Raw genomic sequence first — 107,790 nt, forward strand, 5'->3', positions numbered from 1 at the left:
TTAAAAATACATGAAAACCACCCGAAGTCTGGGTTGCAGTAGTAATAGGCTATACACTGAGAGCCTGGAAAAGCATGGATGGCCACAGCATTTCAACCTGGATTATAACAAAAATAACCACCACCTGCTTCCAGATTCACAAAGGAGATAGATCAGAATCCCTATTATCATCTATAAATGTGAAATGAAACCAGAGGGAGAAATCCACCCCCATTCTTCTTCATTTGCCCGGGTTGCAAGAACAACCTTCTTATAGTGAGCTGCCAGGCCCAATTGAAGGCGTTAGTACAAGCATGCAAAGCCCATAACAGCTTGAGACCTAAGTTCTTAAAGAAGAGCCTACCCCCAATTATCTTACACCCTACAATCAGAAGGGGAGGTTCCATTGTGGGTGCTGCCCAGTTGGCGCTGACCTGTGACATTTTTCTTTTAAAGTAATGGTCCCCCATTTATGGAATGCCCATGCTGGTGAGGTACACCTGTCCATCATTAACAAAATTAAAGAGAAATTTTAAAACATCCCTGTTCACCCAGGGAATTGGTGGGTGCAGTATACTGTTCCTCCCCACCTTGAAACTTATAACTGTGAGGATATGCAACTGTTTTAAGATGTGTGTTTTAAGTATCATCCTGCTGTTTTGTAGTTTTGACATCCTGGGCTCCTTCATGGGAAAGAACAGGATAGAAATTTAAAAATAAGTTTTGGTGTGTAAAGCCATCTTATGCATGTACATTTCAGATGTATGATCATGATGGGTATGGAGACACTGGCAGTAGTTATGTTTTAAGTGTAGGCTTCCCTCTAGTGGCCAAGAAGCAGCACTGAGCTTGTTTCCTTTAAATCCTGGGAAATCAGGTAGTCTGCTTTGCCCTAATCAACTTCTTGATCACTATGTGGCAAAAGGAAATGATGATTGCTGGAAACCAAATGCCTTACGGAATGAAAACCAAAGCCACAAATAGGTATTGAATCTTCTCTGCAGACGTTCAGGAAAGATGAAGCACCACTTCACAAAATTATAATCCCCTTTCTTCCTCTAAATCCACATTAAGGCTGCAGAGAAACATACTATACTATAGATACATAGGAGTGGACTACTTATGGCCCTCCCAATGTTGCTGGACTACAACTCCCATCATCCACTACAGGCAATGCTGGCTGGCAGATGGGAGCTGCATACAACATCTGGAGGCCTACAGGTTCTCCATCCCTGCTGTAAAGTATAGCACATTAATCTACCCAGGTAGTTTTTAGGTACTTATTACCTATAAATCTCAAAATGACTTGAGTCGTGTACCTGAATAAGTACCTTCCCATATATTCTTCCCATTCTCAGACTGGGAGACATTTGCTCCGTCAGAGCTGAAATTAGTGGGGACCAGGGCTTTCTCCCTAGCTGCCTCATCTATTTGGAAATCCCCAACCAGAGAACCTCGTGTATTTCTCTTCTCCTTTGCCATTTAATTAAAATTTTGCTGTTTGGAGAAAGCTTTTTCAAAGGTTCACTCTGGCTCAAGTTTGTTTGCTACTCAAGTATGTATTTCTTGTGCATTTGGGTTATTGGATTTTATTTTAGTAGTCATTGACTGGAATGTAAGACAGTTGTTTTGAAAAGTGTGTTTCTATACTCTCTTATTTTAATAATATGTTGTCATTTCATCAAACACAAGCATCTAAAGTATTTTTTTTTAATGTTATGTTAATAGCATTGTCCAAGGCATAGAGGGAAGTGATCTGTGGAGTTAGGATCACAAAAATCACTCCTTTTTGGTTTGAAATACATGTCCAATAATAGCATGTAAATGGCTGTGTCCAGGCAATTGCTAGGATAATCCCAATTTATTTTGTGAAGCCAGCTTTTCACTTCAATCCCACCCAAGTTCTGGCAAGTGCCTCAGCAAAATTATTTTGGGAGTGGGCTTCAAACATGCAAGCACCACTGTCGCTTACATTCATTTTGGAACTTTGTAATTTGAAGCCATAGTTTGCACTACAACAGAGTTGGTGCCAAAATGTCAGTAATAAAATTGTCTTAAGAAATGGGATGGAAACTCTTCAGAGAAGCCTTGAATGGAAAACAATATAAGAGCAATTTTCATTATATATGACAAGCACACCAAATTTTAAATATTTTATTTATTGTACAAACTATTTACAGAATAATCTATTAGAGGATTACATAATCTTGCTTAATTCCTTTTGGAGCTGGCTATCTGGAAACAGGCCTTGGCCAAACTAAAGTAATAGGTCTTGGTTTCTAAAACATGCAAGATAAGTTCTCAGATGCAGGCCAAGTCCTCTGGTATCCACAGCAGCTCCAGGTGAAAGAGATCTACTTGAGATTGTACCATGAGCATAACCGCTATCCTAGAAACCAATGCACTTAACATTAGATGGAACAAATTAGGGCCAATGAAAAGGAACAAACCTCCTCAGAAGACACGCATACACACAGTATAGATGGCTAGAGCACAGCCCGTACCATGTCTTCGCACGGGAATCAGGGCAACACACAAGGTTAGGAAAGAACAAGTAAGATTTAGGAAAATCAGAGCCTGTGCATTGAAATTATATAGCGTTGGGAAGAATGGACCTGCTGATGATGGGGGCAAGAGTAGGAGAAAACACACAAGTGCATTATTAAGCGAAGAACTAGCAGCATCCACCACTGCTCTGACTGTGCTTGTGTAAAAAGAAAATCCTTCGCATCCGCAAAGAGGCAAGAAGTGCCAAATACATTTTATTAGGTGAGTGGTTTCAAGCAGAGGATGTCTGCTGAATATCCAGCCACTCAGTCCTCAGTATAAAAACAGCTGAGCTCTAAAGAAGAAAGGAGGGGATTCCTGAGGAAGATGTAGCAGAACCAACCTCGAGCCATGGCTGGAAAAGCCTCCAGTAGACCAGGGAACAAGACAAAGGACTGGAACAGCACCAAGCAGCACCCTACAACCATCAACTGGCTGAGCTGCACAGCATAACCTCCTTTTGGTCCCTGGGGAGAGGAGTGGGTAGAGTCAAAAGGCATTCAGGAGCCCTAACTGCACTGATTACAGAAGCCGCCCTTAGTGCAATAAGATGGCATGTACATGCTTTTAAAAAGAGCAACTGCTGAAAGGAGGGGAAATATGCCTGCCATGAAGGAAAATACAGTGGTGGTCTCTAAAAATGCCCCAAAAGGAAGGGATTCCTGAGTTGTCCCAATACTCAGAGTTCTAACATTTTTGGCAAAATAATGGCTTGAACTTTTACTTAAGCAAGTTTGCAAATTGTCTTTCCCCCTCTGATCTGCAAATGATTCTGTTTATGTTGGGCGGGGGGGGGGGGTACAGCTATCTAAAAATAATAACAAAATGTGTCATCTGAAAAATGCTATAGCCCCAATCTATGGCAGAATGATTGAACTAAAAATGCTGGCACAACTATAAATTGTATTTTTCCTAAGTTTGTTCTTATGAGACATCCAATTAAGTGTCTAGTCTGGGGGGGGGGCACTCCCTCAATCCAAGCAGTCATATTGTAGGCTCTTCCCATTTAGTAACAGCCACCAACATCTCTCTCCTGACCAGGAGAAATGCACTTCCGGTGCCAACAAAATATTCAGTTCACAATCCAATCAGATTTTGGCTTTGCTGACAAAAAAATGGCTAGGCTGCCAGCTGAGATCCCTGAATTCCCACTCCTTCATTGCCAAGGAAATGGGAGCAGTGGAAAGGACGTGTTCAGAATTAAGAGGTCAGTTGTACATGAAAGCTCATCTTGGCTCCCTCATGTAGTCTGAAGTGTGGGTAGTGCAATGTGTTGCCTTGCAGACCCACTTCATTACTGCCTGGATAAGCACCCGCAGTTTAACCACACCCCACTTCGAATGTCATGGAATGCTCAGAACACAAAAAAGCAGGTTATCGGGGGTGGGGGGAAGGACACAGGTAGCAATACCTTATTTAACAATTCTCTGCCCGAAGCATGCTAGAGAATACTCTGGCTGTCATGTGGGAGAGGTAGACGCCTGTCTGTGTAGAATAGGAGAGAGAATGAGCTACTGGGCCCAATCCAATACTGATCACCTCACTCTACCTGCATACAAATGTATGTTTGATGCATACAATCATAGCTGCCTCTTGGCCTACCACCACCTCATTCTAAGTACCCCAGAAGGTCAGTGCTAGCATATGCATCAGACCTCAGGTAGATACATTCATCTATCCTAGGAGGAAGGGAAATTAGTTGGATGGTAGGGAAAACAAGCTCCTGCCAAAGTTCATGACCATGGTCAGAAATAGGGATGGGAGGAGAAACAAGTTTCTTCCAGTTCCGTGGCAAAGGCAACAGAAGCTGCTGCCACTGCAGAAATAATATCCTGTTGCCAGCTCTTGGCAGAGGTAGAACGAGGTCACTGTCAATATCAGCACTAGTAATCCAGTGACATAAACGCTGCCTTCCCTCTTTTGCAAGAATAAGTGCTGACAGCATCCAGGGGAAAGTGGCTAAGAAAATGAAAAAGCAAGGTGGGGGTGATTTTATGCCTTCCAGTAACATCCAAGTGGAAAGGGGATTAACTTGTGTGAAAACTTGGGCAAAGGCATGGAAAAGTATTAAGGCTTCCCATAATCTGGGGATTTAGAGCTCCATAGTGGTCCATTCATCCCCAAAGCAACTGGAATATTGTAAGTTACAAATCTCTTCCTGTAACAAATTGGAACTCTTTGCTTATGAGCTTTCTTCCTTCAGAAAACCAGACAAGTAACGTCCTGTGAAATGCAAGTACCATGTCACCTCGAGAGAAGAACTCCACTCCACTTCATGTACCATACTGGGAAGGGGAAGGGGCAATATGTGCTCCCAATACTGTACTTCAGACATGGGGAGGCCTCCATGTGACATTGCAGATTGACATTTCTGTTTGCGTGGTGCCTCTGCTCCGTTCTCCGTCGCCCTTAGGTTGGGCATGAGACTGGAGTAGTGAAGTGGGGCCGGGCAATGCCCTGAAGAATTAAGGAAGCGAGATGGACTCCTCCTGTGGGAGTCAGAGCATGCCAAAACCCTCACAGCCCTCGCTGATGGCCAGCTGCAGCATCTTGTGCACCTCTTCATAGGAATCGTAAGTGGGGAGGCACAGCTGGTTAAAACTGAAAGAAAGAACAAAACTAGTACACAGCATGAGACATGTACACATAACGCTTTCAGCATTTCATAGGCAAGGGTAACCCACCTGAGCAGTTATATGGCATTAAAAAATATCTGAAAAAACACACGGGCAAGATCAGTGGAAGGCTGCTCATGATCAGCTTGTTGCAGATGACAGAAAGACTCAGTGACAGGTACTCACCAAGTATGGGCTGTTGGCAGTGTACTGTGCGTCGGAGCTGCAATGATCTGGAAAGATGGGCAAAGTGCAGCAAATCCTCCAGGAGGCAGCTGAGAAGAACCAGTGGTGAACTGCAACAGCCTGGCCAGTTCCTCTTGTGTGAAACTGGAGACCACTGTCCAAAACCACCGCATAACCTGGAAGACACAGCAAGAGGTATGGGAAGCAAGAACAGTGTGGGGGGGGGAACCTACTAAATTTCTTGCAAACCACCCAGTTATGAGACAGGCCAGAAAATGAATTAATGTATGCTACCATAATCACGCAGGTGGCACTGGGACGCGGGTGGTGCTGTGGGTTAAAGCCTCAGCGCCTAGGGCTTGCCGATCGAAAGGTCGGCGGTTCGAATCCCCGCGGTGGGGTGCGCTCCTGTTGTTCGGTCCCACCACCTGCCAACCTAGCAGTTCGAAAGCACCCCTGGGTGCAAGTAGATAAATAGGGACCGCTTACTAGCGGGAAGGTAAACGGCGTTCCGTGTGCGGCTCTGGCTCGCCAGAGCAGCGATGTCACGCTGGCCACGTGACCCAGAAGTATCTTCGGACAGCGCTGGCCCCTGGCCTCTTGAGTGAGATGGGCGCACAACCCCAGAGTCTGTCAAGACTGGCCCGTACGGGCAGGGGTACATTTACCTTTACCTTTTTTTACCATAATCACACCTCCCAAAGCGATATTTCACTTTAAGCTCCACTGCTACTTTTGATGTTTCTTTGGAACCTTGTAATAAAATTACAGGAGTGCACAAATGTTTGCTGTTGCTAAGTAACTTAAAGATCTGGCCCAAAGGAAGCATTGCCCTTAACTGAGAAAGCGTAAAAGATGCACGTAGAAAGAGCTTTCATGAGGTCTAAAAGCCAGCCAAAGGAAAACGAAGTAGTGTTTCCTCCTGAAGACATACATAATCACTGTCTCAGTCATGACCTACACAAAGTACAACCAATCCAGTCTGGTAGAGCAGGCAATTAATCTTTCTTACCTTCTCTCGGAAATGCCAAGAACCTCCCACTACTACAGCATGTGCTTTGAAATCACAGACACTGATGTCTCCAGTACCACACATCAGCAACTGGAAGAAAATAAAGTTTCAGTCAGAGTACAGTTGTCTTTTTTCCTTTAAACTAGGTACCATTCAATTAACACAGTCAGCTTTGTATTTTTGATGCTCAGGATTAAAAGCTAGAGCTATCACTCCTTCTAGGTTTTAAAACTTTCTGCTCTAATGCAGCATTGGGGACTTGGTAACTCAAGCATGTGTCCGAATACCCTTGTTAACTATTACAGTACTGTATGGAAACTTCTGGGGAAAAAGAAGTCTAATGACATTGTATCTCGGATGTAGCATATACTGTAGGGAATAGTAGGTAAGGTACAGGGTGAGAAGTAATCAATCTGAACTAGAGCACCAGAGTGTTGTTTAAGCTGCAGGGTTGGATAGGAGACTTTTTAGTGTTGGGGCCATAGAATCAGGCACTTGTTTCTTTATTATTACAAGGCAGAGGAAGGGAAGAGCAGAGATTCAACTGGATTGGAAAGGCACTTGAAACAGCCTAGCAAACCAGTAGAAACTAAGAGTTTTGAGTGAACATATATTTTGTGCCGGCTAAAAGTTTATCTAGTTTATATGGAAAGCCTCATAAAAATTGGTATGGTTAAAATTATTTATGTTACTATATCCGTACAGGGAATGCTTGTGAATGGGGGTTCCCCACTCTTCCTTACCCCCCAGTTATCTCACATTCATCTGAGGAAGGTGCAACAGGATCAAAGACAGCAAATATCTTAGTTTACCTCAAGTTCATTTTCATCAAAAATAGCAAGGAGGTTTTCAGGGACCAGTTCATTGAGACCTAGAAGATGAGAGCAGAATAGATAAAAATCATGCCAGCCAGGCAAGGGCATGAACAAAGAACAATTCTGAACAACATTAATATAAAAAGTGCAGAGCATACACATTACCTTTCAAGAAGTGTTCCACTTCCTCTCTAACCTGATTCGCCAGTCTGTACTGTGCAAGAAGATTCAGGTAGAAAATTTTATTCTCATTTGTAACTGGCATTTGAGCACCACCTGTTACCAGCTCAACCTCCTGAAAACAAGGCATGAGAGAATTTATGAGTGGAGTCCCATCTACTCTATAAATCCACACAATGATGAACCCTTCACATCTTTCCCCTCCTATGGAGACATTGCTCCTTTCCCCATTGCGGATAAAAGGATTTCAAATTGCACCATCCTAACCAATGGCTCTTACCTTCTCAAGTTGTCCTGATCTGCTGTATTTTTCCTCAGCAAAGACTAGCTCCATCTCACTGACATCATTATTCAGGATGAAGCAAACTTTAGATTTATAGAACTCTGGGTCATCTGTCTCAAAATACTAAGAGGAAAAAGGAGATAGAGAAGGGGAAGGAAAGAAAACAAATTTAGTTTGTGCTGTGGAATCGTGCTTGGTCTCTGCTTTATACTCGAAAGCAGAACAAAACCAACAGGCAATTTTTAGGGCTTTAAAGTGTTGACCTTTAAAGCCCTAAACGGCCTCGGCCCAGTATACCTGAAGGAGCGTCTCCACCCCCATCGTTCTGCCCGGACACTGAGGTCCAGCTCCGAGGGCCTTCTGGCGGTTCCCTCATTGCGAGAAGCAAAGCTACAGGGAACCAGGCAGAGGGCCTTCTCGGTAGTGGCGCCTGCCCTGTGGAATGCCCTCCCATCAGATGTCAAAGTGATAAATAACTACCTGACATTTAGAAGACATCTTAAGGCAGCCCTGTTCAGGAAAGTTTTTAATCTGTGATATTTTACTGTATTTTTTGTTTCTATGGAAGCCGCCCAGAGTGGCTGGGGAAACCCAGCCAGATGGGCGGGGTACAAATAATAAATTATTATTATTATTATTATTATTATTATTATTATTACCTTATAATGCATCCGTAATCCTATGATTTGAGCCAAAAAAGACCGGGTGAAACGAGCTCTCACCAGCTGCTTGTAAGCCCCTCCCAAAGATGACTCATAGAGGCACTTTCCAACCAAGCGCCCTGCGAATTCATACACTTTCAGCCGCAGAAAAGGTGACCGGTTGGGGTTGGGATGTACCTACAAACAAGGCAGCTCACAGTTACAACAGCTTAGAATTAGCTCTAACTTAGAATTAGATTTAACGCCTGAAAAAGCCCCATGTACTCTTCTCCTTGTACCCTGTGGTCAAAGATCTTCACATCCTTTAAAGATTGTTTTTCTCAGTGTATTCTCAACAGCACTGAAACAGGCATGCTGGTACATGAGCATGCCATATATAGTTTGCAAAGAAACAGTGTTACTTTCTATATTTTAGAAAATATGACTTAGGAAATCAAATTACAGATTGCACTTCTCATACCTGCCATAGAATTTATCTGTACTACTCATGACAATTCATCTTCCTGCTTAAGTTTGCCTTTTAATACCCCATGAAAGAGGCAAACCAATTTTCTTTCTGCTTACAGGAGAAAACTAGAAAAAGTCTGAAAAAGAATGTGAATTCTCTACAGAAAACATGAACAGCTGCAATGTTTCCTGTTTCCACCAATGAATGATGGGAAAATACCAACCAGAGCTTGGTTGTTGTCACTGAAGCGGGTAAAAAGTTGATTGGTAGTGTCAAATAAAGCTTTACAGATCAATTCAAACCACTCTCTGCGAGGACCTCCCCAGTCCAAGGCTACAAGACAGAAGAAATCAGAGACCAGTTAGATCTTGAGGTAATCCTATGCCTTCTAAAACACACCTGTCAAGAAAAAACTCTTCACTTTAGAGGGAGTACCATACTACTGTATACTATTTATATGCACATGGTTCTCTACCCAAAGTGGGATCAATGTAACACCCATATACTTTTTCCTCCCATTAGTTCTTTCGAGCACACCAGGCACCTTATATTCAGACAAGATAATAAAAGGATGTAATGTAAATTAACTGGACTGGGATTCACAAAACTTGACCAGGCGAAAGACCCATCTAGCTCAGTTTCCTGTTCTTACAGTGGCCATGGGCAGCCTGCAAGCAGAACTTAAGTGCAATAGCGTTTTCACTTAGCTTTACTATATAGCCAGTATGAAGGTGATTGGAGAATAAATCTATAGATGCTTGTGAGATATTATGGAAACTTCAGAAAAAATTGGTTGCTAGTAGTAGAAACCCAAACACTCTTTTTCTGGCAACAATAATGCAATTACAGGTTAACTCACCTTCTTCATCCTGGAAAATCACTTCAAAGTTTTTGCTCCAGTCAGAAACAGAAAAATTCCTTGTTGCCCTCAGTGACTAGGAACATAAGGAAAACGCAGTATAAACTGATGTTTGCAACCAAGAGGGCTAACATGAGATCTCATTTTCAGGAACACGCAATTCTCCAATACTTATTTCTACTGCCTCTCTCATCTGTAGATACTGCTCTTCAGTGGAGAATTGTAGTAGTATTTAACACTCATCCCCCTTCAGAGCTTCTCTTCTACAGTTGGCTGAAAATACAACTTACCATTGCTACTGTAAGGTCACCTCTTTGGTACTCACGACGCAACTCCCAGATTCTTCTCAGTAGCATTTTTGCATGTCAGTTTATCGCCTTATTTTGCATTCTGTTTTTATTTCTAATGTGTGTGTATGCATATCTACCACATACAAAAATGAGCATACACATTCATGCTGTATAAATATTTTGTCTGTTTAAAGACAAAATTACTAATGGATCTATATTCTTCTTAATTGTAGTTTATATAGCCTTTATTTGCTTTATGTCATCTGCAAGTCTGAGAATTAGTCTTTACTCCTTCTTCCAAATCTTAGGCTGCAATCCTACACACTTTCCTGATGAGCAGTGGGACTTTCAAGTAAACATACTTAGGATTGAGATAGTTACAGGTAGATAGCCATGTTGGTCTGCTATAGTCGAAACAAAATAAAAAAATTCCTTCCCATAGCACCTCAGAGACCAACTAAGTTTGTTCTTGGTATGAGCTTTCGTGTGCATGCACACTTCTTCAGATACACTGAAACAGAAGTCACCAGACCCTTATCTATAGCAAGAGGTTGGGGAGGGGTATTACTCAGAAGGGTGGTGGGAATGGGTGCTTGGCTGATAGGTGTGGTAAACCTATTAGTTGGTCTCTAAGGTGCTACTAGAAGGAATTTTTTTTATTTTGTTACGATTGAGATATTAGTAAAGAAAAGTTAGTCCAAGGTTTCTACCGCTTGGCCACTGGGATTATGCTTCGGCCCCTATGTATATGCATACAGAATGAATGAATGAATGAATGAAAACTTATTTGTACCCCGCCCATCTGACTGGGTTGCCCCAGCCACTCTGAATGGCTTACAGGACGTAAAAAAACATAATAAAACCTTAAACCTCAAAAAGCTTCCCTATACAGGGCTGCCTTCAGATGTTTCCTAAATGTTATATAACATCTAATGGAAGGGCATTTCACAGGTTGGGCGTCACTACTGAGAAGGCCCTCTGCCTGGTTCCCTGTAGCTTCTGTCCTCACAGTGTGGGAACCTCCAGAAGGCCCTTGGTGCTGGATTTTAGTGTTTGGGTTGAACAATGGGGGTGGAGATGCTCCTTCTGGTATACAAGGCTGAGGCCTAGTGTGGGGATTGTAGGATGAGAAGCAGAACACTGCTATCATCTCATTGTAAAGGTGGAGCTTAAAGTGAGAGAAGGATGACCTTATGGGAGCTGTAGGAAACCACTAGTTTCAGGCGCCAATCCATATTCCTTTCCATTTACAAACTTTTAGTTTGTTACATTTTTATACTGGAGAGGGAGAGAGAAAAGCTTCTTTCCGTGACCAGAGAGCTGCGAGCGGAAGAACAGAGCAGTTTGTTCATCCTACAACAGACTGCAGCATTTCCATGCTAACTAATCCTGATTGCCTTTCATATGCAGTATTTTGTGCAAGGACAGTGCAAGCAGTTGTTTGCAGAAAAGAGGAGAATGAGGAGGAGAGTGAGAGAAAAACTGATTGGAGGGAATGACACAAAGAAAAGGTTTTGCCTACTTTGGGTGTTGACCCCACCTGCTGTGATCTAAGAGATTATTGGATCTATAAAGCACAATTTAAGAGTTATAAGTAATACTCCCCACTGAGGTAATGTGGCTCTTGACATGAAAAGGATCCACACTACTGAGCTATAGGGACTGAAAGTTCTGGGGGTTTTTTATTATAAATCTTTGAAGAGCTCTTGTCCTCATTTCCTAAGTGCTCACAAATAAAAGTGTTTCATGACTTGCCCTCATGACACATACTATCACTTTAATGCACTGCTCCCTCAAGACTAAGCTTGCTTTGAACAAAATATTTAAAATGACTAGAAATGTCAAGCCATAGAATCTCTGTTCCATTTATAGCTACAGCAAAACCAGAAAACCAAAAAAATAACCCTATGGCAACTCTTGGCTCTGATATAGTAGACAGTCAAATGATTTAAAGCCATTTGCTGCTTACCAGTGACAGCACATCCTCTAGTTCACACTCACGATAATCTTCATCTTCCACTTAAAATGTTTTAGTTTCCCCCACCCTTGGAAATTTAATTCCCTTGATTTTATCTGTCTGCCACACTAAAACTAATTATGTTGTAAGAGCTTGCATAACAAGGAGACTAGGATTCACGTCCTCCTACCCCGTCCTCAAACTTATTATTTATGTGTTCCTTGGATTTATGTACCACCTTTCTGCCAAGGCACCCAAGCTGATTTACAATTTTAAAACTAATACAGTATATAAAATGCAGGAGGGCAAGTATCATTCAGCAAACTGGGAGTTGATGGTATGCATGCCTGGGTTCCCTCATAATACGGATCTTTAGCAGCTCCAGCAGAGGTGGGGGAGCAGCTGCCCAAGCATCTCTCTCAGGCTGTTGATGGTTCTGTCAGGAGCTGATGGTTTCTGTGCTTCCTGCCCTGGGCTGCCTCGCTTCTCATTGAGGCTTTGACACATTAAAAATGACTAATAGTTGGTTTAATGCAGACTTCTCTGGTCATAGGCAATTACATATTTTAGAGGAAGGTGTAAAATCAGAATATGTGTGAATGCACTATCACCCTGAATTCATATCACTCTAGTCCATTCTGTAGCTCAAGGTGAAAGAACATGGAACAGGAAGGAAATGATCTACAGAACTTCTCTAAAACTACGTACACTCCAAGCTTTCTGTATCACACTCACCGATTCCAGAAGGTTGTGGCGGCTGACTTTGAGAGTCACTTTTGAATGGGGCCTCTTCATGTGCACCTGGCGCAGCTCCCTCTGGAAGAAGTTTACTTTGTCCTGAAAGGTCTCTGAGCCTCCTGAAAGCAACAAGCCCATTGTCCTATCTGTTTCCTTCAAAACACCTTACAAGGTCATATCCGTTTCAGAAATGTCATAAAATATGACAGCTCATCATCCCAAAAGGAGTAAAAAAATTCAGTACAAAGGATTTGAGGAAACAAAGGGATACATATCATAGTTTTAAAAAATTGTACGGACTATTTTGTGGAGACAGAACATAAACATTGCATTTCATTAACATTTCCTTGTCTCTAGTATTTCCTCATATTTGTATTTGTGTGCACACACTGGCTCTATCACATACACATGGGCTCAGGGTTTAAACTTCCCTATTCTGAGACCAAGCTGGAGCGGTTAAATAAATATATTTGTTTAGAAGCACTAAAGAAGTTAGGAGGGGGAGGGAGAGAATGCATAACCTCAACCCATACGTAAATAATTATGTGAACTCCTCTAAAGAGATATCAGGAAGGAAGGAACAGACTGAAATTTATCAAGAACAGGGGAAGCATGTGTGATTGCTCTATAACAATTACAATATCCTAAATCAAACTGAACTACTCAACATTTATAAACAAACACTGAGCTAAGCAGCACACCACAACATAAAAAGGATGCAATCCATTCTGAAAATACTTACAGTCTACACCATAGAATGGCAGCTGTCCTCTGTAGTATGTGTTATGCAAGCTGTGATGCATTAGATACCATGCAACAGAATTTTATGCCCCAGACTCTTTTTACCTATATTTTTATGCAGCGAGCGAATGAAAGTTGCCGCCAAGATGTTCCTCTCCTTGCAGCTCAGCTCTACAGGAGGCTGGATCCCATCATCCACCACTAACGTCAGCAGTTTGTGCACAGGGTCAGGCCCGTGGTAAGAAAACTAGCAGCAAAGAAATGCAGGAAAGGGCGGGGAATCATTTACCAGAAAGCACAGCACATTGATCAGATGTGGCAAGGTTACCCCCTGGGCACATTTCCTTGCCCCTCTATCTGCTCAGAACCAGTTAATAGCAAAGCTGCTGGCAAGCCTACAGCTGAGATGAAGGTTTTATAAATTGCAATTCCTGTAGAATGAGCCTCAGTACATGCTTCATTAGGGGAGGAGGAAAATTACAAGAAAAAAAAGAACCTGAAAGCTATATTGCAGGATGCAATATAGAAAACCACAGCAGGCTCCCAAGCAAATCTAAAAACCTAACAGTGAAAGTTTTCAATCTTATGTGATTAGGCTGACAAACGGAATATACCTTTCACAAAACAAATCCAATTATTCACTGGGGAATTTTACCAACATACCTTGGTGCCAGGACACACTCTGAAGGTAAAGAGGCGCCAAGGAATGATCTTCAAGTAGAACTCCTTTACTGAGAATTGCTTTGAAGTAAAAGAACAAAAACAATGGAGAGTCATATATTTTAAAAAATGAACCAATCTGAAAGAACTTGAACAATGGTCAACCCCATTTTTGCTGACAGCCCAGCAGCCACCATAAAATGTAGCCACAGGTCAGTTCTCTGGTTAGCAGAGCAATAATCCAAGAAGTCCTGAACAATTTTGTCTACAATATATGCTTGGAAACATGCACCAGCTGTTTCATAGCACAATACACAGTCTCTCACAACAGTAATAATGGCCAACGACCATAGGGAAATTGTTCCTGGAAGCCGATTGATAACACAGCCACACATAATAGCAATAAATCCTGTGCAACTAGGGAATAGACGAGCTAGTCTTACCTTGGGTGAAACATAGCAATACACTTTTTTTGGCTTCTTCACTTTCTCAGGGGTCTGGCTGTCAGAAGGAGAGTCTTCATCCTCATCTTCAGTAGCAGTGGAAGGTCGACGCTGAGAGGAGCCCCAATGCAGGGGTGGAAGTTGCCACTGGGTATTGGCATAGCTACTAGCATTGTAAAGGTAGGCCTCAAAATAGATACTGACCCCTGAGGTAGAAACATTTCGCTCCACGATACTCTTTTCACTCTCTGCAAGATACAAACCTCACTTGTTACGAGGCTAAAATGTCAGACTGATACTGCTGGACAACAGGCAAGATACAAATGCAATAAATGAAATACATATTAACTTTTAATGGCTGGCAACAGCATCGTGGGAGTTAACATGGCAGTAAAAATAATGTATTTTTCTAAACTTACCATTTAAAACAATTATATCGAACTCTCCATTGCTAATAGGCTGGCTTTGGTAGGAGATGCAGGCACGGAAACATCCCCTACGGAGTAGGGTGAGTCTCAGGAAAACTTGATAAGTCTGTCGATTAGACACCACAGACTTTTCAAACAAAACATCAGAAGGTTCTTCTTCTTGGGGACCAAGCTAGACAAAAGGAATATAAGTTAGACTATATCAGTGTATTCCAGTCTTAGAGAAGATAAGATCAGAGATGGACTCACCTCATGGATTGAGAGGCTGTAGTTGTGCTCATCTATCAGTGATACCGAGTTACTGGTAGGATTATTATACTCATCTCTGGGAACTATCTGCAGAGTGTGAGGCTGCCCACATGTCAGCACCAAAGTGGAGAAATGGCAAACAATTTTGGTTTTCGAAGGAACCACCATTCCTGAAATAAGGAACAACACCCAGCTTAGACTCGCATGTAATATTACAAGAGGCGTATTACAAGACATGCTCTCCTTTCTATGCCTTGGTTTGTTATTGGCCCCAAAAGGCCTTACCTGGCTGAAAGACTTTGTAGTAAGGGCTATATGCCACATTCAAGCCTCCAAGTTTTATGCTGATTTCATAGCGCCCAGCCTTCCGCACAGTAAATGCCACCTTCACCACATTGGAACTGGGTTCCTGAAGTACTTCCTGGGTCACAGGAATATCCATTGCTAGCTCCACGTGGCAGATGTGAACTCGCAGGCCCACAGGACGAAGAGCAGGGAAGGGCTGGCCATTCTTATAGAATAACTGCATGGAGATTTAAAAAATAAATGCAAAACAGCATCTTAATATGCTATATCACAATTAGTGCCCAATATTAGGTGATGAATGGTTCTGTAATTATTGAAGAACATAAGAAGAGCCCTTCTGGAATAGACCAGAGGCTTAACTAAACTGGCATCCTGTTGTGGCTAACCAGATACCTGTGGAACATGAGCACAATAGCCTTGTCTTGTTGTTCCCAGGAACTGGTATTCAGATTTGCTGCCTTTGATCCTAGAGGTATCATACCAGCCAACATGACTAGTAATCACTGATAGCTTATTCCCTCTCCGCTTACAACATCCCTGATATAAATGCTGGCACCATTTGCAAAAAAAATCATCATGCCCAATCATTCTTCAAGATATGTGCCCACCAAATTTTAAATATGCATAAAAAACAAATTCAACAAAAACAAACCCAGAAGAAAAGAGCGATACTAGGTTTGACCAGTCTAAACTTACAAGTCAGAAGCTCACTCAAACTCACTGCAAAAGCAAAATTGTAGTCTGTGCTGTTGATAACCACCAGCATTAAGCTGTTCAGCCTAAGTAACAAAACTGGCACAAAACCTCCAAGGAACAGTCCCATAATCTCTATAGACGTTTGTCTTGAAATAAAACCTAGATCCACTCCTTAGGTTTTCATGGAAATAGAAAATATTCACTTACATGTACTCGGAAGGCCATGCTGTGGCCCACCTCATATGGGTCCTTCCAGTCCCAGAAGACTTTGCAAGAGCGGGGGTCCAAGTAGTTGCCTCGCACGTAGTCATAAATTGTCCGCTCTCCTCTGCGCTCCCGGTCCTCATGCTGGAGGAAGCTGACTACACGTGCGGCAAGTTCAAAGAGGAACTTAATGGTGAAAAAGAAAGCTACCACAGATACTGTGATCCCACCTATAGAAAGGGGGGGGGGAATACACTGTAGTTATTAATCCAAGAAGGCATTGAAAATCAATCACCATGGAGGCTCTAGCTGAGAGTTTACAACATTTAACCCTGGAGATCTCAGAAGGGCTAGCTCTACCATTGACAGTTGATTCTGAGGCAACAATTTGTAAATTACACATAGTTTATTATATTTTACCCCCATGGCATGGAAGTATCATTTTAATGTTCTACCTCAGGCACTAAAATGTCTGCCTCAAAGACTGCTGTCACCACAACAAAAGCTAAGGAAAGAAACTGAGGAAGATTCGGGACTAATGATAACGCTAAGAGAAAATGGCATGTAAGTTAACAAACACAGTATTAGCAAAACAGACAATGAAGTCCACATGAATGAATTAAAAGAAGTTACAGGCTGCTTCTGGATTTTGTAAAAATACTTTATTTGCTTACCAATAACGTAAAACATCAGGTCCCTTCAATGAGAGACACAGCCGAGGATCACAGCTGCATCTGGAATACAGAAAGCAGATTTAGTTCAATATCCCTTTCACTGCAAATCTCGCAATAAAGTGTTTGGTCCCTAAGAAAATGCACCAAACTTCCCCCAAACTTCCTTTTTTCTCAAATCTGCCCTCCATTTAAAGAAAAACAAATAAAACTAATATATGGCTGTTGTGCAGCACAGAATTACAAAGCGAGGTAATTACAAAGCAAGGTAATACAAACAAATTAGAAGCACCACTATATATCAGGTTATTTTGAGTATCAGAAATTGAAGATCACCGAAATTATCCAGTGAAGGTTGAAAAACAAACATAGGTAAGTCCATTTCTTACACATGGCCAGTTTTATTTACAGAACTTACCGGTACTTATATCCTACTTTTAAATTTGAACAAGTTTCCAAAGCAGCTCACAATATTAACTAACTTTAGAATAATTTAAATAATAAAAATGAAATACCAGAGCAGCAGAAAGGAATAAATGTATAAAAGCAGAATCAGCAACAACAGAAAACCCAGCAAATAGCACCATAAGTACAACTGTCTTAGCAGAGAATCATGTTTTATTAAGGAGCTTTCGGCAAATAAAGAGGTCTTAACCTGTGGCAAGTCTCTCTGAGACAAGTATCCATAAATGGGTCATCACCACGCACCACCACCAGAAAGTTTGTCTCCTCAGTTGTCACCCACCTCAGCCCTGCAGAAAGGGTACCGGTAGGTTGGCATATCAGCTCCTAGGCCATATTGTGCTACATACTAGTGTTATTGTAAATGCAGAATTCTTTCATTAGCAATTTGTTCCCAATAGTCCAGTCTTAAAAAGACAGCAGTCATCTAATAGAGCAACATATTTTATAGTATTGTCAGCTAACAGAAGTAGCAAATAAACTATGCTGAAAGTCTATACTGAGCTTTATTCCTTTCTGATGGGTAGTTCTATCAAGCTGCAGTTCACAGCTCACACAGCTAGGTTCACCACCATTTTCCACTGATTGGCTGGGGAGAGAGGGCATACCTTTACACCAGCTCCCATGCCCTGAAAGACAATAGGGGAGTGTCCATTCATCAGGAACTTTGTTCAGCATACAGAAACCAGGGGGGGGAAAGCAGAAGGGAATGTCATCATTGAGACAAATAATCCTGGAACTTGCAATACAGGTTCACAGCTCGGGAGTCAAACACGACAATTAGGCAACTATCCCAAGTAGTGGCACTCTGCATTGTCACACTATGCAGCCCTCAAAAACTTGCTAGGAGATCACCTGAAGTGAAACATAAATTCATAATCAATACATGCATTCTTTTTTTTAAAAAATCTGGACAAGAAAACAGTTCAATAGCACCACTTCCGTTTTAAACTGACTGAGCCAAAATCCAAGCATGACATCAGCAAATAGACCACATCATATAACTTCAACAGCACTAGAGCTTTATATTTATACCAGATTTTATGTTCTGAAACTTAGAGCAACTTTGCCCAAGATGATGTGGATGTAGAAACGTCTTTTATATATATAAAATGTACGTGTACCATAATGTTTCACAAGAATGCAGCTGAACATATAATGGATTGGAGAGGGGACAAAGGAAGAGGACAGATGTGTCGTATGCACAGCATTCACAAAATCAGATTGTGGTAGTCCTGTGTGGCAACACTGGAAAGCAAAGCAGCAGCAACAAAGTGCAGGGAAGGGGAGGACCTGGGGGCACTCAGCAGCAATTATATCCATTAGCAATGGCAACAGTGTGCCTTGTTACTCAGAATGAAACAAAAGGAGGGCCTCAAAAATGATTGTTTTCAGAAATGCCATGCTCGGTTTCGTCCAAAACACTGACCGTCGTCCAATTATTCTTTAGTGAGAACTATAAAGGGGAATTTTAAAAAACACACCTATAAACGGGAAAGGGGAAAATACACCACTACCAATGCCTGCAAAACGTTTAAACTATCAAGCAACTACTACTCTAATCTTACATGGTTAAGTATTGGAGATTTCCCCCAACTCCAAGAGGTCTGTAGCTTTAGTAGTCTTTTGTTTGTTACACATTTCCAAATTATTGAGATAGGAAATTGTATCCAACACCTTCACTGGTTTTTAACAAATGTCTCAAGTTTCCTCCTTTTAACATATCGGAGGAAAACCCACTTGCCCAAGCATTCCTTCTTTTCCTAGCTGAACAGGGGAGGCCAGATGAGCAAGATGTGGGGACACCTTCATTGCTTCCATTCAATTATCAACTTATTGCCCTGCTCTGACTCCTGAACTGTTACTCCTTACGTTTCATGTTTGCTGCAGAAACTGTATCATTATTTGCCTGAGTAAAGATCCTCCTTACTTACAAGAAACCCCCTCTACTTGTATGTTTTACAGTGGGGGCCAGGAAATTTAGTTAGCATCTACATTCTAATCCAGGCTGTGAAAAAAGTTTCATTTCAGTATTGAGGAGTACCAGATGAAGCAGTTGCCTCTCCTCCAATATCTTTCATCAAGTCTAGGGACTGCCTGCTAAAGATCAAAGTCTTGCTTGGGTAACCCTTGTCTAAGAGTTTCTTCACATGATATGGATTATATTATTGTCAATTGTCAATTGTCAATTGGAATCAATTGTCAATGATTCCAAACCTTCCAGAAATTGAGAACTTAAGAATAGCCTAAACATGTATTTCCATGGCAGGGTTATCACCCATGGCAAAGAAACTGGTATCTTCTTCAAGTCCATCTTCAAAAGCAAGCTCTCTATTGAGCTGCTTGGAAATTCAATCAAAATTCTCCATTACTGAACCTTATTAAAGGTTATATGTGCATTTTTCTTTCCAAAGAAATCCCATAACACTAAAATATGGGCTTAGAATTCTCTCCATTGAAGTGATAAATGTAACTACTGCAAGAGACAAAACTGTCATTCTGAGATGCCCTTCCATTAGCATCCTCCATGCAAGATCAAATGACAGATATTTTCTGGATAAATTTTGACCTGAAACTTGGCAATATCATTTCTAATCTTTGGAGGTTAGTGACAACTCAGCACTTTGTCACTGTTCTTAGGTGCACTATTTCAGAATTCTCCTTGCCTGAAAGGCAGTCTCAGTAAATTTAACTGTGATTCATTTGTTTTATATGAAATGACAGGCAAGATGCCAGCTAGACAGACAAAAGAGAGCAAAAAGAGCTGACACGTTCTCCTATGCAGCGCATCAACTCGGAGCAGCCATCAAACACACTTAGGGCACAGAGGTGCAAGGTGCTTTACTTATTTAGCCCGTTCCCAGGATACAATGACATTAATTATTAGTCTGGTGAGCTAATCTGGATCATCAGACTGCTTAGAACAAGTAGGTAATGACCAGAGGAATGAATAAATCATTCAGAAGGCATTTGTTTTAGATATCCTTTCTTCAAAACAGTGGGCAATTTTACAGATCCTCTATAACCTGATCTTGCCTTGATCCCAAGATAACATGAATGATAAAACCCATTTGTAAATCCAAATACTTTGAAAGCCCTACTCCATAATACACTCTAGGAAAATCATTTGCAAGCAAAGACTGTTGTTTAGAATTGTTAAAGAAGTACTAGGCCATTCAAAGTACAGGGAGGTATAGTATTGCAGTGGTAATGATTGCAGAAGTCACTTTTTAGTTAGTGTTTTTATCGGATAGCTCAACCTAAAGAATACCCATGTCTTTCTGTGCAGTGCTAAAGGTAGCGGGGTGCCATCTTCTCCTCTGGATAAAGGTAAAGGTAAAGGGACCCCTGACCGTTAGGTCCAGTCATGACTGACTCTGGGGTTGCAGCACTCATCTTGCTTTATTGGCCGAGGGAGCCGGCGTACAGCTTCCGGGTCATGTGGCCAACATGACTAAGCCGCTTCTGGTGAACCAGAGCAGCACACGGAAACGCCGTTTACCTTCCTGCCAGAACGGTACCTATTTGTCTACTTGCACTTTGACGTGCTTTCAAACTGCTAGGTTGGCAGGAGCAGTGACCGAGCAAGCTCCCGTCGCAGGGATTCAAACCGCTGACCTTCTGATCGGCAAGTCCTAGGCTCTGTGGTTTAACCCACAGCACCACTCGCGTCCCTTCTCCTCTGGATACTGCACTGTTAATCAACACACTTGCTTTCAGAGCTAATGGAAAACATCAAAAATTCAGAAAACAATGTCCAAATTATATTCTGCCTCAGCTTGCACAAATAAATATGGATTCTGAAATACTATTAGAGCTGAAGCCCCTCATTCTAATATGACTATTTAAACTTATAAAATCATAGAATTGTAGAGTTGGAAGAGGCCATGAGGATCATCTATCTATTCCAACCCACCCCACCCCCATAATGCAGGAAGCTTTCACCCAATGTAGGGCTCAAACCCATGACCCTGGTATTAAGAGTCTCATGCTCTACCAACTGAGCTATCCACTTGGGAAGTTTTTTCCTGTAAACCGCTATCATGATTTCTATATTTAGAATCCTGCAGTGGTACCCACTCCCCTTCCACATCAAACTATAGCAACTTTTTATTCCCCATGTGCAGTGTTACAGAATAATCTGAGGGGAAATGTTCTGTCACATTGAAATAATTTGCACACAGACCACAAGCAAGCAGCAATGTTTGAACTTAGCAGGCTCAGCTAGCACAAACCTGCATTCCCATCACATGTAAATTTATAATCCAGAATGCAATTAACAATGCAATCCTATGCATATCTATTCAAAAGCAAGCCACAATGGGATTTACTCTCAGGTAAGTGCTGCCTACATCAGTACAAAAAAAAAAAAAAAAACAGGTCTCTGTCATGTTGCCAGGTTACACTGCCCCACCAAATTCCACCTTTTATAAACCTTACTAGCAATAAAACCTACCCACGTGACGCTGACACAAAAGTCTTACAGCACATATACTATAAAGAACGAAAGTTCACTACCCCTCTTCTCTCCCTCACCACCTCTTTTGCCCCAACTTTATACTGCCTATAACATTAGTGTCTCACATCAAATATGAATGATCTGTAGAAAGAACTCTATGAACTGAAAGCAGAGAAACTGCATGTACTTTTGTAACCCAAGAAGATCTTTAATAAGAACAATTTTTAAAAATAAACATGACTAGCATTTTTTCTTCTTGCATGCTATAAAAAACTGTTACAGATGCTAAATGTAAATAAGGATTATTTTTAAAATGAACATGAATTATTCCAAACCAATCTTCCATTGACAAGTCATACTGTTTCCACTATCCATGAGTTCATCTTCCTCCCTAAATCCCATTTCAAATCAAATAAGGTAGAGAAAGGAGAGCTTTATTTTGTTTCTTGTAGCACAAAATTCACTTGTAGGCCAGAATAAATAAAAGTGTTACACAAATCATTAAAGCTAAATACTTCAAAAATAGATAAAGGTGAAACAGCCCATATACCCATAATTACCAAGACACATCACCTACCAGACACAGTACTCCCTTCAATCTTAACGCTCCTGATAACGCTTAACGTCTTAAAGAGCTGTCCTTTTAAAAATTGCATTCTCAGCTTACACATATGTTTATAGCTAGCAATTATGTAAGCAACTGAGGGAAGTTTTGCTTATATCAATGTTCCCTACACAGAAGTCACTTCCAAGTAGAGGTGCAGAAACTCCCTATGCATTTTGTCACATGTAATGCATTTACACACTCCTGTTTCACGGGATGTGTGCTATCTGCCGTGCATGTACATGGTGAAACAGGCATATGTGCATTAGTGACGAAGTGAACAATTATGTATAAGCTTGTATTATAAAAGCAGCCATTCAGATAAGAGTAGCAATTTACCAGTCTGCCTTTATCACACATCAGGAAAACTGTTTTTCTCTAAATGTATTACCTACCTCTGGCAGGCAGATGGGGATCTGACTAGCCCATTACCTCGCCACCTCTATGGGCCCACTTTGAAAGGAGGGCAAGGCAACCCACCTAACATCATTATTATATGAGTTGATAACTTCAAAAGGGCTTGCGCTTAATATGGATCAGCTAATCAGTAATTACAGTGCATCACACCTGCAAACAATTTTTTTCCTCCGTTGACCAGCAAGTCCCAAATTGTTCTACTACAACAGAAGATACTGAAATAATCAGATTAGAAATTAATCAGCAATTAATTGGAAAGAATCCAATGAACCACGTAACTCCAGACTTTCTGTATGCATGTTTCCACAAAATGCTTATTCAAAGATCAGCTGGAAGATCACTGTATCATTTTTTTAACAACAGCTGTGAAATCAGCTACACTGTATTTACAATGGTTTGAAATTCATCAATAGGATGTGCTTAAATTCCCTACTGGGAATTTAAAACATTTGCTATTACATTTCACACTTATAAAAGGCGTGAAAGTACAGATCTCCTATACAAACTCAGAATTCTACAGACTATTACTGGATTAATATACAGGGCAATACTGACAGAACTGGAACCAAAATAAAAAACAAACAAACAAAAATCCAAAAGAAAAGGGAGCAAGAAGATAAACACTTTCACGATTCGGATCTTTCAGGGAAGAGAAGCATATTCAGGACTGAACACCATCCTCCAGATCAATGAAGAACAAACATTTCAGTGTGGAAGAACAGAAACAAAGCAAAACTAGCTACAACAGGACAGCTAGGAAACCTTTGAAGCCAGGATGGTTCCTAGAATTGGAAACTCCCATGTGAGAGCAGTGTCAGAAGCATGGCTCCTTCCTAACTTGCCCTTCAGGATAAATTCAAAGTGGGAAAGGAATAGGAAAGAGAGACTCGGCATACAAAAATTTGAGGCAGTAACTATGTGCCAGGCAGACGCTGACTATGTCAAGTGGCCACAAGATCACCCTTTCTCCCCTCTGCCAGACAAGCACCTGAGGTAAACCTGAGTCCCGTCAGGGGGGGAAAGGCGGGGAACAGAATATTCTGGAAGGCAGGGGGAGAGTAAAAACGAGATGGTGCCGAATTATTTCAGGGCTTTCGGCAACCCGAGTATTTGGCCCGGCGCAATCTGAAGAACGGAGTTTGAGGGCCAAACTTACTTCTTAGCCCCAAATGGAAACTAGGACGAAACCCAGCACCGGGCCCGATGCCCTCGCGGGGCTCGGACCACCACGCTCGCTTTACATCTTATCCCTCCCCCCCACACCCCGCTTTTACTTCAAGGAACCGGGACGCTCCCCCTCCTTGCAGGGCAGCGGAAGATTTCCCAAGGGCGCCGCCCCCTTCCCGCCGGCGGCGGCTGCTTCCTTCTTCGCCTCGAAACCCCAACCCCACCGCCGAATAATGCCTCCCTTCTCTTGCCTCCTCTCTGAAGGGGAAGCGGCGCTCATGGGAGGCAACCGAGGCGAGTCAGGGACTAGCCGCGCTGGTCATGGGACTAACGGTCAGTGTCGGTTCCGTGCCTGCTCTGCCACAGCGCACTCCAGCTACAACACACTCTCTCTCACTCGCTCGCCCTGCCCCCCTGGCCGCCAGTGGCCGGAAGTGACGATCAAAGCGTTGGGCGAACGAACATGGCGCGCGCCGGAAGTGGGCGAGAAGAACGCTGTGGCTGGAACTACCAAAATGGTGAGTGCTGGGTTAGGGTGCGGGGTTGTGGGGTGGCATGGCAGGGAACTGGCTGCTCTCACCCGCGGTCCTCTCACAGTTCTTCCATGTCCTTGTTTAATTCTCCATTGTTATTATTATTGGAAGCTTTTAATGTTTAATAGGTTATTGTATTTTCGTGTTTTGTTGGAAGTCGCCCAGAGTGGCTGGGGGGACCCAGCTAGATGGGCAGGGTATAAATAATAAATTATTATTATTATTATTATTATTATTATTATTATTATCCATTGTCGACAGCTGAGCAAAAGCTTCGTTAGGCATAACTCAAACGCCTCGAGTTCGCCAGAGCGGCTCACCATGCTAGATGCTGGACAGAGACGGGGGCAAGGGGGAAACTAAGAAAGTGTTTTAAAATCCCACCAGGCGTGCTTTTAAATTCGATCCCGCTTACGAGCCCATGAAATGACTAGCTTTATCTCTGTTGTTGGGGAGGTACTTCTCAGGACTCGTGCTGTGAGGGAGTAGAAAGTGTTGGAGGGAGGGACGGGTGCTGGAGGTTGTGGGGGAGAAATAATGGCGAGTCTGCTATCCCAAAATAGTTTCACACTAACATTAAAAAAACAACCTACGCTCCTTTCTGCCCCTTACATTTATTTATTTTTTAATATGCTTCTGTCTTTGCCCCATTCTAGTCAATATACCAAATATTTCCTTTGCTACTCCTTGATGTTCTTCACATTTCTGGGTAGTTCAGCTGTTGGGGTATGTGAATCCTAGCGTAATATGGAACACTGTTGGGGAGGATAGGTTTGCAGGCAGTAAACAATATGTAGGTGAATTATGTCCATCCAGTGGTTATGATTGGCTGGATCCTGCAATTGTATCTCTAAAAGCTGGGGAAGCCAACTTTGGAGTGTTTTGATGAGAACCTAATTTGAGTAAAGACGTTCTTATTATGCATGTTAGATAATAAGGAACAGGATGTATGGAGTGCCTTTCCGTTACCAATAAGTTACCATAGCTACCACCCACACAGATCAGGAACTGGGTCTTGTTGGAAAAAGATTTGAGTCTTGGCATCTCCTTTCTTAGATATTAAACACTGACTGTGACTGTAGTGTGCGTGGAAGAGGATGACAGGTTTTATAGTATTTTAAAAAAATAATGGTCTATTATAAATTTTTCCCTTTTAAGGGGAAACAAAAGAAAGCAAAGAAATATGCTGCCATGAAACGCATGATCAGCCTCCGTGACCAGCGCATGTAAGTCTCTAGATAATATTTATTAGTGGCAACTACTGAAGTGTAAATTCTAAGAGTTTTGCAGATTTAACAAGACTGAAACACTTAACAAAGTGATCCTATACTTAAGTAAGTCCCATTGAGTCAAATTCATAATGGTAGGATTGTGTGGTGCTCCAAAATTATCTCCAAACTTTTTTTTATCTTGTGATTCTATATTGATATAATTCTTCCCAACAATAGTGTCCCTTGGTTATCTACAGTGGTTTACTGAGTAGATGGTGTGTACAAATGATTAAAAAAAAAATTTTTTACCACCCCTAGCAAAGAGGCAGACAGAGCAAAACCTAAAGAGAAAAAGAAGGATGATTCCAGTGCAATAAAAGAGAGAGAGGTGTAAGTATCTAATGATTTCCCATCAATTCTGTTGGCTACCTTAGTACAAAGTTAGAAATAAATCCCATTGATTATAGTAGATCAGGCATAGGCAAACTCGGCCCTCCAGATGTTTTGGGACTACAGCTCCCATCATCCCTAGCTAACAGGACCAGTGGTCAGGGATGATGGGAATTGTAGTCTCCAAGCATCTGGAGGGCCGAGTTTGCCTATGCCTGTAGTAGATGTTAACTTTCAGGTGAGCATGCTCAGGATTGTGTCTTAACATGAAGACTGTTATGTGGGTGCTTTTAATTTGGCTTGGCAAACACATGTTATTACCTGGGTCATTAGCAAACTAGAGCTGATCAAGCAGGTAGTGGGAGGCGCATTGCAAGTCAGTGATAAAGTGGCCAAACTTTCTTTATTTTAAGTGTTTTGCTTCTTACAAGTAGCACATATACAAATAATTGGAATAAATGATATTTGGTGTTCTGTCAAAATATTTTGAGCAGAAGGGCTTAGCTGTCTTGAAAAGAAAAGACATCTACTGGGAGAAGGTTCCACAGCTTGAGGAAACGCTTTTTAAAAGCCCTTCTCTTGCTGTAAAATGTATGCCCCTGCCGTAAAGATGATTCTGAGAATAACACCATGTGGTTGGACCTCAAGAGATGGGGATTGAAATGTAAAAGCACCCCCCCCACACACACACACACGAATGCTTGAGCACACTTTCAGCAGTAAATGTGACTTATTGAGTGTTTTGTCCTCTGAGCATTTTGACACATTTTTCAATACATTTTCAAGAGTTTGTAAGCTGAGAAAAAGTACTTCTGAAGTTATATGCCATTTGTGGACAGAATGTTTTGTTTCCCCCTTTGTAACTTGATTTGTCCCATGCTTGTCATTTCAGCCCTAAATATCCTTCCTGTTTGTTCTTCCAATATAATACACAACTGGGGCCTCCCTACTACATCCTGGTTGATACCAACTTCATTAATTTTTCCATTAAAGCCAAACTGGATCTGGTGCAGTCAATGATGGATTGCCTCTATGCTAAGTGTAAGTATGTAGATCTATTACATCTTATTCCAGGGTAACATCATTGGTGATAGGTTGAGACTATAAAAAGCTCCATCAGTGGTGGCACATTGTTAAAACTAAAGTAGCAGTAATGTATGAGGTTCTGGCTTTCATTATTCTTATTGTTGTTGCCATCATCATCATCATCATCTAGTGCTTGCCACTAAATGCTTTTCAGTTAGACTTAACAAGTGTATCCATCATGACTACCAGCTGTTTAAATAATCACTACTTTATTGCTAACTTTATTGTTGCATTAATGAAATAAAAAAAGTTCGCTGATTATCAGATTTTACCATAACTGTCAAAGAGGTCTTTATTAATGTTTTACTCAAAATATCAGTTAGATGCACAGAATAATATAAATAGAAATGAAAAGCAGATCAATTAAGAGTGTGCTTTCTATTCTGATAATTGTCAATGATTTGACTGACTTTCAGAGGGCTGTATGAATATTCATAGTTTTGAAACCTAATATTTTCTTATTTAGGCACCTGCAGGAGTTTGTTGCAATTCAGTTTGGTGATACTAAATATTTATTGTATTCCTGTAGGTATTCCATGTATCACAGATTGTGTCATGGCTGAAATTGAGAAACTGGGGCAAAAGTATCGTGTTGCCCTAAGGTAGGGACCTATAACTGGACTCTGTTATTGAGTTTATCTAGTCTAACTTACGAATGTGGAGAACAGGGACTCTTCCTTGGGGTACAAGAGCTAGATCCCAAATCATTAAACTTGGACAGCTTGTCACTGCATCACTTCTTTTGTTCACTAGGCTGGATGGACCTTTTGAAGAAAGCAAGGCAGTTGATCTTCCCAGTCTCTTCTGGGCAGAATTCAATTCTGCCCTCCTCCTAAGTTTGTAGCTTGAGTAGGTTATCAAGTTCATAGAATAACTTACTGGCTTGTAGATTCACCAATTAGATCAAGGTTTCAAGAAAGCAGTTAATTGTGCTACACAAAGGAAACAGAAAGAATTCAAGAAGGTTTTTGTGTTCCATCAGCAGGCAGAGAACTGAATGGAGTTTGACTTGTACTTCAGTTTACTCTCCCACCTCTCACATGCCCCCAAATCTGCTTCAGGGGGTCTTATAATCCTCCAGACTCTGATATTAAGGGTGTGAGTGGGGGAAGGGGAAGAGGAGGTTCAGTCGTGTGCACGAAATTTGTTGCATGAGCACTGGATAGAACCCCAAGTGTATGCCTGAGAGAAGGGTTTGAAGCTTCCCATTATTCAATTTGCTGGAGGCCAGGCAGTTAGCATACCCAGGCAATACATCTGACAGGCAGGATGACAGTCAGAAATAAACATTAAGCTGAGAATAGCAACCTACAGATTTGGGGTATACCTAGTGAGGAAAAGACAGAAATTGTTTATCTTCTAGGAATCTTTTAATTCTTCTAATTATGTCAGTTGGCCCAATGCTATCTTAATTCTCTGTTTGATTATATTACAGGATAGCAAAAGACCCACGATTTGAACGTTTGCCCTGCACTCACAAAGGGACCTATGCTGATGACTGTTTGGTGCAGAGGGTCACTCAGGTACCTCTACCTCTAGAAATGTCTGTTCTGTAGGTATACAGATGTATGTAGAACTGCTTAATTTGCTGAAATTAATGACCTGAATGAAGCTGACATTCAATTGAAGCTGACTTGTAGCTGATATTGCCTACAGTGGTACCTCAGGTTAAGAGTTTAGTTCATTCTGGAGGTCTGTTCTTAACCTGAAACTGTTCTTAACCTGAAGCACCACTTTAGCTAATGGAGCCTCCTGCTGCCACTGCACAATTTCTGTTCTCATCCTGAAGCAAAGTTCTTAACCCAAGGTACTATTTCTGGGTTAGCGGAGTCTGTAACCTGAAGCGTATGTAACCCGAGGTACCACTGTATTTTGGAAGGAGATACCACTGCTACAAACAGTTGATAGTAACAGAGGAGATCCTGTCTCTTCAGCTCTTCAGGACATGTTCTTGGAGATACTGTATTTTAAGGGAGGGAGATTTGATGTTTGTCTAAAAACTTGTTCCCTCTGGAAATTTGTATCCTCTGGCACTCCGTGGCCAAAGGAAAGACAGCATTTGATTCGTTTCTCAGTTACGAGATTATCCTCTTTTCTTGCAGCACAAGTGTTACATAGTGGCTACTGTAGACAGAGACCTCAAGCGGAGAATACGGAAGATCCCGGGAGTCCCAATAATGTATATATCAAACCACAGGTAGGTGAGCTCCCACTTGAGAGTAATATTCTGACAAATTAAATTGCAGTTTACTTTGTTAGTGTATTTTGAAACGTTGCCTGTCGTTTTATAGATAGTCTACCTATATAAAGGAAGGGCTTAATAGTAATAAGAAAACCACAACATGAGTGCGAGAATGCTATTGTGTTCATATCCTGCTGCTCAAACTAAAAGAAAGTCTAAGTACAGGCAGTTTCTCTTTCATATGCTACTGCGCACAGACACAGCGCAGTGTGGCTGGAAGTGGCTGGAAGTACGTGGCTCCTGAGAAGACCCTTCGCAGAACCTGAGTAGGATGTCCATGGAGGGTCTTCTCATGAGCCGGAGGTGCAGTGGGGCTTTGTTGAGGCTGCTCGGCTCCCCCGCTTAACAGCTGACATGGGGGAAAGTTGCTGCTGCTGCTGCTGCTACCCTGCACATCAGCTGTTCTGAGGGGAGGCTGAGCAGCCTCAAAAAGGAGACCCTTACAGGACATTCTCTTCAAGCTCTGGAGTCTCCTCACTAGCCACAAGGACAGTTCAGGGTGCTCCCCACTTACATGCATTTCACTTATGTGTGCAAGGGCTGGAACGTAACCCCTGTGTAAGTGGGGAGTTGCCTGTATATGTAACTGCATTTATTTATACCCATACATGTTTGATGTTACCACTCCCTTCTGCCCGTAACTCTGTTATCCACTGTAGTTCATTGGTAGAGCACATGTTTTGTTTTGCTTTGCTTTGCCTTTGCAGCAAAGGGTCCCATGTTCAATTCCTGGTGTCTTAATGTAGGGCTAGGAAAAACTCTTGCCCAAAACTCTGGAGAGCTGCTGCCAGTCATCATTGATGATAACGAGCTAAATGGACCCAATGGTCTAATTTAGTTTGAGACAGCCTCCTATGTTCCTGTTAAATCAAGATTTGCAAGCTCCTTGGAACAAAGCCTGTCTTCTTGCTTTTTATTAGTCTTTAAAGAACTACTCATTAGTGATGCTATATAAGCAATAACAAGGGCTACGTCAAATAAAAGTTAACACATCGTTATTTATATAGTTCTTTATAGACTAATAAAAAACAAGAAGACTGGTCCCTGGCTCCAAAAGCTTGTCGTTCTCGTGTCCTTGTTTATTGTTTGCTCTCTTCCCATCAAAGTAGAAAGTGACATACAAGATATTTCCAGGTGGTGACCAGACCCATGCCTGCTTAGCTTCAGAAAGATGGTTGCCTTGTGGGCCTTCAGATCACTATAGCAAAGGGTTTTATGGATTCGAGCTCACTTAATCAAATGCAATCAAATAATGCCAGCAAATACAGTGGCGCCCTTATTGTGTTTTCACTGCATTCCATGGTGGGTTTATGATAGACTACTTACCATAATGCTTCATTCATTCTAGATATAACATTGAGCGGATGCCTGATGACTATGGAGCCCCCCGATTTTAACCACCTGTTGAAAAGCATCCAAGATATGTCTGCTGGGTCCAACTGCCAATTTTTACAACATTGGGCCTGTTACAAGGTTCCTGTTTCTAATTTATTTCCTGCAGTGTTTGAAGCTGAACTGATTTTTTCAAACTTGTCTCTTTGAGAAAAATCATGTGAACTGTACCCTTGCTGTGTGTTCCAGAATAAATATTCATTATTGTTTAGAAATTGGCTTTTGAGAATTTCTCTTTTTTTTATCTGAGTCCTTTCTCAAGTTGCAAATATTTCAGTTGGGGTTTCTCATGACAAAAAGTTGGGAAGGTTACTTTTGGTGGGGTTATGCAGAAATATGGTAATTTGCCAAACACTCCTGAGTAAGTTTAGCAGTCAGTCATAAGACTATCCTCTTGTGGATCAGGAATTAGTTGAGTCACAGGAAGCAAAAAGTCAGAATAAATGGACAGTTCTCTGAATAGAGAGAGGTAAAAAGTGGATTTCCCCTGAGATCGGTATTGGGACCAGTGTTTTTTAACTTGTTCATTTAGAACTGAACAGTGAGGAGGCCAAATTTGCTGATGATCCTAAATTGTTCAAGGTCATTAAAACAAGAAGAGATTGAAAAGAGCTCCAAAATGATCTCTCCAAACCGAGCAAATGGGCGTTAGAAGGGCAAGCACCTTTCAATGTAAATAAGGGTAAAGTGATGCATATTGGGGGTGACAGACCAGATAGCTTGATGAAGTTGTTGACCTAGTGTGGTGGCCGTGAAAAAGGTACCATATTTTTTGCTCTATAAGACTCACTTTTCACCTCCTAAAAATTAAGGGGAAATGTGTGTGCGTCTTATGGAGCGAATGCAGGCTGCGCAGCTATCCCAGAAGCCAGAACAGCAAGAGGGATTGCTGCTTTCACTGCGCAGCGATCCCTCTTGCTGTTCTGGCTTCTGAGATTCAGAATAATTTTTTTCTTGTTTTCCTCCTCCAAAAACTAGGTGCGTCTTGTGGTCTGGTGCGTCTTATAGAGCGAAAAATACGGTAAATTCCATTCTAGGAATCATTAGGAAAGGAATTGAAGATAAAACTGTGATTATAGAAATCTTTGGTGTAACCACATTTGGAATATTGTGTAAAGTTCTGGTCACCTCATCTCATAAAGGATATTGCAGTTGAAAAAAGGGCAACCAAGACGATCAATGGTCTGGAAACCAAGCCTTATGAGGATCAGTTGAAAGGAGATGGGTGAGGAGACTGAGAGGGAGCTATGATAGCCATCTTCAAATATCTAAAGGGTCACATGGAAGAATGAACAAGTTTGTTTTCTCCTGGTCTGGAGGGTAGGACTCGAACCAATGGCTTCAAGTTACAAGAAAGGAAATTCCAACTAAACATCAGGAAGAATTTTCTGACAGTGAGAGCTGTTTGACAGTGGAACGATCTCCCTCGTGAGCTTGTGGTCTCTCCTTCCCTGGAGGTTTTTAAGCAGAGGTAGGATGGCCATCTGTCATGGATGCTTTAGCTGCGATTCCTGCACTGCAGGGGGTTGAACTGGAGAACCCTTGGGGGGTCCCTTCCAACTCTACAATTCTATGATTCTAGGGAAATGCCAACCTCAGCACTCCCTCAGCATCTGAAATGTGCCCACTAATCCCAAAAGCTTGGTGGCCCGATGTAGTGATTTGGAAGGATGGTAAGGTTTTTGGTTTTTTTGGTTGCCAAACTAATGCAGTATCCATCTTGCTCTGGTCCTACTTGTGGGCTTCTCAGAAGCATCTACAGTGGTACCTCGGGTTAAGTACTTAATTCGTTCCGGAGGTCTGTACTTAACCTGAAACTGTTCTTAACCTGAAGCTAATGGGGCCTCCTGCTGCTGCCACGCCGCCAGAGCAAGATTTCTGTTCTCATCCCGAAGCAAAGTTCTTAACCTGAAGCACTATTTCTGGGTTAGTGGAGTCTGTAACCTGAAGCGTATGTAACCTGAAGCGTATGTAACCCGAGGTACCACTGTAGTTGCCCACTTCCAGAACAGAATGCTGAACAAGTTCCACAAGGTTGGCATCACTTATATTTCCAAATAATAAAACCATACCAACAAAAAACCGGTATGGAAGGGGAGGGGCATATTTGATGGACGTTAGCATAAAAGCTAAAGTTCTGCGACAAGGCTGCAGGCTACATACAAGGCGTTCTCGCGGGGAGCGCCCAGTTTGTTGCTCCGTGGAGTCAGTTGCCTGGGACCGAACCGGAAACACTCTAGCTTGAGGAAGTCGCTCTCTATGACTCCGGTTATCCACGCAGGCGCAGTGGACCGCACGCGCCCCCGTCGCCACCCGCCGCTTTCGCGGCCTGTGTTTAGGCGCCGTCGCCGCCGCCGCCGCCTCCTGAGAACCGCTTCCCGGCTCCATGTTCCCGGCGTGGGGTTTGTACGGGGCGGCCCCTGGGGCTTACCCTCCCCCGCCCACCATGATGCCTCCGCCGCCAATGGCCGGGCCTCCTCCGGCGGTGCTGCCTAGCGCCATGCCGCCGCCGGCTCTGGGCAGCTACGCGCCTTCGTCGGCGGCTCCTGGCGCCGCTACGGCCGCCGCCGGCACGTCCGGCTTCCTGAGCCTGCAGGAGCAGCACCTGGTCCAGCTGCAGCAGCTCCAGCAAATGCACCAGAAGCAGCTGCAGTCGGTGTTGTTAGGCGGGCCTCCCCCGCCACCCGGCGGGCCTCCCCCGAGCCTGCCGCCGCCGCTGCCGCCCAGCGCCGCTCCTGCTCCCCCCGCCGCTCCCTGGCAGCCGCCGCTGCCCCAAGGGCCGCCCTCGGCGCGCAGCTATCCGAAGCCGTTCAAGCACCGCGAGCCCTCGCCGCCGCCTCTCCCGCGGGAAGCGCTGCTCCACAATGCCCAGAGGCCTCCTCTGCCTCTCGGAGAGGATGTCAAGGAGCCGCCTCGGGATGAGTGGAAGCCCCATGGCCCCTCGGGCAGCATGGATATGGACATGGACCTGTCCTCTCCGCCACAGTCACCTGCCCAGCCGTACATGCCCCCAGGACCCTCCCTTGAGGCGGACCCTTACATGTCTCAGTCTCTGCCGCCACAGAAATCCTCGTCGCAGCCCTACCAGCCCCATTCGAAGTTGCCGAAGGCAGCTCCACGCACCTTTTCGGAACACCCTCCTCCAGCCGTTTCTCAGCCTTACCAGTCCCAGGCTTACCCACCCACGCCCCAGACCTCAGCTTGCCAACCGGGCCAGCCCGTTACTCCATCCGACTCGCGCTTCGCCCCATCCCAGATTCCTCAGCCTGCTCTTGAACCTCAGGAGTTAAGGCAGGGCAGTGGTCCAGACATAGATATTAGGTGTGAGCGACAGCAAGCCGCCCTGCACGCAGACCCCTCCACAATGACCGCCCAGGTAAGATTGATGTGTCCTTCGTATTTTGAATAGACCCAGGGGTGAGATGTGCATAGGTGGGAGTTGGAGTAAGATAAAATTGATGAGATGGAATAGCAGATTCTCATTTAAATAGGAAGCATCTTGGTTAGAATTAGGCCATAGGGTCTAAAGCAAAGATGACTGACCTCCTACCCAGGAACCTAGTCTTGACTAGACTCATTAGAGAGACCTCACCAGTTTTGATGGTGGTTAAAAAGTGCACACAATCCTGGATGAAAAGAGAGGAGGGATTTTAAACTGCCCAATCCAATGCCCTGATGAGGATGCAAATTATCTCCTCCCTGGTTATCAGAATGGCCATCTGATGAGTGGGGAGGAGCTGCTGGCATTCCTACTATTATTTATTTGCTGAGTTATTTCTTTTCTACTGTCACATTGGGGCTGCTTGATAAATTATGCTTTTCCCAAACAAAAAAAGGACTTCTTTGTTTAGGAAATGTGAAAACTCACAGGTTAGCACCATGTGGGCGCTAAGTCTGCCTGGACAAGCATGCATAAGTTCATATCTTTTCTTTAAAGGAAGTGCTTTCATTTTAGAAAACAGTAACAAATAAATTGGCTTTAACGCACCTTAATTTTTTTGTTTCAAAACAGGAGTGGATTTTTGGGGGGCTTAATAGAAGCTAAGAAGTCTCAGGCCTAGAACATTGGGTTTTTCTTTTTAAGAAACAGTGCCTCAGAGTTAAGCGGAATGCTTTTCAACTTTGAAAATCACAGGCAGTCCCATGTGTTGGGGACTACGAGTGAGCTTCTGAGAAGGCTTGTGCTGTTGTTCCTTTCCTTTTTTGATTTGAAATAAGATTCATTTCCTCCTTTAGGAGCAGAGCAGGTATGATGTAAACATGTTGCTCATTCACAGCAAGCCATAGTTTGTTTCTATCTATGATTTTCGTGGCATTTGAAAGGAGCTGGTATGGAATTACCTTGGATTGTGATGTAAGCATTTCACTCCCTGGGGCCCCATGTCCATTTCAGTCACTCACAACTGATGAGGGAATAACAGCAGTGATTTTATTTTTATTTTTAGTTACCTTCAGAAAAGGTAACTCAACCTGATAAATAGTCATAGGATTGCTGTCAGTGGTATGCCATGCAATTGCAGTGCATACTTTACTATAAGAGAGAATGCTGGGGGGGGGGATAACACATGTGCTATTTGCTTGTGTGTTTTCTACTATTCTCTGAACTCTGTTGTATTCTTGTTCCATGCATATATAGCTACTATTAATAATTATTGTGGTGCTTTGTTCATAACTGTACATAAGGGAATTAGCACTTACGCACACGTATCCAGGCAGACTTGCCGCCCCATGATGTTCTAACATTAATTTTACAATTCCTGTGAAAAATACATGAGAGTATATGAGAAGTGGAAAAGAGCAGATCTGTAACTTCTTCATGTAACGGTTTAAAATGTCTAAGATGGAAAGAATGACAAATGTATACTTCATTGACGCTAGTATCCTGTGTGAGGTTGGAGCAGGGATTCAGAATGGTGCATGCTCAGATTCTTCTTTCTCCTTCTATGCAATTTGTTTAAGCTCAGTTATGTGTAAGGCAGGGATGCGGGTGGCGCTGTGGGTTAAAGCCTCAGCACCTAGGACTTGCCGATCGAAAGGTCGGCGATTCGAATCCCCGCGGCGGGGTGCGCTCCCATCGTTCGGTCCCAGCGCCTGCCAACCTAGCAGTTCGAAAGCACCCTCAGGTGCAAGTAGATAAATAGGGACCGCTTACCAGTGGGAAGGTAAACGGCGTTCCGTGTGCTGCGCTGGCTCGCCAGATGCAGCTTGTCACGCTGGCCACGTGACCCGGAAGTGTCTGCAGACAGCGCTGGCTCCTGGCCTTTAGAGTGAGATGAGTGCACAACCCTAGAGTCTGGCAAGACTGGCCCGTACGGGCAGGGGTACCTTTACCTTTATGTGTAAGGCAGTGAGAAAAAGGGATATATCCTAACTTTTGTGTTATATTGTACAGTACATTTTCATTTGTATTTGTTTAAGATTTTGTGAGCCAGTTCTCAAGCCAGTTTTCAGATCTTTAATTGTAAGATTTCTATACCAAGTGATAGGGGTAGATTACCGACCTGTTAGTTGGGTCATCAAAATAATTTATTATTATTCATTATTTATACCCCACCCATCTGGCTGGGTTTCCCCAGCCACTCATATCGTTTTATCATATTGATACAATCATTTCTTAAGCTATTAGGAGGTCAAATCTTACTAATAATTAGTCAGCGGATCAGCTGTATTTTTACTGCTTCTGGTAGAAGGAGGGGTAGCAGTCTAAACCTGCACTTTCTGCCCTTCCATTGTCTCCTGGGGTGAATTTAGTTATTATACCTGCATGTTGGGTGATGTAAATTATGTCAAGTTCTGTGGGTGGGAGTGGGACCAATGGATAGGTAGTGTTAGGATGCAGTGCAATTTTGTTATCTCTCTCCTTGCTTTCAACATACCCATTCACCACCACCCTTTGTCTTTTACACTGACATAGCTTCTTCTGGTTTAATTTGGGAAGATATACCACTTCCTAACTTCTGTATCTGGGGTTAAGGATTGGATTGTATGCCCCATTGATCTCAGTGAGACTTTCTCATAAAAAACACACAGGGGATTGGGGCTGTTCTGGTTGCTCAAGCAGAAAACAGAATTTTGAGGAAAAGGGAAATTAGATATATGCAGTATTGGCTGTACTGGCACATCTTCAATTTTTCTGCAATCGGTAGTTGCCCAGATGTTTACAGTGTAAACTTTATATAGTGTAAGTAATCCTGATAGGGAGACCATATATCTATGTGACCCAATCATATTCTATGTGTTCTGTAGTCTACTATGAAAAATGAATAAAGGGGTTTTTCCATGTTAATCAGTTTCACAGATAAATAAATGTTGTTAGAAATGAGTGCATGTGGACATGTGCACACATCACAATCATCACAGTTTTAAAAAATTATCCAGAAAACAGAAATGGCCAATCTATAATGACTGATGACTTCAGAGGTATCAACAGAGGATTCTCTCTATATAATTTTGCCTTCAAAACTTAAGAAAGCAAAATTTCTGCAGGCTTTTTTTCGAAGACCTGAATCCTCCCCACAAGAGAATGAGAATAGCTCCAAAGAAAGGGGAAAATGTTTTATTGACCTCTTTGAAACACTTATCGTAAATACAATTTTTAAATGTTTGTAGAATTTATTTAAACATCACCTTCCTTTAAGCAAAGAATCAGGAAATGGTGAAAAATTAGTATTACAGCAAAGTATGTAGAGATGGGTCTTTGTAGCTACAGAGTACAGTAATTGGAGTGAAGCTACAAAGCAACTACAGATTAAGACAAAGCCAACCATGGTTGTATGCATTTCTCCATATTTTAGCATACATCTAAGCAGCATTTCATAGAATCATAGAGTTGGAAGAGACCACAAGGGCCATTGAGTCCAACCCCCTGCCAAGCAGGAAACACCATCAGAGCACTCCTGACATATGGTTGTCAAGCCTCTGCTTAAAGACCTCCAAAGAAGGAGACTCCACCACACTCCTTGGCAGCAAATTCCACTGTCGAACAGCTCTTACTGTCAGGAAGTTCTTCCTAATGTTTAGGTGGAATCTTCTTTCTTGTAGCTTGGATCCATTGCTCCGTGTCCGCTTCTCTGGAGCAGCAGAAAACAATCTTTCTCCCTCCTCTATGTGACATCCTTTTATATATTTGAACATGGCTATCATATCACCCCTTAACCTCCTCTTCTCCAGGCTAAACATGCCCAGCTCCCTTAGCCGTTCCTCATAAGGCATCGTTTCCAGGCCTTTGACCATTTTGGTTGCCCTCCTCTGGACACGTTCCAGTTTGTCAGTGTCCTTCTTGAACTGTGGTGCCCAGAACTGGACACAGTACTCCAGGTGAGGTCTGACCAGAGCAGAATACAGTGGCACTATTACTTCCCTTGATCTAGATGCTATACTATATATTTCGACATCCAACATGTTCTAAAATGCCGGTATTCTCCCTATGTTTATGCATATTTTGAAAGAAAACAAATACAGTTGGTGCCTTTAGCACCAACAGATGCTGAAGGAAAATTGGGCTACAACAGACCCAGGGCAGACAAAAGGGTTAATCTGAAGCAGAATAAAAGTGTAACCTGCACAATGGTGTTTTTTTACTGTAGAATCTTGGGTAAAACATGTTCTTTGTTTAAGCAAGCATATAAGCACATTGTAACAAGTCTGATATCATTGGTTTGTACAGGTCATTGTAATGCTTAAAAATTTGGTGCTGGGTTCTTGCTGAGCTTCTTGCATGTATGGGACAACAGGGGTGTATGTATTAATGTCCCCACTTGTGCAAAGCGTGCTTAGGAGGGTCACCATGGGCCAGACCAGCCCGCTTCTGAGAATGTTAGAAATTAGCCAAGCGCATTTTGCGAATGTTACAGGTCCATTTGCAACCACATGGAGATTGCTGGATACTAGATTGGTGACTGGGGAAATCAAAACGTCACTTGAAGGATCTGGAATGTTTTCTTTAAATCTTGAATTTGTTTTATTCTGAATTGTTTTATCTGATATTCCACTTTGAGATTTATTCTGAAACAATGTACATAAAACAGTATAAATCACAGTACTAAAGTAATTTTAAAACTATAAACCCCATTTTTCTGTTATTTATATATGAATTTATTTGAAACTTTCTTGCCCTGCCCTTCTGACAATACTTTACCTTAGGCCAGATTGAAAAAGAGAATCCGCCATAATGAAAGGAAGTAAAATAAAGGAAACATGGACACTTGATGTTTAAGCAAAAATGATAAAAATGTTATGATTATTGACAGATTAAAGGCCACCAATTACAAAACCATTCCATAATTAAAATCCTATTAAAGGCCTATATTTTCATTGTGCCTTTTGATCCTTACTCCAAAGGAATATTTGTAGCAACCTGGGGTCGTATCCAGTTCTGTGCCAGAAAATTTCCTCTTGTGGAATGGGACCTCCCCTTCCTTCTGTGTACCCCCAAAATTTGTTTCAGAGGGTTCTCCAATTCTCTCAAACAGACTTTGAGGGCACACAGGGGCTTGCTGCTGTGGCAGAAGAAGGAGGATAACTTACATTGTGCATTCAGAAGTCTGCTGAACAAATGAGACTGCAGTGTTGGATGCTACTCTTGTTTTTTTCAAAAGTAGGTCCAAGTGTCCTTTGAAAATGAGGCACATTTGCCATTTTTCAATGGTTAATGTAGCTTTCTTTCTAGGATATGACCTTGTCTCTTAAGCCTAGATACTACTGTACTTCTCATCTTTTTTTGTTATAGGAACAGCAGCAATTTTGGTATCAACAGCATCTGCTTACTCTGCAGCAAAAGGCAAAAGCACATGCACTGGGACAGCAGCTGCCATCAGGTCTGGGAGTGGTAAATGATGCTCCTGAGCAGAGGCAAGAAGAAAGGGAAATACCCATTTCTGATGTGCTTTCTGACCCCCCTTTGCTTTCTGAGCCCAAATTACCGCAGCCCAAAGGTGATGACCTTCCTTTGTCATCTGTTGAGCCCAAGGTATGCTGTGCACAGAGGTGTCATTATGTGTTGTGTTCATTCTTTGGTCATTTCAGAATGTCTGGAAGGACTGGTTGAAAAAAAATAGGGCCCTGGTGCAGTAGGCTTAGAACACAGGGATGATTTATGAGAACTTTTGCTGATCAGTTGTGGTTTACATGACCCTGATACAAGCCTTAAAGACAACAATCATTGGGTTTATGTGCTTTTCTTTAAAAAGTATTGAAGTTTTTTTAAAATACATTTCATAGCAAGTGTATAAATCTTCCTTGCATCTTCAGCATAGGTTGAGGAGATAAATGTAAATGAATCAGAAATGAAGTTCAAGTCCCTATAAAGATCTCTGTGGGATCCATTGTCCCTCTGTTCTGTAAATGGTGACCCTGTAGTAGAGCACATGTTTTGCTAGTAAATGGCTGGCCGTTTTGATGTCCAGTTCAGAATGTTTAGCGTTATGTCATGTGGAGTTTAATCATCATGTGGAAATGCTGTGTGCATTGGGGGGGTGTCTATATGTGGAGTGGAAAGTCTCAAAGAAGGTACTGCTATTCAAAGCTTCCTTTGGGTATCTTCATGACTTGAAGGTACCAAACGATAACACGGTATAATTATTTGTGCTTCTGTCTTGACTTTGCGTTCAGTAAGACGTTGCATTACATATTTCCAACACTGTAAAACAATAACATCTCCATATTAGGATCAAGCTTTAAGACCGTAAGGGTTGCCATGCTGGAGCAAACCATAATTCACAGAGATAAGTCTAGTACTATTTATCCACTGTAGATCAGACAATGCTGGTGATAGGCACCTTGTATTTCCTCCCCACCCTGCCTGGCAGCATCTCATACTGAGAGAGAGAAAGAGAGAGACTAACTGACTCTGTATCATGGATACTGTTTACTTGTCAAGATACCTCACTTTCATAAGTTTGTTCTCCAGTAATTAGTCTACTCCTTTAATAAAGTCATCTCAGCCAGTGATTGTCTCTATTTCCTGAGTAGTTGCAGCCAGATTGGGTGCCACTAGTGTGCATATAAGGTTAGAGTTTTTTGAAATCATACGCATCCCATTTCGCTTACATGGAATCTTATGTACTTGTATTTTAAACCTTATTTTCCATTTTGGATAAATTCTTTTTAAAGCTTTTCACAACAGCCTGGGATTTTACCATCCTAACTAATTAGGTGTCATCTACAGACGTAACTGCCACACTGTTCAATCGTATTGCAGATGAATTATTAATAATATAACCCAGCAAGCCCCTATAAAGATCTCTGTGGGATCCATTGTCCCTCTGTTGTGTAAATGGTGACTCCGTAGTAGAGCACATGTTTTGCTAGCAAGTGGTTGCATGTTCAATCTTTAGATAGGACTGAGAAACACTCCTGTCTAGAGGGGTTACTGTCATTCAGTGTAGACAGTACTGAGGTAGATAGACCAGTGTTCTGACTTGGTATAAAGCAACTTCCTATGTCCTTTCCTGCCCATTTTATCACTACGTCCTCGTCTTCCTTATTTTTTATCCTAATCTGTAAGAGTCTCTCCACTTATACATTGACCAAATGACTTAGCCAAAAACCTTTTGGTCATATGTAATATGTATCTTCAAAAGAAATGTAGAAAGTTAATATTTCCCTTTGTTGAAGCAATACTTATCCTCTTTTAGTAAGACTTCTTCTTTTTATGTTTTATATGGAACTGAAATTGGGCTGGCAGGTCTGTAACTACCTGGGTGCCCTCTTTATATCAAAGCGCATTTTAGATAAGAAGGTTGACTTTAATACTATTACATATTTAATTAACTGACCAACAATTTTGACCGATAGAAATAATAATTTTTGCAGTTTTGCTATAGTCCTTCAGTATTCTTTTTACACCTTTATCTTAAAAGTTTCTGCTACCCCCACTAGTTGGTTTTCTCTGTACAGTGTGTTCTGATCATATCATAATCTCAGTTGGTGAGTGCTGAGAGGACTGTAGTCAAAATGGGACAGCTGAAAACTAAGATGGAGGTATTTTCAAGCTCAAAGGTATCCAAAGATTACAGAGGTAGAAAAAAACTTTAGGAAAAAGAGCATAGATGGGTGGGAACTTTCCCAAAAACAGCCCAGTGAAGACTGAGCATGTTCAGTGATTGCAGAATGTTGAGGGGCATCTTTTAGGTTTAAACAAATATCTGAAAAGGGGAAGAATGGAGTGTCCCTGAAGGAGGAGGGAACAGTGTAGAGACTGAGCACTCCACATTGTAACATTCTGTTGTGAGTCTTAGTTTTGTTTAATATTTATTTTAATAACTTCAGTGTGTCTCTCAGGTTGTTGATTTTTGCTTTTTTTATTGTTGATTTGCATTCAGTTTGCCAGAGTTTGTTTTCTCTTCAGTTTAATAGGAATCCTCTTTGTTTTGCAGATCTTTTTGTTGTAAATTAAGTATGACTGTGTTGAGTTTGTTGGCAGTTTTCTGATCTTTTGAATGTTGAGTTTGACAGAGATTTGATCAGTGTTTCAAGCAGTTCTACGATCTTCTGCCAGTCCCAGGCAATTAGGATCCAAACTCTTTCTCTCTAGAAATTTTGACTCTGCCATGACCTGTTACCCAGCCAGTTTAGGGGTGGTTGAAGTAACCCACTATTATTTCATCTTCTGTTTCAATTGCCTACCTAAGTACCTTTTGCATTTAAAGATCACCACCAAAGTTTGGGATAGGGGAGTGATATTAGCACAGTTTGCATGTAATGTTAAAAATAAAATCTGTTGCATGCTGCTCAGAAGTCCTCACTATGCTGATCCCCCACTTTTGACCGGTGTGCCAAGGGGGAAACAAAGCAGAGACTGGCATGTGAACCAGCACTCATAATTTGTCTGGAGATAAACAAACCATGAGAGTAGGTTTATACATAATGCAAAGCCAGCTTCTGGTTTGTTTCCTCCCTGGTGCAATAAAGCTGTGAGCTGGGGAGCCGTGGTGTGGACTTTTAAACAGCATACACATTGTGCTAAACCATAGTTCATTTTAAACTATGGTTTAATATTAAGTGTGTTCCTTATATTTTACTTACTCTTTTGGTGTGCTGTTCTCTACCCATAAGTTTGTTTTTCTATTTCTCAATTTTGGATTCTGTATCCCACTGACACACAAAGCACCAACACCTCCTTTACATTCTATTCTGACCATTCTATGGATTTCATATGTTGTGATAGGCCAGTTATATTTCTGTATTTTTATTTTAAAATAGGAAGGAAGTATTCAACATAATGCGCAAATACAATAAAGCATAAAATACCATAAAATAATACGTAGATACAATACATCTCTTCTCTTGGTTTGAAGCATTCAGTGTATGTAGGATTTCTCCTACAGTTTCTGACAAGAGTGAGTTGTTATTTCTGGTGATTGGATTTAATTGCTAAGACTTAAAATGATGTTGTGATAGGATGAAGAGCTGCTTGTGTGTAAACTGCAAATCCCTCAGAGTTTGAACAGTTTCTCAAACCTCTGCCTGTGACGGAGCCCCTCCAGCATGGCTGCGTCAGTCGCTAGCAGAATCCGAAAGTGGTTGCTTTCGGAAACGTTTCCAACATAAAAGCTCCTTAACGGAAACACGTCTTCTGGACTCTCTGCGTGACAGTTTCCGGCGAGGAACGGGTGTCCCTATAGGAGGACCTGAGACATCCCCACTGTTTTCGCTGGAAACGTCTCTGAGCCATTCCTCCGACTCTCCTTCCCTTGACATTCCTGTTCGCCCCCTACTGGTTCCCTCTTCAGGTGTTACGTCTCTCTCTACTTCAGAGAGCCTTGGCACCTCTTGTGCTGCCGATGGCAGTTCCCTGACATCCACCTCCCCTCCAGGGCCCCCTTCACCCCCTCCCGTCTCCTCCCCTTCGGGTTGGGAGGAGGCAAAACCCCGGAAAGAACCTTCCTCATCGTCTGAAGTTTCGAACACCTTTCTCCACTTGTTGCGGTTCCTAGTCTCTCGGTACTCCTCGTCGTCTGAGTCCGTTCCTTCTTCCAACTCCGACTCCGCGAATCCTTCCAGTTCCTCTTCCTCGTCTGTGGTGCCGAAATACTCCCTCCTAAACCTTGCTGCCGGCTGTGGTTTCCTCGGGAATCTTTGGTGGAACGTTTCTGTTAAAACCTCATCATTGACCTCCTCTGCTGTCACCCAAGTGTTTTCCGACTCCGGTTCCCCTTCCCACGCCACTAAATACTCCACCTGATTGCCCTTCCACCTGGAATCGAGGATTTCCGCTACATGGTTACTGCTCTCCCTCTCTTCCAAGACTGGTCCCCTGTTGTACTCCCCTTCACCTCCCCCCTTGTACGGTGACAGTAACGACCTGTGGAACACTGGGTGCAATTTCATGTGGTTGGGTAACCGGAGTTTGAAAGCCACTGGGTTGACCTGCTGAATGACCTCAAAGGGTCCCAATCTCTTGGGTCTTAATTTCTTACAACCCCCTTTGAACGGCAACCCTTGGGTGGACAACCACACCTGATCCCCCACCCTTACTGTTTCACCTTCCCTCCTGTTCTTGTCTGCCTGCTTCTTATATTGTGCCTTGGCCCTTTCTAAGTTGAGCTGAAGCTGACGATGGATCGCTTCCATCTCTTCTACAAAATGTTCGGCCGCTGGGACGCTCCATCTCTCGCCTCCCTCCCCCGGGAATGCCCTGGGGTGACACCCGTAATTGGCCAAAAAGGGGCTCATCCCTGTGGATACATGCTCCGCATTGTTGTAGGCAAATTCTGTCAGCGCCAGCTTTTCGACCCAATCATTCTCTCTGTCATTGACATAACACCTCAGATATTGTTGGAGGATGCTATTTGCTCTTTCCGCCTGCCCGTTGGTTTCAGGGTGCCAGGCCGTCGAGAAATTGACTTCCACGTGCAGCAAGCTCATGAGCTTCCTCCAGAACCTGGAAGTAAATTGTTTCCCGCGGTCTGAGATAACCCTCAAGGGGGCGCCATGCAGCCGGAAGATGTGTTCTACAAACAACTTCGCTGTTTCTTCCGCTGTGACTGCATGTGAACATGCTACAAAGTGGCACATCTTAGTCAACAGGTCCACTACTACCATGATGGCCGTTTTCCCTTTGGATTTGGGCAGATCCGTCATAAAATCTATTGATACCGCCTCCCAAGGCCGTTCTGGCGTGGGTAGTGGTTCTAATAACCCTGCCGGCGCCCTTCTTTCCCCCTTGGCCCTCTGGCATTGGTCACACCCTCTTACATACTCCTTTACATCTTCCCTCACCTTGGGCCACCAAAATTCCCTGGTGACCATCCACATGGTCTTGTGTTGTCCAAAATGTCCCGCCGTGGGACTATCATGCAACTGCTTGAGTACCCTCCCTCTCAATTCACCTTCTGGTATATACAGTGCCCCTTTGTAATACAATGCCCCATTTCTTTCTTCAAAACCCTCCGGGCTCTCACCCTCTCCCCTGAGACCTCTGAGCTTATTTTGGGCATATTCGTCATTTTCCGTTTCTTCTACCAGTTCTCGTCTCCCCACCAGCGCCGCCCCACACACCCAGCGGTCCTCAGGAATGACATGTCTTTCTTCGATTGCCCCCTCCCCCTCCAAGTACTCTGGTTTGCGTGAGAGAGCGTCCGCCCTGACGTTCTCTGGGCCTGGTACATAACAAATCTCGAAGTGGAATTTGGAAAATTCCTGTGCCCATCTCACTTGTCGTTGGTTGAGTACTCGAGCTGTTCTCCAATACTCCAAATTCTTGTGGTCGGTGCACACTTGCACCTTGTGTTGTGCCCCAATCAATAAATGTCTCCACCTCCGGAACGCTTCGTGAATGGCGAGTAGTTCCCTGTCATACACCGTGTAGTTCCGCTCGGACTTATTCAGCTTCCTCGAGAAAAAGGCACACGGTCTCCACTCCGACGTATTTCTTCCCGGCTGAAGAAGCACCGCCCCCACCGCTCTGTCTGACGCGTCTGTCTCCACTCTCATGGGCTTCTGTAGGTCCACATGCAGAAGTTGTTCTTCCGAAGCGAAAGCCCTTTTCAGTTCTTCAAAAGCTCTCTCCGCCTCCGCCGTCCAAACAAATTTCTTCTTGCTACTGAGGCAGTCGGTGATGGGCGCTGTCAAGTGTGCAAAATTCTTGATGAACTTCCGATAAAAGTTCCCAAACCCCAGGAACCTTTGCACATCCTTCTTGGTCTTCGGTGTCTTCCATTCCAGCACCGCCTGGACCTTGCCTGGATCCATGGCCAATCCTTTGTCTGACAAGCGGTACCCCAGGAATTCCACCTCCTTGGCATGAAACTGGCACTTCTCCAGTTTCACCCACAGCTGATTGGCTTGCAGCCGGCCCAACACTTCTCTCACGTCCCTCACATGCTGCTCTTCATCTTCCGAATACACCAACACGTCATCCAAAAAGGCCACACAATTCTTGTAGAGCAAAGGTCCCAAGACGTGGTTGATAAAACTTTGAAAACATGCGGAGCCGGCTTGGAGACCGAAGGGCATTACGAGGTATTCAAATGCTCCCAAAGGGGTGAACATGGTGGTCTTCCATTCATCCCCCTTCCTTATCCGTATCAGATTGTACGCTCCCCGCAGGTCCAGTTTTGTAAAAATCTTCCCCTTCCTTACCCTGGTCAGAATGTCATCAATTCGGGGCATAGGAAAAGCCAGGGGTTCCGACACGGCATTTAGGGATCTGAAGTCCACTATAAGCCTCGGCTTATCTGTGTTTTTTTTGTCCACAAAAAACACTGGGCTGCCCCCCACCGCTCGGGACTCTCTGATGAAACCCCTCTTCAGGTTTTTGTCAATGAACTCCCTCAGCTCCTGCATCTCCCTGTCTGACATGGCGTACAGCTTGCCCACTGGGAGTTGAGCCCCAGGGAGTAGGTTGATTTGACAGTCAAAGGGTCTATGCGGCGGCAGTTTGTCCGCTTCCCTTTCGCTAAATACGTTGCTCAGATCTGCATATTGCGGAGGCACCTCCCCTTGCTTCATTACCTCCATCCCAGCTAGGGTGAGCTTGGCTCCCCCTGGATCCTTTCCCTGCTTGCAGTGTTCTAGGCAATGCGCTGACCCAAAGGAGACCACCCTCTGGTGCCAGCCCACTAGAGGATCGTGTAGTGCCAGCCAGCTCATCCCCAAAATTATGGGAGCTCCTCCCAAGGTGGCCACATTAAACGCTATCCACTCGGTGTGCCTTGCCACCCTCATTGTCATGGGGACTGTCTGTTGGTTCACTTCTCCTCCCAACAACTCTCTGCCGTCAATCGTGGTTACCTGCAGGGGTTTACTTAAGGGAAGGGTTTGTATCTGGTGCTCAGCTGCGAACTCCTTACTCATGAAATTACAGGAGCTGCCTGAATCCAGAAGGGCCTTGATCTGTAGAGGATGTCCGTTTGGCAGCTCTAGCAACACCTCTATCACTAGAGCAGGTCTGGGAGGTTCTGGTGCGGGCACTCTCACTGCTTTTGAGCCTGGCTGCTGTGCCCCGACGGCAGCCAGGCGTTGGCTTTTACTTGCTCCGTGCTTTCCTCCTCCTCTCCCCCAACAGCTCCTGCCATGCCTTGCCATTCCTTTCTCCGTGGACAGACTCTGGCAAAGTGTCCTGGCTGTTGGCAGAGATAACATTTCTTCCCGCCCTTTCCCTCCTTCTTCCGCCCTTCACCGATGTTTGAAACTGCGCGCGCACGCGCTGTTCCCACTTCCATCGGCTCTGCCGGCGGGAAAGGCTGCTCTGGAATGTCTGGAATGCGGAGCTCCCTCCAACGTTCTCCTTTCCCCTCCCGCTTCTCCAAAGCCCTCGCTTCCTGGCGCGCTCCTATGGCCAGCGCGGCTTTAGTCAGCTGGTCCATAGACTCCGCTCTGGGGGTCCGGGAAAGTTCATCTTTCAAGGACGAAGACAGACCTTCTTCGAAAAGCATCTGAATGGGCTCAGCAGACAAGTCCCACCCCAATCTATGAATCAGCATAGTGAACTCAGTCCAGTACTCACGGACAGTCCTGTTTCCCTGTCTGCAAGCCATTAACTGCCTTCGCACCCCTCCCTGCTCAATGTCGCTGGAAAACATCAGGTCCATGGCACGAAAAAACTTCCTTGTGTCCTTTAGGATCTCATTATTTGCTGCCATCAAGGGTCTAACCCAGTCCTTCGCCCCTGATTCGAGATGGCTAATTACAAAAGCCACTCGCGATTCCTCATCAGGGAAGTCATCAAATTGCAGATTGAGAGCGTATTGCATCTCTGTCCTAAAGGCATGATAGTTTCTGGGGTCCCCCCCAAATTTCTGCACCAATCCTGGCATCTTTCTGTTGAGTGGGGTGGCTTTCTCCTTCCCCCTTTCTGCATCCTGAGCCCTCCTCTCTTCCAGCCTCGCCGTCTGCAAGGCAAGCTGGATTTCCAACGTCCTATACCTTTCCTCCAGGCTTGGACCTCCTCCAGCTGCCCCTCCAGTTCCGGCTGGTTCGCTCATGATGCCTCTCCCTGGCACAAGCTAGCTTTCGGAGACTTTCGGATTGCTGTGATGGGATGAAGAGCTGCTTGTGTGTAAACTGCAAATCCCTCAGAGTTTGAACAGTTTCTCAAACCTCTGCCTGTGACGGAGCCCCTCCAGCATGGCTGCGTCAGTCGCTAGCAGAATCCGAAAGTGGTTGCTTTCGGAAACGTTTCCAACATAAAAGCTCCTTAACGGAAACACGTCTTCTGGACTCTCTGCGTGACAGTTTCCGGCGAGGAACGGGTGTCCCTATAGGAGGACCTGAGACATCCCCACTGTTTTCGCTGGAAACGTCTCTGAGCCATTCCTCCGACTCTCCTTCCCTTGACATTCCTGTTCGCCCCCTACTGGTTCCCTCTTCAGGTGTTACGTCTCTCTCTACTTCAGAGAGCCTTGGCACCTCTTGTGCTGCCGATGGCAGTTCCCTGACAGATGTACTACTTACAAGGGCAAGTGTTAGGCAAATAAATTCCTGGGCACATCACCAATTAATTAGTTCATCAGCCATCATTAAAAGTAGTATGGTTCTAAAGTGATAATTTGACTACTCTGGAAGAATTAAATATCCCCAGTAATCCTAAAGTCTTGGTCCAGCATCTGTTTGTTCTTTTTTTGGAACACTTTTATCTCATTTCACGCGGGTGGCACTGTGGTCTAAACCACTGAGCCTCTTGGGCTTGCCGATCAGAAGGTCAGCGGTTCAAATCCCTGTGACGGGGTGAGCTCCCTTTGCTCAGTCCCAGCTCCTGTCAACCTAGCAGTTCGAAAGCATGCCAAAAAGTTCAAGTAGATAAATAGGTACCACTACAGCGGGAAGGCAAACTGTGTTTCCGCTGCTCTGGTTTTGGTGTTTCATTGCACCAGAAGCGGCTTAGTCATGCTGGCCACATGACCCAGAAAAACTGTCTGCGGACAAACGCCAGCTTTCTTGACCTGTAAAGCGAGATGAGCGCCACAACCCCAGAGCCGTCTGTGACTGGACTTAATAGTCAGGGGTCCAGACTAACTTAGCTGTACTTAGACAACACTTTGATTACACAAAAATCAATGGGACTGTACTTCAACTAAAGTTCAACAAACTTAACAGCATAAAGCTAAACAGATCTACTTATTAGCTAGTTTTCAGTGGGTCTTATTTCTAGGCAAATGTGTATAGGATTACAACCTTAGTTTGGAGCCAACTGTTGGTGTCCATACGGTGTTAAGATTATTCAGTCAGGATTTTTGCCGTCTTCCTTGGAATCAGAATTTGCCTACCACATATTAGTTTAACTGAGGGTGTCTGAGTTAAGTGAGTCCTTGCAGTGCAAGTTATGCTAACTGGTATAGGTTTGTGTTGGAGTAGCTGGGCATAGGAAGGAAGGAATTTCCATCATGGGCATAAATCACCTGATGTGTGAGGTGTAAGGTCAAATGAGCCAGTTGCTGTGGTAATGGCCTTGGAACTCTAGCTCTATTGATGTGATTAACGTATGCTAGCTAGTTTTGTGTTGATGTTACTATTGTAGTTGAAGCCTTGGAAGTAGAGCAACAGGGACACTCTGTATCTGTATATGAAAAGCCTGCAAACTGGAAGTTATTTTTCTGTTTGCTCAGTCTGCAACAGTAAAAGATCTGGACCTTCTGTGTAGTAACTTTTACTGTGAGCACAACCTAGATAATAATAATATATATATATTTTTATGTGTAACCCACCCTTCTGACTAGGTTGTCCCCAGCCACTTTGGGTGGCTTCCAACAAATATAAAAGCATTGTGGATGTGTCTTAATATCTCAGATTACCAACAGCTTGTATTTACCTAAGTTTGTATCTGGCAATAAGTCCTTATTTAAGCTAAACAATTAAAGTTTTGTTAATATGCTATGCATAGATTTATTGGACAGAGTTATGTTTCAGCTATTTACCATTGTAATCTAATTACAATTATTCTGGGTTATATGTGATGCCCTGGTGTCTTGTGGAGGCCACTCTCCTGTGAGTGAGGATTTATGGTTTGCAACCAGTAGACTTAAGTAACTAATTTACTTATTTCAGTGGGTCTACTCTGAATATGACTTGGGTAGAATCTATACACATATAAAAACTGTTCTGAAAATGCTTTTTTTAAAAAAAGTGTTTTAAAAAATACATTGAATTTTCCATAAGGCTCACCGCCGCCATATACTGTCACATTGTATATTGCACTTGAAACACACTTAAAACGTTTTATTTGTAACTGTATAGCTGAGTCCTTAGTTGTATATCATCCAGTATCTTGCACAACAGATCATGGAATAGGGCAACTATCAGAATTTATTTCACTAGCATATCTAGAGATATGATAGTGCAATAAATTCTGATAGTTGTAAAATACCTGTTTAGTTTTTATGTGTTCTGGCAACCAAAAGTAGTGCTCTTGGGAAGTAGTGTTGTGTGGTTTTTTGTTTTGTTTTTGTTTTTTGGTAGGAGATTCTCACTAAAAATAAAAATAAAAATCTGTATTTGAAAAGGAGGAACTGGTATAATGCTGCTCTGACTTGTGGTCAGATATACTTTCTACCATAGGCATGCACTTACATTATGCTGTGCCTGGACTATTTAACTTGTTGAAGAAGGGGAGGATGGGACAAAACCCTCTGCATTTGCTTGCTTTCGGGCATGTACAACTACTTTCCCCAGTACTGACGATGATTAGAGCTGTATAACTGATGTGCTGTATGACTGAACAAGTTTTCTATTATTTGATATTTGCTTATTCCTCCAGTTGAGCATTGAACCACCAGAGGATCCTGAGGAAAGTTTGAGATTACAGCAGCTACAGGCGGCAGCCACACAATGGCAACAGCATCCACAGCAGCGAGTGGGTTTCCAGTATCAGAGAATAATGCAGCAGCATGCACAGTTGCAACAAATTCTACAGCGCTACCAACAGATCATACAGTTGTCGCATTTGCCAGTGAGTCATTAAAGTAATATGATTTGATCCATATTTTTCCCACTTGAGTGAGATACTTAATACAATTTAATGATGCTAACAGAGTTTCATGACTCTTCATGGTGGTCCACAGGTCAACCGAGAAGAAGAAAAGTAATACTGTATATTGAAGCATCTTCCTTGTGAGAAGAAAACTAAAAAATATGTTCACTAATCTAAATAGACTATGTAGAAAGAATTTCCATTTTTTCAGTAGGTTTAATCATGCAATATGTTTAGAGTCAGAGTGTAGAATCATTTTAGTTTGGTAGGGGGTGAATCTGTGATATTAAAGAAAAATAAAGTTCAAAGGCCCAAATCTATGACTTCACCTTTAAAGCACAACAATTTCATGGAAGCTGTTGGAAAGCATGAACAGTGTTCAGTGTACAGACCTGTGCTTTGCTATGCGACAATTAAGATATGTTTGTGAGTACATTGAACTAACTTAAAGGGTATTCCTTACTACTTTTTCTTTCTGGCAGACAATGTCATTGGATACGCAGCTACAGCATTATGAAACACAGAACAAACAGTTCCAGACACTTTACAAGGAGTGGGAACGTGAATTTCAGCAGTGGCAGGATCAAATCCAGGCCTACCCTCACAAAGACCAACTTCATGAGTGTGAGAAACAGTGGAAAATGTGGCAGGGACAGATGAAAGTCACTTACACCCACCTTCAGGAGAAAGTGAAGTCTCTTCGGAACATGACCAGTCAGTATCCTGGGAGTGTAACTTTGCCGCCTGCGTTTTCTGCATATTCTCAAACAGTACAAAGTGATATGTCCGTTGGGCAGTCTCCTTTGCCCTCAGCTCCACTGCCTCCACCTTCCACTGGATTCTCTTCCGGCCCACAAAAGGCTGATATGCCTATTTCCAAAGAATCTGGTCCTCAGAGCACCCAGAGCACTGAAACACCGAGGCCAAATTTGTACCCTACTCCTGGTTCTTTTAAAGTTACTGAGTCACTTCCCGCTACCCAAAGTACAGAAATGCCCAGGCCAGGTCTACTTCCTACTCCTTCCGCAGCTTCTTTTTCATTTAAAGTAACGGAGTCTTCTACCACCTCACAGGCCTCAGAGACAACCAGGCCACCTCCATTTCCTTCTCCTGCCTCTTACTCATTTAAGGAGTCACTTCCCACTCCCCAGACTACGGAGATGGCCAAGCAAGGTCTGCTTCCTACCCCTACCGCTGCTTCTTTTTCATTTAAAGTAACAGAGTCTCCTGCCACTTCCCAGAACATGGAGGCAACCAGGCCACCTCTGCTTTCTACCCCTGCTTTTCCTTTTAAAGGTAATGATACACCCGTCATCACCCCGGCCATGGATGTTGTCAGGCCAGGCCTGCTTCCCACCCCTTCTGCTTCTTCCTTTTCATTTAAAGCTACGGTTTCTCCTGCCATGACCCACGCTACAATGGATGCAACCAGGCCACCTCTTCTTCCCACCCCTGCTTCCTTTTCTTTTAAAACTACTGATACATCTGCCACCCAGAATTACCACTCAAATGTGACATCATCTGCTAGCACTTCTGACCAAGGCAGTTCTTATGCACCTCTGGGCAAACAGGCAATGCCATTTGGTTCTGTTTCATCAGAACCAACTTCTGCTGAAGTAAAACCTCACTCTACAGTGTCCTTCTCATCTGCATCCACCACCAGCACCACTACTACCTATCAGAGCAGACCAGGGAGGTCAGCCGGGTTTCCTGATTCTGCCAGGGGACAGCACCATGAAGGTCCAAGGGTGTCAAGGTAGGTTTTCTTTCTGTCTCATTTTTGTATGGCAATGCTGTTTTGGATGATAGTACAGTAGAAACACTCTTAAATATTGTTATGCAACCCTGTGTGCTTTGCCAGTAGGACATGGTATTTCATGTAACTGTGCTCATTTAGTGGTTGTTGCCCCCCCCCCCCCAATGTTATCCCTGGCCTGTTTTAATCTTATGCTTTACCATATTTTAACCTCATACGTTCTTCCAGAGTATTTCTTGAAATACCCAAAGCCAGGTCTTGTTTTTTTTTTTCATTTTGTGTGTTGTTAGTAGCTTTTTAATTGAATGTTCCAAAGGGAAAGGGGGAGCAGCTGGTGGTCCAGAACAAACCCAGTGACCAGATATTCAAGTAAATAGACCTTTAGTAGGAGGCTTCCCCATCTTCCTTATGTTTACAGAAGGTCACCTTCTCATATGCTGCCTGTTGTCATGTCCTCTGTCCATGATTATGGTGCACAGGGGTGGCAGGTGGACTCCTCCTTCCAATATTGAAGCATTAGGAATTTAGCCACCATGAGTGTCCTTAGAAACCAATAGAATTCTCTCTTCTTTACTTGATAATTCTCTTGGTGAGGGGCAATGCTTGAACCAAATCTGTGGGAGCCTGTAGTGCCAGTCCTCATAATGCTAATGAGGTTAAGTGCCAGAAGCTTTGTAGTCTAAACAGCTTCACTCACAAACAAGATGGAGGCATCCATATACTCAGGGGAAATGGAGAATTAAAAATAAAACTTACATGCAGAGTGTACTCAGGTGTGGGCTGCAGGGTCAAGGAAGGAGTAAATCCATGCACATCCCAGTATGGCAATTACTTTCCTCCATGATGCCTCAAATGCATCTTGGAGAAAAGCATGAGGGAGGTTGTCAGTGAAAAGGGAATTGGGGCCAGAGTTAAGCCCTCTCTCCCAGTCACTCAACTGCTGCTGTTCACAGGGCACTCAGGTCTGCTGCCGAATGTATAATTCTGGTCTCACAAAAAACAAACCAAAAGCAGAGTTTGTGCTTTTGTTCCTGCTGCTCTGTTTAGTAATATCCCACTTTACACAAAATTAGCAACAGTTTATATATAGTTTAAAAAAAAAAAAAAAACCAACAACTAGCAGCTACCTAACAAAGCAAAAGTCTTCCTAAGTAAAATCATCTTCAGTGCCCACCTGTAAGCAGCAAAAGTGATTGTTCTGCAGGTGTCTTGTTTGCACACACAAATCAGAGATAAGAGGAAGATATTGTATTGCAAATTGTTATTGTTTGTAACACTAGTGTAATCTCAGTTGTCATCTTCAGTTTATAATTTAATAAATGCTTTAAAATTATGTTTTCTGAAGTGTGAGACTTCTAGGCTCTCTGGAGCCCAGAACTTGGTTGGACACTACTTCTTACACCTAAAAGGACAGGAAGTAAATCCCAGGCTCACACATATCTGTGCCTCAACCTCTATCTGCTTTTCCCAAAGGATTAAGACACCTGACTCAGTAGAATACTGCGTGTGTCTACATCTTTCACCCCATGAACCAAATAAGGTGGTTCTTGAGTCTGACCCTTGAGTCAGACATTCCTTTCTATCTGAGGAAGAGATGGAGAAGATGAGCATAGATATGGGTGAATCCAATACTTGTTTCTGTCCTGCTCCATTCGCATGCAGCAAATTTAATATTTTGGTGAATTTTGTGTATCGTTATTACTTAATGAGATTTTAATTTGGCAGCTGTTTCCAAGAGGATTTGTGGAGTTGTTTTATATAAAAAAGTCTCACAAAATCTATTACTTGAATAAAATGTCTCGTTTCTAAATGCACAGATTTGATGCACCACGAGGAAGAGACTTTGATAAATTTGAACCTGCAAGACAGCAAGGACCTCATTTTCAAGGGCAACGTTTCGATGGTCCAAGGCCAAGATTTCAAAATCAGCTTGTCGATGGATCTTCAGGCAAACAGGGGACAATCCCCCGGGGCCCAGCAGCAGCATTTTATACTCCCTCAGGCACTTCACAAATGCAGGCTTCCCAAGCAAGTGGACCAAGGTGGCGGGGGCCTAGGCCTCCTTTGGGACAACAGAACCATCAGACAGAACATAAGGAATCTTTTACTGATATGAGCAATAATCAGACAGTGGCAAATAAATCTAAACCTAGACCAGATACAAAGGTTACTGGTTCTGTTCAGCCAGGTACAGTCATGTCTAAAGCACAGCAAAATTCATCCAGAAAAGAGGGCAGAGAAACAATGTCAGAAACAAAGAAACCAAGCTCTGCAGAGACTGAACTGCAAACAGAAGAATCAAAAAAACCTCTTACTTCGGGTGTTCTCCATCAGACACCAGGTTCCACTGTTCCAGGGGGGAAGAAAATGTTACTACCAGCGCCAATGGGAAATAAAGAGTTGAATTCTGCAGAAAACAAACTGACTTCTTCTGAAAATAATCAGAGCAAGGAGCCAACTAAACTGGAAAGCCGGGATAGGGGACAAATCAAGCTGGGAGATAACCAGGCCAAAGGGCCAGTAGGCAGGGGCAGGGGCCAGGGTAGAATGGAGGACACTAGAGGAAGGGGCCGAGGCCGATTTGATGATGCCAGAGGAAGGGGAGTACCAAACAGAGGTAGAGGTCTGACCAGAGATATAGGTGGCAGAGATGTAAACAGTGGGCCTGGAACCCACAACAGGATGCCAGAGGGCCAGTCGGGCAGTTGGGAATCTGGGGTGGGTGGACAGTCGAGCAACCAGGAAGGGGCATTGGAAAGGCAACCGAGAAGCCAAGACAGAGGGTTACCAGCTAGAGACAGGGAACCAGCTCCCCAGATGGGCAGCAGAGAGAGAGGCCATGCAGATTGCCGGGAAAAGGGCTTAGGCAGGCAACCCAGTAGTCAGGAAAGGGGATTGGACCGGCTGGCTAGTAACCGTGAAAGGGGACCAGGACGGCGACCTAGTAGCCGGGAGAGGGATATGCACAGGCGTGACCCAGGCCTTGGAGGTGGTATGGATAATTTGCCTCCATTTCGTGAAGAACCACCCAGGCCTCCATGGTCTTACGGAGAGGCAGGCATGGAAGAGGAACGCTCATTTGAATACCAAGATATTCCTCCTCTAGAGCGCAGACGACTGGAGGATTGGGAAAGAGACAGATACTGGGTTGAGCGCGACCAGCGATACCATGATGATCCTCTTGACCCATATGAGAGAGATGACTTGTCAGCACACCGTCATCCATTGCCACCTCTTTCACCTCTTCCCCCTCTACCTCCTTTACCTCCAATATCTGCTGATCTTGATAGACGAGAACCATATTGGGATGACTGGGAAAGGCCATTGGGGAGAGAGAGAGAGCTAGACAGAGATCTGGACAGGGTCCGAAGACCCTTGGATATGTACGATCGTGATTCAGAAAGAGACTGGGACAGAGATTACCTTAGACCACTGGGCGACAGAGATACGCTTAGTGATCTGGACATACCTCCTCTCCCACCTTTGCCACCCCTTCCTCCACTTCCTCCTTTAGACAGATACCGGGAGGAGCGATGGCTGGAGGAGAGAGAGAGGGATTTCTACGACAGAGATTCCAGAGACCGGGGGGAGCTCAGAATTCGAGAGTATCCAGAGAGACATGACACATGGAGGGAACCGTCTGATTTCCCACCCGACAGGGGTGATTGGGAAAGGGAAAGATTTTCGGATAGGTGGTACTCAGATGAAATCGACAGATTCCCACGTTTAGATGATCGTCTGGATCCGCCACCTCTGCCACCGCGCTCATCTGAATTGCTGGGAGACGAGCCAAATTTAGCCTCTGAGCCGTCATTGGGAGGTGTAATGGTCCTTAGTCAAAGGCAACATGAAATAATCCTGAAGGCTGCCCAAGAGCTAAAAATGCTACGGTGAGTTGGCTGCTGTTCTTGTTTATTTGGCTTTGGAAAAACCTGCTTTTTCATCTCCCCTCCGCCTTCCATTCCGTCTTGCAAATTGCAAAAATACATATAATTAGGTGGTAAATAGCTGTGAACATTTTGGTCAGCTTAGATGATGGAAGGGTATGCAAGTTTAATAAGTCAAGGGTCACTGAGATAACTATGCTTTAAACAGCACTTTTTATCATTCTTAAACTAATGAAGTTAAAATAGGTGTTTTTTTTAATGTTGAAGAACCTCCCATAGAATCAAGAACAGTTTTGCCCATAGCATACCTATGCTAGAAAAAAGTCAAATAACATAGCTGGCAGTGATCACGCTTATCCTTAAAACTGAGTAGTAAATATTCAGGCAGGAGAACCTTGTTCATGCAGACCTGCAGTATTTTTAAGGAATTCAGAAAAGGGAGCCAATGAAAACAAAAGGTCCAGCATTGTCTATCAGTTCACATGAAGCGGTACAAAGTCCACTCACACTAATATTGCCTTAAAGGAGGGCACTTCACATTTTGTTGTGCTTGGTTTTAAGTTACTCTTGTGTAAAGTTGCCAAGCAGTCATATTACACTGCACTCCATGGATACATCAAATCTAGATTTTCAAGCGGTGCATATGATGTGACATGTATAACTCTTGAGACAGGAACAAGTGCTAGAGCATGCAGAGGTCCTAGGTTCAGTCCCTGGCATCTGGGCGGGGCTGGGAAACCCTGGAGAGCTGCTGCCAGTCCGTACCAGGCAGCTTCCACTGATATGTAGAAACATCTCTGTTGCTAGTTCCTGTTGTCAACAGTGGTGTGTTTCGCCATTTACTGAACTAGGAAAGTGGTCTGCAGACGTCCTTTTGGAATACAGTGGTGCCTCGCAAGACAAAAAGAATCCGTTCCGCGAGTCTCTTCGTCTTGCGGTTTTTTTCGTCTTGCGAAGCAAGCCCATTAGCGGATTAGCGCTATTAGCGGTTTAGCGACTATTAGCGGCTATTAAAGGCTTAAGGGATTAGCGGATTAGCTGCGAAAAGGCTATTAGCGGCTTAGATCAGCTGATAAGTGTCTTAGATCAGCTGTTAAGCGGCTTAGGGGCTTGGGGAAAAGGGGGGGGGGGACCCAGGAATCACAAGACATTTTTGTCTTGCGAAGCAAGCCCATAGCAAATTCGTTTTGCGAAGCACCTCCAAAACGGAAAACCCTTTCGTCTAGCGGGTTTTCCGTCTTGCGAGGCATTCGTCTTGCGGGACACCACTGTATGTGAGAATTCTGATCACAAAGGCTTGAATTCTCTCTCTCAACACCAAAATGATATCCTCAGAAATTGCAATGAGATTTGAGCTGGTGTGAAAAAGAAGTGTACCTTGGGAGCTAAATGTTCTCTGTGAAGGATCAAATGTTCATTTTTGTCACTGAGAAAAGTGGCACATTTTGTTGGAAACAATTGTGTTTCCTGCTTGCCAAATGACAGCCTAAAGTTGCAAACAGTACTATATTAAAACAATAGAGCAACAAATCAAAATGCACTAAAAAGAATCAACTGAAGCAGAAAAAACCTGCCAAAATCCTAAAATTGCAAACTGCCAAGCAAAATGAGATGAAAAATATTTAAGGGCAGATCAGTTCCATAAAATTCAAGTTGCAATACAGTAAAATATTATATAAGAAATAAAAGAAACAATAAGAACACAATTTAGAATCATACATAATCTTTCACAGTGCATTACAATTGTGACAATTGGCAGAAAAATAATTACGTGGTTCAGCAAGATGCTCAACAATTTTCAAGTCGTCCAGGGGGAGTGGGGTATAAAGTTTTGGAAATACTAGTCTAAATGTTTTACAAAGTAGTCAATTTTTAGTTTGTTGCTTAAAATTCACTAGCTTCTCAGCCTGGCAGGCCTCCTTAGAGAGGCCGTTCCACAGTGTTGGTGCCACAGATGAACATAAGTAAATGTGGTGGTTCTTAAAATCTTTTTTAACACAAATGCATATACTTTTTGTGGTTTTTAAAAGAACATTCAAGCTGAATAATATGATTTTTTGACTGCAGAGAACAGAAAGAACATATGAAGAAGATGAATGAATTTGTTCCTGAACTGTCAACACAGGAAATTCCTAGACCACCTAGGAAGGATAACTTTCAGGTAAATTAAGTCTTGCTATGGAAAATATTGTGCGAGTGTGGAAAATATTGTGCGAGTGTGACTTTACTGTGATGCACATGTTTTTTGTTTATGTCTTTTTAAAAATGGTTTTTAAATGGAAACTTTTAAGAACTTATGCTTGAGCACGCTTCCCCACCCCTCCAGACTAGTTACCAGTCATTATGGCTATGCTCTGTATCTCTGGTCGGAGGCAGCAGTGGTTCTGCAGCAGGTCTTTCTTGAGAATGAGGCATCATTATGAAGAAATCAGATCTTCATCCTCGTAACTCTCACTGTGATTCCAGTGCACCTTTCCTGCAAATTTCAGGAGACAAGGGAGAGTCTAGGAGCACGGTCTCCCAAAGATGTACTGGATTTGGACTATATAGGACTTTAGGAAATCACCATCATTTTGAATTCGGCTGGGCCACTTCGTGTCTACTGGTGGCAAGTTTTCCACTGCATTAAAGGGTGGCCCCACATAGAGCATGCTAGAGCAGCTGATCCCTGAGATTATCAAAACATGGGTGGGCGTTACTGGGTGCCTGTCAGGTGTAGGTAAGAAAAAGCACTCCTTATTAACTGAGGGCTGGATTGAACATTTGTAAATTTATCTACTTAAAGAAATCTCAAAGACACAACCATGTGGAGGAAGTAATGACTTACCACTGCTTCATGGCAAGCAAAACAACACTTTTATAATATTTATAACATATCACCACCAGGTAGCCGCAACTTTATCTGTAGCTGTGTTTTGTCATATTTTGTTTTCACTACTATGGCTGCTCCACATTTGGGTGATTTACAATACTTGACCTGGCCACAAAAGAACTTTAGATGAGAAGGTGCATTGGGCAACTGAGATTGCTAAGGCAGCAACAGACACAAGTTGTATACAAATTCCTTAAGATAAGTTTCAGTATTGTAAATTCCATGTAAGCATCTTAAAAAAAAGAATTAGCCTTTTCTTTGTACTCTTTTATCGATGTTGTATCCCAAAAGGCCTGTATTAAGTATCAAAGTACACATTTGCTATGACAGTATCTGACAACATTTTTTAAATTGCTATTAATTTCATGTACCTTTTACTTTAAAATATCCTTTTATTTAGGCCTCTTCTGAAATGCACGCTGAGATACCAATAGAGGAGCAATCTATTAAGCCTACGCCAGCTGTAATAGTAAAGCCACCCGTCATGTTTCGGAAAGCTGGCCCAACAGGCAAGCCAGGCGCTGCACTTGCAAAGCCATCTGTCCCAGCGACAAAGGGCCCCCTCCCATCAGCAAAAATGCCTGGTCCACCAACACAGCCAAGTACTCCAATTCCCATTTCAGCTGCAGCAGCCTCTCAAGGTCCAGCTGCTATGGTCAAATCATCACCTGCCATGAGCCAAGAACGTTGGGATGAGGATTCTTTCCAGGGACTTTGGGATAGCAGTGAAGATAAAGGGTTAAAATCCGAGAATGACTTACCTGCATCAGATCTCTCATTACCTTCATCGACAGTCGCAACTTCCTTTGGGTCGGGTATAGCACAACTTTCCAAGCCACCAATTATTCATCAGACAGTTGACTACGGGCATGGACATGGCCATGGGCAAGGTGAATACTGTTTATCTTAATAATGCTAATTAACAGAATGATTATGACTGTAGCATAAAAAAAAATAGCCAATACAATTCTCATCAGAGGAGTGTGCTGGTCTACATTCTGTGCATTAAAAATGGACCCTTTAGGGCATCTTTACATTGATAAGTTAGTAGAGAAATTTGATGTTATGTCTGATTCCCTGATCCTTAAATCGTCTAGCCTGTCTTTGAACTAGAATGAGAAAGGGCTTTTGTTTTAGTCCTTCCTATACAGAATATGATCTAGAGTATTTGTGTTATGAGATGGCTAATCAATAGAAATAACAAATAATACTTTGGGCCTTATGCAGATAAATAATAAACTGCCAATTTGCAGCCTCTGTAACTGCCATTGTTCAGTCTGAACTTGCCATTTTACTGCGAGAATATGATGTAAAGGAGAAGATATTGGTAACATTGGTTGTTACCTAGGTATTCATAAACTGATTGTATGTCTGAATGGTTCACAAAACCTAATAGCACCTTCCGTGTAAGGAATAGCTAAAACATTTCAGGCTAAAATGTTTAGAGAAAAGATAACATGGTGGAGGTTTATAAAAATATGAACAGTTTGGAAACAGAATACTGGACTGGTTTGACATTGGAATGATTGAGGGAGGCAGTTCTGCTTTTTTAATGCTTTTGTTTTGTTATGTTGAAACATATACTGTTGTGTCAGGTTGCTGCTATATCAAAACACCCCAGTTCCTCCTTGCAGACAAGATTTGATTAGGTGGGGGACCCACTAAGCAAAACCAGTTTTGTGATTTTTTTTGTGCGTTTCTACTTAAGGTTCCTTATTGGCATCTGTTATTTTGTTTTTTGGAAACAAAACAATTAGTCATCAATAAATTACAGCATTGCTAGTTTTTCTCCCTGTGGTGTTTTTCTCATGAGAGCGTTAGCTGGGGAATGCCTGTTTTTAATTTAATTAAAGCTTTGTAAGTAATGCACAGTACCACATTGTAGTAAATGCTGTTTGATGACTAAGCAATTTATACAGCTCTTCTTTAAAACAAAAAAGGCAGCTGTTTCCTGTTATTGTCCCTCGAGCTAATGTCTTTGTTGAAGAAATGACACTTATTGGTTGGCTGATTTAGTTTGGCTTCATATTTTTAGTTGCCTTTCTACACCAAGTTGTGCCCACCCAACCAAATTATAAGAGGCATCCACTTATTTTCAGACTAACATTAATGGGGAGGATGGAGTGAAGCAGTATTCAAAACATATTGGTACATTCAAATAGGACAAAAACCAACAATTCAGCAAACAGAATAAATTCAGTACTTCAAAAGAATTAAGCTGGACATAAATACATTACAGAACAAAACAAAAAAAAGTTAACTGACAATAAAGTTCCAGTTCTTGGATCTAGTCTTACTGCACTTCAAGGGCTTAATAAATGCAGTTCAGAGTGGGAGGAGTCTCCTCACCAGGCTAGATGGCTTGCAGCTGACTACCATCATCATTCCTCCTGCAGAGATTGACAAAAGCCAAAGGGAAATGCTGGGGAGGGCAGGGATGGTAAATCTTCTTCCCCAGCCTCCAAATGTTCAAGCTGCTGGTGATGGTCTGAATGCATTTATTCAAAGATGGTATCTGGGGCAATCTCTTAATTTTATTATTGCTAATTTGTATTTGACAGATATAACCAGTAGTAAAGGTGGACAAATTCCTTATGGGGAGCGTATAACTCTGCGTCCAGAAGCTCCTCATGAGAGGCAGCCCTTTTCAAAAGGTGGGTGTACTTTGGTGTCTCTGAGACGTCTCTTTTAAGTAGAAGGCAGGCATCAGTTTGATATTTGGTAGGTTCCTTGTTAAAACATACACACATTCCACCTCTTTTTTAAAGCAATATGTCTTTCCCCATGTCTTGAATTCTTGTAAATACTCAAAAGAGTTGTTCTAGATACTATGAAGAACAACAGCCATCCCCATTCCCAACCTGATGCACTCCAGATGTTTTCATCTATAATTCCTAATGGTCATGGTTGTTGGGGCACCAGGTTGAGGACAGCTGATGTAGACTGAGGTGGGAGAATTCAAGACTCATATAATGCCCCCTCATATAAAAAGCTCCCTGTACGTAGAAAATCAGCACGTTGGGGAAGAGAGATTTAGAATAGCCTTCTCCTTGTTGTTTGTGTTGAATGGCGTGTTTAAAATGAAGGCGCATTCAAACATGCAATCCCTTGCTGTAGTCAAGTAGTTCAACCCAAGAAATTTGCTACTTGATGCTTCTACCTCATTCTGCGATCCTGTAGAATAACCCGTAAAATTACTCATTTTCCAGAACACCCAGGCCAACGGGATCGATATCTCAAGGAAAGAGATGCTTATTTTGAGCGGCAAAATAATGCCAATATTGATCACAGAGACTTCAGGCGAGAGAGAGAGCCATACAGGGACCGTATTTCTGGAGAGCATGAACGGGAAAGATTTGACAAAGAACGCTATCAACGAGATGACAGGTATGTAACATAGGAGGAATGAGGAGGATTCAGAAGTGTGTCTTCATACAGGTTGCGGTGCTGAGTTTTTGAACTGTCACTTTTTGATTTTTGTACATGTGAGTATCATGTTCTACGTCCACGCTCAGAGGGAGTATTCGTACCAGTTGCTGGGAATCACAAGTGAAGTGAGCACTGTTGTACTCATGTCCTGCTTGTGAGCTGAAGCCTTGTGATCATGTGCCATGTCAGGACTAGACATTTAAAATTTTCTTCCCCTCTTGGTTGAAAGGTGTATATTGGTTGAAAGGTGTACGGCTGAGATTGTAACTGTTTCATACAGGGATATATTACTTAATAAAGGATAGTCATTGCACCCGGCAGCAAAGTATAGGATTGGCCAGGAATTGGTTTATCAGAGAATCTCGTGTACATTTTTGTTAAATGTGTAATATTCAAAGAAATCATGCAGTTTGTGTTACCATGTGTTGTCTTCATTTAGCAGGCCATCTCCTTCAAGAGCTCAGTCCTATCGTGACAAAGACCATTCAAACTCAAGACGGGGAGGGTTTGAAAGACAATCATATGACAGAAAACCTGATCGTCCACCTTATGATCATGGGCCTCCGATGTTTGGAGGTATAAATCTTCAACCTTGAAGAAATATTAGAATATTGAGGTCTCAGAATGAATTTGGGAATATGAACTCGCTTACTTGTTCCTTATAATTAAGGATAAAAGTATTATCAGTGATTGAAGTTGCATTTATATATTTGGCCCTCCTAGGTTCAAAGAGAGGGGTTTTAAGGATAATCATATTTGCATTACAATGTAATGGAACTTTTTTATGTGAAGCACCCCAGGAATTTGATTGAATGGCAGGATAGATACATCTATAATAAATAAAGAACTCTGTTTGATCTGTCTGATTATTAATATCAGTAAGACCCAACTTCTGACTATTGGCCAGGCTAGTGTGGAATCATAGGAGTTTGAGTCCAACAACATCAGAAGGCCACAGGTTCCCCTTCCCTGCCTTAAGCAATAACTATGAAGTTTGAGACTCAGTATTTTCAGTTTTCGAAGCCTTTGCGTGTACTGAATAGATACTGGCCTGCATCCAATACACTGCTTTGTTCATGCAGTAAACTTCCTCTTGTGCAACAGAACTTCCCTCACCTCTTCTCCCCTGCAGTCTTCCCATGCATCTTCAAATTCTGCTATAGGGATTGGGGGACCCTCTGGAGAAGATTTTGGGGGTGCACAATGAAAGGAAAGGAAGGTGAAGTCCTGTTACACAAGTAGAACTCTTTTCACCCAGCATTAGATACAGTCCATTATAATTATATACATTGCAATCCTATGCATGTTTACTAAAAAGTAAGTCCCACTGAGTTCATTGTGACTTACTTCTTTCTAAGTGCATGTAGAATTGCAGCCGTTGTCCTATATACAAGGATATGAATAATCTATCTCATTCTTATACAGTGGTACCTCAGGTTACATACACTTCAGGTTACATACGCTTCAGGATGAGAACAGAAATCGTGCTCCGGCAGCAGTGGGAGGCCCCATTAGCTAAAGTGGTGCTTCAGGTTAAGAACAGTTTCAGGTTAAGAACGGACCTCCGGAACGAATTAAGTACTTAACCCGAGGTACCACTGTAGTAAGACTTTCGTGCAGACAGACTCTTAGGTTTCTTCATTCATGAAACACCCAATGTGGTTATCACATGTTCAAAGCAGGTGCTGTACATTAAGCATTTCTTGATTTTATTTATCTACCCCCCCCCCCCCAAAAAAAAGGATTATGCAAAGTTGTATTTGGAAATTGTGCTACACATGGTAATAGAAAATTCTTATGCCTTGCAGTGTGTTTTTTTGGCATTTGCTTTCCTAATTAGACCCTTGCATGTTCTTAGATACATGTTCCAATTCAAGCAATATATCTGTTATTCAGTACATAAGAGAACACACCTTAATTTATCCTATTTCTGAGAGATTAATTTTCTCATAATCATTTCTGTTGTTTGTCCTTGTGGCTAAAATCAAAGTAGCACATTATTTTCTCCTGAAACGAAGGTTCATTAACTTTCCTAAACCACAGAAGAAGTCAGTATCAAAGTCTCTAGCTTGAAGGGAAAATACTATTCATACATTTTTATTGCACTATGCCATCTTTTGGGGTTCTTCTTTGTTTTTGTTCCAGTTTAGAAACTTCACTTTAAAATAAATGAATGAAATGTACAGACTAATGAGTAAATTGCCCACAAAGCATATTGGAAACAGTAGTGGAAGTCTCTTAGGAACTAATGGTCTCTTAATTCAGTGCATAATTTTGTTTTTCTCTCTTGTGTGAACTTCGTATTAAGGTGACCGCAGAAATTACCCTGAAGAAAGAATGCCCATTTCTGCTCCATCATTACCCCGACAACCTCCACCTGCCCCTCGTGTAGAGAGGAAACCAGAATCTAAAAATGTGGATGATATACTGAAGCCACCTGGAAGGGAGAGTAGACCAGAGAGGGTGAGTAGTGTGAATGTGGCTTTCTAATCTTAAGCAACAAAATGCATGAGAAATAGACACTTCAGCTAATGTTTATGTAATGTGTAATCGCCCCAGGTGGGACGCGGGTGGCGCTGTGGGTTAAAGCCTCAGCGCCTAGGGCTTGCCGATCGAAAGGTCGGCGGTTCGAATCCCCGCAGCGGGGTGCGCTCCCGTTGTTCGGTCCCAGCGCCTGCCAACCTAGCAGTTCGAAAGCACTCCCGGGTGCAAGTAGATAAATAGGGACCGCTTACTAGCGGGAAGGTAAACGGCGTTTCCGTGTGCGGCTCTGGCTTGCCAGAGCAGCGATGTCACGTGTCAGGACTGGTCGTTGTCCTCTTCAGATCACCACACAAATGCTTCTTGTTCTTTATAAAACTCTTTATTGTGTATTAACAAAACAATCTTATAAACGGTTCTTAACTTTAACTATTCTTCCTCAGAGTCACTTCTTTCAGATACCTTCTGAGCTCTGCTTCTCCATGACCAGCCACCCTCAAAATGGCGAAGGCGCCTCTCCCTTCGTTTTCCCGCTCTTTTTTCTAACCTCCTGGCTAGAGCTGGCCTGTATCTCCTCTCCTCCGAATCTGAGCTAGAACTTAACCCTTGCCTTTCCTGTGAACAGCCAGTCCCTCCCTGTTGTTCCTCTTGCTCCCTTCTATTAGGTTCACCGCTCTCCCTCCCCCCTTGGGGAATGCTTTCTCCCTCTGATAAACTGAAAACTTCTAACTCTTCCCTGACATCACCCCCTCCCCTAAGCCCCCCTTCCTCCTTCTCGCTCTCCTCTGTTTCTGGAGGACCGAACCCTATGAACTCTTCTTCCTCGCTATCTGTCTTTTCAAAAATTTCTTGAAGATGCCAGTTATGGGGTTTTGGCTTGTGGGGATATTTTCTATGAAATTCTCTCTGCAATTCTGGAACGTTAATTTTTTCTGCTGGTTCCCATGAGTTCTCAGACTCATCTAACCCTTTCCATGCAACCAAATACTGTAATTTCCTCCTACTTATTCTCGAGTCTAATATCTCTTCCACTTCAGCCTCCTCTTCCCCCATCATGGTGGGGAAAGGAGGTGGTTCCCTTGAAATTTGATACTTATGCGCTGGTACAAACACTGACAATAAAGATCTATGAAATACAGGGTGTATTCTCATATTTTCAGGTAAATGAAGCTTGAAAGTGACTGGGTTAATTTGAGCCTTTACTTGGAAAGGTCCCAATCTCCTTGGTTCTAGCTTTTTACACCTCCCTCGTATTGGTAGTCCCTTGGTAGACAGCCATACCCAGCTCCCTACTTGGATTTCTTCCCCAACTCGCCGGTGCCTGTCTGCAGCTCTCTTATAAGCCTCTTTAGCTTCTTCCAAATCCTCTTTCAATATCTCATGAATGCACCTCAACTCCTCTATCATTTGTTCTGCTGCTGGTACTGCTAACTGCTCCTCTTGACCTGGGAATGCCCTTGGGTGCAAGCCATAGTTTGCCACAAATGGGGCTCTGCCCGTAGACACATGCATTGCATTATTATACGCAAACTCTGCTAGACTCAACTTCTCTAACCACCCGCTCTGCTGATAACCAGCATAACACCTCAGATATTGTTGTAGTGTTGCATTCGTTCTTTCAGCTTCCCCATTGGTTTGCGGGTGTCTCGCCGACGTGAGGCTTAGCTCCACATCTAGTAACTGCATTAACCTCTTCCAAAATTGTGATGTAAATTGGGCCCCTCTATCTGAAATGATTTGTGATGGCAAACCATGCAACCTAAAAATATTATCTAAAAACATCTTTGCAGTTTCCTGTGCGGTCGGAATTTTGGTACATGGTATGAAATGTGCCATCTTGGTTAGCATGTCAACCACCACAAAGATCACTGTTTGCCTATGGGATGGCGGTAGATCCGTTATAAAATCCATAGACACCACATCCCAAGGCCTTCCCGGCGTAGGCATAGGTTGCAACAACCCTGCGGGAGCTGCTCTGGGTGCCTTGGCTCGTTGACATACTTCACAACCTCTTACATATTGTGTTACTTCCTCCCTTAACTTTGGCCACCAGAACTGTCGTGTGATCTGATACAGGGTCTTTTCTCTACCAAAATGTCCTGCAGTCGGGTTATCATGATGTTGCCTCAACACTTTACCTCTTAATTCACCTGCAGGTACATACAGCACCCCTCTCCTGTACAACAATCCATCTTTTTATTTGAAACCTTCCTCTTCCCCTCTACCTTTTCTCAGTTCCTCCATTTTCTTTTGTGCAAACTCATCTGTTACTGTCAATCGCTGGAATTCCCTGCCGTCCACTACTACGGCTGCACACCCCCACTGATCCGATCTCAGCATTTCTCGCAACTTGGGAGGTGCTTCCCCTTCCATATACTCAGGTTTGCGCGACAGCGCATCTGCACGAACGTTTTGATGCCCAGGTATATACTCAATCCTAAAATTAAACCCAGCAAAAAACTCCGCCCACCTAATTTGCCTTTGGTTTAGCTGTCTAGCAGTTCTCCAATACTCTAAATTCTTATGATCTGTTTGTACCACCACCTGATGTGACGCCCCTTCCAAAAAATGTCTCCACACTTTAAAGGCAGCATGCACAGCTAAAAGTTCCTTATCAAATATGGTGTAGTTTTGTTCTGATTGATTTAATTTTCTAGAGTAGAAGGCACAGGGTCTCCAGTCCCCTTCCTTGTCCTGTTGCAGCAGAATGGCCCCAATAGCCCTATCAGAGGCGTCAGTTTCTACCTTCATACGTTTACTTGGATCTAGGTGCATAAGATATTTTTCTGAAGCAAACACCGCCTTTAGTTTATCAAAGGCCTTCTGTGCTTCCTCAGACCATCTGAATGGCCCCTTGCCTCTTAGACAATCAGTCAGTGGCGTTGTGATTTTGGAGTAATTACCTATGAATTTACGATAGAAATTAGCAAATCCTAAAAACCTCTGTAGATCTTTCTTAGTCTTAGGTGCCTCCCATTCCACCACTGCCTGAACTTTACTGGGGTCCATGTGTACCCCTTTGTGGGAAATGCAATATCCCAGGAACTCCACCTTTTGTGTATGGAACTTACACTTCTCTAACTTCACATATAACCTGTTGGTCCTCAATCTCTCTAACACCTGCGTGACATGTTTTACGTGTTCCTCCATGCTTTCACTATATATTAAGAGGTCATCTAAATAAGAGACACAGAACTGATCCAGTATACCTGCTAAGACGTGGTTGATGAAGGTTTGAAATACCCCTGAGCCATTTTGCAAGCCAAAAGGCATTACCAAGAATTCAAATGCACCATACTTAGTACAAAAACTGGTTTTCCACTCATCCCCTTCTCTGACCCTTATCAGATTATATGCTCCCCGTAGATCAAGCTTGGTAAAGACTTTGGCTGACCTTACTCTCTCTAAGAGGTCATCTATACGTGGCAGTGGGCACACGCGAGGCTTCATTTGGCTGTTAAGGATTCTGAAGTCACATACTAATCTCGGTGCCCCTTCCTCCCCTTTCTTTTTGACAAAAAAGACGGGAGCACCCCCCGAGGCTGTGGACTCTCTAATAAAACTTCTCTGCAAATTCTTTTGCAGGAACTCCCTCAATGCTGCAGATTCTACTTCCGACATGGCATATATCTTGCTTGGTGGCAACTGTGCCCCAGGGACTAGATCTATCTTGCAATCATAGGGCCTATGTGGTGGAAGTTTATCCGCTTCTTTTTCACAAAAAACATCCCGATAAGCAATATATTGTGACGGAATCTCACTTTCATTCCCCATCAACTTCCCTTCTACCTCTGTTCCCATTACTTCCACTGAGATTTTTCCCTTTTGCCCCAAACAATGTGTCATACAATAGATCGAACCAAAAACCAAAGACCTTTGATGCCAGGCAATCACCGGATTGTGACGATTGAGCCAACTCATGCCCAGCACCATCGGGTGTCCAGCTAGTTTGGTCACATGAAATGCCCTGGTCTCTGAGTGATGACCCATATCCATTTTCATTGGTGGAGTCTCATAAGTCACTTCTCCTGACAGTAGCGGTCTGCCGTCGATTGTTTTCACTCGCAGTGGGAAATTCAAAGGTAACAAAGCGATTTTGTGTTCCTGTACCAATTTCTGGTCTATGAAATCTGCTGACGCTCCTGAGTCTAACAGCGCCTCTACCTGGACCCTGTGTCCATTGGGTAGTTGTAGTTGCACCTTCACCGTTAGTCCTGGGATAGGTGGTTCTGCGTGAGAGCCTTCTATTGCTTCTCCACCCGGCTGCAAGCTCCCATTTCCAGCCGGGGACATTCGTTTCCCTGATGCAGTTCCTTTGGGCAATTGTCTTCTCCCATGTCTGCTCCAGATAGAGACTCCCATCCTTTACGATTGCGACATTGTCGTGCTAGATGCCCTGGTTTTCCACAGACGAAGCAACGCCTCATGTCTCTTCCTCTCCCTGCATTTCCTCTTACCATGGAAGAGGTAGTAACTGGGAGGGGTCTGGCTGCTCCTAATTCCATGGGCTCTGGCCGCTCTCGTCCTGATATGTTGCCCGCTCTGCTCTCTGTACTTTTGATAATATTGTTTTCCCGCCACCGTGGTTGCCATTGTTCCTTCTTTTCACTAGCCCTCCGTTCCACGCGTAGGCTCAATTGCAGGCACGTTCGGACCAGAGAATCCAAGGAACTAGGTTCTGGCATTTGGGCCAATTGGTCTAAAATCTCATTATTCAGTCCTTCCCTAAAAAGGGCTGCAACTGTTGGGGAATTCAGATCCCATTTTAATTTCTGCACCAGCAAACTAAAGTTGGACCAATAAACTCCCACAGTGTCTTTTCCTTGTCTCATCCTCAACAGCTGCCTTGCTGTGATTACTTCATGCGCAGGGTCTAAGAAAATCGTGTCAAGATACTGCAGAAACATTTGTAGATTTCCTAGGGCAGCATCCCTTCGAGATATTAGGGGTATAACACAGTCCTTAGCCCTCCCTTCCAAGAAATTAATCACATAAGCAACCTTCTCTTGCTCAGATTGAAATTCTTTATCCTTTATCTCAATTATGTAAGAAATTTCTGTCTTGAAAGCCATGTATTCAGAGCTTTCTCCCTTGAAGCTACGCGGATGTACAGTAAATGTTTTACTCACTCTATCTCCACACGTCGCTTGCAGCATGGTTCTATGTTCTCCCAGTGCTGCCGATAGTACTTCTACTTGACTTTTCAACTGTAAGTTCTGTTGCCATAAGTCCTGTAATGTTAGCTGGAGCGCTGGGGTTTCTCCTTGCCCAACTGGCGCCACAGCTCCCTCCATTTTGGCTTCTCCTTCTCTACGTATAGTGAAGAGGCGCAGAGCAGAAGGTATTCTGTCAGGACTGGTCGTTGTCCTCTTCAGATCACCACACAAATGCTTCTTGTTCTTTATAAAACTCTTTATTGTGTATTAACAAAACAATCTTATAAACGGTTCTTAACTTTAACTATTCTTCCTCAGAGTCACTTCTTTCAGATACCTTCTGAGCTCTGCTTCTCCATGACCAGCCACCCTCAAAATGGCGAAGGCGCCTCTCCCTTCGTTTTCCCGCTCTTTTTTCTAACCTCCTGGCTAGAGCTGGCCTGTATCTCCTCTCCTCCGAATCTGAGCTAGAACTTAACCCTTGCCTTTCCTGTGAACAGCCAGTCCCTCCCTGTTGTTCCTCTTGCTCCCTTCTATTAGGTTCACCGCTCTCCCTCCCCCCTTGGGGAATGCTTTCTCCCTCTGATAAACTGAAAACTTCTAACTCTTCCCTGACATCACGCTGGCCACGTGACCCGGAAGTGTCTTCGGACAGTGCTGGCCCCTGGCCTCTTTGAGTGAGATGGGCGCACAACCCTAGAGTCTGTCAAGACTGGCCCGTATGGGCAGGGGTCCCTTTACCTATAATCTCCCCAGACAGATACCCATGCCTTCCAAAGTTTGACTGAATTTGGATGCAGTTCTGCTCTCCAAGCTCAGCCACATCTCCCCTCCCCTTGCTTGCTACCCAGTGAGGGTGAAAGCAATCCCCACACAGGGGCTGCCATGTCTGAGTAGCAAGCAAGAAGAGGAGTTCACTGGTCTGCCATTACATTCCCCATGCTGCTAAAGGTGGTGCCTGGTTGATGCTGTGGTTGCAAAATGTTTCTCTCAGCAGCTCCCAGTGAGAGAACAGTGAAGTTGTTACAATAAAGAAGCGTAAACCACCTTGCGTGCCTTGGCAGAAAGGCGGTGTTTAAATGCAGTGAATATGTAAATAATAACACAATTAATTTATGCTGTCTTTGTTTTAGATTGTCATTATCATGAGAGGATTGCCAGGCAGTGGAAAGACTCACGTTGCTAAGCTTATCAGGGTGAGTGAATAACCAGCAGCTTTCTTTGGCATCTTCAGTCTTCACTGAAGAGTGGAACGCGCTTGCATTTTGGTCCCAGCTGTCTGAGTGCACAGTTTCCTTTATTTAATCATTCAGAGCTCTAAAATATATAGCGGCTGGATTGACTTGAAATGAAGAGGGGAAAACAGAATCCCCTCTTACTAACTGTGAGGGGGTGCTGTATGTTCTGAGTTGAAGCACTTGCACCATTAAATGCAGGCTATTTATTAATTGTGTGTTTCCTTCCCAGGATAAGGAAGTTGAATGTGGAGGAGCTGCACCCAGAGTGCTCAGCCTGGACGACTATTTTATCACTGAAATAGAGAAAGAAGAGAGAGACCCTGATACAAAGAAAAGAGTTAAAAAGAAGGTACTCCATTTCAGTTGTTGATTAGCTCATTGTCTTAGATCCATAGCGTCCCACCTGACTACAGAAAGGATCCTTCTGTTTGTGGAAGGCACTAAGATCCAACAGAGATTCTCCCTGATTTTTCAACTCTTTCCCTTCCTCCCTTCCTCCCAATCCTCTGGAACATATTTTCTTAGGATATGGGGGACTGTAGGGGGGAGGAATAATTGGTTTTTTAAAAAACAAAAAAAAACCCAACCCATCTTCCTCCAGCATATGTCTGGATCCAACTTTTGCAACATATTTCTTCTCCATTACGTTTGGACCACTGCAGTAGCGTTCAATGACAACAGGAGGCACAGATAGGAAAGCTGGGCTGCATAGGGCTTTCAGACAGCACCATGTTGCGCTTTGAAGTCCTGAATGTTCCCATGGCCATCTATTGGCAGTCATGGGAACTGCAGTATGATGGCATCCTTACAATTTTATTATGTAGTATTTACCAGTATATGTGATATATTTACCAGCATATGTGATAGCAGTAACTGAATTTCAGACTTTAGCAAGAAGGCCTCGTTCTTCTTTTAGCTAACCTTCTCTTTTTTCTGGAGCAGATTTTGGAGTATGAATATGAAGCTGATATGGAAGAAATCTATCGTGCCAGCTTATTCAAAACTTTCAAAAAGACTTTGGATGATGGGTTTTTCCCCTTTATCATCCTTGATGCCATTAATGACAGAGTACGCCATTTTGAGCAGTTCTGGAGTGCTGCAAAAACAAAAGGTTTTGAGGTAAATATTATTGGATAATCTCTGCCATTGTTAGCTGTTCTAAAACAGGTTTTCCATGCCCTTGAACCCTGAGCATTAATACTGGGCCACTGGCAGCCAAGGCAAACTCAAACTTGGGTACCTGTTAGGTTATAAGGACAGTACTGCCAAGAATGTTAAGGGGGTGATTGGAGCCCAGAAAATTTCAGTTTCAGTCCCTGATATTAGCAGGTAGGGCTGGGAAGTATTCCTATCTGACACCCTGGCAAACCATTGCCAGTCAGGGTAGACAGTTCTGAGCTAGATGGACCAATTGTCTGATGTCATGTTAGGTAGCCTCTTAAATCTCTCTTAATGGCCTCAGTTGAAATTGAGGTGACATGCAAGGGTCTAAGATGTCCTGAAGCAGTCAGTAAGGGGGGAAACAAGCAGGCTGGAGGCAGAGTGCAAGGTTAGTGAAACATAAGGGCAAGGCCTAAACTAGATTTTTGCCCAAGCAGAGATCCTGGCCTGACTTGGAAGCATATCTAACCAGGCCATGATAGAAAAAAAACTAGCAGGATGATGGGGTGTGGAAGGTAGGAAGCTGTGTGGAAATCCGAAGAAAATAATACGGCCCACTTTCCCCTTTTGCAACTTAGAATGGCAGCCAGTTGTGGAATTCCCTGCCATCAGAGTAACATTTTTTTTGTCTCCACCTAAAGAAAGACAATAAAAAGTTCCTGATGCAGGTGCTGTAGTTGACTGGGGAATTGTTGTTTTGAGTTTGCCACATAGTTTAATGCTGCCTTTACAGTGCTTTGTTTTTATAATATACTTGTTGTTCTGTTGTTAATTACTTTGAAAGCCTCTCTAGAAAAGAGCAATAAAATCCAAGAAATGACTGAGGGGCATGAGCACACAGGCCAGTCGCTTTCCGTATATAAGTCCAAATGGATCCTTGGCACTGATCGTGCTTTCTTTTATTTAGCCTTGCCTTTTCCATTTAAATTTGCACACACTCCTTCTCCCTAGTTCACCAAGCTTACTTTGGAAAATATGTTGGGGATGAATCAGATGTTTCTGAGCACATTCTCTCCTCCCCCCCCCCCCAACACCATGCTTTCTAGGTCTACCTAGCTGAAATTACTGCAGACAACCAAACTTGTTGCAAGAGAAATGTCCATGGACGCAAGCTCAAGGAGATCAGTAAGGTAACTTTATAAAGTTTTGGAGTCACAGAGGTAACTAACATTTTCTTAGAGCTACAGGAATTACTCATCCTTGTGGGGAGTAGGGGAGGCAAACTTGTCTCTTTTGAAGGTACTACATTTTATGGTACCGCATTGGCCCTAGTAGCCAAAGCATTCTTTATACTGAATATTGTAGAAACTGCTCCAACTCTCATTTCCCAATTCCAGATGGCTGATCATTGGGAAACAGCACCCCGTCATATGATACGCTTAGACATTCGCTCTTTGCTACAAGATGCTGCTATTGAAGAGGTGAGATTTCCAAGAAGCCAACTTATCCATGTATATGATATTCATGGCTGTAGAAAAGATGAATACAGCGGTACCTCGGGTTAAGTACTTAATTCGTTCCGGAGGTCCGTTCTTAACCTGAAACTGTTCTTAACATGAAGCACCACTTTAGCTAATGGGGCCTCCTGCTGCCGCCACACCGCCGGAGCTTGATTTCTGTTCTTATCCTGGAGCAAAGTTCTTAACCCGAGGTACTATTTCTGGGTTAGCGGAGTCTGTAACCTGAAGCGTATGTAACCCGAGGTACCACTGTAGTTATTAAAGTGGAAAGCAGGTAAAGGATTTGACTAAAGAGTCATTGCTTAGTGAAATCTTAAATTGAAAAGTAGTAGACATCTGGAAGAATTGTACACTCCCAAAGCCGCCAGAGGACTCCCATGAGGAAACACACAGCAAAACATAGTGGTTTGACTGATATCATTCCATAAAGTAAAGTCTTTCTCTCTTTCACTCTTGAGTAAATAGCTTTCTGAAAGAGATTACTGTAATTGTATGGGCCAGTGACATAGGATCCTATACAGTATACTATGGGTACAAATACACATTTTCACACTTAATACAGGCATAACAAGTGTCTGAAGAAAATCATCTGCTCAAGACTTTTAAAGTTGTCTGCCACTGTAAGAAAGCATAGGAATGTGTACATTTTGAGGGGTTTTTTAAAGCAACATATTTGCATATATGTGGAGAGAAAGAGAGGTGTAATGTAAATTAATTAAACCCTTTATTGCATTAGCAAACTGCCATAGCAAAATAAGACAATACAAAAAAGAAAAAAGACAAACTAGAGACAAGCAACCCAGCAAAATTCAGGTGTTTTGGCTGGCGTAGTGACATTTAAGTTACCCGAAGACAATAATGCAAAGATATAATAGCCAGCGCCCAAAAACTAGTATGCGGGTATATATAAAGCACAAAATGGCCCCAGAACAGACTCAGCATATTGAGTTAAAAGTAATAAAAAGATTAAAACAGGTCCAGGTCTAGGGCACGCTACCCTGTCAGAGTAGCCCTGAGTTTCAGAGCCTGCACTATGAATATTGCCACCCCACGTGAGATTTGGGGATTTGCGTCCACAAGAAGCGATTTCAAACAGTCTTCCTTAGATGTAATGGTGGACGGGATCAAAAGGAGGAGCTTAGATCTTATTGGCTCATAAATAGGACAGTAGAAAAAGAAATGTATGAAGTCCTCTACTTCATTCGTTGTGCATGGACATAGACGCTGGGTAATAGGGGTCTTAGAATAAATCCCCTGCAGGAAGGCCGTGGGTATAGAATGGAAGCGGGCCATAGTAAACGCTCTTCTCAAGTTGGGCTCCGTCAGGTCTATCAAGTAGTTGGCAAGTGATCTTACCACTTTCACTTTAGGGAGCCACATGGAGAGGCGAGCTGAGGTGGACTGTGCCCGGTCCATGGCCTCGTCTCTTGTAAGAATCCAGGCCCGGATTTTATGTTTGTCCCAAGAGGACAGCGAGTCAAGATTTGGGAGAGAGTAGCGTGCAGTAATAGTCACCATGGCCTTGGACCATTTATTGCTTTGAGAACACGTTAAAAAGGCTTGCCTGGCTAGTAGGGGACCTGGGGCATTGATTAATTTACAATAAAAGCTAATAATTCTAATGTGGGCTCTCGCAACAATGGAGGGGAGGCCCAGTTCTGTTCTTAACTGTGCTGCAACCGAGCCCTTGGGGAGACCCAGTATCTTCCGTGCAAAAGAGTTTTGTAGAATCTCCAGCCGTTGTAGTGTTTTTAAATTCCACCCCCAGATTTCAACCCCATACAATAACATCGGGAGGACTTTGCTGATAAATGCTTTTCTGATTGGTGGAACCAGCTGGCCGCCTTTTGCATAGTAGAATTTCTCCAAGGCTTTGATGGTTCTGCGGGCAGCCAGGATGGTTGTATTTAGGTGAGCTGACCAGCTAAGCCCATGCTGAAAAATGATACCCAAATACTTGAATGCTGAACAATGTTCAATAGAATGGCCCTCAAAATTCCAGAGTGACTTCCGAGTTTTCATGCCAAAAGTAAGAATTTTGGTTTTGGCGAAATTAATTTTAAGGGAGTTGGTATCACAATATGTCATGAGCCCTCTGAGCATGTTGTTTAAGCCCAGCTTGGTTAATGACAGTATCACCATGTCGTCCGCATAGAGTAATATGGGGATCTTAAGCTGTTGTAAGGAGGGGGCAGATTGATTTAGGGCCTTCATAGTTGTGACGATGTCATTGATATAGAAATTGAATAGAAAAGGGGCCAAGAGGCAGCCCTGTTTGACCCCTTTATTCAGAGGGAAAGAATCAGAAAGAGCTCCCAGAGGGCCGAATTTTACTCTGGCCGATATGTCATTATGAATTTCCATAAGAAGGAGGAGGAGTCTCTTATCTATGCTGGTATGACTAAGCTTCTGCCATAGCCTATCTCTGGGAATGGAGTCAAAGGCGGAGGTCAGGTCCACAAAAGCCGCGTGTAATTTGCAGTTGAACCTGTTTAGGTATTTATCAATCAGGGTAAGTAGAACAAGACATTGGCCAGATGTGCTGTGACCTTTGCGGAAGCCAGCCTGTTCCGGATGGAATAGCTTTGTTTCTTCTGCCCACTCAATTAATTTCTCTAGCAAGAATCTAGAGTAAACCTTGTATGATATGTCCAACAGGCTGATAGGTCGGTAGTTGCGCGGATCTTGTGGGTCCCCCTTTTTATGTATTGGGATAACTATGCTCTGTTTCCAGTTAGGTGGAATCTTAAGAGTAGCATTAATGGTGGTAAAGAGAGATGCTAAGATAGGGGCCCACCACGACTGGTTCGATAAGAATACCTCAGGTGGTATCATATCCTCCCCCGGGGATTTATCCCCTGATAGCATGCTAATTAGTTGAGTACATCTCTCTGGGGAGACTGGCTCCCAGGTGGGCAAGGCAGATGCTGGAAGGGTGGTGACTACATTTACGTCAGAATCTGAGGTGGAATACAGCTGAGCAAAGTGAGAGTGCCAGCTGGCTGCTGTGATGTTATTAACAATGAATGAGGGGGGTCTTAGACCTGCATTGATTAAATTCCAAAATTTCTTGTCGTCACGGGTTTTAATGGCCACTGACAGAGCCGACCAGCGTTCTTTCGCAAAGAGCAATTTCTTATGTTGGAGCAGCTTCTTATAGTATGAACGAAATTGGGCTAACTCCCTGATTTTGCTCTGAGTGCTGTCTGCTTTCATGTCTGACTGGAGAAATCTAAGCCTACTTCTGCACTGTTTGCATTCTTGGTCGAACCAGGTTTGATTCTTCCAGGATAGAATCGCACGGGAAGGTTTCGTAAGCGAAGGGAGCAAGTAGACTAGAATTTGCTGGAAAATTGAGAAATGATTCACATTCGTTGTTAACAGCTGAGCTTTCAGGGCTAGGATCTCAGGGGAATTTAGGAGGACTTTTATGTCTTGCTCCAGGTAGATGTCCCACTTCTTGCGTCCGGGGGCCAGGGTCGGTGAATCCTGGGGGTGTGGTGAGCTGGGAGGCCCCAGCTGTGTGTGGTGAAAGGAGATGGCAATTGGAAGGTGGTCACTTTCGGTTCTGTTGAACACATTGAAACAGTATGCCTCATCATTAAATGCTGAGGAGGACCAGATGTAATCTATAACACTTGCCCCTCTAGATCCTAGAAAAGTATAGTATCCCCCGGACCAGTCTTTGGGTGTGCCGTGCAAGCTGTGCAGCCCGCAGTTTATAGTGAACTCCAGCAGTATGATGCCAGCCCTATTAATGGTCTTGTCCTGTGAATTCCACGTAGGAAACCACTCCTCTTCTATGAATAATTGCGACTTATCGGTGAATAAGCTTATATCTGCTCCGATTCTGGCATTGAAGTCCCCCATTATAAGGATCTCTGACTTTGGAAATTCAGCCCCAGATTTATCTAGAATAAATCTTAAATCCTCCCAAAGCTGATTTGAGTGAGAGGAGGAGTAGGTAGATGGATTGTACAAGTTTACACATATGAATTCCCCAAGCGAGCTGTTAGTGATGTGCAAAGTTTGAATGTAATTACTCTCTAACCAAAAGATAGGAGAGATATTAAGCTGAAGCTCCTGCGAAACAAATGTTACCAGGCCTCCACTAGGGCGCCCATACAAGTGTGTTTTGGTCGCAGGAATCACAAAGGCGTCATAGCCCGGAAGGGATGGGGGGGGTGAAGATTCTAAGCACCAGGTCTCTTGTATACCCATAATCTGGAATTTCGCTAAAAACTCTTTCATATCCCCGTCATCCTGTTTGGACGTCCATCCTGCCACATTCCAGGATAGCACATTAAAGCAATTTGAGGAGGGACTATGTGCTAGTCAATTGCTCTGGTTGCTGGTGGGAAGGACATTGCCAGGGGTCTGAGACAGCTCCAGGCGAGGTACTACCGAAGGTATCGAAGGGGTGGTGAGTTGATTGATGTGACCAGCAGGGTCTTCAGTAAAACCTAAGTTGTCTCTTTGCACAGTGGGTTCCTTAACGTTTATATATTGGCTTGAAAAGGTTGCGGATAAATGAGGTTCTACCAAAAGAGGTTGACTGGCAAAGGACGAGGATATAGAGTCATTTGACTGGACCGCACTGAATGAAGACTCCAGGTCAGGCATAGAAGAATAGGACATTGACAGATTACCAGGATGAGGTGTGTTTGGCGCGTTACTCTTTAAGGCGGAGGACGAGGTAGTTGATTGCAGATCTATTAGTAGAGGTGAAGGGGGTCTGCGTTGCGACGGTGTATGAGGAGCTTCCGCCAGGCAGACTGCCAAATCATCCGTTATTGGAGTCCCAGTATTTGGCAGGGGTTTCTGGGGTGTTAGCCCCTTCATAACTGGTTTCCTTTGATTTAATAGGTTGCTATGTCCAGGATTTGAGGAGATTTTCTCTTGAAGTGCATGTGTAAGATGCTGCTTGAGTGTATCAAGCCTGTTTATATCTTCCTGCTGTTCTACTAATGGCAACTCGCCATAGGATGAAATAAGGTCCCTCTCCTCTGAGATATCCAGATGGCTGGGCCCGCTTTGGTCATGCTTCTTTGTTGCTGGAGTAGATAAACCAGGAAGCTTGGGCTGAGAGGGAGGGTGAGGTTCCCGGGTGAACAGCTTGAGTTTCAAGACTGAGTCGCGCCTGTCTGGCGGGCAGCTACCTTTTTGTACGGTGCTGCGGAAGAGAGGTTTAATCCTGGTGTCATTAAAGACTCTTGTTGGGAAGATGCCCCAGGTGGCCAGAAACGCTTTACGCCTAACCAGTATGGAGGGAATTTTTGGAGACTGGAAGGAGAGCAATACTTTTTGGAGCCGATGGTGGTAGTTTAAAAGTTTCACTGTACTGAGGTCTATTAGCGGAGGCCAAATCTGAAGGAGTTGCCTCAGATGATCTTTGACATCTCTCAAATTATTCCACCTTGGGGACCTGGGGTTCCTACTGTGTATAGTTAGACATATTTTGTTTGGTTGTAAAATCAGAGATTGAGAGTCCAATTGAGTTTTTAGGAGGTGACCACCAGTACCACTTTCATGTCTAATAAGGGAGGTATACCTCTGTCCCTTTAAATCCCTCGGAGGCAGAGTGTGGTTGAGCTGGAGCTCTAGCAAATGGGCCTCAAGCTTTTGGTGGAGATTATCCACCTGCATGGAGATCCCATTTATGCTCTTAAAGATGCAGCGCAGGGTCCTGGTTATTAATTGGAAATGATCGAGTCCCATGCCATCGCCGAGGGCCAACTCGGGCTCCCCCTTCGAGGTGGCTCTCACCTCTTTGTCATTATCGTTGGCATTATTCGTTGTCTTCGAGTTCACCCCCTCCACTTCTATATCGGCTGCGAGGTCAATTAAAGGATTAAAACGATTGTGAGTTTCAACCATGTAGCTAACTTCCTCATTATTTCTATTACAGTTAAGAAAAAAAGTATCAATCTTGGACTGTTTGGGCCTCGGGGGAGGCATTGCCTCATCCAGGTCCCTTGGCCGCTTGCCATGGCCCATAGTGGAGATTAGAAGCAATATCCACAATAATTGGAAGTATCCTAATACACCTTAGAGAGTATTGTAGGAAGCAGGGGAGTGGAGAGCGAAGAAGAAAGAAAAGTAAAGTTCGTTGCTTACTTACAATTCTCAGTCATTTCAGTTCAATGTCTTAAAGGTCAGACTTAGCAAGAGTTATTTTTGTGAGTATGCTTCTCTCCATTTTGCTAGCAGCCATCACTCCGGAATTCTAGGGTGTAATGTAAAGTTATCAGTATTAAAGAACGTGTGTGGAACAGAAAAGCAAGTTGCAAATTTCTCATCAATTTCTGAGGTGAGAAATAGAAGAATAAATAAATACAGTACAGTTCTGCAGAAAAGATAAATCTTACTTGTATAGTATATACATATCTTTGATTTAAAGAAATGTTTTTGAGTCTCTCTTATTTAAGTACAAAGTTAGTGCTGCAACATCTCTAGCAAACAGGTAATGTGTAGTTTTCAAATTGTACCTTGGCTTAGGTGGAGATGGAGGATTTTGATGCCAACATTGAAGATCAGAAAGAAGAAAACAAAAAAGATGCAGAGGAGGAAGAGAGTGAACTGGTAGGAAACACACCAGCCCAACCCCATCAACAAATTTATCTTACTACAGTGCCTAACAGGGATTCTGTCTGCACTAAAATCCAAATCCCCTCCCCCTGGCTGATACCATTTCCAGCAATATGGGAGTTCTGGATTTATACTTCATTATTTTAGAATGGAAAAATTTTCTTTGAAATCTTGAATGTAGAAAGAGATGTTCAGATTGTTAGTTTCGTTTTGCTGTTTTCTGAAGAACTGTTCTTAACTAAACTTTTTCTAGCTATAAGAAATAGCTCTTGGATTGAAATCCTGTGCTTGTTTATTCAGAAGCAAGCCCCCACTACAGGATTTCAGCCTTTGAAGATCTTAAGTAAAATATTTCCTTCTCATTCAGCTGATAAGAGAGCAGTCAGCAAAGAGGCAAATTGTTCTCCCAACTCCAAAAAGCAGAACTCTTTAAACGTGACATTCCTGCAACAAAGTACTTTCAATACAGCCTTCTGAATGGAGGACAGAATTCCTCTGGAACTCTGATGCAGAGGCAAGACACATCATTAATGTAATCACCGATGTCTGAGAGAGGGGACATCTTTCACTCTCTTTCCTCTTGAAGGGGACTACAAAGTAGGAAATGTTAGGATATGCTGAAACACAGTACTAACGATCCTTTCTTGGATTCTATATTCCACTTTCCATCTTCACATCCTGCTAGCACCTTGGTTGAAGGGCAGGATAATTCCACAGACATGTTCTTTTTATTCTTTTTGGCCTAGCATGGAGACTGCTTTTGGAGTAGTAGCCATTTTAGGCGAAATGCAGATAGTATATTCCACAGGCACATCAGGGCATGGTCCCAGGTGACCAAAATTTCCAGCTGGAAATCAACTGGAATTCAAACGGTAAGACTATCTTCTGAGAGATGTTCCTCATGTCATTGCTGTTCAAGTGCATGAGTCTCTCAGATACTTTAAAAGTGCATAAACAGTCCCCTGCAATCTCTGCTGTGCCATAAAAGACTGTGGTAGTACTGAATGTTTCTACCAGAAGCATATATGTCATCTCTATAACCTGAGGTTAAAAGCTCTTAAAGATGGGAATGAAATAGTTCAAGACAGGAAAAATCTTCACTGAGACTGGTCATAAGCAATTGTTGGAGGACCTACATAACTTTACTTTGGCAGATAAGGATAGTTTGCTTCATGTTCCATGTTGGGCAATGTGTTCTGTAGAAACTTATGGCTAAAACATTTGAACTACTACTTCTTTGGTGATCACTCACAGCCAAGTAAGATTGTCTTCCATAAACACGGTTTTAACAGTGAGTAACAGTAAGTGACTGTGGAGGCTAATTCTGGATCCACACGTCCTTCCACAGTGGGGACATAGGTTTCCGGGCTAGAGTTGATCATGGTGAGGGTTTGCCAAGCGCGCCTTCCTCTATGCACCTTTCTCCCTTTTGACCTGAGTTTGAGAGTCTTCAACGCCCATGACACCTATGGTAAAAGCTGTTCTCCAATTGGAGCGCTCGCAGGCCAGTGTTTCCGAGTTGTTGGTGTTTATACTACATTTTTTTTTTTAGATTTGCCTTGAGTCTTTAAACCTCTTTTGTTGACCACCAGCATTACGTGTTCCAATGGAATGGAACATTGGAACATAAGTCTCATAGCCAAAGGGAGGTTGTTGTTTCCTTTGCTCTGCATGAGTGGAGATTACATGTTTAATGGCTTACAGGAAGCTAGAAGATCCAATATTGCTTGGTTAAGAAGCTGACAACCAGATAGGCCCCTCTTTCTAATGCAACACCAAAGTCAGGAAGAAATCGGACAACAGCCCAACACAGAATCCATTGCCTGTGGGAAGTGGGTTGTTGTTACAGCTCTTCTACAGCATATGGCAATGCACAGTCCCCAGCCAAGATGTCCGAGAGAGAGAACAGCTGGATTGTGTGTATTGTGCCAGATTTGTCCTGTCTTTCCTAACCAGGCCAAGCCTCCCCACTAAAAAAGAAGAAATCCAATTAAGCTTTTGGTGCGATTGCTTATTTCTGAGATATGGAAGGTAGTCGTTTCGACTGTTGAACAGCACTTACAGGTCTTACATTTTACTGTTGAACAACTCATCAAGGAAGTTCCACTGGTACCTTCCCTCCCCTTCAGTGATAATAGGGCAAAATTAACACTTTCTGAACTTCAAGATCCTGAACCAGTTCACCCCAAAAAGAATTCTGAATTGAAGTTCCTGAAGAAGACAAAGTGCCATGCATCAGTTGATTTTGACTATTCTTGGGTTCTGCAGCTTACTTATGAGATTTCTGAGATTCATATATAATTGAACCATGAGAAGGTCGTGTATTCAGAGACATGTGAAGAAATAATTGATGCATCTCTGACAAAGAAATAACCAATATCAAGGTAAAACAGTTACTCAAGGAACTGCAAAAACCAGCTGGAAGCTACGAGCATCATGCCAGTGGAACGGCCTCTTTGGACTTTGATACATATTCCTGCTTTTTGGGGACAATAATTTGAACAAGCAAAGCTGAGGTGATCCTGACTGTTTTATGGAGACCATGTTTCTTTGATTATTCTTGCGCACACGCACACACACGTATATGTATATGGAAATCAGCCCTGAGTGCTCACTGGAAGGACAGATCATGAAGCTGAGGCTCCAATACTTTGGCTACCTCATGAGAAGAGAAGACTCCCTGGAAAAGACCCTGATGTTGGGAAAGATGGAGGGCACAAGGAGAAGGGGACAACAGAGGCCAAGATGGTTGGATGGTGTTCTCGAAGCTACCAGCATGAGTTTGACCAAATTGCGGGAGGCAGTGGAAGACAAGAGTGCCTGGCGTGCTCTGGTCCATGGGGTCACGAAGAGTCGGACACGACTAAACAACAACAATATGTATATGTATATTAATATATGCACCGCAAACAGCCAAATCCCAGCATCTGGAATTCAGTTGGCTTTGCTGATCTGCCTGGAAGTTGAGCAGCAGTAGCTAGAGATGAAAGGAGATGCCCCAGCAATGACTGGTAACATTTTGATATCTCTCAAACCACCCAGCAACTGGCTCCTGAGATCTTTGGAAGTTCTTCTGATGGCAAGAATAAAAGTTTGGGTAACCTGGAAGACAAAGATACTGGAGGTTAAACGTACAACGAGATATAATTCCATGTCTCAAATGAGTGAAACTTTATGATAGTGGATAAATTTAAGTTGTGATATAATCAAAATGCTTCGCAGTGCATATATATTCAGAACTCCTAATTCCTCCCTGGTATATTGGGCCAAGAGCCATTTTTAGAAGCTTGTTAGTGACATGTTTCAAGTTGGTAAATTGTTTATTTACTTTTCAAATTTTTATTTTTATTTTTGAAAGGATTTTGAAAGGAACGTTTACAGTAATGTATTTGAGTTTTATTTTAAATCATTTTTTGTTTACAGAACCCAAACAGGAATATAACCATTTTAAAGGGTTATAAAATGAGTGTATCAGATATATAGTTGATACATAATTCTTATTACATATTTTGAGGGCGACATAGTTATAGTATTACTGCTTGTGGGGAGGTCCATTGTGAATTATATGAGGACACAAGGACGTTTCCATGCTCTAGAATCAATGGTTTCTATTTGTAGTACTTCATCATTGTAAGTACTTTTGCTGTCTTAATTTCAGTTCTAAGGCTTTGTACAAAAGTGGACTGCTGGTTGAGCTTCCTATTAAGCTGGAGCTTGGAACTCTAAATGCCTATGCAAGGTGAACTATTTGGATAATATTCTCCAACTCAGAGCAATGGTTTTGGCTTGATGTTCATAGAGTATTCAGTATTTACCTCAGAAGGTATAAGAGCTTCAGATGCTCAAAGTGTTCATCTGGTATAGCCACTGAGTTCTCTTGTTTAAAAGTCTGCAGATCCAGCACCATCAGGTAGATTTTTTTGGGGGGGGAACACACTGATCTTTTACAGACCATGTAAAAGACCATGAGGATGTTGCCTTCCTCAGGAGGGTAGCCTGTTCCTGACTGTTTCCCAATAATCCCCTTCTGAATGTTAATCAGAAACAACTATTAGGATGAAGGATAGCAGCTATTAAAAATCCACACAAATGTGGTTTATACTGTTAAACTAAAAGTTAGGTTTATTGAGAACAGTTCATAAATATGTAGTCATCGATGCGTCTGGTTTAGTCTTTGGGGCGTTGTTTTCTGCTGACTCAGTGAGGGACTGAGAGGACCGGTCTGGAGGTTGGCATTGTTCCTGAAGATCTTCAAACATCAGGTGGATCGACAAATACCAAAGCTTGTTAGCCTAAGACGGACTTAGGACCTTGGCAAAGGAGGGTCACCAGCGTCCTGGGCCTTCCCCCATCAACAGCACTTAAGCAGATACTATTCAGAAGCATACTTCCTCTGACAGTGGACACAACTATCAGGGTCAGTAGCCCTTGATGGCATTTGTCTAATTCTCTTTTAAAGCCTCTCTTCTGAAGTTGGTGGCCATCACTGCCTCTTATGGACAGAATTCCATAATTTGTGTACTATGTGAAGAAGTACTTTCTTTTGTCTTTCCTGAATCTCGAAACATTCAGGTTCGTTGGATGGATGTCCATGAATTCTGTTGCTATGAGCGAGGGGGGAATTATCTACTTTCTCCATAACGTACATGGCATAACGCACTTCTATCATGTTGCCTCTGGCTCAACTTTTCTCTAAACCAAAGAGTCTGAAATATTTTTAACCTTCTCACAGGGGAGATGCTCCATCCCCTTTATCATTTTGGTTGCCCTTTCCTGAACCTTCTCCAATTCTACAATATCTTTTTTGAGGATAGGCAACCAGAAAGGCACACGGTATTCCAAATGAGGTTGCACTATAGATTTGGGAAACGGCATTATGATGTCGGCAATTTTATTTTCAGTTCCTTTCCTAACGATCCGAAGCATGGAATTTGCCTTTTTCACAGCTGCTGCACACTGGGTCGACATATTCACATATCCATCGAGCTATGCACTACGACCCCAAGGTCTTGTTCCTGGTCAGTCAACACTAGTTCAGACTGCTTGAACATATACGTGAGATTTATATTTTTTGCACCGACGTGTATCACTTTACTCTTCTTTACATTAAAATGCATTTGCCATTTTAGTCGTCCATTATCACGGTTTGGAGAGGTCCTTTCAGAGCTCTTCACAATCTCTCTTTGTTTTAATGACTGTGAACATCAGCAAACTTGGCCTCCTCACTTCTCTCCTCTAATTCTACATTGTTAAAAAGTGCCTGTCCCAATACCAAATCTCGGGGGACTCTACTTTCTACATCCCTCCATTGGAATAACAGTCCATTTATTCTTACTGTGCACTTTCTTTTATTTCACCACTTCTTGATCCACATTTTCTGATCCACAATGACAATGGTTTGGACCCAAAGATGCCAAGCAAAAGGTACTTCTCCTTACACAAGGGAAGATACTACATATGTTCAGCACTTCCCTCTTCCCATTGCAGCCTTTCCACGCTTATTTCATGCCCTTCCAGAGGGTCTCCAAACCCTCAGGAACTGCTTTTCTAGGTGTGCAGAAGGTTGCAGTGGAGAGGGAAGCCCCATTTTGTGAGCAGAACTCACAGGTAAGGTTCAGCGCCATTGAAAACAGCTTGAAGAAATTTGGCCCAATGGCTAATAGCTGGGAAATATTCTAAATACATAGGGATAGATATTGTGCCAATTTGAGAGGTTCTTTGCTTTTCATTCTTGAAATCGGAATTACTCCCATTGGTGTTATGCCATTTCTTAATAGCAGAAGTGAGGGCCAAATTACACACTATACAAAATTTTGTGTACCTTTCCCTCAATTTGTTTTGTAAGGAAAAGCAACAACCGGGGCAGTATTTCAAAAGGGTGGGTGGAGAAGGAATGAGAACAGCAGTTGTGGGGCTATCAGAAGAAGAAACGAGTTCCTCCTCTGCCTTTTTTCACTTCTGTCTTCGGCCTCTGTTGTTTGCTTTTCATGGTTTGAACTAAGGATCAAATTAATACATTCTCGCAGAAGCAGTAAACTCCTGAATTTCTAAAATGAGGAAACTAAATGTACTTATGGAATTCAGACTCATTCATTGGATTTGTATGAACTGAATTACCTATAAGGGTTTACAAGGTTTGTTTATTTAAAATATTTATATCATGCTTTATTATATAAATAATCCAGACAGGTAGTAACATGGTCAATAAAAAGAGCACAGTAAAAACCAAAGCAAAAGTACACAGTGGCAGAACAAAAATAGACAACATGGTCATTTCAGTGGACATTTCAGTGGACACGGGACTATGGAATAACTCATACATGAGAGAACAGAATCACTGGGCTCCAAATGTCTTCCCAAAGAGTCAAGTTTTTGACTAGCACCTGGAGGCATACCATTTTGGGGCTAGGTGATTCTTTTCTGGGGAGAGCATTTCATAGAACTAGCAGTACTACTAAAAATTCTCTGTTCCTAGTGGACATCCACCAAACTCGTTACCCACCAACCGTCAAACTTTGCATTGTGCAGGCCCTTGAGGTAGTACTTACCAGAGATACATTGGCCTTTAAGATACATAGGGCCCAAGATGTGTTGGGCTTTAAAGGTAAGAACAAACACCTTGAACTGAATTTGAAAACCAATCAGCAGACAATGCAGATCAACCAATACTTGGAATAATATGCTCTGACTGGCTCGTTCCTGCTGGCAACCTGGCTGTGGTATTTTGCACTATTTAAAGTCTTGGGACACTTTTCAAGGGCAACCCCATGTAACGCGGGTTACAAAGTTTTGTGGTGCATAAATGACTACAACCAGATGTGAATTTTCCAGGGAAGGTAGCAGCTGGTATAACAGCCTAAGCAGGTAAAAGACACTCCAAGCCACAACCTTGAAAATCAGCACTGGATCAAGGAGCATTCTTCATGCTACAAACCTGATTCATCAAAAAGAATGCAGAATACATCCAAAACAGGTTGTACATCTGCTTCTAGATCAGGTTTTCCACCAACTAACTGTACATCTGTCCTAGCTGGATGAAGTTAAATGTTTGTTAAATTCAGTTGAGACACACCGTTCACATAAAATCTTAACAAAGAATGATTGTTAGGGTTGTACTTTCGTTATTACAGACTTTCACTTTGGTCCACTGAGGGCCCGTGCATGTGTGTCGGTAGCTGAATGGGGCAGTCTTGTTCACAAAACATGTGTTTCTCTCTCAGTACCGCTTTCCAATCCAGCAGCCTGGGCTGCATAAACATTGTTTTCTTTACAAAGCTGAAATAGTTTCAGCTGCTCAGGGGAAAGAACAAGCACTGTATTCAGTCCCATTTGCTACCAAATAGCTGGTTGATGGGATTTCTTCTTATTTTTGAAAAAGCAAGTTACTCATCAAGTACTTCAGACATGCTCCGTTGGATCGGAACCGGACTTGTTTAAGTTCACACATTACACTTGGCATTACATCTGTGACTATCACCATATAACATAAACATCATCAAACTCAAGCTGAGCATATGGAGTTATCCTCACATATAAAATATAATCTAAAGTTAGCCAAAGGAATAAAACTGGATTCGCACAGCATTTTTATGTTCTCTCATATTAAACATGTGTGCCATTATAAAATTGTTTAATAAAAATACACTATGTAGTCGGAACACAAATTGCGGAATTCTTCTGTACGGTTGAAAAAAGATACCTATTTCAGAATAAATAATTTGATCCTATGTTTGTGGAAAATACTCTGGAACGAATGCAAATAACAATGGGTAGAACTCTTTACTCAAAAGCTAGAACCTCTTAAGCCTCCTTCCTGCTCCACCCTCTCCCCCTCCCAAAAATTAGGGCATTATGATGCAGCACACAGAGTTGGGGAAATCTGGAGAGCCATGATGTGCTTGGGTCTCTGTGACTTGTCACAAATATACTTCACGTCATGCCACGTTGAGAAATATGTAATATGTATTTCTACTGTTGTTGCTGTAAACTGACTCAGGAGCCCTTTATTTACTGAGAGTGATATCTTGCACTGGATATGATGGAATTATGATTTTTTTTTTTGCAGTAGTTTGCATTTTAAAAAAACATTCTTCCCATTCACAGTTCTCATTCAGGTAGCCCTAAGGAAATGTTTGCAGTATAATGCTTTTGCAAATTAAAATGTATGTTATGTCTCTTATCTCTCTCTAATCCTTCGAGCTTCTCTCTGTATATGATTTAGGGTTACATTCCGAAAAGCAAATGGGAGATGGATACTTCTGAAGCAAAACTAGGTGGGTATTTCATTTCTTTTTTCCAAATAAAATATATATGACAGTATTTGCACATCTCTTGTTTGCAGCTCTGAACACTTGCCTAAGGCAAAATGATATGAATTGAATATGCCATTTCTGAAAATACAAATATCTCTGAGCTGTGTAATATGCACTTACCTTTTATTGTTGGAAAAGGTACAAATAATCGAATCCTTTAACTTGTAGCTTTTTGTGTGGTTTGTGTGATGCAGTTACTTTTATTCTAGCATTCAAATAAGTGAGTTGTATTTGCATTTCCTGCTGAGCTGCTGAGGATAATACAATCAATTTATATTCTTCTTTACACTATAATTTTATTTACCGGGCATTTATATTAACGGATTAGTTTTCATATGTTGCTCAGCATTATGCTTTGCTTTAGCATAGTTGGGAACAACAAATGACCACTAGCATGTCTAAGTACTGTTACTACAAAGTTTGGTCAACTTGTGATGACATCAAGTGTCAGTTCATTCTTTACATGTAATTAAGCCTCAATACTTCTGAGTGAAGATATGAAGCCCATACTTCATCTTGTTTCTGTCTTACGTTTATTTTCAACCATCTTCTTTAATAGCATGCTTCCTCTTATACTACTGCCATAATGCAGTAATTTAATTGACCAGGCTAAATAATGCATCGAAAAGCCTTGTAGAAGTGCAGCTTTTGTTTGATAGGATTCATAGGAATAAACCTTATTCAAAAGGAAGTTGGCCTGACCATTGAAATCAATTTTATTAGCACATTTGTGAAAGAAATAATGAAAGAAATAATATATACACAAAGCCGAACAATACGATATATGTTGGCATAAAGGAACTCCCATTACTTTTCAGTTTCTCTGTTAAACAAATTGAATTAAACCATTAGTGCTGCTTTCCAGCATCAGTCTTGAAAGCTTTGCTGGACAAAATACTAATAAAGTACTCCATTCCCTTCATTGTAAAGTAGAACTTCAGTTCTCAAACCACTTCATTCCCGAACATTTCGGCTCCCGAATGTCGAAAGCCCGGAAGTAAATGTTCTGGTTTTCAAACATTTCTCGGAATCTGAACGTTCGATTTCTGATCTGCAAAAAGCCCAGCTGTCAGCCAGCTGGAAGCCACGCCTCTGAATTTGAACGTTTCGGAAGTCGAACGTCCTTCCAGAGCAGATTACGTTCAGCTTCCAAGGTTCCATTGTACCTTTAACTTCCAGGATTTTAGGTACTGGAGGCATATTCAGCATTTGTCAATGTATTTAAAGCACTGATAACCTGCCCTTTATCACAGAGGTCTCAGTGCTGTAAAAGTCAATGTAATACACAACGGCAATACTAAAGTTAAAAAATCATCTGAAACAGTAAATAAAATCATCTATATTAAACTGCAGAGCAGATATCTATATCAGTCTGGGTTGGTGTCAATCATACAACAGAGGAAAGGGGTTTCCATAATCAATTTAGAATTGTTTAATTGAACATGCTATCTGAGAAGCTATCGCTCTGCTTTGGATTACATTGAGAGTATGTAGCATAAGCTGGAAAACAAAGTGTGTGTGGTGACCCTTCAGAGTTTGAATTTGAATATTGGTGCATGCTCACAATACATACACACACAGTGTATACGCTCATACTCAGTGTTAGGGTGCAGTATAAAGAGACTATTTCACTGCTTGTACTATTTGCATAAAATAGCCTTTTCACCTTTTCTGCTGCTAAGTTCTGTTGGATGTGCTATTGAAATCTCAAAAGAGCATCGTAAATTCCTAATATCAGCCAAAATCTCATGCTGGAGAGCTAAGTAGTTGAAAAGAATCTACCCAATAAAGTCTTCACATGCAAGAAATGTATATATTACTGTCTCTAATTCAATGTCATATTTTGTCATACCTGCGTAGTGTAAAATCTTGATGGATTTAACATAGTTCGTAAATAGTTACCGGTACATAATTTTCTTATGGGAGTGTGTGGATTTTGACCTTATATACTCTTGTATATCTGACTAACTATAGTAACTATAGGAAATTTTTCCTTTTGCATTCAGTAATTAATTTTATATACAAATGCATAATTGAGAGGTTTTTACATATTCAGTCCCTGTTCAAGTTCAGAGAGTGTTCCTTACTATCGTCTCAGTATTATAGTAGTTTCATGAGCTTTCAGTCCATTAGGTTAAATTAGATATTTAGTGACTTGGAACTGGTGGCCAAGGTTTCTGATGGTAATTCTGGAGGTGCCGAAGCAGGAGATAGCAGTACATTGTGATTTGCATAGAAGACATTCAGCTGTGCATACTACATTCAGTGGGGAGGAAATGGCAGAATTATATAGGAAACATCCTTCACTTACTCTGTACCTGGGGGTTCCTGTAATTTCTAACTGTTGCACTGTAACAAATAGTAGGAAACATCTGTCTTACCGTGTTGCCCTTATGGTTGGGTGGACGCTAAATGAGGTGTGTGTAGATAAGTTCATGAACTGATAATTGTTGGAGTCACATACTCACTGCAGAGGCACAATTTGTCTTTATGTGACTGTTGTAAACAAACCAGTAGTCTCATAAGAATATTGTATGTAAAACTTCCAGCAGTAACATTTTTTTACATAAGGAAGAGTCCTACATTAATTTACTTTAAAAATGTTAGTGCTTCAGCTCTCAGCTTTGATTTGAGGCAGCTTCCAAGGGTATTGAAATTCACGTAAATAAATCATTCAGTCCATTGTCAAAACATAACTGTCCGCAATTGGGGCGATGGGGGTTAAAAGCAATTTTAACCATCTCTCAAAGCAGTTTTAAGACAGCCGTGAAAACAAAGGTAATAAAGGGTGTGCAAAGACCCAGTGCCTTTAGCTGGCATCTTGAAAATGGTCAAAGGAGGGTACTAAACAAATGGACATTAGAGGGAGCTCTACAGATGGTGCAAGGAGCCAGAAGGCACCAGCTTTTGTTGCCCTCCATTTCAACTCAAAGGTAGGGGCATGCTTAATAGAACCTGTGAAGACAATAACTGGGCAGGTTTGTTAGGGAATAGGCAGTTTTTCAGCTAACCTGGCCCAAGCAAGTGCTTTAGAGCTCTATAAATTCAAGCCAACATCATGAATTGTGCCTAGAAACAAATTGGAAGACAGGAAACCTCTTTAAGTGCTGTTGAGAATGTTCCTTCTATCAGTCTTATCGGTTCTAGGTAAGACTTGCCACTTTGTTCTAAATTATTTGAAGTTTCTGGATGATCTTGAAAGGATATCTCACTTAAAGCAAATAGCACTGATCTAATCTGGAGGTTATCAAGGCATGCATAACTCTGGTCAGATCTTGTTTTTCAAAAAATGACCACGGTTTGTGTACCAAGTGAGGTTGCTTAAAAGGTGCTATGAGCCATGAAGGATACTCATGGCAAGACCAGACCTAAGAACACCAGGCTGCAAACCCAATCCTTTAGGGTGAATGCAAGCCCACCAAGAACTGTCCAGATCCTTTCTTGCTCAACTACATCACCAGCCAACAGTACTTCAGTCTTACTTGGCAGTGTTTCTAACTACCAGTTCCTGGATACCAGCAAGGGGTGTGGGGGGCTGTTGGCCTCATGCCATTCTGGTGGGATTCCCTGAAGTGTCTGGTTGACCACGCTGGCAAAAAGAATGTTTAACCTTTCATCTGATTAAAGCTAATCAGAAGGTCTATCTTTATTTTTCCAGCCTCTTTCCCAATTGTTCCCAATTCCCAAACACATGTTCAGAGCTTCTGTAGTCCATTTTGATGTAGATGGAAAGAGAATCGTGTGTCAAATGTTAATACTGATGACAGTTCAGACCAGGTCTGCAGGTGACCTCTCTCAGTCATTTCAGACGCACATTACACAGCAAGGAACTCAAGATGGATATTTTTGGAACCCTGTAGCACAATTTCCGTGGAGCAGAGTACCTTTTTGAGCTGACTGGTCACATAGGAACAGAAGCACAGGCACTCCCGTTCCCAACTTACCTTACCAGAAGTACCATGGCCAGTCATATTCATAGTTGACATACCCACCTCCCATCCCTCCTGGTGAAAGTTATTTTACGAGGGCAACTTAGAAAGAAAATCATTGAGGTAGTGTAGGAATACTTATCATCATCCAAAGTAGCTCTGAAACAAAATGCTGTTGAATGTTGATCCAAATGTTTTCCCCTGTGAGTGCTCCCTCATAAACCTCAATGAAATGCCACTGTGTTAGATTCCTGGTTCATAGATGTATGTAAAACGCTAAACCTTTTATTGTAGTAAATGTTGCCTATAACATAAAATGCTGCATTGGCATTCATCTGAATACTATGTACCTGAAATTTCCTTGCATACTTGCTTGCAAATGAATTATTACCTCAGCTAAAAATGTAACTGCTGCTAAGTGATCGTGAGTCCATCTAACAACTTCACATTTGCAGTGACTCTTTTCATTCATTTTCCCCCGCATTATTTTGGTACCAAATCAAACTTCATGGAAAACAGATCTAATGTTCGTCTCCACTGTTTTATAAAAACAATGTGTGAAATGGCTGTCACTATTGGCACCTTATATCTTAAGCTGTTCTTTGTTTATTTTATGTTTATTGAGGTGAGTATTTGTTGAATTTTGCATTTTAAGGTTCACGTCACTTTTTTCTTTGCTCGTGGAAATTTATTTTACAAGGAAGTTAAATGCAGGCAACAGAAAGAACACCACACATAACAATGCAACGAGGTCACTAAAGCAGTGAAAAAACCTCAGTGATTGGAATCCTCAGTGTACCATGGATGTGCTTGTGGAATAACTACATAAAAAAGCTTAAGCAGACGTTTACTCACTATAGCATCTTTGTATAAGACATACGCATCATGGTCAGAAAAAAATACAGCCATATGTGAATGGCATTTGATAAGAAGCTTGAAGGGCTTCCATATTGGAAATAAGCAGGAGAAATTGTGCCATAACACCTTTTAAAATTACATGACATTTTAAAAATGCACCGTGAAAAGGAACGAAATATTATGAAACAGGTCGCTGAATGAACAAGGACTTTCTGTTCAGTACCTCTTTCTCAGTTTTCTATTGCATACATCATTCATATCCCACCTGAATGAGGGAATAAACTCTTCTGTGTTGATGATCAGATATGCCAGTTTATGCTTTCATTCAGAACAATTTGATTCCGGGATCAGTGTCCAAGGAGCTGCATGACCAGCAGTGATTTTCTCCCCCCCCCCCAATAGCCCCGCCCCCAATGTTGCTTTGAAGGTGGGGTGATGTTCCGGAACATATTTTTATGCAGCATTGAAGAATGGCATATGGAAAGAAAAATCTGCAACATATACACAAGCACATTTTGGCTCCTGGCCCTCTTTTGTACAAGTTCCAACTTCATATCTTATAATCTTAAATGAATATGTAAAGATATCTGCTAACATGGCATTTATACATTAATTGTTGCTATTCGTGATTCTAAACTCTTTGATAGAAAATGTGTTTTTTTTCCTGAGCAAATTTGTGCATAACACTCAGATTTCAAAACACTTCTATTATTGCAGAATGTTAAAAATACTTATATCTGACTATTGGCAGATGCAATCTTTGGAGCTATAACTGCCAATTTTAATTGGATATAGTTAGCGTGTTTAACTTTTAAAAACAGGTTAATGTAAGTGTAGCTAAATAACAGATAAATATTATTCTTCCAAATAATGTACATTTTATAGCATTTATCATCATTCAGGCTTGAAGTAGTTCCAGCAAAAATTTAAAAAAATAGGGTTTAGATTATTTGAATGGAATTTATTTCATACTTAACATTTTTTGTTCTGATTTACAGAAAATTCTTTTGTAGTTTGATGTTAAATTAGATATAGCTGCTACTTTGGTTCACTGGATTAATAAATAAGCTAATTTTTGCAATTCTTTAAATTGATATTTTCTGCTTTCTGGCAAATAGGCAAGGCAAAGCTCTGTCTACAAACAGATAGTTTGAGGTTTGCTAATTTTTAATAGCAATCTCTGGGAATCATTTAGCATTAAGCATACTGTTCTACACGTTAAATAGTTTGGTATAAATAATTTTAATTTGTGTAGTACGTTATTTGAATTGTGTAGTACATTATGAACCTCGGGGGGGGGGGGAATTATCCATATAGAAAATATCTGTGAGCTCTGACACAACTTTCACCTATTCATACCAATTTGCTTCTCGGCAGTAGCAACTTCTTCCTAATAATACACATTTTTAAAGATTAATGTTCAGGAAAAATTGACCACACCAAAAGTTTATTAGAACAGTAATACTGAACTTCACATGAGGACAGTCATATCCGTTCAAGCAAAGGAAGAATGTGAGAAACTGCTTGTGGGTTTATTCCTTTTATGGCTGGTGCTCTGCACCACAAGTCAAATGTCCTTGACGCCAACACAGGCAGTTCAAAAGCCGTCTTATAGTCCTTCAAAAATAAATGTAGATATCTGGCAGGTGCACTGGCACGCATTTGCCACAGCATTGGCATAACACAAGGTATTAAAAACTTCCTTTACTATTTAAATTTGTATCGTTTTCAAAAACATGTTCAAGTATCGCTACATTATATGGGCTGTTGTATGATTATCCAGCACAAATTTTTCTCCCAGATCATCACAGATTGATGCTTCAAAAAAGTGAAAATGGGTTTTGCCATTTGGCTCATGAAGACACCCAAGAACTTGCATATACCACTGCTAAAAGATAGCAGCTTGCCCTTCTGAATGCATTCCCTTGCATCTTGTTTGTATTGGGCATTACACAAGTGTGCTTTTCCCCTTTAACCCTGAGGCTGTATGTTTGTTCTCAGACAAATTGGATGGCTTGCGAACTGGTGCTAAGAGGAAGCGTGATTGGGAAGCAATTGCCAGCAGAATGGAAGATTATCTTCAGCTTCCAGATGATTATGATACCCGTGCTTCTGAACCCGGAAAGAAGAGGGTAATAAAGTAATTTTGGTTTAATGTCTCAGAGGGTCTCACCCAGAAGGTTTTCCATAAAGCATGAACTATATGTTTGGTTCAGCTAATCTATGTTTGGAAGCACTGTGGGGCCATTGCATTCATTTTAATGTCCATTAGATTCAATTTCTCTTTCTGAAATTTTATTCTAAAAATCCATATCGTCATGCTCCTGTAAAAACAGGGAAGATAGCAAAGCTTAGTACGCATTTATAGCTAAAGGCAGCAGAGGCTACTTAATAAGAAGATGAGGAAACACTAAATAAGTAGGGAAATGGAAAATATGGAGGTTTTTTGATAGATTTGCAGTATGGCTTGAGTACACACATTACAGCTGTCCTGAAGTTTGTACAGGTTCCCTGAAGAATGATTGGTTCCACTTAGTGTTAAGCCAAATTGTAACGATGTTTGATTTTTTTGTACCAAACATTGGAAGGGGGTGTGGGGAGAGGACACAGGAAAAACCCTGCACTTCTTTCACTTTCGCACCTGCATCCATTGTGGTGGGAAGGGAGCACATCTTCATTGCCTGGACAACTTGCTACAGTGCGCTGGCAGTTTCCTTGTCCCATGCATCCCATTGAAAGTAATGCCATGCAAATGAAAGAATCACATCTGGACATCATCAGCACTCCCTTCCTTACAGTAGTAAGATACACATTTGGATGTGCATCTTTATACATATCCCCTTCCTGCCCAACTACTAAACTAAACGCAAATGGAGCAGAGCCAAGGAATGTCATCGCTCTAGTCTTAGCAACTGGGACACACTTTTCCCCCAGCAAATTCCTTGTGAACAGTTTCGCATCTGCTGAAGAGGGGGCAAAAATCTTCGTGAAAGGTTCCCTGTTTTGCACATTCAGAGCACTAGTTCCTATGCTCTTCGGAAGAAGATGTGGGATCTAAATTTAATTAAAAAATATGACACTAAATAAATTCTACTTGCAAACTTGTGAGGGTCGCAAATCTTTGAGCATTCTAGAATGCTGAACCAGTAAAGTTGCCTTCCCTTTTTCTAAGCTGTCTGAAGCCTTAGCTGAGCGCAAAACCGTATTATTGGCAAAAATGTCTCGCTTTGTTTTCTGGAACTGAGTATCATCCCGAATCTGTGTTCTTTGTAGGTAAGGTGGGCAGACCTTGAAGAAAAGAAGGATGCAGACAGAAAGAGGGCCATTGGTTTTGTGGTGGGACAAACGGATTGGGAGAAAATCACCGATGAAAGTGGTCATTTTGCTGAGAGAGCCCTCAATCGCACAAAATACATCTGACACAATTTGTCAAGTAGAATTTTTCTACCTACGAGGTAAGAGCTCCTGTGTCTTGGTGAGTTTTTGAGAATGACCTAAAGAATGAACAATGATAGCGCTCTCCGCTCAATAATAATTTGGACATTAGGGCATTGATAGACTTGTCAGTTGTGCATGTCTATTTGATGTCCAATCTCCTCTATATGATGCATGGTAGCTGGAGGGTATTGGAATGCCCCAGTTCAAAAAATTGAGGGAAATCCTGTCTACTGAACAGCAGTCTGCTTTTTTCTCACAGTCCACAAAACTTAACTACTTTCTGTAACAGTTTCCTTTTCCCTGCAGGCAGTTTGCTTTGATGAGAACTGAACACAGGGTGACGTGGAACTTGTCATTCGCCCTCTGGAGAGTTGTGCGGTTCTTTTCTTTCGAAACTTCATTTTTTTTGTGTTCTTCCCTATTGCATTCCTTGGAATTCTACCTGGTGATATCCAGCACCCCCGAGTTATATGAAGCTTGCATCTAAATGTGAAAGGTTTTTGTGTTAAAATTAGTAGTTCTAGCTTTTATGCGTGCAGTAGAGTGGAAAAATGAGGCCATGGACATTTCTTCTTCTGTACTGTCGCAGAATGTCAGCATTACAATTGCATTGTTGCTTTGTGGCTGTTGTTATTTTTTACTGTATAAACTTTGTAGTTTATTGTACTAGAAAACAGAACAATAAACTTTCACTACGAACCTAGTGAATGACTTAGTCGACCATATATTATATAGGCTGCTCTATTTTGTGTGTGTGTGTGTTTGTGTGGTTTGCTTAAAAAGATGATCCCTTCAACTCTTTGCGGAATGTCGGAGTCCTTGGTCATTAACATGCCGTGTTTCCTTATAAACTTCCTGTTCAAAACAATTTTATTCTTCACACACAAAATTAAATGTGCACACTAACGCCACAAAGCATTAGTGTGTGCATGGAGATTAAAAGCCATTTCATCTGTCCTAAGAAGAAGGCTTTATTTTATGTTGGAGAGAAAATGATTTGCCTCAAGGAGGATGGTCAAGCGATTTTACATACAGTGTTCTCTCTGTCTTGTTACATGCTCCGTTTTGCATGCTTGCTAGCGAACAAATGCAATGAACTGCTTTTGTCCTTTTCGAGTTCCAATTCAGTGGTTTGTGTTATGAATTATATGGATGGAGAAGGTGCCAAATTGTTTGAATGAGACCATTGCTATCTTAATTTTCTTTTAGAAAAAGGGTGGTGGTGGTCTTGAAAGATGCTTCATTAACTCTTCTTAGCCAATCAGTTTGTGATTGCCTAGCAAATTATTTTTATTCATGGGTACATTAGTAATGATGAGGGCATTTTTTGCTGTATTGAAGGAGGGCCACTGTTTAGTACTTAATGAATGGTTTATCATTGTAATATATTTGTTTACTTGACATTTTCTAGTCTGATTAATTATGTATAATTTGGAAACTGTTCCCAGAATGAACAATAGAATATTTGGATACAGTGCAGAATGTTAAATGGCTACAAAAGCTTATTCATATGTATACTTTCCTATTTTGTCGCACTGTGACTTTTTATTATTTGGTAAGCTATTTGTGGACCTGCATTTCACAGTAATTACAAGGAGACATGGGAAATTAGAAGCTCTTGTGACCTTATGAAGTTCAAGAGTTGCACTCTTTGTTTCTAAATGAAACTCACAATTTTGTGAGAAGACAAAGGGAACCTACATTGCTGGAATAATAACTGGATCTTTCAGATAAAGATGCTCAGGAGAATCTTATGTTTGAACTCCGCAGAGGTGACTGAATTGTGGGTTTTTATGTAGTGATGCTTTTCATATATAAACCAACTTACTTCCGCATGGTACTTAGCTAAGCTGGCTATTGTGGCTTACTGCTCTTTTGCAGAATGAAGGAGGGAAAATGGAAGACCTAGGATTCTCACTGCATCTTGTCTAACTCAGGTCTGAATCTCCCTGTCATACTATATCTGGATATAAGTAATTGTACTGTACTTTAATTGCGGGTTTACCATCATTTTCAGTCACAACTTTGGTGCCTTTTGATACTACCTAGCATCATACTATAGTTCGGTACATTACGTGGAGTCATTTATATATTTGCGGTTGCAATTCTTCTATTCCTGTTCTATGTGTTCATTCACCTTTCCCTGACTCCTATGGTTTGATAGCACCACCTATGGACAACTTGCCACACGTACGATATGTAGCGATTGTGTGCATCTGTATCTCAAGCGAGATAGTGGAGTGCGCCCCTGAGGGTGAAGTCAAACTGCTGCATAAGCAGCACCAAAGTGACCTCTCTAGGGCATAAGCGTGGGCAGCATATATGGAGGTCCTGGGCTGCCAAGACAACAAGACTCCCCTCTTGGCCTCATTTATGTGATCTAAAGGAAAGCAGAGCAATACGTTTAGCACCAGCTTGGCTGCAGGAGTTGCCGGAAAAAGACATACAAGATGCCATCCTGCTATCGTAGGAACTCCATTCCGGATTTGTGTAGGGTTTCCTCCTTAGACTTTTCTTCTCCCGAAGATATCCCACAAGGCAGCTGATGTTTAGGTGTTTTCCTTCTCCGAGATGTGCTACGTTCTCAGATTGACAAGCCTCATCTGCCCCTCACTTCCCTCTACGTCACATACAGAACCCACCTGCTTGGCCTTGGTCCCACTATTGGTCTCGTCCACTCAATCCACTGGAGCCTGTCTTCACATGCAGGAGAAGTCCCTAACTCACTGAGGGTTTGAGACCCATCAGCTACCCTCACCTGGTTTAGCCGGCCAGTCAAAGCCATTTCCAGGTCTTGTGCTGACAGCTTCTAGGAGCCACAGGTGAGAGCTGAATGCAAGATGGGGACCAAAGATGGACAAACTACCCCAGATGGAGCATGATGTCCCGTCCCCCCAGGTCCTGCTCCTCCCCTAACACCCCATACACCCCCTTTTGCAAGAAAGAAGAGATGACAAGAGGGGGAAGAAAGAGATGAACAATTGAAATAGTATTTACTTGAACCAATATGACTGGAAGTATGTAATGGATATTCCAATGGACCAACAAGGGTGACACCTATTTTTTCATAGTTTTCTTTTCTTTTTCCTTTTACTTTCTTTGAGACTCCATGGAATGCCTCTGAAGAAACAGTTGTGGACAGACCACGTGGGAGAACCATTGCCTTGGCTTTATTTTTCAGCATGTATGTCCTACCTTTCTAACTGATTTTCATGACAACTTATAGTCAGAAAAAAATGATGAAATAAATGAAACCATGACAGTCTTGAAAATGGATTAAAAGGGCATTGACAGGGTGAAATAATATGAGGGAAATAATCTACAAAAGCTTGTTGAAATAAAACGATCTTCACTGTCTGTCTAAAAGCAGACGAGGGATGACGCAGCTGTCCCTTGGGAGGCTGCTCAGATCTTGGGCACCACTTCTGAAAAGGCTGCCTTGAGTCCCCACCCATCATTAGACCCATGTACTTCAATAGGATCCATGTACTTGGGTCATTGATGACTATTTGAATAGTAGCAAAAAAACAATAAACTAATGAATTACAAAAGTAATTTCTGGAGTCTTTCATTCCACATGCTTGACATCCTCAAAGTGATAATTATTCAGCTTCTGAATAATTATCTGTCACAGCTTTGTAGAATTGTAATTGAAAAACAGGGTAGGTATTAAATAATGTATGCAATATTCTTTGCGTAAATGGCATATTGGTTGCCCTCACTAAGAGCAATTTGCATCATTTTGCTATCAGCTTAGAATTAAAAGTTAGTAGACTCCTTGATCTTTGAGCTTGGAATGAGGTGTTTATGAGAAATGCTGAATACTTCCTGTATCTATCTGGCTTCCTAAAATGTGTAGGGGAGATGTTGTCAATACTATAATTCACTGGTACACCTCTCCTCCTGAGTAGGAGGGTGGAATGCTTTGATCAATGACTTGGTACATACCACTTGAGTACCATTATTGTTGTTGTTGTTGTTACGGTCCCATCCGGCTGCCCTGCTTCTTAATGTAGCAGTTTCATTCTGCACCACCTGGAGCCCCCAGACCATCAAGTACCAGCGGCGACCATTTTTCATGGGAGTTCCACTCCTGGCCCTTGTGCATGTTGGCAGAGTGTCTATAAACATGTCGTGCCCTCATTTTGCCTTCTTTTGGGTTCAAAAGAACCTGCGTGTCAACGATCGCGCGTCAGTTGAACACACCTAAAATGGCTGCCACCTGTACTCCAAGGAGGTCACTAGAGCATGGACAACAAAGGGCAGGCTATCCCAGCCCAGGAACGGCTAAAGCCAGCAAACCAGCCTAAGTTGGGCTTCAGCACTCCTAGCCACAAAAGCCAATTGAGACTTCAGTGACAAGTTGGGAGCTAGGAGCTCTCTCAGGCTACAAACATGATCTTTCAGGGGGGAGTGCAGTGTCTCCCAGAAAAAGGGTATGCACCTAATTCTGATTTGTGGAAAACACCCAAGTGTTTCCATCCTATCAGGATTCAGCCTCCGTTTATTGGCTCGCATCCAGTCCATCACTGCTCCAGACACCTGTCCAATGTTTTCACAGCCTCTCCCAATTCTGACAAATGGTTTTTGCAATACAGAGATGGATAAACCAGTATCCTTGCACACAAAAATCCAACCTTTCCCCCACATATCACTTGACCAAAGTGTCTTTCACATTCAATTTGTTTTAATCTGTCAGAAAAGTTGATTTTATTTCAGTTTTTAAGCATGAGCGCTTCTATTGATTTGCACTAACACAACCCCAACACCCTTCTTGCTCATGTTACTTTTTCTAGTTTCTTCTTTTTTCTCTCTACTATATTTTCATTAGTTTGGGGGCTATAGTTTTAGAATTGCGGGAGTTGTGAGGCGCCAGAGTGTATGTGATAGGGTAATATACATTGACTGCTGTGTACATTTACAAATCTTTCTAAAGATTTTACAGTTACTTACCTGGGGCTGGAGGAGGCACACTGCAACTTCTTCCCCTTACATTTTCTCACTTGTCATTCTGGTTCCACCCTTCACCTTCTTCCCAACTACTTTTAAGTGTGTATATTCTATATTCGGTTACAGTTTGCTTCACTCTTGATTGTGCTGCCTCCTGCAGCATAGGGCCTTATTCCAAAATAAGGGGTGTGACCATCATCCAGCTACACAAATGGTACCTCCATAGGGACGGTGTGGGCAGCACTCAAATTCTTGTACTAGCACAATGGGATTTCTTTCCCTCCCTCCCTCCCTCTGTGCATGCCTTGCCCTGCCCTGTCCACAAATCTCCAAAGTGTTTGGGGAACCTCCAGAACAGATTTAAGAGGTGCACAGAGGGACAGGAGGAACTCCCATCATGCAAGGAGGAATCCTTTAACTGATGGGATGTTCACCTTAGTTCTCTGTTGAATACAACGCTGTATCACTTATTTCCAGACTCTGTGACCAAAAGCAGGAGAAGACAAGGATGATCCTCATGCTGAGGATGAGGATGATTTCGCCATACATTGACTGCACTGTGTATGATACTTTGATGCATCTTGATACTAACCATGGGAGTCCATGATCAAATGCATCTGTAATAACCATGGCAGCTTGCATTCTTTGGGAACTGCTCTTTCAAAAATAGACACTATTATGTTTACAAATCACATATAATGGAATGAGCGGTCGTTAGGATTGCCTTAGGCTGAATTGTGACATTTGATAGCTGCAGTAGTGAACTCTGCTGATGTCGTCCCAAGTTGTGTTTTGATTCTTTCAATAAACAAGTGCTCCACTATAGTAGAATGGTTCTTCATTAAGTCTAATTGGCAGGATGGTTACACCTGTTATATAGCATAGGAGATATATTAATTTCGATTAAAATAAAATATTTAATAGTGCAGATAACTCCTACTGCTATGTTATGAATGGAGCTACAAAATAAATACTTTATATTGTTTAATGGGAAAACCCCATTTTGTTTCTTGACCTGCATCATGACTGGCAGGATGCTGTTCTAACAGTGGGGATCATATGCAAATAAGGTAAGTACATAGGTGTAGTTATGAAGCAGAAGGATGTACAGAACATGATGGAGATGTAAACATACTTTTCCATGACATCCTTTTCCGAGTTGAAGTTTAACATTAACTTAAAATCAGTTTCTACAGCAAAAGAAATATAAGTTGAACAGGAGACACAGTAGAGCAGTTCTAGCAAAGTAACTCTCAGTTACCCAGGGGTGTGTGTAGTCTGTACTATGTGTAATTAAAAAAATTACTTCTTTATATTGTACATAAACCCTTTGTGGGTAAGCTGATGAATAAAGACAGAAATAATTATGACGATGGCTTCTTATGCATAATATTGCTTTTTTTACCAGTCCATGAAGAGGATGAGAAATTTTGAGCCCAACGACAACCTCTGAAAATCTTATTTAGCCTCTGGCTTTTGGAATTTCATCCAGAAAACCAGAGATTTGCTTTTTTGAAAAATAACCTGAGACACTCAACCAGATTCTGTATCCATCACCACATTCTGCTCCTAACTGCATTCCTGTGAAATCATGGCATACACAAGCCTATACATGTGCCATAGTCTGTGTACCTCATACATACATGGTTTAGGATAACAGAAATTATCCTCTAAATTCCTTTAAGAAGCATAATGTGAGAACTAGTGGCCTCATTCAGATACCATAATTTAGTGTTAATTAAACAAGCTTTGGATTCATCAGCAAAATAATCCTTCAGCACTGTTGTGATAGATAAAAAGAGAATTGAAAACATACAAACTATAGTTTAGCTTTATGTCTGAACCCAAATAAACTGTGGTTATGGTTTAAGGAAACAAGCGAACTTCAAGCCATGGCTCATGAACTGGGCTTGTTTCCGTAAACCACGCATAACCACAGTTTCAGGTTTGAATGAAACATTCATTTGTTTGTTTGTTTAGCATTTTCTGTATCACCAAGGAAAATACATGGGTGGCGAACAATAATATCACATCCATAAAACAAAGATGCATCACAAATCAGTAGGTCAAATTAATACACCAACCTAACTAGATTTCAGAGAAAGACCGGATGAACTGGTGAGTTTTAAGCAGGCATCTAAATGTCAATACTTTAGGTGCCTTCCTAATGTTCATTGGAAGGACATTTCTAATTCCATGTGCTACCACACTTAAACGAACATAAGGTGAACCTTGGAATCACATGGCACTACTAAGAGTGTCTCTCGTAGAATTGTAGAGTTGGAAGAGACCACGAGGGGCATCGAGTCCAACCCCTGCAATGCAGGAGTCTTTTGCCCAAGATGGGGCACGAACCCACAACCCTGAAATTAAGAGTCTCGTGCTCGATCAATTGAGCTATCCCCAGGATTGAAGTGACCAGGGAGGAGTATACAAGGTAAGGCACTCCTGAACAATAAATTGCAGTTAATTGAAAACAACAGCAAAAGCTTCTGATGTCCTCATAGCCATTTGAGCCTGAGGCTTGGGAATGTAATATTAAAATGTAGTTTGTCATTTGAACGTAATGAAATAAACTCGTCATTTTTTCCAGAAACCTTTTGCTTCCAGATTGCTGAATTTTGGAGGCTGGGGAGTTGGCTGAAAGAGTTTATATACATGTATATATGTCTGTCCAGGATCGTGGCATCAGGTGATGGCTTGCATGTGGGAAAGAGCCATCACAGCGCAAGTCCTAGGCAGAAATTTACATCACTACATCAGTTCACATGGCGTTCCTCAGTATAGGCAGTTCCCATACTCAACTGAGTATTTGCATTGTATCCGTTCACTTAAATCTGCCCTAAAGCCCAGTGATGCTTCTTTGCACAAGTCTTGACTTCTTGTTTTTCCCAGTTTTTATTGATCCACTTTACATTTTCTCTCTGAATTGAATACACTCGACTAAACTGGGAATGACTTGCTAGCCTACTTTTAACTAACAGCAAAGTAAAATCTCAATTAATTTACTCCTTACTATGTCCATTGTAATGTTTCTTCTATTGCATTATATTGGACACAATAAAGCGTAATCTCAGGAAATTGTATGTATCTCCAGAAGGATATTCCAGCTTATTGGTGCAGTTCTCTTTTCTCCCTCTTACTCTATTATTTATCCTTTATTCTAATACTTCAGTATACTCTGAGAGGCTGTCAAATACTGTGAATTCACTGATATGACATTTTTCAGTACCGTTGGTTGCGTTTGTCGTGCGATTCTTCTCTAGTCCCAGGAAGAAGAAGAAATACTGCTCCTAGATGCTGGCTAAAATTTAAAACCAGGAAATGCTTAGCAAAATATTCATATGTGAATATTTTCTGCAATGCATGCATTCACACATTCTCCTGATGTTCCCAGTCAGTGGCAGAATTAAGATATCTAAAGTATCTTAAATGGTAAGCCATGGGGAAAGTCTATATTCTAATAGGAACTGGATTCTAATAAGAATTGTTTTGCTCATTAAATGCTTAAGGAACTAAGCTGGACCCTTTACCTTGACACTATATGCATGCGTGTTTCACCTTTGTATCGCCCTGTTCCTCTGAGGAGTACAGGGATTATTCCATTTATCTTCAGAACCACCCTGTGCAAGAGATTAAACTCTGTGTGTGATTGGCCTGAGGTCCTCCAATGACCTTTGCAACTGAAGAGGGGTTGAAACCCTGGTTCAGTCCAGTACGCTATTCTCTACTTCACACTGTCTAGAAGACGGTGGTTTCAGTGGAAGTTCAGAAGGTGACTTACCCACATTGAACCATGCTGTAGCCACTTAGAAGTCAAGTGGCACACCAAAGGTAAGAGGCCTTTTCCTCTCCCACATCATTGGTTACTCTAGACCCTTGGTTCATTTTTGCATCAGTAAATTTTTCTTTTTAACTAGTCCTGCTAGCCTTACCTGGCAAAAAAAAGTAGGACAAAGCAGCAGTTGCTTTATCCACAATGCTGTCTTTTATTTCTGTGACTCCCAAAGTATTTCTGCACTACTGTTATGGAACTTGACGAATCAAGGAAAGAAAGAAGGGGAAATCGTGTGGCTTTGCTATGTGGTGATGCAAGATAAGGCCGCCTTTGGGGGCTGCTGTGTGTGGAACTCTTCCCCCTCCCTCGGGTGAGAATGCAGACCCACCACTGTTGATAGATTTTAGAACATATCTCTTCACAGAGGCATTAGGAAGTCGTTGAGTGCGTACAGCTTTTTTTCATGATGCTACTGGACTGTTTTTATGGGTTTAGTGCCATTTTAATTACATTTAAATTTATTGCGTTATTGTGCATCATCTGCCCTGGGATCATCTTACAGGATGGTGAGTAGTTTATAAATGTAAGTAATAAATAAACTTGAGAAACAAGAAAACTTGAAAAAAATCAAGTGAAACAGAAGCTCTTGTGCCACCTAAATGTAGGATGCTGGCAATACAATACTAAAGAACAACTACTGTTGAGTCATTTTGTAAGTGTTGCACACACCCAAAACAGCACTTTGCATTGCTTTGTTTTGTTACATACAATAAAGTGAAAATGTGTGTTTCCTTGAAAGCCACTCACTAAAATTGCAGATTAATTATTATTCCTGTTATAGCAGGATTGTTTGCTACAGTGTTGCCCTGTACTTGCTAAGCTTAATTTATAGGAACATTTGCTGATTACGTATGCATTTTATGAAAATAAAGAATTTTTAAAGCAGTTTTTGGTTTGTTCTGTATACTCCAGCGTATGTATTCCAGAACCTTTTTCTTGAGTGAGTTGTAATGCCCAACACAGGGAGACAGAAAATGACTTGTAGGACTCAAATCTGATTCATAAATGAGCCATTGAAATATGGTAATAATGTCACGCCTTAATGTGAGTAAAAGGAACCATGTGGTTTCTTCCCATGCTGGCCTTGCCAGGATGTGC

General features: G+C 42.3%; 3 protein-coding genes across 9 annotated transcripts; 2 read left to right on the top strand and 1 right to left on the bottom strand.

Moving 5' to 3' along the window:
* Nucleotides 1-2,119: 2,119 nt before the first annotated feature.
* On the bottom strand, nt 2,120-24,469 carry AREL1 (apoptosis resistant E3 ubiquitin protein ligase 1). The gene is made up of 20 exons (XM_083447011.1): nt 24,330-24,469; nt 18,040-18,286; nt 16,973-17,032; nt 16,302-16,528; nt 15,378-15,615; nt 15,093-15,262; nt 14,835-15,015; nt 14,416-14,663; nt 13,976-14,053; nt 13,418-13,559; nt 12,569-12,690; nt 9,587-9,662; nt 8,951-9,060; nt 8,277-8,456; nt 7,615-7,740; nt 7,320-7,449; nt 7,152-7,210; nt 6,340-6,429; nt 5,328-5,503; nt 2,120-5,127 (listed from the first exon to the last, which is right to left on the bottom strand). Exons 3-20 carry the CDS (start codon nt 16,986-16,988, stop codon nt 5,025-5,027), a joined length of 2,472 nt encoding a protein of 823 aa, XP_083303137.1. The 5' UTR covers nt 16,989-17,032; nt 18,040-18,286; nt 24,330-24,469; the 3' UTR covers nt 2,120-5,024.
* FCF1 (FCF1 rRNA-processing protein) lies at nt 24,357-31,147 on the top strand (the record flags this gene model as incomplete). Its single annotated transcript, XM_083447167.1, has 8 exons — nt 24,357-24,596; nt 25,770-25,837; nt 26,141-26,212; nt 27,105-27,253; nt 27,828-27,900; nt 28,734-28,821; nt 29,401-29,495; nt 30,889-31,147. The coding sequence occupies 8 exons, from the start codon at nt 24,357-24,359 to the stop codon at nt 30,935-30,937; spliced, it is 834 nt and encodes a 277-aa protein (XP_083303293.1). The 3' UTR covers nt 30,938-31,147.
* Nucleotides 31,148-33,196: 2,049 nt separating this feature from the next.
* YLPM1 (YLP motif containing 1) lies at nt 33,197-98,607 on the top strand. 7 transcript variants are annotated; one of them, XM_083446945.1, is made up of 21 exons: nt 33,199-34,308; nt 39,661-39,900; nt 51,127-51,318; nt 51,822-53,095; nt 54,913-56,985; nt 59,050-59,143; nt 60,255-60,744; nt 62,416-62,508; nt 63,064-63,241; nt 63,723-63,859; nt 65,592-65,746; nt 72,054-72,116; nt 72,388-72,507; nt 73,101-73,277; nt 74,366-74,449; nt 74,657-74,740; nt 81,278-81,361; nt 89,589-89,640; nt 96,468-96,598; nt 97,740-97,921; nt 98,211-98,607. In XM_083446945.1, exons 1-20 carry the CDS (start codon nt 33,319-33,321, stop codon nt 97,884-97,886), a joined length of 6,858 nt encoding a protein of 2,285 aa, XP_083303071.1. In that variant the 5' UTR covers nt 33,199-33,318; the 3' UTR covers nt 97,887-97,921; nt 98,211-98,607. The 7 variants fall into 7 exon arrangements, 4 of the variants coding, with proteins under 4 accessions (XP_083303073.1, XP_083303071.1, XP_083303072.1 ...); XM_083446946.1 differs by having other exon boundaries at nt 33,208-34,308; nt 63,726-63,859; XM_083446947.1 differs by lacking the exon at nt 39,661-39,900 and having other exon boundaries at nt 33,197-34,308.
* The last annotated feature ends 9,183 nt before the right edge of the window (nt 98,608-107,790 follow it).

This window comes from Podarcis tiliguerta, assembly GCF_965153285.1.
Source record: "Podarcis tiliguerta genome assembly, chromosome: 1".
NCBI lineage: Eukaryota > Metazoa > Chordata > Lepidosauria > Squamata > Lacertidae > Podarcis > Podarcis tiliguerta.

Excerpts from the sequence above, each read along its gene's own strand:
- AREL1 (XM_083447011.1), bottom strand. Across the intron at positions 13,560-13,975 it reads GAGTGTGTCCTGGCACCAAG|TTTTCTTACCACGGGCCTGA; the intron begins GTATGTTGGTAA and ends CTTTGCTGCTAG. Across the intron at positions 6,430-7,151 it reads TTGATGAAAATGAACTTGAG|TTGCTGATGTGTGGTACTGG; the intron begins GTAAACTAAGAT and ends ATTTTCTTCCAG.
- YLPM1 (XM_083446945.1), top strand. The coding sequence starts at position 33,319 with ATGTTCCCGGCGTGGGGTTTGTACGGGGCGGCCCCTGGGGCTTACCCT. Across the intron at positions 39,901-51,126 it reads TGTCATCTGTTGAGCCCAAG|TTGAGCATTGAACCACCAGA; the intron begins GTATGCTGTGCA and ends TTATTCCTCCAG. Across the intron at positions 53,096-54,912 it reads GAAGGTCCAAGGGTGTCAAG|ATTTGATGCACCACGAGGAA; the intron begins GTAGGTTTTCTT and ends CTAAATGCACAG.